Below are 121896 nucleotides of genomic sequence, written 5' to 3'. Positions count from 1 at the left end.
AAGCAAAGTTTATATAAAATTTGCTCTTTAGTCTGCATGGAGGGTTGGGATTATTATTTTTTTTCCCCCCTTAGCAAGAAAAAAAAAAGTATGGGGAAATACAGCAAAGGTTTTGCTGCAGCACAGAATATCACTGCCATCTGCAGGGGAGGTGCGCTCAGCGCTGCCGCACCGATCCTGCGACGCTCCCCACGGCCCCCGTGGGAGCCCTCCCCGCGCCGGCGGGGCAGACCTGCAGCTCCAGAGGGAGGTTAAATGTCCTGGCCCTGGAAAACACATCCCGGAGGGGGTTCGGGAGTCAGGGGAGGGGGAGGCAGGGGCCCTGCTGGCAGCAGACCCCGGTGCACCATCGCATGCTGCACCCTCGCCCATCGCACCCTCGCCGGCCGCATCCTTGCCCGTTGCACCGTTGGCTGCGTTTGCTGGCAGAGCGGTTTGCTGCCCTGCCTAATCCTCCCCACTCTGACAGCAGAAGAGAGCAAGAAGCGCTGCCCGGCGAAATGTTTACCTCCCCGCCTCAACAAAAAGACAGATGGACAGACACGTCCACGCGCTTTTCCAAGCATGGGGCGATTTGGCTGGCCCGAGACCAAGACCCAGGCAGACGCCCCCGCCCTCCCCTCTGGGGCCACCCAGCCATCTCTCCCCAGTTCTGGCAAGGCTATGCCAGGACTAGGAAGTGCTTCATGATTGTGAAAACTGTTGTCTGGAAAACGTTGGTTTTCCAGTCTTCCACGCAGCTTGGTTCCCCTTGCGCTGCTTAGTTCCCTCGTAAGAAAGCAGGGAGTGTTGCTGGGCCGATCTCTGCCACCACGTTTCATGCACCAGCCAGCAGATGATGATCACAGATGACACCTTTTCTATTATTTGCAGCAGCTCTGTATTAAACCAGTGTTTGCACAGCTGCTGCGATGGCTATGTGACTTGCCAGCCTTTTTCTTCATTCCTCGACACAGCACACTCCCATTTTGGTCTCCAAGAGCTAATCACCCCATTTCACAGCTGGGAAAACCACACCAAGCCTACCTGGCAAACAGCAGATGGTGGTAGGTGGTACCAGAGGTGGTAAGAAACCAGAGCAAGGATGGAGCTGTTGTACCCTACGCGAATTGATACTCTCTGACCACAGCCCCTGCTGTTTCTCTGGTTCACCCAACAGGGAGTGGGTTTGGCAACAATTAGCCATTGCTTTAATTATCCCTCCGTTATTTAGGGACAGGTTAAACGAAACATGTATGTTTTATAACTAAGGAAGTACATCTAAACAAGATCCATTTTCTGCTGGTTACAGTCCAGGACTAATCCATTTTCCTAAAGTTATATCTGACAAACCCAGATCTTGCTGGCCAACGTGAAGCTCCCTAAAATAAGACTAACGATGAAGGCTTAGCTGTTTTATTTTTCTTTATCTTTCTTTTCATAGTGAGATCTCCATGAGGAGAACTTAGAGTAATAAAAGCAATTTGGTGGATGAAAAGAAAGTCTGAGGACGAGGGTGTTTTGGGCTGTGGCTGGGTTTTTTTTTTCCAGAAACAGTGCCTGATAAGCATCGTGACTCAGTAGGAAAAAAATGCAGTGACAGAAATAGCCATGAGGCTTCTCCCTCCTCTAAACCTGGGTGACAAATTCTGGTTCAAATATGTAACACATACAGTTGAGCTTGAATGTGACTTTTTAAAGGCTGACACTCCAAGGCATGGAGTTACATCCAGAAGCTTTGACTGGTCAAAACCTTTGAACCTACCCCTAACACAGATGCAGACCCATTTGTGGGTCTGGAGCCCATCATGCGTTTGATGAGGTCTCTTCTATGTTTGTGGGGTTTCTTCAGCTTCTGAAATAAGCAGATTTGAAACAAGCCAGGACTTCTTAGAAAAGGTGTTAGGGTCCTTCGAGACCCACACACCTCTAGTCTGCAAAGAGCAGCACCTGATGGCGACTCGCTGGCTCTGTCTCTCAGGACGAGGTAGGGCTTGAGGAGCAGAATGGCCTGAAGGTGATGAAAAGGCCAATTCGCTTCTGCGTAAGATTCATCTGTCAGGTGTTTTATAAGAAATCAGAGCCGGAGGCTGACCTGGCAGGAGCTGAAAATTAGACTTACCCATTCAGCCTGGCCATCGCTTTACCCAGAGCATTTTTCAGTGGCGAAAGATCCAAGAGCAACAGAAATAGAAGAGTACTGAAACAGTATTTGTCGACACACCAAGGAGAGAATGGCTGCAGGTTAAGAGTTATCCTTTGAAGAATTACGCACAGTCGCGTGTTTGTGATTATTTAACAGGACAGTCCATCTGGTTACACTTTTGAAGACACGGTGCTTTTCTAGCCAATAAACTCCTACACACACCAGTGTATCCAGTTTTCCACGTGGGAACCTACGCCAGAAGACCCCCTGAGTCTGCTGTCAATCACAGAGAAATCAAAACACTCCAAAATTTAAACATTTAAAAATTACAGAATTCCTTGGGTTTATCCAGTGTTTTCTCACCCACACAGCACAAATTTCTCAAGGAAATACTATAACCTTGTTTGGACAGATGGTGAAACTGAGGCACGGAGAAGGGACTCATCCAAAGTCCCAGCTCCAGCAACTGCAATGATAACTGGGGACAAAATCCAGTTATCAGAAGTCTGAGCCCAGATCAATACCCATGCTCCTGCTCCCCCAAATTCTTGAAGTTTGAGGTGGCTGCCAGCATTTCTTACTGAGGAATGACCCCTGAGGAAGACTGGGTGCTGGCAAATAAGGGCTGGCTCACTGGAAGGTAAGCAACCGCCACACTCAAGTCCCATAGAATCATCTGGCATGGAAACCGCAGATCACATTGACATTGTTGCTGTTGGCACAGGGTATTTGGTGCTCTAGAAGCAGAAACACCACCCTGTTATTCTGCTGTCCTTTGTTTCTGATTTATGGATCCCTCCAAAGCACAAGTGAAAGGTATTCACTTCATTTATGGTATGTGGTGGAAAGTGGGATTTCAAGAATGGCCAAAATACCTTCTACATTTGCTGCAAAGACAGCAAATTCCACATTTATTTCCTCTTCAATGGGTACAAAATTTGCATACTAATAAAGAAGTCACTGAGTAGTTGTTATGAGTAGAAATTCAATGTATATTTTTCACCCTGTAATAACATGGGTTTATTTATTAATGTTCAAACCCAGATCTTGCTATTTTAGAGGCTGGGATTACATTCTGTGTATATTGACATTATACCTGGTTGGTTGAACTGCTTCCCTCACTGCTACCCATTGGCTTGGGGATTACTTATTTCTTCTGAATTCTCTTCTGCATGATGACAGCTAGCCAAATGGAAGCATGCACTCGGTATTGGAGACGTTTTGCAATTCTCTGATTTGGGTTCCATAACATAAACCAAATTTCAAAGGGTACCCATCACACTGACATGCTGGAAAACATACGGTAATAGGCAATGTACATTAGGGAGTAAATCTGTATTGGTAAGCTGATATTAGCTGATGTGTCACTACACAGACTTGCTGATCCTGATCCAGTCCATTTTCTTTAGCTCGCATTAGAGTTTATCTGTCTTAAAAACGCTCCATAACTTGGCATTTTGCACTTCTCCCTCTGCAGTACTGCAGCTGACCAAGGTGAAGAATCTCTAGATATGGATGCTTCAGTTAAAACTTGTATGAATTACAGGGGCTTAGTTATTAGTTTAGATTCTGTCTCTTCACATCCTTAATGCCATCTCCCGGTTGCTACTTGCCTTTACACTTGTCCTAAGTGAGAGCACAGGGGTTGTTTCAGTTGCAAAATTTTATCCATCCGGTTGCCATGAACTCACTCATATGCTTTCCATCTGATTTCATTTTATTTCAGGCTTAACCATAGGAAGATTTTCTTTTCTCTCAAACTATATTGCAGGAGTTAGTCCAGTCCTTAATGAAGAAACATCAATGTCACCACCAATGCATCAGTAATCCCAGATGGCAGCAATTACAGGAGCCTTCACAGCAGGGAGGAGCGACACCCAAAAATAGGGACTCTTGGCATGGTGGGGCTGCCCAAGCCTCACACCTTGTTGCAGATCCAGCTTAAAACCTATCAGCACTGTAGGCAAACTGAATTTTGTCCCACTTAGGATAAGGGGCTGGGTCCAGCTGTGTTCCCACTCTGGGAAGGAGAGGAGAAGACTGGGGGCGAGACGGACACAACAGGGAGAACAGCAGCAGAGCTGGCTGTGTCACCAGGGCTCTGGCACAGGCACTGGGCAACTTGCCATGCTTGGCTTTGCCCAGGACCAGGACCAGTCCTGCCCACAACCATCCACAAGGTGCCAGAGCCATCCAGGTGCCAGACAAGCTTCTCTCCCTGGCTGTCAAGCTGGGACCCCTCGTCTGCACTGTGCTTACCTGGAGCGTCGTTCATTAACCTGTCCCATGTTTTCCTGTCCATCTTTGTGCAATTTTAAATATCCCTCTCTAGAGCACTGAGTCTCTGAGATGTACAAACCCCAGCTGAACAGTCAATATTGTCTCCTCCGTCGTGGTGTTGCACATCAGCAGGCACAGAATCAGCCTTCTGATAGCATCGGGCCAGCGTTTTCTCAAACCATTTTTTTCCCTTAGCTGTTAAAAGAGAAAAAGGGGAAGAGGGAGAGAAGTTCATCCCACGAAGCATATTTCTTGGTTGCTGAGAGACTTCAAATCTCCCTAATGAATAAACACAGTGCACTTAATTTTGTTTATGAAAACAGACTTATTGTGATGGCAAAAAGCATGAGTCAGTGCCCTGAGTGAAGGGGAGTGCAGCAGCTGGACACACTCATCAAAAAGCAACGCCTCGGAAACCAGAACAACTCTCATCTCGACCAGCGCCAAGAGATGCAATTTCTCCTTTAACAAAAAACACCAGGATACAGGGAGTGGGAGAAGGCTTCCTCGTGGCCTGGCTATTGGCTGTTGAGCAAGTATTGCCATTGCTATGAAAAAGCTGAGAATTTGTGAACGACCAGCTGGTGCCAGCTGACTCTGCACACCCTGCACCTAGGCCAGCAGCATCCTGAGGATGCTCCTGATGAAGCTGGCCTGAGCCTGGCTTCTTATGGGTTTGGGCTCCTGGGTAACAACTTCAGAGCTGCTGCTGGTCCCTCACTGACATACAGCAGAGACACACAAGGGAAGGCATATATTTGAGCCCCACGAGGAGGATGAATTGCTGACTCCAAGCAGCACGTTCTCCGTTCATCTCTGCGTCCCCTCTGATATTTGTTGGGATTTCTTTTGCTTGGACAAAACTAGACAAGTGGGAGCTGAAACTCTCGCTGTGGCTTCCTGGCTTCAAATAAGCAAGCGCAACAGGAACACTATTTCCTTCAACTAATTTTACTGTCTGTACTCGCCATTAGACTTACTTCCCATACGCATGCCCCATCGCCCAAAGGGGAGAGTCTCATGTACAAATGCACGCTATGACATACCTTTAAGGAGCCCTGAGTTGCCAAACACATTGTCCTCCTCGCTGCAGCGTTTGGTGGTGTGTCACCCTGCCACCAGCACCCTTGCAGAGTGAGGCTGATTAGGTCTTCATCTAGTCCTCAGCGCACTACTGGCACTTCATAAATAACACCAGCCCTTCCTTCAGATCATGGGCCTTTTGCTTTTCTTCCTCGGTTTCACTGATGTAAATCTGCCATGTATGCACGAGGCCGTGCCATGGTGATGAATGATCCTGAATAAGGACCCACTTAGCCAATTTTCACTGTACAGAGTTTCATTGTGTGGACGAGGGTTAACACACAGGGCTCTGTTCAAACAAAATGAGGTAAACAGAAGTTCAACGCTTTTCCTTCCTTCCTTCCAAAAAAAAAAAAAAAAAAAAAAAAAGAAAACCATTTTCTGAAGGCCAAGCACAGAGGAAGGAAAGAAATTTCAATTAAAAACCTAAAATTGCTCATCCTGCATTGGTGCCTAGGTCAGATATGCAGGCAAATATACTGGACATAAGCACAAACCATATAAAGAGGAAGGTTTTTAGGCGCCACGGGGAAGACAGCAATAGATGGCACTATGTACACTGCAGAAGGCAGATCAAGCTATCCAAGCTCCCTAAAAATGTCCCCCAAAGACTGAAATAGGTAGAGATTTAAAATTCTGTGTGTTCTACTTCCCACATAAAGCAGAGAAGAGCCTGTCACTCTGCAGGACGGTGTCAGCCCCAAGCATGCATACAGAGCCACTGCTGTTAGCAGCACCGACTGGCACATCCCGCTCCCCTCCGTGTATAACACCCCATACAAACAAGGCTGCCAACTTCCATCAGTCGGCTGGCTTAACAAAAACACTGCAGCCGCATAGTCAGCCTCCAGCTCTTACATATTTTTAAACATCCACTCCACTGGGACTGACCGAGAAAACTGAAGGTGGGTGAGAAATTAGCAGATTTTCCATACAGATGCCGCAGCTGGTATCTTTGCCAGCTAAAAGACAACTAACCAGAAAAGAATGATAGATTTTAGCTCTATAAGGGGCCTTTCAAGCTTTTCTCATATAGCAGAAGAAAGCATAGACTACTGAAGATAGTACTTTGCCTTATAACCACACAGTCATTTAGTATTTTCAACTATTTAAACAGGTTCTCTAAGAAGCCAAAACTATTGCAGAAAGCACATCACACCTGCTAGCAGAGGAAGGCAGAGGGGACTCGTGGATTATCATCACTAAAGCCTATATCTTTAGCCAGAAAATCATCAGCTACAGAAAATATGCATAAAACAATTAAAAAAAAAAAAAAGGAGTATAACTCCTACAGGCTAGGAGGTTAAATTCCTCCTAAGGAAAAGACGCTGCGATAGGTACCAGCCCAGAAGGATGTCAGGGCACATGGGAACAGCCCCCAGCTCCCTAACACTGCCTCATTCCTAATACATCGTGTCACATTACAATGTTTGCACGGGCTCAGAGGTCTTGGCAATGTATTTTCTGGGACTCCGTGAAGTGCCTTCAGTTTTCAGTGCCATGCTGGTGTGGTCACAGAGGGTATAATATACAAACAGGCTGACCGAGGTAGATTTTTACGCTGATTTTACACTAGCACACATTAAAATACAGGTACAAAGCACTGTGATGTGAGTGTTAATGGTTCACAGTACTACTGTTGTGTTGTATTAGTTGCTTTTACCTTTTATATTTTTTCTCTGTCAGTATGATTAATTTGCTCTCTTCCTCATCCAGCCAGTGCCCCCAACCAATGTCCCCCACATTAAGAGGCAAATTTAGTTTCAGAAGGTTATTAGTTCAGCACCTTTCAACAGTAACTGTATGTTCAGCTTAAAAAATGCTGTTAAAAGTGTGTTATGTGTCAAACAGAGCCTTGAATAAAGGACAGCGAGCAGTACTAGAAGTCCTGCTGTAGACTGTGTTAGTTACAGGTCAGTGCTTTCAGTTATCGTAATTCACAGAAAAATTGCCATAAAAATGTGAAAACTCTGTGACCCAAGACCTTTTCCTCTTTCTGGTACCAGATTTGTCCCTCAAAGCTTAAGATGGTTGATTCACAAATGGATCCTTTTCCAGCTCTTTTGAAGTTTCTGATTAAACAGTGACTTTTCATGTTTCTTCAATACAAAACCAATTCTTCCTCTGCCACAACAGCAGCAAATGGAAGAGGATGTGACACCAGCCTAAAGAAAATGCCAGAAGTTTCATGCAAAACCTGTGGAAATTCCTCCTCTAGTTCTCACAAAAGTCAAACTTTTCTCATTCCCTGGCTTCAGAGCACAAAGCTGGAGGCACCCATCTCCCCAGTAGCATCCCTGACACCGCAAGGGCCTGGGTATGTGATTTGCCATTTTGTTGTGTGCCATAACACACCTGGCACAGAAAGGTCTTGGCCATTCATAACAGCCATACATGAGATACTAATACAAAGAAATAATAACAAAGAATAATAATTTTCCCATAAGATCCATTTGAAATAGTCTGTATCCAAAAGTACTCATAATTCAGGGGGGAAAAAAAATCTATTAAAAACTAGTTCTGTGGTACTAAACTTGGCTCAAACTAGCCCCTTAAAAACAAACAAAAAAACCCCTAAGCACTGTAGATTAGTTGGCTTTTCACCAACCAACTCTTGATTGAAAATCAAATGCAGATGTGAACAGAAAAAAGCAGCAATTTCAGCTCTCACAGCAGCCGCTTGCTGTTGGCATGCTCCAGAAAAATATCATTGCAAACTGGTACCGTCTGGACCACGCTGTAGCCTTCATGACAATTATGTGGCCAGAGTGTTCTTGCTGTCCCCATTAAGATAAACAGTGCTTGCCGCAACAAAGAGAAAGGAGGGATTAAGGCAAGCAAAAAGAAAAAAGGACTCAGATGGGAAAGCTTAGTTTTCTTACAGCTAAGGGTATGTGTGCAACTTAATGCTGGGAGTGAAAACATAAGCCAAGAAATTCATCCTCTGGCTTGTCCTTGGGAATGCCTGGATGGGAAGAGTCCTGCACAGGGCAAATGGGGGGTCCATCACCCCAGATTGTAACCACCAGCCAGAGAACAGCAACCGGCTGGAAAAGGGGAAGGCAAGAACACTGAACAGTTTTAAACTCTTTTAAAAAAGAAATGAAGAAGAAAGAGAGAGTGTGATGATAAAAGATGTTTTGTGCTGTACTGGCAGAGGAGCAGAATTGATGATGTGATGAGTCAGTTCCCTCTCCAGTATTAACAATCCTCAACAAGCATCTTCCGAAAGCAGCCTCTGTTTGGGGTCCCTGACTTGAACATCAGCAATGCTTTCCTTGGGACAAGGATCTGTCTTCTCTCAAACTTAACTCTACTTCTGGGGGGGAAGAGAAAACTACCACCGCACTACTACAAATTATTTTAGCGGTGGAGGGGCTGCTTGAGTAGCCGGTTGTCTTCAGGGCAAGAGAGAACATTTTGTATCAAAATACATTTCATGTGAATGATCCTATTTATTGTACAAATTTCAGCCTATTCTAGCTTGCCATATCCAGAAATACTAAGAGAATTAAACCTGAAAAATGGAAAATCATATCCATTTCCACATGCAGAATTGAACTTTGCAGGATTCTTCTGGTTTTTAAGTTCACGCCACTGGATATGCTCCCCTGCACTCCTAAACACTCACTCCCTTGTGCAGGATGCTTGCAGTGCCTATCATACAAATGACACATTGTCTCTTGGCAAAAAGATGTGCAAAATGAGACTTGACTCAGAGACCTGCTCACCAACAGCAGCAAAAAATCCCCCTCAAAGTTTCCTACAGAAGCAAAGCCAGAAGGTAATTCTCTCTTTCTCGATTAATTCTCTCTGGAGAGAGAGAACTTGGAATACCTCTGCAATCCTGTGTAGCAGTGTGTTTTTTAAAAGAAAATAATTAAGTCTGTAATAATAGATAGCCCCAGAAGCATTAGTTTTATTCATTTGGTCCCATTTATCTACTACAAAATAATCTGAGAACAGAAATACTGTTAAAGTAGAGAGAACAGAAATAAGATCCTTGCAGTAGAAAACCATTCACCAACATAGCCACGGATAAAGTATCAGCTCTGCTTCATGACTCATCTCTGAATCTATAACTATTTAAATAGCAAAGTACTCTGAATTTTATGTGGTCATGATAAATAGCAACAGGCAGTTGAATTCACATCCTCAATGTGTAATACTTTATTAAGGAAAGCTCTCCACCTAGCCATCTGCTTTCTCTTCCCCCTTTTTCTTATTTCTGCATCGTCTTGGACTCCTACCTCCTTTTTCTCCCAAGAGAGCATCCAACCTTGAAAAGCACTCACAACACTGCAGAACCATCTTGAAAGAAATGTGGAAATACTCTATGAATTTTTACAGGAGCAGCTTTCATACTCTTTACACAGTAAGGTGCCACGTATTTCTTGTTATAAAGAAATTCTTTGAAGCTATCTCTGTATTTTTCAGCCATCACTGTTATCAGCCCCAGCAAAAGAAGAACAAAGATAGTGCTAATTAATTGCTGTATCACTCTGAAAGTGAATATTTTCTCTGCTTTTGATTGGTATCTCCCAGAGCATCTTCACACAGCAAAACCACAGCTCCCTGTGGGCTCGTGCTAGTGCCTACTGCAGCTACCAAAGCAAATCCCACCCCTCTGCGCGCTCGAATCCCTCCTTGAAACTTCCTTCCCACCCACAAGAGTTGAATAATAAAGGAATTGTGCCATCCCAAATACTGATTACGGTGGCTGTACCCTTAATTCTGCACTTAGAGCCACCAGGCACCTTGCAAGTAATTTGTTTAGAAACTCCAGCTTGAGATTGGCTCGTCCCCAGATCTCCTGCAAAGCAGCAATTTGCTCCCCGTGCCCCAAGCGTGGGGCTGCCAGAGGTTGCTTTGGTCCCAGCATCGGGGTGCCAGGGTGTCCGTGCCTTCCACTGCCTGCTGTCAACGGCACAAGGACACACGGTACCTGGGAATGAGAAGGTGGGAGCGGTGGTGGAGATAGCCGAGATGCAACTGCCTGGTGTGGAAGAGGTACGGAGGTGGGGACAGGCCAGGGACAGCGTGTGGAGGGTGATAGGACCAGCTCTGCTAGGCTGACCAGACATCCCTTTTGGCACCCTTTGACTCAATTTTGCCTGCAGACTTTGGGCACTGCAGGCAGAAACTCAGTACAGTGTAGTCTGCATTGGTCCTTCCACCAGCAAGGAAACACGCTGGCTGCTTGCTCTCTTTTGAGAAAAATAACTGGTTTAACATTGCACAATAAGCACAATCCTGCTGCAGAGAACAGTTGCTAAACCAGCTTCAGATCTTTACAAGCCTGCAATCTTCAAAAGAAGAAGAGAGGGAATTCAATTTGCAGTTAGGGATCTGTGAATACCCAGTTTTTATTTCTGGTGCGGAGATGTGCAGGACACTGTCCTGGAGAGAAAAGCTCCATGAGTGCAGTGAGGAGGTACCGCTGGATCAGGGCAGAGGTGGTTCACGTTGGCCACAGTTCAAAGCAAAATGTGTCAGAATGAAAACAGAAATAACTAGACTTTCCCCCCCCCCGCCTCCACCTGTTAACTCTTCAGTGCTGAGCTCCTTCTCCAGTTTCCACTTCCAAACTTACGCATATCCAGTGTTAATGTAAGAATTAATCATCACTGACACCCCAAAACGCAGGCACTATGGCAGCATTGATCTGCTGGCCAGAAAGTCCTACATAAATATTATTTCACCTGAACTAACACACGTTAGTTATTTGATCTCAACAAGATAGGGTGTACCATCTATTTTGAAGAGCAAACTGGTATATCAGTAGGCAAGCCACTAAGAAGGCTCGTTAGCACAAACTAGTTAAAGCCAGGAATCCTGGCTCAGTCCTTCCACTCCCAGCTGGAATCTCTGCCTAATCAGGCTCTTTATCCCACCCTTACACGGAGTATCAGAGATCTTTCCCAGCCCTGTAAGTAACCATTACCGCATGAAAACTGGATTTCCTAGTTCGTTCTTTCTGTCATATTTGCGTTGTTTGTGGGTGGGGTGTATTCAGACCATCGCAGCTGAAATACTCCAAAAGCTCCCTTCCCTGCCCCGCTGCATGCAGGGGGGCTTCTCTCTGACCCATCCCTGAAGCCTGAGCTTAGACGAAGTGCCAGTGTCTCACAAGTAGTCCCTCAGATACCCAAGGGTCTGAACTGTCAGAGAAAGGACAGTCTGGATTTCTAGTCCTGTGGATCATGAGAAAAACCTCCTCCCTCAAAAGGTGACCCAAGAGGACTTGATCTCAGAGCCTGCCTGCAGACGGGGGCCGTGCGTGTGATGAGCACAGGCACGTGGGGACAAGCTCCGTGACATGCAAGTTTCTGTCCCTTTGGCTAGCTATTGGCCTGGTGGTGATTTGGGTCTGGTATACAGACAAAGTGTTTCAATCCAAGTTTGGGATTCATGCTGGAAAACTGAACCCCTGTATGCACAGCCCTGCTTTTGTCTAATCCACCCAGGCTGCACTGATGAGAGCCTGGGTCTGTACAAAGACACCCATTTTGCTCAAACTCTTCCCTCAAGACAGAGCTAGAGCTGGGCTTGAACTTGCGCCAGAGCTTGCATGAAAGCAAGCTGCTCATGGGCAAGTCTGGACTTGGAAATGGACTTGAACATATGGTCCGTTAACAGCATAAGCATATCCCAAAAGCTGGGTGATCTGGCTCTTCTGAGCTTGATGGCTGCTGACCCTGAAACCTGAAGATTGACCATGATTTCAACAGCAATAACTTTAGCAGAGCCTTCCAACTGTTCTGGACCTGGATTTTCAGCCTTTCTCCTGTTGCCAGAAAGGACTTTAGTGCATGTGCTAAACCCAAAGCCTTTCAGTTTCTCTGCTGTGGAGCTCTGTCCTGCGCTGGGACAGCCTGAGCCAGAGACCACTTGCCAGCTCCTCTACCATGGCTGGGGCCTCCACCCAGAGAGATTGAGGTCCTTTTCTGCAACATCTGCCAGTTCTTACCCGTTTTCTTTTAGACTCTGTAGTCATTTAACCTCAGCTGGCAACTAAGCACAACACAGCCGCCTGCTTGCTTGCCATCCCCCCACCCCCCCAGTGGGATGGGTGCAGGATCGGGGGTGGCAGGGGTGGGTGGGGGGAGTAAAACTCACAGGTTGAGATAAAGACAGTTTGATAGGACAGGAAAGGAACGGAAAATAATAATAATAGAATATACAAAACAAGTGATGCACCATACAATTGCTCACCACCTGCTGAATGATGCCCAACCAATCCCTAAGCCGCGGTGTTCCCTGGCCAGCTTTGCCAGTTTATATACTGGGCATGATATCATATGGTATGGAACAACCCCTTTGGCTCGTTTGGGTCAGCTGTCCTTGCTGTGTCCCCTTCCAACTTCTTGTGCACTCCCAGCCTCCGCTGGCAGGGCAGCATGAGAAGCTGAGAAGTCCTTGACTTAGTGTAAACACTGCTTAGCAACAACTAAAACAGCAGTGTGTTATCAACATTATTCTCATCCTAAATCCAAAACACAGCACTATACCAGCTACTAGGAAGAAAATTAACTTCGTTCCGGCCGAAACCAGGACAGATGCTGAGTACCTGTCAAGCTCTACGGCTCCACCATTTACCTCCCATATGTCAAAGTGTGCATCCAGATGGAAGCACCTGCAGTATACCTGATACCAAAGTCACTGTGAGAGAATGCGCGTGGGAATTTGGATCAGACAAGTGCTGTTTCAACATTAGGCCTTATCAGTCATAACCACCCGGGTTACATCCCTACTGCCTAGAGAGGGATGCAATGTGTACGTTGCTCCCTTCATCATTCTCTAAGGGAATTCACGACATCTGCAATACATTACAGCCTTTGCAAAGAAATGTTGTCTACATTAAGTAGAAGTATTTAATTAGCACTTCATTCAGAGCATGTGGTACAGCTCACAGTTCCATTTTGGGCCAGATATGAGTTTCAAGGGTGGGTGGAAAACAGCGGAAAATGCCAGGAGGCCAGTGTAGTTTGCAACAGCCACTCACCGCTTATTTCTGTTTTCACAGAATTTATTGCAGACTTTGCAGCAAAGCTGCCATAGCTTGCAGCCCCGGTGAACTGAAAACAGACCCTGAAAGCAAATACACACCAAAAAAGGCTTAGGAATGACTTTTACACATGCCACGCGTCACCTCGATCCCGTTTCTCACCTGTGGCTACACTACAGGTATAAAGTCCTGCAGGAGGGAGAGTGCTCCTGGGGCTGCAGGTCTGTAGAGCTAGAAGTTCCTTCCCCATCCATCGCCCCTGCCCAGACGTGCGGCAGGGCGACGTGCCCAAGTCCAGCCTCGCCCAGGGGAAGCCCCGATGATTCAGACACCCCTCTGAGTCATCTTCCCTCCCCAGCCTCCCCAGGGAGAGGCTAACGTGTTGCTGGCCAAAGCTAGCGGCAGTCAGTTCGTAAACCCTGGGCCGCGGACAGTGGTGTAGGGGTGGTGTCAGCCTATCTCCAGTCCGGCAGGGAGCTCGCTCACCCAGGCACACAGGTTCCTCACTCCCCTCCGGGATACCCAGCCTGAGTCCCACGTGCATGACCTAGTTCTAAGTGATTTTAAAAACAAACCTCTCCAGTATCACTTAATGGAACTTGCCCATAATTTTATCAGGAGGACTGGGAGATTCAAGTGTCCGTATTGGCCTAAATGTTCCTCCTTAGAAGGAAAGCCAAAGCCTCAAATGTGAGCATCTTGCCAAGACCAAAAGCAAGTCAAAAGAAATCTTACAGACATAGAAGAGCACAATCATTGCGCTAGAACTGCCGGAGTGATCCAGCTATATATTTTGCACTTCTCAAGCTGAAGTCTTGATCTGGCCAGCCTCAGATTTTTGCATCTGCTTGAACCCCCAAACCCAGCTACCTATACCTTCCTCGTACCTACAAAAAACCCAAACAAAAAAGCCTTGATACATGTAGCCAATATACTGTAATATTATCAGAATAAATCTCTACCAGACTTGTTAAACATTATAGCAAAAGGACAAGACCAAACAGCTGTGGTTTTGTATGGTTCTATACACAAATGCACACACATCTATCTATTCATAGATAGAGATCTATAAATATATCTATTTATATATATAATGATAAAAACTCTTCTTTGGCTGTGTACAAACAACTGCTATTAAAGTCAATGTGACTCTGTGGTGAATACATAAATACAATCATTGATCATCACTTACCTGTTTTATGTGCAGTGTTTCAACAATCTTCTATACTGTAGCAATATACTACATCACCTCGTTGCGAAAGTTTTCACTGCTGTGACATTAGTAATCTGTTTCTCACATTTAATTCTGTTAGCATATTTCCTTCAAGTATCAAACTCCACAAGAATATGACTATTGTCACCCAGTTATCACTGGGGATAGTAAATGACACGATTCATGGACAAACAGGACTGCTGTCATTTTGACGACGAGAGATTCACACACAAAATGTATATGTTAATACTACATGGAAGGCAACACACGTCTCTGGAACAGATTTCTGATTTCCAAAATATAGCTAACAGAATACTAAGGCTGCTGCAAAACCTACAGTTCAGGCTATAAAACAACCTTCTGAGACTCATATTTTATACCCTAACCCTCACTGCCAAACTTCTTCTAACTGTCTCCATCCTGCATGTGTATAGCTTGCACTTCTGGAACCCTAGAGTTGCATTTGTAAAGTAGACACTCCACAGCTTTCCTTTTCGCGTGCACTGATGCTTGTCTCCGAGTAGCTAGACAGACTTTTTCTCTGGCAGGAAATTCTGAACACGCTATTGTTACGGGCACAAACTTGGATTTCCTTTGAAAATGGAGTCTATAATGTTTCATGAGGTAGAACTTCTAATATCATATCTAACACTGGGAAGCTTTGTTCTCTGCAGTGGTATTGGAGCTCATGCCTCTTTGAAGGCTATTGTATTAAGGAACTGTTCTGTGTCTCGTGGGGTGATATATCTCATAGCAGCATGTAATTTAGTGACTCTGCTCCAGCAAATTATAAAGCCCATGTCAGACTCTGGTCAGACATGGTGCAGTGAACAATGTATGCCACCAGGACAGCTCTCCTGGGGTCTCTTAGCAAATTAAAAGGTTGGTCCCAGTTTGACGAAATGTAAATGCCAAAGGTGCTTGTCCTGGTACTCGCAATTACTGTGACTACGTGTCTGCCACAGTAAAAGCAGTTGGAAAAGGCTAAATTCCCTTTTTAGAATGACATAATTGAAATTATGTACACACATTCCTGGGAAAAGCATGGGTATTCGGCTCCAGCCGGCTCTTGCAGAAGTCAGTAACGGAGTATGAATGTTAGCAGATGCAGGATCAGCACTGAGCATCTCTGTAGCTGCTTCCTTGCAACTGCAGGACAGGGAGGAGTTGAGTGTTGGGGAGAAGCAGCACGTGGAGCCATCTTCTTGGGGAAGCAATGATGAGGAAAGCGAACAGAAGGGCGAGGGGTCTCATGGAGAAGAAACTTTGATTTACATTCTCTGAAGAAATAGAGATAGGACATAATGAGGAGGGAGGAAAGATACCTTAAGCTGTGGTTCTGCTGGCTTTCCTTCTCTTCTCCGCATATTCCCTGGAATGTTTCCTGGTGGCACAAACTGCTTCATGTGTATCTTGTTTATTTCTGGCCTGGATAACTTCCTTTGGAGCCAGCCCAGCCCCTGTTGGGAACATAAGATAAATCTGGATTCATTTGAAACTCCCTTTTGGAATAGGCAGGGGTGTCCTTGTCAACATGTCAGATTAGGAATGCTCCATTTGGTTTAATGGAGCTAGCCTTTGGTTTAATCCAAAAGGCTCCATAAACTTCCATTGCCATTTATGCTCCAAAACTTGCAGTCTTCAGAACTACAGATTTCTTCACAGCCCCCCCCCCCCTTTTTTTTTTTTTAAGGTAGTGGCTTCCTTGTTAAATTGTATTCCTTTGCTGTAAATCAGTTCAACTGTATCCACCAGAGATGCTCCATTTATTCTGGCACAAGGAAGTGTTTTTATCAATCTGAAAACACTACAATTTTAATGATCTGCAAAGTTAAAAAATGCATCAAAGAACAGAGGAAAACCGAGGAACGAAATATTAATGAAGGAGACCTGAAAATCACTGCAGTACAGAGTGGAATCAGAATTATTTCTTCTAACACAGACTTCTCGGATGTTATTGACAAGTCACTTCAGACATGTGCTGTAACATCCACTTCTGAAAAGTTGCTCTAATTGTTACTTTCTTACCTCGTAGAAGGCTAAACTCATTCATTCCTAAAGGAGATGAAAGGGGTAGTAAAAATAGTCTTTTACATTAGTAAATTGTAGGGTTCTCTGAAGTATCACTTTATGGCAGCCAAAATTTTCTAAATACTGAATCAATTGGAAAGCCTTCTTGGATTTTTGAGAGGATGGATAAATATGAATTTAGTGCACTGAGCTGGCACTCAGGATGTCTGGATTTAAATCCCATCTCTGGCATCTACAGCATCTGGCACGCACGCATCTATTGTGTGGCTTTCAATTAGGAACTGTCTTCCATTTCCCAGTCCATGGAACAGGGATAATGACCCTTCCTCAAGCTCCCATTTTGTCTGTCTGATCCAGTTAGGTGAAAAATTAATCAAACTGGAGCCTGTCCTTTCATAGACACTAACCAGCCAGTGTCGACCAGCCAAGTGGGACCTGGTCAGCTCGGGACTTGGTGTCAACATGATTTGTCCAACATGACACGTTTTTCAGATTGCTCAACCCTTTTGGAGGAGGCATCTTGCTCCAGTTTGAGACCCTATAAACCAAGGTTTGTCATGCAAAGGGCTTGCTACCAGTTGTGTCACACTGGAAAGGCAGTTTCTAACGAGAACACTTCTGCATCTCTACCAGAGTGTTGAAGTCAAGTTGCCATAGTGTGAGGAAATTGCTGTTGTGAGAGAAAGTGGTTCATAAGATGGACAAAGCCAGTAAAATAGAAAATTTTCATAAATTTACCCAGAACCTCAGGCCTGTGTACAATAAACATAGAAAACAACAAGGTAAAATGATATTGGGTTTTTTTTTTCTGTTTTCAAGTTGCAGGTAGGTAGTTTCCATGACTGTCAACTTTTTAGGCCAAGGTACCTGAAATTTATAAATGCTGAATTCTAGGTTGTCTGACCTAATTTTCATTCATAAATAGTGGGCTCAGGGTTCCTGGGGTGCTGATTCTGTACTGCCCAGCCTATGAGCTGCAAGGCAGAAATGTTTGTTTTCCTTTTGTATGTACATAAGTAATTTCTGGAAACCAAATCCAATTCAAAGAAACCTGCATCATGACATAGAGACTTTTATATCCTGGCTGACTACAGACACACTACTTGGTAATTCAGCGTGATAGATAACATAACTTCTGTGTGAGCTGTGCCCCAAACTCAACACCAATATAAAAAAAAAAAAAGAAAAAAAAAAAGACATCCCTACAGAACAATAGACTGCAGAAGATGTTTCTATCTCTCTTTCTCAGTTCCTTGAGCCTGATACTTATATTGATATCAACAAAAAAAGCACACAAAATAAAACCACCACACACACACCAAAAAAACCCCAATACAATCATGCATTTCAAATTAAATTCCCATCTGATGGCCTCTCCAACAGACCGGTGTTCAGCTGATAGTATTAATTTAGTCTTGACGGGTCATTTAGATGGTAAAATTATGTTTTGGTCTTCTGCAAAGATTGCTGCAACACCAGCAAATCAAATACAGTACCCTTGTGCTAGCAAAGTAACATATAGAAAGTAATTAGAAGGAGACCAAAAAAATAACTTACATACTTTCCCTACAATATGAAGCTCTATAGGCAACTTAGAATCTGTAAATTAAACACCTTATTTAAAGGCAGCAAGACTGCTGATCATCTGCTTTCATTATTGCAGAGGAATCCAGAGCAAAAAGTATAAAATTAAAGGTGAAATGCAAAAGGAGTTATCAAATCCTTCCAGCTCAAATACACAAATTCCAAAGTTACTGGTAAAATAAGAAATAGGGGGAGGTTATTAGGAAAACATTATCCTTAACCTCTGGAAAATGACTTGGATATTAACTATGGCAAGGAAACAAGTTGTCACAGAGATTCTAAAAGCCACAGTGCTGCAATTGTGTCACTGCTGTTTTTGTGACAGGCACGATAGACTGCATTTGCAGGGCACTGCACGCAGGTCTGCCTGGCAGGTGCAGCCCTGCAGCAAGCTGAATATCCTTTTTTTTCTAGTGCAGCACTTGAATGATGCTGAGAAGGCTCAGCACATTCAGGAAAATGTTCACCCATAATCCTCAGAGCTGGAACAAATAAAGCTGTCATACATTTTTAATATTTCTCAGCTATTTAGAATGTGAATATTCATCATTCTTGCAAACCATAGCCTAATTAGATTCATAAATTATTATTGCTTAAACGTAGAACAGAAAAGAAGCATGTATTTCTGAAGCTCATTTCACCCGGAGGAGCCCTAGTTATTTTACGCACAATAATGAGATAGCAAGCACGCATAGTTTTTACTCTTTAGAAAGCATTAAGAGGCTTAATAAAAAAAAAAAATAAAAACCAGGAGTCCACAAACCAGGCCAGCCTCAGGCCTCCCTGCGGTCCCAGGCAGCCGTTTCATTGCAGTCACCGGCACCTCGGTGTCCGTTCGCCCAACTCCTGCCCAGCTTTTGGCCAACACACGGCTCGTGCCAAGGCCTGATGCGTGCTGGGAGCAGCACCACTGGGCCAAAGCGAGAGCATCGCGTAGGCAGGACACGATGGAGAGGGATGAAGGTTATTTATGCAGCCGCCGTCACCTCTCGCATCCTTGCATATTGATTGTCCGGAAGTTTCTTCAGAATCCACTAACTTATGGAAAGGGTATAGACCAAAATTCCAAGCTGGGAGGTTGAAATACATCAGTTTACCCCCCAAAAAGCTTTTGAAGTGGATGCTGAGCAGCAGGAATGGGTGGTGAGGGATCTGCTCTGCAAGGGTGGTCTCTGAATCAGCTCTTCCCTCCACAGAGCAAGGAAAGCGCATGGCCCTCATTTTAACTTCTCACATCACCAAAGGCTGCTTTCTATTTTCAGTGGTGATTAGAGAACCCTACAAGTTGCTGCTCAAAAAAAAAAAAAAAAAAGAAAATCTGCAAAGGATCTGAAAAACTCTTAATCTGGACGGCAGGGGTTTAACACGGGAACTTCGCAGCTCTCCGTGGTGAGCTGCAAACCGCACAGAGCCCTCAAGTGTCCTTCACTCCGCGTGGAGTGTTTGCTCAGATCAGGCTGAGAGTCCAAAGGCAGCAGGCTGAAATTGCCTTCTCTGGAATATATTTGTTTATCAGAGGGAAGAATAAATAGTTGGCTACGCTGTGGTTATAGCTGCATCTCCTGAGAAGCCCTCAGTGTAGCTAAGGACATGCATAATGCATGCGGACTAAACACATCGTATAAATTTGGGGGTATTTCCAGCTCCAAAAGCTGCAGATTTTTTTCTGGTTTGTAAATGAACAGGAAGGCTCAGCTCCCCGGTGGCACTGCCCTGCGAGAAAGTACCTCAGCTCCAGAAAGACACCAGTGAAAGTCAAAATGATACCCATGGTACAAAATGGTACTGTGCAGAATGTTGCCAAAGACAGGACACAAAAATAGAGCAACCTGTATTCTCCTCAGATATGAGAACTGATACTCGTACAAGTGCTGTGACTTCTGTTCTTGCCCTAACTCATAGATCAATTCCATTTCCAACCCATTTTCAGGTCTGTTTGAATAGATCTACTCAACAGGGAAAATGACAGGGGTTAGTGCCACAGACTAATAATTAAAAATGAACAGTTCTGCTATATGTGCCAAAGTATTGGGCCAAATGCATCTCATTTTAAAGATAATTCATTATTATTAAAATAATAATAATAATAATAATAGAGATGCAGCAAATTTGAACATCATAACATGTCTTCCACAATAGAAAATTCTACTTTAGAAATCAAAAAAGGAACTGTTTATATTTGGATTTTTATTACATGAAAGACTTCCCATTTTAGCTTCTTTATAGTCTAAAAATAGCACAGGGTTAAAGCTAAAATCTAAATCTGTTCTAATATACTTGTATTAACAACAGTTCTAATTTCAGGCTGCCTTTTTCCTGAGCTACATTTCTCTATATTTCCTTTTGAGAGTTGTCCAAGATCATAGCCTTGAATCTAAAACTTTTACTGTTTTCTTGTAGGTCCAGTTCAAATCCCAGGATCAAATTATTTCCTGGAATTTAAGGATCTCTACAATAGATGAAATACAGTATTAAGAAAGAAAATAAAAAGGCGGATATTTTAACATGTGTCTTTCTTTCAAAAATAAACAAATTTTGAAAGTATAACTGAAATAACTTATATTGAGGCATAAATTTAAAATCAGCTATTTAAAATTTTATATAAATTATTTATATACTTATATATTTATATTTAGCAGCACATCATTGCTGCTGATATTGTAAAGAAAGTCAAGCAAGTGGCCTGAAAGAAGTTTTTCTCCAAGAAGTTGGACAGTTAAATAAGTAAATGAGCCCTACTTTGGGTAGTAATTGTTTCTTCTGTAGAAATACAAAGAAAAGAAAATTCAGTATATTTGAATTTCAGTATATCTGTGTTCAATGGGTAGGTCATTCAACATTGAGAAACCAGCTAAGAGTTGAAAAAGCAAGAAAGTTTGTTTTCTTCTTCCAATTTATACAGACAAATGAGGTGTAAGAGGCTGAGTCCTGTTAGCTCCAAAACTTTGGCAGACACATTGATGAGAAACGAGTGCTTCAGTTTACTGACTTTGAGAAAAACTTCCCTTTGTTGATAAATGCATTCATTTTAATTGTCCAACATGCCTGTGTAAACTTACTGCTTTTCTTTCTGATGCATCCAAAGTATTTAAAGACAGCTTTTAACTAACAATTTTAAGCTGCTGTTTTTGTGACTTTTAAAATAAATTTCAGGTTTTGTTCAAAAGCAGTTTCGAACCAACTGGAAACGAAATCAGTCATCCTGTAAACAATATATGCTCTTCAGCATTTCTAACATAATAAAAATAGAAAACCTGATAATCTGAATGAATGCCTGCTGAGTTGCTGTACAGTTTAAGCATTTATCTATAAGGTCTTCTCTCCAAGAGCAGACTTTATAGAGCAAAATCGATCCAACACATAAAAATATCAGCATTTACTAAGAAAGTATCTCTAAAAAGTATAAACACAAAACAGCTTTAAATCCATTCTTTAAATCTAATGTTCCTGACTGTTGATATAGATTATGACCTTTAGTTAGAATCTAAATAACTTAAATCAGTTTCCCCCAAATATTTCCCTTTGCCCTGAAGCAAACACAGCAGCTATTGAAGAGACTGCTAAAACACTGCTACAGCAAACCACAAGTGGCAAAGCTCATGCTGTGGTGTAAGTGGAAGAGGACTGGTATTTTATATCTTAGTTACCTTTTTCTATAACTAAGTGGAGAATACAGTCCAGAAAATGTCATTTTCCTTCGCAGCCACAAGAGGGGAGCCTTTTCCTTCTCTAATTTAGGGAATAAACTCAGCACATGGAAACGGTTGCAAGAGGGAAAGTTAGCTACTTTGATCTAGCAGAAAAGTTTGGCATCCTTTTCAAAGTCAATAAATACATACATACAGTCAATTAAAAAGAAACCAGCCAACTTAAAACCGCACTAATTATTTATATATGCATGCTGAAGACTCATTGTTCTAGGGCTTTTACATGAAAAATCAATTTATGTGGAAGTCTGCAGTGCTTTTCCTCCCTCGTATGAGAGCGTGTGTAAAACCCGTGTTTTTTTCCAGCACATTATGGTCACTGGGGGAATCCACGGGCTTCTGCTGAAAGGCCAAATAATTTGAAGTCAAATCTGCAGTGACAGAGGACGGGCTTGCTGTATACTGGGAGCTCATTAATTGTAGGCTCAAATGTCATGCCTGCTATTAAACCTCAGCCGTTTATTGTGCACGTTCTTCTCTTACGTGGCCAGGGTAGTTATTTGGTGAGTCAGACTTGCACTTACCTGCAGGAATGAGCAGGTGTTTTTCTCTTGCTGAGTGCTAAGGAGTCGAGGCTGGATCCGTACCCACCAGCATGAGCTGAATGTTCCCTTTGACCAGAGAGGGCTTGGACCAGCCCTCAGCTGACCGCCGCTGTGGAGGGGCTCCCACATGCCAAGCCCCAGCATCACCAGAGGATGCACCGTGGCCTTTGCTGGCAGCATTAACTGACAAATTCTGTGCCCGTCCTGGACCCCATGAAGGTGCTGGGGTGGCCCTTTGGAGAGAAGGTGGGTGGTGAAGGAAGACTGATGTCCGGCTAAAAGCAGCACAGACTGAAACCCAAACCACGCGGTTCAGGTCAGAGGGAGCCTTGCAAGGCTGGATACCAGAAACACAAGTTTCTGCAGTATCACCTGCAAACTCACCTTTTTTTAAAAAAAAACCATCTGCTTGTTGATGAAAGCCTCAGGTAATTCCTGCCTAACTTCACCTAGCAGTCAGTGCAGGCTGTCTGCGATCCTTCCCAGCTGCAGGGCCAATACCCTCAGCTGGAGGGAGGTGAACAAGGATTAAATGGTGACTACCAGCTGCCCAGGAGAATGTGAAACTAAGGCCTGAGAGAAGAGAGAAAAGATGCACCGAGATGCCAATATAAAACATTAAACATTAAAGAAGGAAGGGAAATGTGAGCTATATTGTTTTTCAGATTCAATAAATAGACTGGAACTCAAGTACACCTTTGTTTTCTGGCTAGAAGAAAGCCCAGCTTGACGTTGATATTCCCAGAATTGTGCCTGTATGTCCGAACAAGCCTAAGCTCATTCTCTCAGGATGAAAAGCAGCAAGAGTCTGATCTTACTTACGCTGGGTACTAGTCATGCTGCAACACATTTCTTTCCAGCTACAAAAGAGCAGTCTATTTTCCTTGAAAATTGAAACCCTCAGATCAAACCAAGCGCTACTTGAACAGGCTCTTGCGAGGCAAAGGCAGCAGTCGGGGCCGAGAGCTGCCGCCAGTCCTTGGGAAGCGCTTGGAGCTCCGTGACATCCCCAAGAGTTGGGTCAAGGATGGGACGATCTGCCTCCCGCTGTTTGTGCGCCCGTCAGTCCTTCCTGGAGCCGGGCGGAGGTTAACACCGCAGAGTGAGGGACCGTCATCCTCTTGAAAGGTCCAGGGAGGCTCCGGGCTTCAGGCAGGAATTTGCTGCCTCTGGTTGTATCGGGGCTCAATTTGGCCTGTAGTGTTCTCACTCCAGATATGCCCCTGCGTGTCCCTGTAATGGGATTATCTGCTGGCTGTTCAAGAGCTCTGGAGTGAGTATCTGGATATTATATCCCGTTATTCTACTTACAATTCAATCTCTTGATTTTAAGGACAGCTTTTCTCTCTCCTCCCACTTCCCCCCTCCCTCCCGAAGCTGCAGAGTCAGAGAGCAGTTATGTTACCATAACATTTGATAAGTTCAGTAAAAAAAATCAGAGAACATGTACTACCAGAAGGGATACAATGGGATTTTCATCTATCTCTCTGCCTTTGTACAAGGCTATTATCCATATGATCTAGCCCTACTAGACATCTCCACAATAGTCCAAATCAAGCTGTGACACGTTTCAGATACTGCCTCCACCATGACTATCTAACCCAAAGCCCATTACCTTTTAATTTACACTGCTGGTTGCTGGAAAGACCGAGGTAGGGCACGGCTGGCTGTCAGTGGTGAAATATCTGACACCTCTAGTTTTCACTGACTGAAAGAAATTTCAACAACATAAATTATCTGAAGTAGTTTAAGCAGTCTTTGGAAAGCCAGCTCCTAGCAAAAGCTGACTCAGCAGCCGTTTTGACAGCTTTCCAACCTCTCATTAGGAACCCCGTTGTCTTCTTACCGCAACATCATTTTTATACAGCAAACGGGCGTGGGACATCGTTCTGGCTGTGCACTGCACATGTACAACCCTTCGTGCGGTACAAACCGTTAAGCCTGTGGATGAAGAAAGAAGCCTTGATTGCTGGGTTGTCGGAATTCATGGATTAAAACTTACCCAAAGGAAGGACTATTTTTTATTACCGATGTACTTTTTCTTCAGAGGAGAAACTGCATACAGCAAAAAACCTTCACTTGAAACAGGGCCATAGATGAGAAAAATAATTGAGATCATGTTCTTTATTTATCACCAGAAAGGGATGAGGTTTTAAAGCTGTTTTGTTCTTCTTTACAGCTGCTATCAATTCTGACCTTCCTATATAACTCATCAGCACTCTGATTCAGACTCTTATTTCTCCTTCTTTAAATAAAGGGAAAGAAGTAATGAATTTTAACAAAGATCTCTTACGCCTCAGAGTTCCTCAGAAGTCTGAATTAAAGTAGCACTAAGAAAAACCAAAGAGCTTCAAATAGTTTGAAAAAAGTTGCCATCCTCACCATGGATCAGCCTTTATTTGTACAGTATTTCTTGCTTCATCACCCTACCAGTTCTCCAGTCATCTAGGTAGAAAGGACCTGATTAAAAAAAACCCAAACAAACCAAACAAAAACAAAGCCACAAAGTGAAGGAATTTAACAAGTTAAAGCGTCTTTAAACAAGTATCATAAATTAGTAATGAAATAAAAAAAAAATAAATCAAAAAAGCTCACATACTTTTCACCCTTGTAGAGTCCACCTCATAAAGAGAAATATCTTTGCTGGGAATGACTAAACCTCTTCTGTTCTTGGTTTTATAAATGGCATTTTTTCTTTACCATGGTACCTACTATTTCCTACAAGCGAGTGAAGGGACTTGACTTAACATATGAGATAACTGAGGAGTGATCCAGCTGCAGACAAACTCAAATGGAAAGAACTGTTTTCAATACAAATGTGCTGGTCAGACTGACTTACTCCTGAGAACCAGGTCCCCTTTCAGAGTTATGATAGAGCTTTATTTAGAAGCGTAACTTTATTTAATTTCAGTTATGGAAACCTTGGCCCTAAGACTTTGCCCACTTCGCAATGCTGCAATTGATGATGACCAGACTTCTGTTGCTCCCCTGCAGTAGCTCTCTCCCCCCACGGCAATGCTTCTGAGCATCTCCTTTAATGAGTTACTTGGGTGAAAACAAGTTCAAGCCGTTGCTTAGTGAGAGGAGGTTAATCTGCTGTTAGATATCAATCCTTCTGCATAATTACTGACTGTCTCTTGATGATATAAATAGTATTATTAATTACACTGATATTAATACTGCCACTAACATTATAAGGTTTCATTATGGATACAAATTGAGTTTGCTGCAGGATCACAAGTCGTTAACAGAAGGAATCTGCAAATCAACCTTCCCTGCTTCCCTAAGCAGGACGCAGGCACGGACACAGAAACGTACACTACAGTGGTTTTTTAATATTCCGTCCATCATCACTTTCTTTCCCTGAACAAAGGCTCTGGGCAGACCAACATCGAGATGTTATGCCCCACCATCACTGTAAAAGGCTGTGACTTTTCTCTGTTTTGCCTGTTGAAATGACGTGAGGGAAAGGTATACTCAACACAAACTATGAGATATTAGGAAAAAACAAAGTGCCAAATACCCAGTAGCTGTTTACATGCATTGCTAACTTGAGATTCTATTTAATTTGCCCTCAAGACACTCGTTGGTCCTATTTATTCGAGCAGACAAGCCAGCATCTGGTGTGGCAGAATCTCCCTAATTCACCTCCTTCCTTTTGTCCATTTCCATATATTTAAATTCCCCTTATAAGTTGGATAGATGCTGGAAAACTGTATGCCTCTCTTTCCTACCCAAACAAAGCAATCTCAGAGCTTCAGTTTGCATGAATACCCAAAAGCAAAGCTGCCTCTCCCTCCTCTTTGGTCACCTCAAGAAAAAAAAAAAAAAAATCCCATTAAGATTACTGGTTTGTCACATTTACTGTCAGGTCAGAAATTCGTGTTTCTAACAGTATTTCACTGTATTTATCAGTTCTGTCCGTGGCCGTAACTGGAACCAGGCACAAAGTAAACAAACTCTTTGGCACTTGCAGAGATTAGTGGGGTGGGAGAAACTGCCCACCCTCAGAGAGAAACAAAGGAAATCTCATTAATATCCATGTCTGCAGGGAGGCTAGGGTTCTGTTTCTTTGGATTTAGTCATTAATCTGTTTTTATTACTTTCATTAATATTGTCATCCATGTTTCTGCTCCTTTATGCTTTACCAAATTAATTAATGCTAAAGATTAAAATGCAGCTGCCTAAAACATCTTACCAGGATTCAAGGTGAAAAAAGATTCTAGAAATAGTTTTATGAAAGAACCAGTTTTGAAGGAACTGGTCGAGCAACATTCTTAGGTGTCAGAAGTGAGCTGATCTTCAAACAGGACTGTGATCTCCAGAATTTCTCATTTGCGAGGCAGATTAGGGGAAAAAAACCCAAAACGCCAAACCAGAAAAAAACAGCACACCTCTTTCTCTGCTTAAAAACTGTTTAAATAATATCCGTTCTTGGACAGTATTTTATCTGGGAATGTAAAACCACAAAGAACCCCAGACCAGTATGCAATCAATGGATTGCTTTGCCTTCTGCCTAGGAATAACAGACCCCCAAAGCTGAGCCGCCTGGAAATTGCAGATGGAGCTTCCAGCCTCAGGTTGCTGCTGGCTCGCAGCCCAGCTGGGATTAATCAGAGGCTATCACCAACCCTTCACTGTTCCATGACTCAGGGGTTGGTGTAAGCACAGACATTTGAATTCATGTGGCTCGTAAAATAAAATTGTGCCTCTAATTACCATTTCCAAGCATGCATTTTGTCATAGGCTGTTAGGAAGTTGTAGATCTCAATGCAATGAACGTTAAGGCAACAAATACTTGGGGGTTTTTGAACCCTCATAAAACCAAGGGTTTATAATCATACTTAATATTAAAATCTCAACCTTCAGAGATCAAAAATTGTGAGATAGGTTCTTAAGTAAGGATAATCCCATATACTGCGCTTAAAAACCAGTTGTGCCTAGGAAGAACCAAATGACAATTTGTGAGACCGTTCTAGTGGAAGGATTCACCACACATTTGAACTATTAATGAAACATTACAACCGTGAGTTGCCAGAAGGGGTGTGGGACAGAAGACGACTAAAACCAAAAATGCTGGGGGGAGCGCTAAATGCATAAATTGGCATATTTGTACCTATTTTCATTGTTTTTATATATCTGAATTAATTCGTTCTTCATAAAAAAAAATAAAAAAAAATAGTACCAGCCTCAGGGAGAGCTGCAGACATACGGAGGATTTCAGGCCATGGCACAGAGTGGGTGGGTATTGCCTGGCTGGTGTCGGTCCGTGTGAGCATCGAGGAAGGGAGTGGGGGGACTGGTCCCACCGAGGGCTCTGCAGGAACACCCGCACCCTGCCCTGCCCTCCCATCCCCACGCTCCCCTCGGACAGTGAAACTGCTGCAGGGAAAAACCATTATTATCTCCTTTTTCACCCACGGGACTGCGATGCATAGCCTGCCGTCATACGCTCTCTGACTAATTGGAAACCCACTGTCCACAGAAGTTAGCTGTTGCCTTTTCTTGCTGCCTTTTCAAGAGTTCATGTGATGGCAAGTGTTCCTCTGATGAAAGGAAGGCGGCTTTATTTTAGCTTCCTAAGAAAGCAGGGATGCGGCAAAGATGTGCACAGCAGGCTGCAGGTGCCCTCATCCTGAACACATGATGAGGGCACTGACGACATTAAAGATATTTTCCGTACTAACAACGTGGTGCAGACTGATAGGAGAAGTGGGAAAAAACTGAAAACAGAGTAGGCAAACAAAATAGGTGCTTGAAAAAACTGTCAGAAACACCTGAATTTGATCAGTTTTCTACTCAGGTAAAATTAATACTGTAAAAATGATCCTTTGCTTAGAGTACACTAATTCCATGCTGTAGACCTCATCCAGAGGCTCACAAGCAACTCTCTTGAAGTTAACAGGAGATGTGATATTTATCATTGAAGACAGAATTTAGTCCTATCATATTAATATCTATCCCTAATTGTGTATCAAAAAGAGCAACAGTTTTTACTAATAATACACGAGTGAGTAGAAACATTTGCGTAGAGGCATTTTGAACTGCAAAACAGCTGAGCTGGATGAAATTGTTGTGGAGTCACAACCTCAGGTGTTTAAAAAAAAAAAGAAAACAAAGATCAGAATTATGACCTTTGCAGCTTTAATTTAACACCTTATACCCTGAAACTACGCTATTCCCACCTGGAGTCAAATGAGAGGTCTGTGACATAGCCAGGCATGAAGTCCAACTAGACTTGTTTTCTCTTTCCAACTTTTTTCTTCTAAACACAAGAGAAGGCTCTTTGAGCTCCCTCGATTTACGTACCCCCCTTCAGGCACACAAGTCACCAGCAAGGTGGGAACCCAGCGCCCACAGATCTGCTGTCCCTTCTAGTGCAGCAGCTTCCCTGGACACGATCCAGAGCACGTGGTGCCCTGGCCAGGCTGAACACCGGAGTTCCTCCTTAGCCATCCCAAAACCCACACCAAAACCCCCAAGACACTTTGTATTCCAAACAGAAGACAGCTGGCAGTCTTTGACTTCGAGACATCAAACAGCCTTATGTTTGCTAGGATTTTACCTCAAGCTAATCAGTTAATTGGATTTAAGTACTCTGAGACGTTACACACCCCTCTTCTCCTAATGAAGAGGCCATTGCCGCCAGCCGGGCTCCACACACAGTCCACTCATGGTTCCCTGCCCCTCCAACGTGCTCAGAATTATAAGCTAAGAAAATCAAATCCAGAGGTTTTTCAAACTCAAGCGCTGTGAAGCCTTTGGATGCGTGGGGCTGGGGAATTGCAAAACTTTCTTACTGAACCAAATCTTGAAGGTTTTATCCTGTTTGGTGCCTCTTGCCTATGAGCTGGAGTTTGGCAAGAGAGCGCAGCTAGTTGCCAAGATTTGCTTCGTTACAGCAGAACCTTGCAGAGCAGGCATTCACATGGAAAAGGACTTCGGGTCCAAAGGGCTGTTAGTAATAACTGATGGCAAGTGATCACTCTGGCATGTAATTGTTAATAATAAAAAATAACACCATCTCACTGCTCATATATGAGGCTTTTTATCCACAGTTTAAACAACTCCACACACTGGTCACGATTACTAGTTACATTTTCAAGGAACAGGAGAATTTCACTGCTGGGTGAAATAATTTGCCCATCTAGTTGTCAGCAGCAGAGCTAAAGGCAAAGGCCCAGATGGGCATCACTAAACCACGTGTCCTCCTTTTAAGTCGTACCTCTAATCACGACCATCCCTCTGTGTAGACACACCTGAGCTGCCTGTTGCTGTCTCCTAGGAGCGTTTTTCCTCCTGTCCCTCCCTTTTTCACTTTTCCCTCTTGCTGATGCCCAGGTGAAGCAATCCGTGTGCTTCAGATGGGGCCAGCCAGGTAAGCCCATCGCATCGGCTGCACGAGCTTGACCGGCTGATGCTGCCCAGGAGCCTTTTGCCCAGGGCTCGGCGGGGAGCGATGGGGACAGGACTGGCAGCACGAGGCAGTGACAAGGACCGGGGACTGTCACCTCTTCCACTGGCGAGACAGGATTCAAAAGAAGACGTGTCTATCTGCCGCAGGAGACTCTGTTCTCAGACCTTCAGTATCACATTTTATAAATATTTTAAGCAGCGAGACTGTTAGCATACAGTGCACTTAGAGGCATTCAGAAGCTGTCAAGAGATTTCCTTCCCCTCACTGCCTCCTCTCAGACTTGACTGTGATCTATGTCTTGCAGGAGATTTTCAGCTGCTTTGATTAAATACTTACACTATTCATCTCTGCACCAGAACTGAGTCCTTGGCTAATATTTTGACTGTCAATTCTGCCTCCTATTTTTTTCTATAAAATTTGCTGTCTTTTTTCATTGATTTACCTCATATCATGTTTTCAGTTTTCTTTCCCACTCTTCTTTTAACAGCATTATTGATTCAAATAGATGCAATAATTCCTTTTCAAAGGAATATGATTCCTGTTTAAGATCAAATCAGAATGCTGAGCCAAGTTAATTGTCTTAAAGGCTGTGGCTAGGATCACTGGACCAAAGTCTTTTTATTGGGTCAGATTCTGATCACAGATTTAATGAGACTTGCATGGTATGAGACAGGACAAATTTGGCCTTTAACATTTACATTTCTGCAATAAATCTTGGCGATTACTATTTAAATAGCAGTAGCAATATGCACGCTATCATTTACTGTGAAACCTTCAGGTACCTTCAAACCTTAAACATAGGATAGTCTTCCTATAAAAATTATTTTTTAACCTTGATGGTGTGGATAAAAACATAAATAAAATACTAAAAATACCTTTCTGTGGAGAACATCAATGTTGTTTATTCTAAGCCATCCCATGTCCAAAACCCTGAAAACTGATGTCCTGTGTTTCAGAGTTCTATAATGTCCCTATATATTTGAATTTTATATACAGGCTACATTAGATTACCAATATTGAGCCCTGTGATGACAGGGATACAAGATGAAGCTGTTATAGCAAAAAGGCCAGAAGAGAGTCTTATCCTGCCTCCAGAACTAACTCATTTAGAACAAGCAATGTCTACTGCAGTGATGCAGCAAGCATTGCTTGGTAGGGAAAGAGAGAATAATCTGAGGAAGGTAAACAATTTCCAAAACATCTTGCTTTGCTGGGAAGCAAACCCATTCAGAGCTCAGAAACTGATGTTCTGGGCAATTCTGGGCAACAAATGCAACCTGTAAAACAGGGGATTTGCAAATGACCCCACTCACAAAAGTGCCGTAGTGTTTCATTAACAAATGCCAGGACAGCTCCTCGTTTTCCCTCTGACAGTCCCCAGAGGGAAAGTCTTCTAGAGGGAAAGTCAGGGTTCAGAAAATGTTGAGAACATTCTCGCTGGAGAAACTCATTAAACCTGCAAAAACCCACTAGCACAGTCTCTGTCAAATGGTTAAAGTAGCACTTCCTTCACTGAATACCTCCTCAAGCACAAAATAGTTTAAATCTACACCTCTCATCCCACATCAGGCATGCACTGCATTAATTCATTTATATTAATCCCAGACGTAGAATTAAGACCCTTGAACTCCTGTGCAGTTTAAACACTGATGTACATACCAAGTTTTACCTGGACTCACCCCAAACTAGAAAAACAATACTTTTTTTTTTTTTTGGTAGCACACCTAACAACGTGCTTTTTTCCTGTCTGATTTTCTCCATTTATCTATGTAAGTATAAGGTCTTATTATGCTGTTTATAAAGATTAATGACAGTAAAGATACTCCAAAGATATTTTCACTTCTTGTCTCGTTGTGCCCAGATACATCCAAGTTAGGCATGCGCTTAAAATATTAAACACAAGGATATACTGAAGCCAGCAAACCTACCTGTGTGTATAATGAGAGGCATATGATAAATGCTTTGATGAAATAGGACTGGTTGTTGGTTTTGGGGTTTGGTTGTTTTGGGGTTTTTTTTTACAATGAAAAAGTTACAGCTTGCCATTCACCCTCTTCTAGATTGCCATAACTCATCCTGTGGCTCAATTTTGATTCTGGTTCCCCATGTCCTTGCCAGGAGCTCCTGTTCTGCAGCCTCAGAAAACGGGGCGAGCAAAGCAACAGGCAACAGCACAGAGCAATACAGGCCATAAGGAGGAAGGTGGTATTGATTGTTAATGCATCAGCAAGACACAAAGGGCCAACAATTTGTGGTTCAGTGAAAGTGTTCATTCCTTTCACTTTTATTCCCTGTGAGCATCTTCCTTTCCCTTCCTCCACTTCCTCCCGCTACCCACTGTTAAGGCTTTCAGAGCCATAAATTCAGTGGTATGTGTTTGAACCCATCATTTATACAGGGTGATAAATCGGAGCATCATCATTTGCAGATGCAAAAGTTCACCCACAGAAATGTAGGCTGGGATTTGATACTGCTGTGCAGAACGTTGCCTAATTTCTACTTTATACTGTACATTACTTGAAGTTACTTAGATGGTGAATCAGCTCCACTCAGCCCTTAGATGTAGGTTTTTATGGGTCAATGAGTGACTGTCTTCAGAGAACCTAAGACAATTCATTTATTTACTGCAATGTGCCTTAGCATGGATAGGGATGTTCAACCCTGAAAAGTAGATGGAAGCTGGAAATCAGAACCACACAGCTGTATTTCTATGAGAAGCTGAAATACTTTCTTTCAAATGGGGGGTTTTAGTTATTTTGTGCTTTGCTACAAAGCAATAACACATCTTTTTCGCAACCTGTGGTCTGGTAACTACCAAAGAGCAAAGATTAGGATTTGATACAAAGCTAGATTGATGCTGAAGAGTTCTAGGGGTCAGAAAAAACAGTGCAAGCGGAATCCTATAAAACCTGTTAGTGTCTCTTTCTACTTTCCCTTTTAAGATAGAACATATACTTTACTAAGAAAGCTAAGGTTTTACTCTATTTGTAAAGACAAGTGATATCCTAGTAGGAAAGCAAGCATTTCTCTTCACTTTCAGGCAGCAGCACCCCCAAGGCAGGCACAGCCCCAGCCCAGGTTCACTGCTGGCAGGAGTGTTACACGAAACAGAGCAAACGCAGCTTGAGTTACAAGAAACAGGCTGAGCAGGAAGTCATAGAGATGGAAAAAATCTGGTTTTGACTTGTAAACTGAATAAATTTGATACAGAAGTGGTAGCTGGAGAATAAGAGACAGAAGCCTAGTATTTGTGCTTTTACACTGTGTTTTGACCGTAAGAAGCCTTTTTAAAAATAAGGTTTAGATGTTTTAGGATTATCTGAAACTTTGAGAAAGATATCTGGAAGAAAATAACTCAGAATTGCAATCAAAACTCTCAGGCCTGGACTTGCACTATGTGGTTCGAATGCCAAGATGGATCCGAGATGTTGTTATAAAAAACAAGGTTTTCAAAATTTCCTTGTGGTTTTGTGGGGTCATCTGAAGATATCTGTTTTTTAAGACCACATTTTACTCCATGCTAATGTTCCTGTACCCAGAGAGACACCCCTCAGCTCTGCCATGGAAAGGAATACAGAGCTGTTTGTCTGCCACTCACTTCTAAAACAACCAGTATTTTTAGAAATCTCGCTCACAAAAAATGCTGCTCCCCAACTTGTGAGAAACCAAAAGATATCAGTGGCTGGAAGCCGCCCAGAAGGAAAGGAGGAATTGGCTTTCCCAATTCACAGAAAAAGCTTCTTAACAATTGCATTCCAATACAGACCAAAAGCCATACAGATAAACCAGATCACATTAAATCACTGACTTTAGGGCTATGCCTGCAGACAGTACAACGCACTGACTTTGGGCTGAAAATATCACTAATTCTTTTTTTTTATCTGAAGAAGACAGAGGGTAAAGGCTGTTTTGAGAAAATATTTTCCTGTGCACTGGCAATTTAATTCCCTGACATGCAGATGTAGGGAGGGAGTGGAAGGGTTAGGTGCAGAAAGATCTTTATCATTTCCCAGTCTTGGTTCCACGCCCACCCCAGGGTGGCTGAATTACAAAATCTCCCATTTGTTATAAATTTCAACCTCCTGTTTTTTCTGTCGCTCTCTGTAGCGCATAGGAGCATTTTAATGTGTGCAATCCTTAAATGTCAGTATAATGGAAAGCAGATGAGTCTTTTATGACAGCAATTTTTCACTCGCTTTTCTTGCTAAAACTATGCAGGGGGAATAAAAAAAGATTTAGACAGTGAAAATTGTGGTTTAAATCGGACACTGCACTAATTCTCCCTGCTTTAGCCACGTGAGGCACACAAGCTTATTAAGGCATCAGCCTCCTTGCAGCCTGCTCTGATGCAAACAAAACTTATGAAGTTGAATGAGAATTCCTCGTTAGCGCTGCCCAATCTTTCTGCTAGTGAAGCTTTGTTATGAACTTAATCATGGGGTGCTGTTACATGCTACAGTACTCCCCGGGCACTGCACAAGACACTTCACATGAGTGACAGCGCATGACCAGACAGTAATGCATTGCAGGATGTAACAGTGTGAACAAAAAGCAATTTTTATCCTCTTCCTCCTACCTCGCTTCCAGAATTTTGTACGTGGCACTTGCACAGCCTGCAGAAGGAGCCAAAGATTTAATGAGCATTTGAAAGTTAAATAATTTGTAGATGTGACTGTTCTGAAGCCTCTGTTTGCAGAGAGCCAAAAAAAGATACGTCTCTGTATGCAGATGAAGCTGAACCACTCTACACTCACCCAAAAATCTTTTCATAAAGCATGGGAAATGCCAATTGAACCAGATATGCACAACATTTAGGAAGGTCACTGTCTAAGGATATATTCTTGTTACATGTGCAAATGGATGAAGATACCTGAAATTATGAGGAGAATATAAAATGGCACTTAAAAGGTGGACTAAAGTTATTGCAGGTATAACACAAAAGTAAATGATATTATCCCTTGTCCAAATATAATATTTAAGAAGATAAGCTAATGATCTTTCTTTCATACTGAATCAAAGTAAATTCATTTTAGAGTACTGTAATTCTTCACTTTGTGTTAAGTTTTTTTATTTAATGTTTTTCATTGAGAAAAAAAGCTGTAATCCACCACAGAGAAATTTAAATAGGTCTCTTCTTTGAGAACATGCAAAACTTGTTTAGTGTGAAAAAGTAATAAAAAAAAAAGCCTCACACAAACCCCCCACTTTCTTATGTGCATGCAGCAAAAAATCTCAGTATGCATATATGTCTGCTTCAAACTTTGTAGTATGTAAAATCTTATTTCAAACTGACAAATGGCATCTGGACATCCCAAGTGAAGGCTACCAATATCCGAATCTCTGTATATCATTGTGCTGGTTTTGGCTGGGATAGTTAATTTTCTTCACAGTAGCTAGTATGGGGCTAAGTTTTGGATTTGTGCTGAAAACAGTGTTGATAACACAGGGATGTTTTGGTTACTGCTGAGCAGTGCTTGCACAGAGTCAAGGGCTGTTCTGCTTCTCTCACCCCCCCACCAGCGAGGAGGCTGGGGGGGCACAAGAAGTTGGGAGGGGACCCAGCCGGGACAGCTGACCCCAACTGACCCGAGGGATATTCCAGACCATAGGACGTCGTGCTCAGCATGTAAAGCTGGGGGAAGAAGAAGGAAGGGGGGGATGTTCGGAGTGACGGTGTTTGTCTTCCCAAGTCACCATTACGCGTGCTGGAGCCCTGCTTTCCCGGAGATGGCTGAACACCTGCCTGCCCATGGGAAGTGGGGAATGGATCCCTTGTTTTGCTGTGCTTGCGTGCGTGGCTTTTGCTTTACCTATTAAACTGTCTTTATCTCAACCCACGAGTTTTCTCACTTTTACCCTTCTGATTCTCTCCCCCATCCCACCGGGAGGAGTGAGCGAGCGGCCGTGTGGGGCTTGGTTGCTGGCTGGGGTTAAACCGCAACAATCATCTACCTACTGCATAAGTAGATGAAATGCCTATTTTCTTTCCACCCTTTTGAAAACTTCTTTTTCAAACATTTAGGTACTTTATCACACTGGTATTCAATTGCACCATAGTAAAACCTTAAGGTATTTCTTATGTCGGGCTGGAGGCAGCACAGAACTCTTTAAAGCAAACATCTAAGTAGAACAATTAAAAGCAAAAAAAAACCCCACAAGTCAAAAACCAAAAAAACCCCTCCATAACTCTCCAGACACATACAAAGCCTGATATTGTCAGCTTTGCTCCAATCACAGCAAAACACAAGGTAACCTTCTCAGTAGGCCAGATGCTGACTTATGAGCATCACCGGAGATGCTTTTCTTCTGGCTGGACTAAGGACCCACTCTTCTGGTGGCTGTGAGAACGACTGCCTGCAGTGAGTGTCCACAGGGAGAGAGTTGCAGCTGTACCTTTCTCATATCCAAAGACATCTTTAGCCCACTGTAAAAGGTGAGATGCAGGAGGTAGGTGGAGCTGTCGCTATTTTAGGATCTAAACTTCCACCCCTTTTTTGAAAGTTCATGGAATGTGCCTCACGTAGTTACGTTCACTACCAGTAAAAATGGGAACTGGCTCCTAAATCATCATGAGTAACCTTTTAAAATTCAACTCTGAGACTAAGACTGTTTTGCTGAATCAAAACAAGTGACCCACAAGTATCTGCGCTAATGAGCCGTAAGTGTTTGCCTAGGTGATAAAAACCAGCTCCAGTTTTTCTGACTGTTCCAGAGCAAGGCTGCTTTAGCCAAGGAACATGACCTTGGACTAAACCTGAACTTGTAGTGGTTTAACATCTGTTAGAACTATACCCGACCTGGTAACAAGCTGTTTAGGCTTTGTTCTTCTGGCGCTCATCTGGCTTTGATCAAAGGATACAAGACTATTGTCTAGGAGAAGTCTAATCTGTATAAGACAGAGGCAACCAAATGTGATTAAAATGTGCCTTCTACATCTACCAGTGGGGAGAATCACCTCTCTCTGATTCAGAGGGATCCTCGAGCACCAATTACACACCAAGTCTCAGTTTCGTTCTCTTCTTCTGACCAGGCCTCTCATACTTACCACTGCTGTTTGGGCAGTAAACTATCCATAAAGGGCTTCAGCTACAGATTTCATCACTGCCACACAAATACTGCATCCAAACAGATGCATAAATACGGTAGGCCTAGAACAATGATCTTCAGACTTCAAATATGTTCTGAAATAAAAGCAACAGGATCAGGATTTGATCCTGGGTTTCCAAGCTGTCTTTTCACCCACACTCACCTGAGATTTCACTACACAGAAGAGCAGTCATGTTTCCAAGACTTGCTACCTTTTCAGCAGCGTAAGGTGAAATGACACAAAAATCGTCCTTAGTTTTTCTACATGGCCAGAAAGATACTTTTTTTTTTTTTTAAGAACTTAAAATATTTGAGAAGAACCAGACAGGAGCTGCTTTGTCTGTGCACCGCACGAGGGAAAACCTGCTCAAGTGTCTCTGCCTCACAATATTCACATCCTGCCACACAAGGGCAAGAAGTGTTTAGAAGCCAAGTGTTTGCAGGGCTTTCCCTGCCTCTGGACTCACGTACAAAGAAATTACATTCTAATTACAGCAGTCCACCCTTCAAGTGAACTGGACTAAGCCTGGACGGGATACGCTAAAGTAGCACAGCCGTGTTACGCAGCCTGGGATTCACGAGCTGCACGCGGCTCTCGCGGGGGACTACAGCCCGAAATCTGCAGCGAGGTGATGCTGACGTGGGGACCGCTCCGTAATCCCAGTCCTCAGCCACGCAAGGAAACACCTCCACAGTGGACATAGCTGCCAAGGCGAAACTGCCTGTTTGCCCACGACCTTGTTAACCACCCAGTGTGGGACCCTGGAGAGATGCTGTGGTCACACAGCTCTTGGACGTACCTGAGCACACCTCTTGTGGCTCTTCAACACATCGAAGCTTTGCTCTTAGATTCGTAGGCTCAGCCAGGTGATAGGGACGTGCAATTCCCAGTCAGACAGACGCTTGTAACAAGGTCACTGTATGTGGAAGGACTCTTTTCTTCACACTGGACTAACTAAATATAGGCCTGGCTATCTGCTATCGTGACAAAAAAGGTCTTCAAAAACTCTTGCTGAGGTGGCCGAAGCAATCAGGCAGCCTCAAAAGGGTTGCTATGAACGCCACGCTAGTTTCCTCTAAGGCCTGCCACTTTACTTGCTGTTAATCAGTTACTAAATAAAACTCACACTATCCTACGTTCTGTTTACTCAAAAGAGCTAATGAAACCACTTTAGGAGGTGGTTTAACCCTTCAGGTAACCATCTAAAGTAGTTGTAATTAAATATCTGCCTGTAACTGAACAAATCAGCATCAATACTTCAGACTTCAAGGGAGAACAGGACTCCTCTGCTGCTCGGTAATTTGAAGATGGCTAACAAATGAATGTCAGAAAGTTGAACAGACAATCTGCCCAACGTAGCAAACTTTTAATTTACCCTGCCTTGTTTATGAATAAGATCTTTACAGCGCTGAGCCACCTAAAGCCGCAGCATTATTCAGCTGCACAATTGGAACAAAACAACAAACAGTTCAAATTAATTCTGTATAAAGGCAGAACAAATTGTATCATTTGCAATGCAAATGCGATTTCAAGCTTCATTAGCATCTTCTTTAAGGTCTAGTGCCTCAGTAGTGTAGGATAGAGTGATGCTTCCCAACCTCCTAGACGTGTGCCAAACACCCTGCCACTCCTTAGTTCCTTCTGTCAGGGAATAAAACAGAAGAACACAATGAGCATCAAAAGCCAACAGTGGTAACATAACTTGCTTTGCTCTAATTTGGAACTAAACCCAAAGGGCTAGCTTTTGCTTTAGTGGAGTAAATTCTTGATGAACCCAAACATTGCCATTTATTCTACCTTTGCTTAAATAGCTTCCACAGCAGTGAATGGGGATGAAATCAGGTATTAATTTCAAAAACAACCCAGACCCCTGTGAGCTTTATTTTACTCTCAGGATTGCAAATTAAATCATATACTGAGAAAAAACTTTGTAAAAATGGAAATATGAGATAAGAGCTCCAGGATTTGACTGCTCCCACCCTGTTCTGCTTTTCTTCTGAACATCCCTTGTGCTTACAGCACGAAGGCCAAATTCTGCTCAGTCGCACAGGAGTGCAGCAATGAACAGTGGGGTTGTGGCCCTGGGACCCGAGCAGAGATGGGAACACCAAAAGCACATGTCAAGAAAAAGCAATGTGCGTGCAGCAGGGTTCATCAATACAGGTACAGCATTATGTTGGTCTGGACCTCCCAAATACATGGATGACTCTATGGGAGAATGCTTGATGGCTATATAATATACAATCTGTTTAATATTAAGTACATTTAATGGAAGATATGGGAACAAACTACTGATAGATATTTTGGAAACACAATATTAGAGATATTTAAAGGCTGCTTACAGGGGAAACTATAGAGGTTAAGTTGGTTTGTGGATTCAAACTGATATGATTACACCAGAGTAGCCTTCCACGAGGGTACCTGATTTATAAACCTCCATGTAATAGGGATATTTTCATGGACTTCTTTAACTTTATTTGCATAAGTGGAGAAGCCTTTACTTGCAAGCAAGCCCCAAGGGTGGCTGAAGAGTATGGAAATACCAGTGTTTTGACATTGTGGTCCACTAGAGGTCCTGCTCAACTCAAAATGATCTCAATCTCCCTCAGCTAAATGTGCTAAAATGCAAATGAAAATATGCCCAAATTGTGCACACAGCCTGAATACATAGATGCATATGCTAAATTTAGGAAACGCAAATATGCATCTGATTCATATGCCCAATGACTGCCGGTGCAGGAATAGATCAGTTAATTGGCTCAGGCCAAAGCAGCTACAAGGTAGACAAAACACCGACTGTTGACCAGTCCACGTGCATAATCACACCAGCTGCATGCACAATTGAATAAACACCTTTTATCAAATCACGCTCTGTACTATTGAAAAAGAAATCTGAATGCTTGGTGTCGCCTTCTGTCTTAAATCAAAAATCTTACCTTGGGTTCGTGAAACAGTTTGCCAAGGTTCAGCATGGGGCTGGTGAGAACCCATCTGGCATTCGGGAGTCTTGCGTGAAACTGGGTGCAAATAGTGCATCTATCAGGAGTCAGACACTGGCAGGAAGCGAGATGTGAAAATCAAGCTCTGCTGGCAATTCCAGAATAGCTGGGTGTGAGTAGAAAGATAGCTGATGCCACCAGCTACCCAGCTAAGGCAGAAGGTACCTTCAGTGACACTGAAGTACACAAATAAAACATCGGTTGCACAGCACACTAGGAGCATTTCTGAGAGAACAAAAAACTCTGAATGGGGAAATAAAACATGAATTATATGCACAGATAAATACGCGCCCTTAGATGGTGTGTCGGACTTAGATCAGCAGGGCTGGAATTCAGCCACTTTGGGAGCTGATGCGTCCCTTTTCAACCATCCACTTTTTCGAAAAGTGACCGGTGGTTGTTTTTATCATGGGGAGCTGTGCAAAACCAAGCAGGCAAGTGGGGTGAGTGGCAGAGGACTGGGGTGCAAGAGTGCTACAAATGCACAGCAGTTGCTCACTGCTTTTTCACAGCTCACTTTAAAATCTTACTCTGACAGTGGCAGAGCTGAACAGCCTTACTCAGCTCCTGTTTTGCTTTTTGAGTCATATCTTTTCATTTTATTGACAAAAGCAAGTTTTCCACCTTCTCAGCACTGCAGAACCAACACAGGGAGCAGATTCCCCTGCATGCATCATGAAGACACAGCACAGCTCTTGCTGCCAGTAGCTTTTTCCGAGGAATGGCAGATGCAGACAAATAAATACCAGCTGGTAGAAAAATCAAGTCCTGATGTCTCATCTGAGGCTTAACTTTTACCTTCTCATTTGAGAGGTCTCCTTTAAATCAACACAAGGGGCCTTCCAAAGCTGCACACATGCCATTGCTCCAAAAACTTCTATAATCATATCTTGTGAACAGACATGAGTCATGAGCAAAATTCTGAAAGCCAAAAAGGCTTTAAAATTAATCTAAGTAATCATCACATTACCATCAGTGCTGCCTAAATCCTTCCTATAACTCACTTTAGCATTTTACAGATAAAGATAAGGGACAGAAAAAGTCCAAGTGGCCAAGCTACTTTAGCCTATAGGTGGGCATATGGGAGAAGAAAAGCAAAACAATACTGAGGGTTAGCTGGAAATGATCCAGTGACCTGGAAGAAGGGACAGGTGGAGAAAAGCAGGGGAAGCAACTGAATACTTCCCCCCCCCCCCCCGAAAAATGTTTGTCTGCCTTGAAACCTAAGCATCCAGACAAGGGGCCTGTGGAGTGTGTGTGGGGAAATCACGTGTTGTCCCGCACTGCCATTTTCATGTCATTTATTTGGCCTGTTGAAGTAAGCTACGCCCAGAGCCCCTGAGAGTCTGCAAAGCTGCAGTTACAAATCCAGCCGCAGCCCAGAACATGGTTTTACACAGGGCTTTGGCATGGCCTCGCTCTTCTGCGGGAGCCTCTGTATCAGAAATACCCACTGCCTTGCCATCTCTTGGTGATAGCGTATCATATCCTCCTTATAGCCGAGACAATTTTGCATCCTGAGCCAAGGAACATCATACGGCAGAGTCGAAACTAAAAAAAATAGCAGGAACCAAGAAGGACAGAGACCAGAAATTTATTGGGGTTTGAGCTTTGTCTGCACTAACGCAGGAAGAAGGTCGCAGAGGGAAGAACCCCGTTCAGCGGAGCTGACCTGACCTGAGCAAAGCGCAGTGTCTACAGGCAGAAGACAAAGGACGGACGGGGGAATTGTTAATATTATAACCACAGCCCTCAGAACTGGAGGTGAGGGGGTACAAGGCCTGCAGCAAATACGGGAAAAATCTGAGATACAGTAGGTGCTGTTCTACCAAAGTCCTTGCAGTGTTTTTCTGATAGAAAACAAGGTCTCTCATGTATCACTTCTAACTTTCATAAAGTATCAATGTGAATACACACTCTATAAAGTCCCATGGAAACAGGTCACAATCTTCTTGTCAGATCATACCTGAAAGGCACTATACATATATTTATTTCCATCTATTTATATAGCTTCCATCACCATAGTAACTTATCCTTCTGTTAATACTACACGATATCTTCCTTTAGTCAAGAAAGGTAAAATACCGTTTACCATTATTAGAACTCAAGGCTACTGCACCATTTTCAAAAGTGATTTCAAGACCACATCATGGCTTGCCAAATTCTGTGCTACCGGTGATGCCTGCTGATTACCTCGGCCTGGGGTAGGAGCAGGGAAAGTAAGCTCTCCTCCAACAGGGCATCAGAAATAAGACTGCACTGGAGCACAGAAAAGAGCAATATTAATTCTTGCATTCTGTTCCATCTCATGCCAAATCAACTGCTCTAAATATTGGATTTTTTTCTTATGCTTAAACTAAAAAAAAAAAAAAAGGCAAGAGAGAGAATACGAGCCCAAAGAGAGGCTGCAGGCACCGGTTGCTGCATATAATCACTGAAAGCTGTAGCGCTGTGAATATATTTCTGATTATGTTTCAGTTCTTCATTATTAAAAATGGGCTGCAGTTGATTCATAGTTTTGCTGCAATCAGCTGAAAGCCAATTACCATCGCAGCACAAACCACTTCTGATGTGGACTCTCAGACTGCCAGGAAGAATTACCGCTGTACTAATTTTCCCCAGTGGCAAATACAGCTCATTTGTTTACACAGTTTGGGAATTTTCTACAAAACTTTGTACAAACTAAAAACTGTTACACAGGGTCTGGACTACTCAATAGAGCTGGATTTTTCCATTTCAGAGAACTTTGATTTGACATTGACCATGGCACCGTGTTACAGCATCACCAAAACACAAATCTTTCCACCATGGGAGAGAACTTGTCCCTGGCCCCCTGCAGAAGAACCCCCCACATGGCCCTACCCATACCCTACCTGCACCCTGCAGATCCAAAGCTTGCTCTTTCCTGGCTTTCTTTCATCTTTCAAGTCAAACCTGTTCTCACAAGCCCACCAATTTTCTTTAGAAACACCATGGGGTAGCAGCAGGGTGGGGAACAACGTTTATATTTTTGCCAGACATTCAGCATAAGCAGCGTGAGCAATAATGGCTTGTCACTCTGCCCATCTCTTTTTTCTTCCCTCCCTCCAACCTGTCACATTTCTTTGGGATTGCCCACGCAAAGAACTAGGAAATGGCTTTCATTTTGCCGGAATATTAGACAATTTCTCCATGCATGTGCTTTTGGTGAATTATCCCTACAGAATTACAGCCCAAAAGGTGTTGGTAGGCAGACTGCAACACAGCTAAGACTGGGACTGTCGCGAGAATCAGCAAATTATTACACCAGTACTGTGTTCTACCTCTAATTATAGGCAATTTGCATCCACTATATGTATGCATTTATGCCAAAATATAGCCCAGATTAAGAAAGAAGAGTTATTTGTGCATCAACTAAAGTTCAGGATGCAGCATACAGAAGCACAGGGAAGAAGGAATATCGGAACAGGGTTATTAGGAAATGGGCAGCAGAAAAGAAATAAAGCCACACTGCGTCTTCGTGTTTCTGTCCTTCTTCAGAGGTTGTCAGTGAAGACATATCTCTATTGGCAACATCACAATCGTCTCCACAGCAACAAATGTGATGCTGCAGAACGTTGAAATATCTATTTTTAAAAAGGTAGGAGGAAAACACAAATGTGGAGCATGTAGGGGTTGCACAGCCACACAAGTCTAATGACTATAATGGGAGGTGCATAAAAATACTCACTGAAAAAGAAGCCGAGCAAAATCAACTCCTGAAAATTTCTCCAAACATAACATCTCCTGGACCCCTCATTACATCTCATAGGCAAAGATAGCAAAGAAGTCACAGAGGGAACAAAATTCTCCTGCAGCTGGTATCACTGCCTCTCCTCCGAGATGCTCCCCAGTCCCACAAAGCTGAGCGAGGCAGGTGCCAGGAGAGGTGCTGCACAACCATGAAATACCCATGCGTGCGACTCACGTAGTAAGAGGGACCGACTTAGGAAAGGACAAGGGTAAGCCGGTGTTTCACACTGTGTTAAAGTGCAATTATTTCTAGAGGAAGACCACTTACCCTTAAAAGGGCCTACAAAGGATTTGCAACCATAAAACATAAGGGGATTAAAGTGAAAGGAAGTTTATTTTCTGAGTCTGATCTAGGTGTAGCCAAAATACCGTAAGAAGCATTGCCTTTAGGTTCATTTAGCTGTTGCTAAAAATCCTAGGAAATATCTATTATAATTCGTATCATCCGAGGTTATGAAAACCTCTTCAGGTTAGCTCTTCTTGGAAACATTTCTGACATTTTGGACTGAAATCTTAAAAGAACAACTCTTAAAATGCAAGTGTGCGTGAATCTGAAATCTCGTTGGCCACCTTTCTGCTCAGGTCAGGACTTCTGAGTGGCTGAGAATACCTGCTTCTTAGCAGAGTGGGACACTCGAGAGAAAAGACCCCTACTATTCATCCTTGAGAAAATAACCTCGGTTTAAAACACGGGCTGCAAAGTACCATGAACCTTTGTCAGTAGTGCACTTAATTCTTCCTTTTCTGAGACAATTCTCTCTAAAAGCCATTTTGTCATGAGACCCAGTAGGGATTCCTACAAAAGGGAGAGATAGATGCACCCTGTTCCCCTTTACTCTCCCCTCTGCCGTTCCTGAACTCTAAATAACGCTCTCATGCATGAAGAAAGCAAGCAGGACCCTGGTAACCAGCAAGCGCATTCCTGGGTAGGACAGGTCCTTCCCACCGCATCTGGCAGCGATTACCTAGAAAAAGAGCTCAAATGCTTGAAAAATAAGAGCATGGAGTAAGAATAGATTTGGGCAAATGAGTAGTGGTGACCTGTGATGCCTCCACATCTCTTTTATCACATTCTAGACAACATTGCTATTCCTCACATTTGTGAATTGCAAATTGTGAACAAATTTATGCAAACCAGAATTCTAAGAAGATGAAAAAGCTATGTTTAAAATTTGTGGAGGAAACAGAGTACTGTAAATATTTTTAATTGGTGCTATGAATTATGTTTTATGTTGCTTTTACTGTGCACTGTGTATGCTTTGAAATCAGTAGTTTATCACTGAAACTGGCTGATAGTTTCCACTGAATGCACACTAACAAGAGCTGGGATATGAGAGTACAATAACTACTGTAGAATAAATGGGAATACTTTTCACTGCAGAAGTAATATATCTTTCTTCAAAATGAGTCTCTCTCCTCTGTGGCTAGACAACAGAATTTGATTGTCTTCAGCCTATCTGGAAGAAAAAATGCTCTCAGAAAATGCTCTCAGAAAATGCCGATTTCTCAAAAAAACAGAGTAATGTATGAATTTTTTAAAACATTTCATCTGGAAACATTTTAGACCCTGGGAGGACTTTCAGAGAAACCTGGGAGTGGGAAATGTTTGCTCTGCTGGCCAGGGGCGTCTGGAACCCGGACCTAGATTCCTTTCCTCTCTGGATCAAGCTAAATGAGTGCCCACACTCTAGGAAGCTGCCTTTTGCCAAGCAGGCAGGTCTCCATCAAAGTTGTGAAAGGCTTTCAGCCTCAACCCTACAGCACTGCTCAAATGTTTTTTATGCCACAATGAAAATATTTTTTTTCAGGATGGGAAATCAATTTCCTTCCCAACTCCATTTTTAAACAGCAAGTCAGAACAAACCCACCTATTAAAGGCTTCCTTCATGCTTTTAGAGGTTTCTGTTCCTCTGCATCTTGTAATAACTGCAATTCAGATATGCATAAAAAATGAGAAATAACAAGGTAATGGCACAAGACTGTTCTACTTTCTACAACAGTACTGCCAGCTGCCTACAAGAAGAGAGCAAGGCAGTAGAGAAAGACAAACCACCCCTCACTCCCTTTTGCAGGGATGAACCCAGGTGTCCATCAACCCCACCCTTACCAGGCCCACTGACACCAGTGGGTGCATGCTACAGGGATGATTTCTGCATTCAGAATCATACGTGAAATTTTGAAAAAAAAAATCTGACCCCAAATTGTCAGATCTCCATAAGCTGGGGGGGAAAAAAATTAAGAAAGCAAGGTTTGTGGAACAAGGTAATGCATGCCCTTCACGCCAACATCAGTGGAAGCTCAGCGAATTGTTAAATACATTTAAATTCCCTTGTATTAGGGAAGATGAATCCTCTCTGCAAAAGAGTTCACTTAGAAGAGTGAAATTACTCTGCTAAAAACCAAGGCACTCGGAGCATTTCTCACGTTTCTGTGTTTATGGCATTAACGATCAGGTAGGACTGGCCTGGCAGCCGACAGAGAACAGCACAAAGTCATGCTCTGCATTTGGTATCGCACGTGTCCACCAAGAAATTGTGAGTTGGTGTATGTCAAAACAGGTCCAGGGACTTTCAACAGCAAGAGTGTTTAGAAAGAAACCCCTTAGCACTGGTCTTGCACAGCGAACTCCGCTGGGCTGCCCAGTCCACCCCAGGAAAACAATAGCTGTGCTCATGGTGGGTGATTAACAGTTTATGTTATTGAAACTACACGCATCTGCAGGGGTTCAAAGATATCTCTTCCGCACTTCTTAAAACACAACTGCACGATCATTCTTGTCATCTGAACTGGTATCTGGTAACAGACTCTTTTCCTCTTCTCTTACTGGAAGCAATGAGACTACCTCAGAACACAAAAACCTGCAATGCAGTAGAGCAAGGGTTTAGTTTGAGGTATATTTTTGACCGTCCAGTGTCCCAGCCTTCTGCTCTTCAGTTTTACCCTCTCTGCCCACATTTGTGCCTCAGTCCTGAGAAGCCCGTGTGCGTGATTGCCATCTACAAGCAGGAAGCTGTGGTTAGTCCCACTCCTTCAGCTCTGGGTGCAAAATGGTTCTCCTTTCCTAACAATAGCTATTCAGAGATCTACATTCCTCCCAGTGTCATTATTTTATTTCTTATTTTTATATTGATAACAGAACATTAGCAGGCACAAGTGTAATTCATATTTCATTATTTTCCTATCTCATAAAATACAGAAATTTAAATCACCAAGGAATTAGAGGAATGAAAGGAGCATTATGTTTGAACAGCTACCAAATGTGGTTTACATCATGTAATGGGACATGTTTAATGCAGTTTTACACAGCAGCCTTTCATCATTTACATTTGCCTCTGGCTTAATAAACTGTGTCATTCTGTTTATGTTTGTTACGGTTGGATATAAATGCTTCCCAGGCAGCATCCCCATGAATCACACCTGGAACATGGAAATTGGCAATCAACATTTTCATACATCACTTATGTGCTTCTGCCTCTCAGCCTTAAGCTTTAATATTTTATTTAGGAGTGAGCCAACTGCTTTCAATTAAACTTGATGGCCAGCCATGAGCACTGATATCAGACAGTGTAAAATGATGTAAGGTTTCAGGCTGCCACCCTCACTCTGTGTAACAACTTGTTCCAGTTTACATATGCCATCTTAGATACTGAAGGAGATGAAACAGGGCCTCTGACATGTATTTCGTCATTACTACAACAGCCAAGTGTCCTTCTCCACAAAAGATGATGAAGTCAAAGACAGAACTCCCACTGACCCCACCAGAGATGGGAACTCACCTCCAGCCTTCTGGAGGCTTTGGGTGCGGACAGCAGCAATGAGCAGAGACACAATACTGGAGATGGTTCATCTGGAAAGTCACGTTTCCCAATGAAACCTTGCCTTCATGAGCTGAGAAAGTCCTCCACAAATAGCCAAGTTTGAATGCCCGTGCAGAGCAGACCCTCATGGAGACATGGCAGGACCTCAGCCTACGCTAAGGTCAGTTGACTCAATATATATATTTTTAAGCCTACAACCACATTAAGATTTCACAAAAGACAGAAATTTGCTGTACATATTGGGAAACCGTCAAGACACAGCCACATTCACATTACAGCTGCCCTTTGGGATTTGGAGCTGTCAGAAGTAACAGAAGTGGAAATAGGGAGGCTGGAAACGCTGCGTATGGCCCATTTCTAAGCCCGGGCTTCTGCAGGAGCGGTGACTCCAGTGCTTTTCAGCACACGCGTCCAGATTTGCTGTACACCAGCTAAGGCAAAGCCTTGCTGCAGGTAGATGCAATGTGCATAACAGCACAGGGATAGCGGGGGCTGCCGTGCAGGCTGCAGCAAAGGGAGGTGGCCCTGGAGTTTCAGAGCTTCAAGGGCAGGAAGGGAGAGAGGTATCTGGGGAGTCTGCGGAGCCCAGAGTGCAGCAGGGAAGTTTCGGTAGGAACAGGCAGGACTGCATGGGGCCAGGGTCCTTCGCAGGGGCATCACTAAGCAGCCCTGATGGGGCAGCGAGGAATAAACAAACACTACTTTTCCCAGTCCACAAGTGGGGAAAATAGATTTATACACATCTACCACTGACTAAACCACAGTCTGACTTCCCTGTTCTCTTCAAACCAACAGGCGTTTAGCAAAAGAGATGCTAGTAGCTTGGCACCACGGACCCATTTGAAATCCGTGGAGCTCAAAGTGCTTCACAGACCCGAGCATCCCTGGCTGCAGCGTGCTGTATGATAGCTGAGTAGCATCTCAGTACTAGAGATGCAAACTACACGGCACGGAGAGGTAATGCTGTTCTCGTAGCAGGGGAACATGACAGTGACTCACCCACAGCAAGTCAATGGTAGTCAGAAAATGAAGATAGATGCCCTGACAATCTCTTTTTTCCAGTGCAAATATGAATCCAAGAACATCCAGAGAGTATTAGAATTAGCATTCAATAAAACAAGAATAAACATTATGGGGATTTCTTTAAAAATTGCCTCGCATAGGCATTTTTATGCAGGAGCGATTTCTGATGTGTAGAAAACTATTCACTTTATGAAAGAGATTACAAGCGCATAGATCTCTAATCTCTTCCATCAGTTTTCATTAAAAATCAGGAGTTGTGCAGGGTTGAAAGTTCTCCAAGACTTTATTCAGTTGGGCAAAGCTGGAGGAGGAATAACAAATATGTTCACAGGGATAAAGTTTTGCTCTCATTATAAAATTCACACTTTCCTCTCAATGCTGGGTTTCCATTCTTTCCCTCTGGCACTTTCTGGCTCTTGTTCATTTTGATGTTCATAGTTTTAATTTAAATCTAGATGCAGTGTATATGATACAGCGTAACAAAGATCAGAAATCTTGTTTGGAAGCTGCATTTTTTTATAGGCATGTCAAGGAATGACTTTCATAAAATTCTACTTAAAAATGCTCTTCATGCTTAAATGATAGAGTTACGAAGTCAGCATAATAATAGAAAAGAGGGTGAGAGGGAGAAAGAAAGAAAAGGAAGTGAAACAGTTAATAAAAGAGATTTTCAAATGAGATTTGGAATCAAAAGCAGTGCCAGGAAGGCATTTCAATGGAAAGGAAAACACCCTGCCTGTTAGAAATCGTAGAGGAGAAGGTTCTTGTATAAAACTTACAGCAGAGTGGAGGAGTGCAGGCAAAAGAAAAATAAATCACAAGCTATACAGAAAAGCACTATGGCCAAGGTAATTCGGGATAAAAGGAGAGTCTAGAGAAGGATGTGGCTGCATCCCTACAGCATGCCCGTAATGGAAGGGGCAACATGAAGTGTGTTGAGAAAGGCAAGAGTTTTCAATTAGGCACTAATACTCATTGGCAATGTCCTTAGACACAACTAAATCTCTATCCAGGACATAGTGGAGGTAGGAATTTAGGGCAGCAAGATGTTCAGACTTAGAACGTTATGGCAAAGGAAAGGAAAGAAGTCAAGAACAGCAGCAAGAAACAGGCAGACAGTAAAACTGTGCTTTTAGTCTAATCATCCCCTGAAGATTACACTGTACTCAGTAATTGCATGGATGGCTTCCATTCACAGCAAACGTATTTAATTCCAAATAATTATATGACAGATCACAGCTGCAGTATTAACAGATGCATACCCTATCAAGGTATAAGAGGGAAGAGGCCAGAAAAGCAGCTAGTACTTCTGTAATACTTCCACACTGCAATCACTGAAGTTAATTCCCAAGTTCCTTAATCAAAACTCATCAAGAAAACACAGTCAATGAAATCAAAAGAAATATTGCTTGAATAACTCTTGAGATGGGATTGGAGATTTTTGCAGCTCTACATTATTAAAAATGATGGGCAAATCCTAATCAGCTTCTAATAATATCAAGTATAATAATCCATGTGATTTTAGTAGCTACATTTATCCATTTTAACTACAAAAATCACTCAGAACCATAAACTGTCAATCTCAAGCAGGTTTGGAAATTCCACTGAAACAGAAATTAATTAATTGAGCCTGCAAAATGTCAACAGGAAATGGTAAGGAAATATTTTTGACTGGCCCTCATCAACATTTCACAAAACAAAAAGAACCCCAAAGTGGAACACACAATTTGAAAAGTATAATTTGACCAGCAAAGCGACAAGCATAATCAATAAGACCTTCCTTAGGCTTCCAAGTAAACAGAATAGCACCTAGGTTAAACTAGCTGCAGTTAAAGTTTAAAAATTTTGTTTCTTTAGTGAAGATTTGATACAAAATCCACTGCAGCCTCCTGCTGTCCAAATCTTTCTATGGTATGTCAGGAACTAAATCATATACTTTCCAACACAACACTGCAAGAAATATTATGATAAACCCATTCTATGTTGGCATTGATGCATTATATTCATGACTTGAAATGATAAAATATCCCTAATGCAACATTTTATTGCTTTCATAAATCAAATTCAAAATGACATTGTATTTCTGGTAACGTACTCTGAAAGATCTCGCTCTTTTATTACATAGACCTATTCCGTGCAAAATACAGTGTACTCCTACCACAGATCACAAGAAACACTTCCAAAAATTTCCTCAATGCCTGGAGTTTTCATCCTGCCTTTAAAGACTGGCTCATTTTGGCTGTTCCCTTTCCAAAGCAACAATAATTTGCAGTGGTCTGGAATAGCTTTTTTTTTTTTTTTGCATCGAACTCAACCCAGTGACAAACTCATTGTACCATGAAGATGGAGAGTTCAAACACATTGAAATCCAGGCACGTCTGAAAAGCTTAGATTTCAAGTACTCATCTTTTCCAGGCAGGCCTCAGAATTAGCTTAGGCTCATTACGAGATGAAGTTATTCAGCACGGCTATGATGGGAGTTCTTTGTTCTGAAATATGCACAATTAACCATGGTGTCCCATGCATGCTTGAGGCCGCTCCATCTGCATTTCAACTGTCTCGCCATGCCTATGGTATTTAAATAAATACATTTGCCTTATTTGTTAAAAGCAGGGACACTAAATGACCCAGTCCTTTTTAAAAAATAAAAAAATCAACTTTTCAGCACTTTGGGATAAAACACTTATGACAATGGAGTTACATATGGAAGAGGAAAATGGACACTGGCACCTACATAAATGGAGCAGAATTCCCCTGAGAACAGACTTTCTTATCAAGTTTTATGAATTTTCTGCTTCCAGCTGGATTGGGAGCACAGTTTTTGCTATGTTAAGAGAATCTCCACTTCCAGCCCGGGTAGGAATCGGGGTTTACAGAGAAATATGGAAATAATTAAACTAGGGGAAAAAGCTACTCATGTTTTAATTTCATGCTTAGGTTCATTCAGAGTTTGAGATGTAGGGATGAGTCATCAGTTCTTATTTTATTCAAACCCAACCCCTGGAGAGGGTTAGATTACATGAAGTTACAGCCTGTACTCTGGCAATTAACCAGTTTTGTATATTGGCTGCCATTTTTCTGATCCTTCACATCCGAGAATTAGCCTAAAATCCACCAGCCAAAAAGCAGAGCCTTGTGTCACTCGCACTCGGCAGCCCCCGAGCGCAATCGCCTCGCTGCCACCGAGCTGCCGCGGCTCCATCGCCTCAGCTCCATCGCCTCAGCATTAACACCGTGCCGAAAGACATGGCCCTGAGAGGCTCCGAACGCTTTCTGGGACATGACGGGCTGTGCGCGGCTGCTCACAAGAGCTGAGGCTTTAGGGTTATTGGTTGTGACAACTTATAGGAAGCGCATGCAGGAAGGCTTGATGTAAAAAGAGCGAGCTGCTTGTCTGTCTCACCAGTCCCCCTTCCCCTCCCTTAGTCATGCTGGTACCTCAGGGTATAGGGAAAACTGCTGGATGTCACTTACAACTAAGGAATAACCACAACTTCTGAAGTCCAGACAGTGACCTTTCCTAAAATACATGATTTTCTGACAAAAGCACCTGGAAATTAGAAAGGGCTTGTCTGCGTCTAACTGTTTTGTTAAGGGGAGACATTGGCTTTTTTCTTTGCTGTACATCATTAGCTGTATCGGAGATGTTTCCTCATTGTAATTCTGAATGGGAATGAGCACTGTTCCTCGTAGAATTCTCTGCACAGTCTCATCTCTTTTCCTTTCATATGCTCCTTCAAAAGATTATTTTTAAAATGTAGTGCAATCTGGTCTCAGAAAAAAGGAAAACAAGAAAGTGAAAGGCCATTTCAGCGTAGAGCCAAAAGCCCCCTCCCACCCAAAAAAGACAGACAGTATGGCTTTAGCTAGAGAAAATGGAATGATATTTTCATAAATTCCTGAAACGCATCACGACACTTCACAGTACAATCCTACAGTAAGAGCAGAGAAGTCAGAGAGACCTCGTGGTCACACAATCATACCCCCAACTCCAGACAAATGAGATGTTAAGACTGTGACTCTGTTCTGGGTGTCCAGTGGCACCCATAAAACAAACTCCAAAGCAAACATGAATTTAAAGACTTAGCTCAGCCCAATAGCTGTCTGAGATGATCTAAGGAGCCAGGGTGCACTTTTCTGTATACGAGCTACATTCCTTCGCTGTTTGATGAATACCGATCAGCTGCACAGCCACAGGAGCATATTTCATTTGAAAGATCGAGCTGTTTGCTGTACCCGCAGAGATGAGGTTTCAATAAATGCAATATATGAGACACAGGTCTGATATATTTTTCTTCTTTGCCTACATCTCTTTTTTTTTTTTTTTTTTTTTTTTTTTACAAGTATATGAGTAATAACAAAGAGGATTCATTTGTTAATGATCAGACTTCTATTTCCATGAGCAACTACAGTGTCCTTCAATTACTTGTTTTAACAGGAACGGGAACCCAACAAAGTTAAAGCTTCATTAATAATTCAGACTTATTTTTCATAGTTCATAACAAACCACTTCACTTATACCTTCCATGTGCTATTCCCTCAAAGGTTTCATTACTTTTTTCCAGCTGGGCTCATAACTCTATTCTTTAAGAATGCGACTGTGGATTTAAACCATCGCCCTCAACAAAAACACGTTCCTGATGGTGGGTTGTGCATACCTTGCACCTCTCTGAGGCCATCAGAAGCTTCCATAGCCTTTGTTCCTTATGTTTTCTAGTAATTTTTTAAAAATAATACATTGCATAGACTCAATGCTTGATTTGTATTTAACTTTGGTTAAAAAAAAAAACAAAAAGGGGGCTGAGCCCTGCCATCTATTACACATTTTTTTGTAAGCATCCACAAAATGCAAGAGAGCCCTAGACAAGCAAATAGTAAACTCAAGTCTGCCAATGCCTTGATACATTGTGAGCTTGATTATTTATTGTTGTGTCTTGGTTCATTACTATAGCACCAGCACACATTAGGTTTGTTCTTTCCAGCCTTCCCTCAGGCTGTTTTGACAGGAGAAAGACTAATCGGTAGTGACTGCTGATGGGCTTCTGCCTCTGCCTGGCCTTAGGACATTCAGCAGGTACCTGGAAGCATGGGGACACACTGCTGAGGACTAGGATGGTCCAGTTGCTATTTCATTTGCAACCCCTTCTAGCCAAATATACTCGGTTCCAGTTGCAACCACTGCTCCGCAGAAAAAAGAAGAAATTATGCCAAGACAAATTTTCAGCTATTGGAAGTCTCTCAAAAGCAGAAAGTCTAAGGTGCCTCTTGCATTCAGATCTACAGGCTTCAAAAATCCCCTCTAAACTGTACCTTCTATGTACCAGCACACAACAAATCATCAGATTTGGTAGCGAAAAACAGGATTTCCAAAGTGGGAAACATTTGAATTCATCATTAGAAACTTTTTCATCAGTTTGCCCAGACCACTTCATAGAATTTATGAGCACTTCATATCCATCAACACTCATTTAACTGCCAGCCTCAGACAGGCTTTTCATCTTACAGACCATTAGACCTCTGCAGTAAAGCACAAGCCTGATTTGACCCATGCACATATTGTTCTTTCTTTTTCTTTTTCTGCCCCCCCCCCCCCCCCCCCCTTCTCTCTTTTCACTGTGTTCCTGCAGCTGAGTTGAGAGAAAAGTATTTTGGGCACTTTTTTACAAGGGCCTCAGCTTCAGAGTCAAGGCCTGGCTACATCTTACTGATCTTCAGGCATCGACAAGTTAGACATCTCATCTAGGCTTGGCAGTGAGCCTAAGCTCCCTCTAGATTCAAAAAAGAAAAACGGGTACATTGGAAGGGTAATTCATCTTTTCCTAAGAAAGGTACATGGATCACCCTGTGGAGACCTAAGTTCTCTGTGAAGCCTACAGAGGGAACCCAAACCCAGCTTAGCTAGGACAACTTGTGTCTAGGTGGTGGCTGGGTGAGTTGGAGTGGACTCAACTGTTTCTCTGAAGAGATGTGCGCTGGTTTGCAGACACAGCTCCAGCCACTGTGCACAAATCAAGCTGTACATTCACCAAATCTTGTGTTCCCCAAAGATTCAATCACCTGAACATACATGCAGATTTCAGGAGATAATTGGAAATCTTTCTTCATAATACGGCACCTGAGGCATAGTGTAAAAAATGCTTTTGAAAATCAAACTCCTCTTGCGACAGATGAGAAAGGATTACGTAGTGTGTACATGCTAGTCAAGGAACTAACTAGCCATTCATGTTGGCAATTGAATGGGACAAAATAGATCAGCATATACATAAATATTGGAGAAATAATTCTGCACCTAAAATCCCAAAGGAAAGTTTCTAAAAAATGAGACAGGAGCAAATGAAGTCGCTCAGAGCACCCAGGAAATGTATGAGAAGCCCATCTCACAAGAGTTTTAGTTGTTTTATCTAAAAGATAATTTTTTAAAACCTGCTGTCCATAAGTACATTTCTTAGTATTAAAATACCATGTAATCTAAAGCCAAGCAGCACCAATAGCTAGCATTGCAAGAGTAAAATGGATTACATCCAGATGACAGTCAATTTAATGAAGTTTACAAGTGACAGGAGTCTGAACCACCACTCACTTGGTAGCCCAGATTCATGAACAGCAATTTTCCCTTGAACAAGAAGTAGACAAGAAAGCAACCGTATATTTCAGAGTTAGAAGTTGGATTTACAATTAGAAGATTTAAAACAACAACAACAAAAAAACCCCAACAGAGAAGATTGAATGTTGAGGGCTGCTGAATGAGTCATATATCAAAAAGACTCCAATCTAGGGAGGGTGTAGGATGAAATTCAACAAGCTGATTTCAGCATCTTTAGCATTATAAACAATTTCCACTGCTGCTAGATATTCAAAGATGGTCTATACACCTAAAAAACCCCGAAGGTTGCCAATACATTTCTTGTTAATTCAGAGTAGTCTGTTTAAGTTCACCTGTCCTAGAACTATACCATTCCATCTACCCAACAGAATTGGATAAATCAGTATATATCTGATGATGCTTCATTTGCATAATCATACCTGTATAGATTGTTAACTCCTAGGGCAGGAAGTGAATTCATTATAAATCTCTTAAAAAGCTCAGCAAGTAAAATATTAAACACTAGATTCATCACAGTCATCATCTGACAGCACTAGACCCATTACATGGTATACCACGGTGCCAGTGGGCAGGATATTTCAAATTAGTCAATGTTATGGCTTTTTGTTACTATGATTAATGACATTTGCATGCTGCAGAAGGATCCAGTTCAGCTCCCACAGTGTCACACCCACTTCTCCAGTAAAAATCATACCTGTTGCCAAACCCTGTCCTGTGGTCCTCTCTTAGTCTTTTCTTCAGGCAAAATTCCACTAAATGCCAATGGAGACTTTTCCTGACTAAGCACTTCATTCTCTGACCCTTTAATATTATACATGAGAAGTATGCGAGTAATGCAACTTGCTATTGGCACTTTTCAACATACGATTCCACGTAAAGTTCTGCTACATATCTTCGTGTGAATTCAGCAACAAGCAGAGTAAACTAACGGGTTTGATTCCTAGTGGGGAGCTCTGATCACTAACATTTAGTCGCACAGGCTCTTTCTCTGGCTTTTGACCAAACACTTGAACAACTTTTGCCTCTGTTTCTCTACCTGTGCCACATGGCATAGGTGGTGATGAAAGTTTGTCTGTACAGCAGTTTAAAAAGCAAAAAATAAATAGATGGCATAGCACCTAGTCAGGAAATAGTAGTAAATATACATTCAGCATTTCAGATTCCCAGTTGGGTCCCATCCCCAACTAGTGCAAGTCTAGTTACAGCTTGGTTCCAACGTATCAAGAAGCGGACCCTCAAGAAACAGCGAAACAACTTAAAACCATGTGTCTGCAGCGCAGGCTGCATTCACTCATATTCATCCCACCCAGCATTCAGACGCTGCACTTACAGAGATGCGATGGGTTTTATCTTGCTCAGAGCGAGGACTGATCTCATGATCTTTCAAGCGAGAAGTAAGAGGATCGTTATCTAGATCTGGGAAGTGCCATTACAGCTTACTCATACCCACGGAGGGAGGTTCGGCTGGGCTGCCCAGGGAGGAACAGGCTGTACAGACACAGTCGCTGAAAGGGACAAGCACTAGCAGAAGGGACTTCATCGAGAAGCGAAGAAAAGCGTAAGAGGTGAAAGGACGCCTTCTAAGAGAAACAGTGAAATGCTCTCTGAATGGAGCGCACATAGGAAAGGAAGGCAATTTTCCAGTGCTATAAATACATATATAAATAAATAAACAAATATATAACCCAGCTGCATACAAATACACACGCTGTTACAAGCTGAGGAGGCAAAAGCAGCTTCTTTTTTAGCAGAAAAGATGGCAAATCATACAGGAGGATGAGAGAGAGTTAACACTGGAGTAATATTGCCTCTGTTTCCTAACAGACTTACGAATTTATAAAATATAAACCCCCAGCTTGTAGCTGCTTCACAAGTTCTCACAATGATTGCCCTTAAAAACAAATCTTGGGTTTCATCTTCAAAGTGAATGAGGGAAGAAAACCAAATATGTCAATGACATAAAGAGACAGGATCCATCAGAACGTCGATCTAAAGCCCAGGTATGTCTCAAACAGGACTCACAAACAACAGGGAAAAAAAAAAAAAGGAAGAAACAGAGTTTTAGAACACAATCCTGCAACAACAGCCACCTCACTAATGTATTAACAGAATCATCACAGGCTACTGCGAGATGTGGAGTATGGCAGCATCTCATTTTGGGTGATGTTTGCTTTTTTCCAGTCAGGAGTTAACACAGTCCCTTCTCCTCTCATCTCTGCTGCTCTTCCTTGCTCACCTTTGTACAACTATCCTCTAAACCAGGGAGGTTTTAGTGAGTAAACCACTCAAGACAAATACCACTTCAGACAAAATATTTTCCAAAGCCTTAGGTGCAAAGAATTAACTTGTTTTACCCAAAGCACTAGGTGTCAGTGCTTTCTAGTATACTTAGCTCTGATTACTGCAGGTGACTGACCCAGCTCCATACAAATACACACAGTCACAAGCTGAGGAGGCAAAAGCAGCTTCTTTTTTGGCTGAAAAGATGGCAAATCATACAGGAGGATGAGACAGACTTAACATCAGAGTAATATTGCCCCTGTTTCCCAACAGCGTTATGAATTCAGAAGTATTCAAGCATGAAAAAGACAGCTAGAAATTCCGTAGTCTGAGTCTTAATCTGGCCCTTTACTGAGAAGAAAAAGATAATAATTAAAATATATCTACAGAAAGCCACAAAAAGCTGCACTTTAGAAGCAGAGACCTTTAATTATGCTGTTGAGAAGAGCCAGGCAGGCAGAGCACACGAAAAGAGAGGTTAAAACTACAGGCTGAGGAAAAAAAGATTGCAATGGTCGTTTGCTCAGCTGACTCGGTGACTTGGCTAAGTTGCTTCATCTCAGTAAAATGAGGATCACGTTTAGCTGTCTCAGAGGAACGCTGTCAATATTTTCAAAGCCCATCACAGAAGGTAACATAGAAGGAGCTCCACAAGAATAAAAGTAGCAGTGTTCAATTCTCTACCATCATTAATACGGTAATTCCTGTTCCTAACAAGCCAGTACTTTTTTTTTATTTCTGTACCAAAAGTTCCAAATTCCATAATGTGAGAGAATCCTCAAAATAAAATGAAGGCTTTAAAAACGATGGCCTGTTTAATCCAATCATTTAATCAACTTAGAGGAAGCAGGAGAGCAGGAAAAAGGGGGAATAAGAGCCTGAGAAAGAATGAAGACATGGAGGGGGGGGGAAAAAAAAAAAAAAAAAAAAAAGTCTCACACCTCAATTGTGACTCTTCTCAGTTTAGAAAGCATCTGGCTTCCTTGTGTCCTAATCCCTGCCTGGCCTTTTTAAAAGCAAATGTCACCACTGACACCTGACTGCAGATGATGGCTGTGCTCCATGAAGAGGAGTGAATTCCAGCAATACCTCATCATTCATCCCTTCTAACTCAGCCACACAGACAGCCCAGAGCATCAATCCACAGTGACATTTGGGCTCCAATTATATGTCATTGCATTAAAAGCCCAAGAGCTGATCTTGCAGCATTGTTCTTTAGTATGGAACCCATTTATGAGATTCCTAAATGCTTTTTAAAACAAAAATACAAGGACAGCTCTAATAATTACAAGAAACTAACTGCTCTGAAGGGTAATTTGCAGTGGCTTTTGGTGGGGACTAGCTGCTCTCACAGTTGCATTTCTGGGTCTTTTGAAGCTTCCCGTCGAATAGGAATTTTAAATGCTACATAGTGGAGGTACAGCCCTCTCCAGCCTACATGAAAGCTGGCAATTACACAGCTGCAGACAACATAAAAAGCCTTTAAAAAAAATTACGCACATACTTTAATAACACCTCTGCCTTCTTTCTGCCTTGCACACCAGGTGCTGTTTGAAAGGCTGAGTTCCTGCCGGGCCGGAGCTCGGGAATGACGAGGGGCTGGCGCGAGCTGCTGGAAGGGACGGCTGGCTCTGCCTAGTGATTATGCTCAGGATATTACAGGGTGAGACAAGCGTGTCAGGGCTGTTCCCCTTCCCCAGCACACGCTGCCTCCTGAAATTCCTTCTTTTCTCTAAGAAATCTAATTATCAAAAGACAGAGCTGCAGGGGACCTATGAATGGTGAACATGTTCTTGCAGCACTTAACAACTGCTGTGCAGTTCCTGTTAATTAAGGCTCATGATTTGCATTTACATCGGGCCTAACTTGATTACACACTTTGTTCCATCCTCAGGGGACTGTGTAATTCCCAGTTCAATTGCAGAGAGGGGTGTATTAGAGTCCATTCATCAGGGTGAGATAATTCAGGTACAGCGTGGCACGTCATGTCGGGCCAGCAACAGATGACTTTGGGTACCCTCTGCCACACCTCTTTCCAGCAGTACCTAATACACCCAAGAACTTAGGCTTTCTAATATTTTTCTTTCTTTCTTTCTCCCTTACCCTCTTTTGCCCACTTCTCCCCTCCAAAGACACACATTCCCTCTTCCTTCCAGGTGTGTTTACAGCAACATAGTACACATGAAACAGGGATAGAAACCACTGAGAGTGCTAGGGAACAGTCCTCTTAACAGACTTCCAAGACCTCTGTGCCAAAACCTGGCAAAGTAAGCAGCACTTCTTTATGCTTTCTTGCAGCTCTGGCCCAAAGACTTAATAACAAGAGAAGCATCCACGTGCTTGTTCTGCAGCTTGAGAAAACAAAAGCCAAGGAGACCAGGCCAACACGTACCAACATCATTGCCTTTGGTCAGTATAAACTGCGGTTGCACGTAGTGACATTTGCAGAGACTCTCTGGCAGGTTTAGGAGAAAACAGTCTGATTCTTCCCATTCCCTGCCCTGGAGTCCCTCAGGAGAAAGACCCATATTGATACACTGCCCCAGCATGAACTTCTTTAGCTTTGCAGTCAGTTGAAGGCAGCGCATTTTCCTAGGCCAAGCCTAATCTCACATCCACTTTCTTCTATACATCATCACTCGAGCAGCATGACATCACCGGTCACACTTTGGACGATAAATACAATTTCATTTTTAATTCTATTTGCTGTTGCTCTTTTTTTTGCTGAATTTCCAAAAATTCTTAGCAGTAACACTGTCGCTGCCAGCCTGTTTTTCATGTGACATAAGGTTTTGTTAAAATGAAAATTCAGACAGTAGGAGAGGTGGACCACAGTCAAATGACAGTACTGAATTTTCTTTCAACCAAAAATTACATTAATTACATTTTGAGGAATACAGATATATTTTGATAGGGTTTTTTATAGAGGGTGGGAATAGTTCATACCTATGCATATATAAGGACCCTTAAAGGTATCCCCATGCTATTGTGTGTATTCACGTAACTCTGCAGAGAAATGTTCATTCTCCTTCCCAAGGTAAATTAACTTTATGCTGCCACAGTTCCATAAATTCTGGCATCAGTGCTAGAATATTTACAACTTTACAGCTCAGTTATCTCTGCATTGAGATGCATCACATGGTGCAGGTTTATCCTCAGAGAACTAAATCTCCACTGATTGTCAAATGAGGGGTACCAAGCAGCTATTCTCCTTGGGGCCCTTTGACCTTCCTGTCTTTATACGCTGCCTACAAGCTGACCTTGCCCAAAAGGTAGGTAAGCGTGTCTCCAAATGTCTTTCCCTGCTTACTCGTCAGACTTCTCAGCAAGGCAGCCAGTTATCAAACGTTGAAGTTTAATCTGTATTTCAGGCAGACTTCATTAAAAAATAACAAATACCCACTAAATAAGCGAGTTATTTCCCACAGTTAAGTTCTGCTTCAGAGTAATTTCCATGATGTCTTCCATAACCCCAGCTTACCATTCATTGCACCATTTGGCAGAAACTGTCATGCCTCTGTCTGTTCAGTTTGAAATCAGAAGCACAACAAAACAGGAATTAATTTTGATGTTTTATAGAGGTCCACACCATTAGACAGCCAATATTTTTGAGGTCAAATATCTTTTTTCCCTTTATCCTTCCACTTGACTGAGAATCTTTAAGTTGCTTAATTCTTCAGTACTGAACCTAGCTTTACCCTTTAACATCAGTGTATTTTCTTCTGCTCAGCTTGAAAGGACAGTTTTAACTGATTGACTCAGACATGCTCCAGAAAGACTTTCTTTTAATTCAATTTTTAAATGAAGAACATCATCTTCACATTAGGAGCAGCAATAAGGAAAAAAAAAAAGAATAATTTCTCAATAATTATTAAAAAGACCAGAATTTCAATTAAATTCATGACCAGCAACAGGAAGGGTAAGAGGATCCGATTACAGCAGCTCTTACTTCCATCAGATACTCCATGGGAATAAAGATGACCACATACGTGAGTAAAAATTGCAATATGAGATCCTACATTAAGATGTTGGCTCTGAACTGCAGCAAGAAGCTTTGATTTTCTGCCACTTCCACTGACAAGCAATGCGTTTCTCTCCTCTAACTTACACAAAATCGGTATTTATCAACAAGGTTTCCTTTGGGTTAATAGATATAAAGAACCCATTACAAGTACCTTGTTCTATATCCTCCCAGTGTGCATTAAAGATTTGTGATTTGCCATCAGCTCAGCTAGACCATAATAAGTGGAAGCAGAATTGTGCCCGCCACTCTATAAATGGAATTTTCAGGACAGAAAAAAAAAAAAAAAATATATGCTGTTCAATAGGATGAGAGATGGAGAAAATTCTTGGCTGTCAGAACAGCTGCTGTTGTAAGGAGAAAAATAATGTGTGTGTCCAGTGTCCCTTGCTTCCAAAAAAGAACAAAATAAATCTTTCCCTTTCATATTTGTCTCATTGCAGGGGTATCATCTCACTGCCACAGAACTGCTGCCACAATTTGTGAATGACATCTGAATTGAAAGCCTCTGCCCATTGCAAAAGGGGAATGCATGCAGCACCACGTAATCATGGCTGTGCAGTGATATTTACACTTTAATATCCTACCCAGACAAGCAGAAAAGGCCAAACTAAAAGGGCTCCTACAAAATGAAAGGGGTGAAGTTTAAGAGGTTATAGCTTAAGGACCAGCTGCAATATAAATTTATAAGGCCAGTTTTCTGCAACTTGCACCTTTGTATTGTCACATACACTCTTATGAATTGGCAAAGATATAGTCCACACTTGCAAATCACCGCATCACTTGGAAAACACTGAAAAAACTCTTTCTAGAGTTCAAATATATCATTTCAAGAAATGGGAAAACAGAAGGTTTTAAGCTACCTTTGCAGAAGTTCACTGTTGCACTGCTGGGCACCTCAGCATATATTGAAGTTTACCCAGCTTACATCTCATAAATGAACTAAGACATAACTTAGAAGGCTGTAGGATCAATCTCCAACTCTATTTTCTCGTCATTTAATGTACTTCATCTAGGTTTACCAGCTTTCTAGTGGAAACACCGGATCCACAGAAGAAGCCAGATTTAACTGTAAAAATAACACCTGGGTAACATAAGACCAGTTCTGGAATCTTTGCCCTAAGTGGGGACACGTTGGGACTGCATTATCACCCAACTGGTCTAGTCTACTTTCTTTGCTGATGTTTCACCACCACCACCACAAAAGAGAACCTGGAAGAGAATGGTCAACTCACCTGAACGCGTTGTCACAAGCACACCTGAGAGCACGGTTTGTAACAGCAGCCCACAGTGCTCCCACGCAGGCTGCCTATTTGTTCATGGAGTTTAACTGATAAGAAAATGTCAGGTTTGTTTGGGTTTTTAATTATTTCTCTGTTCAAGCCATCAAAAAGTTCTGGAACAGAGGAGACAGAAGCTCTTTGGAAAGGAAAAGGGCAGCTTCGTATCTGCATGATAAATTCACTGCAGCTAATGCATGTGTTTGAAATAAGTGATCTCTCTAGAGAGTCTAAGAGTGTCTTTCCTGAAAACAAGTAGGAAAACATTTTATGAGTTAAGTTCCTTTCTGTTCAGAGCAATGGAAGAGTTGAGGACATCAGTGCAATTATTTCTGCTGCTATGTCCATGTCTGAATTGAAATAATTCGAGTGACAAATCATTTCAGCCAAGAGGAAGGATAGTACTCTTCAAAACTTAAAGAATTAAAAGTATCTAAATCTGTGCTGCATGGGGAAACAAAGTGTACAGAGTTTACTGAAAGTGCAGCAAAATGCTAGGAGACAGACGGCTCTATCAGCTGCTCTCCTCTGTTCCGTGATTACAGATTGCTAATCTTGAGTCCCAGAGCGGCGCTTTTTTGTACAAAGTGCTTTCCATCCAGAAGATCTCAGAATATCTGGGAAACTGAGTTACTGTGAGCATATATATAGCTCAAGGGTCACTACTGCCGAGCCAGGCTATTCCCTGCTCACAGATGTTTTATCTCCGTCTCATATATAAAACATATATTACAAAAAGGAGGAAACTCAATGAACGTATCATGGTTCCAGATAACGAGGCTTTCTGTTACAGACTTCACGAACACTGGCAGGTGTAAATACCCATCACTTTAAGTGGAAGAGAGCTATAAAGACAATTAAGACTCCTGTCTCAAACCCCTGGCAAAGACAAGGCTTCCCTGAGTTTCAGACAATCTGTGCGGGGGAGCCTTATGGAACAGCATCCTGGGATGTGCAGAGAAATGCGAGACAGCTCATGTAAATACACAAAAGGAGAAGAAAGCTGCAAGGCTTCTTGGGTAGAATTACAGGGCACAGTTTGAGCCTGGTACTTCATACTGCAGGAAAACCAGATAAAGGTTAGGTGCTGTCTAAAGTCTGCCCCTATTTTCTCTTAATTTCTTGCAGAAAGCCAATTCCTTCAGGGGGGCAAAACCAGCAAAAATCCCTGGTACAAAATTAGAAGTATAAAATCCCTTATTTCGGCTAACTGGTCCTGCCCAAAAAGGCAGTATTTTTAATGAAGGAAACATCTCTGAACATGGTTGCTTACTTATTCTGCTGCTCTACTGGATCTGGGAGTTCCTACACAAGAAGACAGGCAAGTCTGATAAAATTTCCTGAAGTATTTAAAGGAACACTATTCAATTCCCAGGTACTAAAATAGCATCACTATTAAAGTCTAAATGCTAGAACACTGAGAATAACCCTTTTCTGCAGGAAAACATAGAAGAATATTAACTAGACAGAATTGGTTCACACTGGAATTCTACCCCATTAAGATTGATGCTCTGTGCAAAAACAACCAGCCAACCATCCCCATGCAGATATTTCATTTACAAGAGCCAGACTGGATTTTCTACACAGATATAATGGATGTATTCATTTTTTAAATGGTACATTTGGAATGTTACACTTCCAATATGATGGAAGCTTTTATTCAACTTCTAATCATAAATAAGCCCAGCAACTTTCTGAGAATCTGGCTACACTGAAATAATGGTGCAATTATACTCATATTTAATGTATGATGCTAGACAAAAACCCCCACTTTCGCTCCTTGAATTTCCAGTACTTTTGTTATTTGCTGTAAACAAGTCCACAGAGTGACAGGGCTTATTTTCTCTTTGTTTGTTTTCAGAAAGTAACATAACCAACAGCCTAAACTCTGGTATTAAATCTCATCCAGTCTGTGACAGCAATGACATGTCAGCCCTCACTGAAAGAGAAAAGTCATTGACCACAAAAACAAAGGATATTTTTTTCCAAAAGGAAATACTTTTTTCTTCATAAATGCAAGTCACTTACATGAAAAAGTAGGAGAAAATTAACATCATTTGACCCCAAATGAACACATGCAGCTGCAACAAGACTTCAACAAAATTTAAACCATCAGTCAGAGCCTCTTACCTCTAGCCTGCTGGTAGCTGAGCGTAAGCAACATGAATAAAGGTGCTCAGCATTGTTCCTGTCCTCACTTTAACTCAGGCACAGACGATTAGAAGTATACATGCCTTCAGAAACGTGTTTTTTTCAGTGTACAAACACACTTCACAGGAAAATATCTAGTTCCTTTATAAAATGTTTTTAAATGGATTTTAGACAAGTAATGGCAATGCATAATTATTGTCCTTGTTTTCTCCCAGACGTTCTCCCATTGATGCTAGGACTCAGAAAATAAAGTAAATATCTGGATAAATGAGAGTCAGAAATCAACAGTGGAAAGAAAGGGAGATAGCAAAAAACCATTACCTGGCAGAAGACAGCTACAAATCTCGGCATTTTTATCAGTGTTTGACTAATGGAACTTCAAAATTGGGCAAAGTAGGAGGGGAAACAGGTCAAGACCAAAACACCAACACTGAAAAGGATGCTTGTGAAAAACACTGAGCTGGCAGACACCACTCTTAGCTCCCAGCCACTTCAAAATGGTTGAACCGGTGCATGCTTTGCCGCTCAGAGTCGCACTTCACCCAGTACCTATTCAGAATTAATACAAACCTTTGTATTGTGCTTTGATATACAAAACGTACACCCAGGTTTTAGTCTCACCTCCAAGAGCAGACAACACTTACGGTTATTGAAAGACTGGTTGTTTTTTATGTAGCATATCAACACCAACAATCAGGGGAGCAATAGCATGGGATAGCACCGATGAGGCGTCTCCTCGGGAGCCTGGGTACCACTGACAGAGTGAGGCAGTGCAGAGGAACGTTTTGGCTAGGAGGGTAAGTTTTGCAAATGAGAAACAAGATTTTCTATTCTTAAAGCTCTTTCTTAATTCAGCAACTCTAAAATCAGTCACTTCAATACTTCATACTTCCATGGGACTAACTTGGCCTGACCCACACTGTTCCTCTTCTCGTCTAACCTCTCTCCCACGGTTTCAGCAGTTGTGGTGGCAGCAACCTGCCCTCTGCGGCTGCCACTGCAGAGGGAAATCACTTCCCACTCCCCACCTCGTTCCTAATACTTAATTACCTTTCCCCTTTGAATACCTTCTCCCAATTATTCCTTTCATTAATATTAAAATAAACATTTAAGAAACTGTTTATCTTAAATACAGTCTTATTTTAACTGTAGCAGTAGTAGAATTGAAAAATAGCCAGCTCACTCGTTAGTATTTCTAGTTTTTAAAAGCCAGACAGAACTTGCCCCCCACCCCCGATAAACCACACACTTACCTGGCCTATGCCCACAGCAATTGCACCCTTTAGGAACACAAACCTTTTGCTGGACGGGAGAAGGACCAATGTCAGTAGAGGCAGTCTGCAGAGGGCTGTCACCTGCGCCCAGGGCCAGCCCCGAGACCTTCTGCACGCACGGATGCAGGGGACCACCCTGGGGGTCTGTGCCTGTTCTACGGTCTTCGGGGTCTGGTCCTTAACCAGAAGGGCAGTGATAACCTAAAGGCCTAATGAGAAGCACAGCAGCAAACATAGCACTGAATTTTAAACCAGGTAAATCTGTGTGCTGTGATAACGTTGCTAAATCACCTCTTAAGCACTCCTGTTCCTCTTCTGGGCTCTCCATCCCTAAATTGGTATGTCTGGGGACTCTAGATGCTTCCGAAATGCTTTGATTGTCTTTAGTTTTCCCTTTCCTTCCCTCACATAGCTCTTCCCTCTTACTGAGTCAATAGAATAATGAGGAGACTGTTCTTAGGTTTTGAAGCCGAGTGAGTAAATGACATTCCTATTCATTATTTATCTGCTTGGAAAGTCTTATGAATACCACCAGTGATAATCACCTAATTTCTATCAATTTATTTCTAGATCACCATGGCGTACAAAGCGTACTGTAGGTAGAAGCTCAATCCAATAATTATGAAGTGAAATTTTTTTAATGAATATATAGAGACTCATTGTAATTACAACTAGAGCTATTATTTGAAATTCCAAACTGGGGACACATTGAATAGAAATACATCTCGGTTTGTTGGCACTTACACAATTGCTTGAAAATGTCATAATCTTTCAAAAAAGCATATAGCAGATATAGTCACGTTATGCTGTACAGGATCAGATCTACATAAAAGGTTACTCCATCTAGTAAGTTCTGCTATTTCTGTTCAGCAACGTAGTAGCGTACCAACCATTACTGCCAGCACCCATCCGGGATGAGGTAATGGCAACCTCTCCAGCAGCCGCAGGCAGAGGTTTTAAAGGTGACTGCAAAGAGTTTCAGTCCATGCACAACTGAGCAGTTAGGTCGGGGAGGGGGGAGGCTCATATCAGCTTAGCACAGCAGAAAGTTGGGCAACTGTGACCTTGACTGTCTAAGAGATCTTCAAGGCAAGCCTGAGGCAGAGCTCACTGGAGCAGCCCGTGCTGGTGGTGGTAAATGCATGAATAGTGTCAGACCTCTAATTGGATTAAACTTTGCTGGGAAGCTTTTCTGTGTTGAACCATGTGGCACTTTATCTGCTGCTCTCAAAACATTGCAATTAGAGGGTATCCATTCACAGCAGTGTCAAAAATAGCCTGGGGAATTAATACACTTCAGGATTTTTTAAAACTTCCTGTAGAACTTATGGAAGACAGTGATCTCCATGCTGGATTTTGTTAGACATCCTGGATAACTCCATCAGCAAGTTTTAGACTATAGAACTTCACTGCTCTCGTGTCCTATTTTACAGGACCTTGTTATAGGTTGTTGAACAAATATGTACAATTTGGGGTGTCTTGATAAAATAAAGGGCAGTAACTAAAACTGACACAGTTTAGACTGCAGTTACTGATAAAGGACGATAACGAGCTGTTGTACAGTTAACGTGCAAAAATGAAAAATGGTGCAAAGCCAAATGAATAGTGGCATTTAATGATTGTCATGACAACAAGCTATACATTTTGCTCAAGTCAAAGACTAGAAATTGCATATGACTGCAGATGAAAAAACAAATTATACTTCTTACTACAGCCCCTGCCAATGTCATTGGTCTGTATAATCCATACTTTTTTCAGATTTTAAGAATCACCACAGATCTTCTGTAGAAGGTTGGAGGTCACAGTGCACTTTAATTGAAAAGTTGAACAAAAAGGACTCAAGTGCTCCTCCAGTGGACGGACACATTAGAACTGTCTGTCTGCACTGAATGTACTTTTAGTGACTCCCATGCAGGATATTTGCAGCTCTGTTCCATGTCCATTTGCCAGTTGCAGGGTTAGTCCAGAACAGCCTCTAGGATCTCCTCTGGGAGCCCAGGACACCTCCATACAGTGGCTCATGTTCAAGAAACCTAAAAGCCTGCTCCCAGTTCTGGGTAAGGGCCAAAGCCAGGACCTTCGAAACCTGTTGAATATCTCAGTAAGTTTTGACTTGCAGCCTTTGATACAAACAACCATTCAGTGATCCGATGTCACCATCAGTCCAAACCCCACATGTTATTTATCTTCTGAATCTGTACAGCCAAAGGAACCTTATTAAGACAGGTGACTAAAAGATTTCAGACCAGCTTATACTGAAATTGTGCAAGATGATTTATGAGACTTTTAATGCTATTGAATTTGAACTCTGATTCAACCTCAGACATGAAGCAAAAGCTGATGTATATCTGAATGCCGACAGCTCTCTCCTACAATATATCTACTCTATACACTGTCCCAGCTATTCCCTAACCCAATTTAGCCAGCAGTGATCAACAGCAGACCCAGGCAGTTGTGAGTTATTTTCCTCGGAATCTGACAAACTTTACTCTGACTCAGTCTGATCTTTATTCCAAAATAGGGAAGAGGAAAGCAGCCAAACTGAGGAGAGGAGGAGTAGGAAAGGGAGGAGCAGGCAATTGCTCTGCTTTTGGAAAGAAGAGCAAAAGGAAGGAAGCTTAGATGTCACCAAGTCCCAGGCAGAACTAGTATCCCATTTTTGATCTTTTTTTCCCCATTGAATTCAACAGTCACACAGGCCTAGGGATAACAGTGGAGCAGAAAGAATGGGGACAGCATTCATTTGGCATGAATGCATAAGTAGTGAATAATTACACTAAAGATTTTTTTTTTTTTTTGGCATGCACAGCTGCCACCCATGAAGAGGATGATCAGAAATCCTGGCAATGGGCATAGAAAAAGATCTAAAGGGGAAATTTCAACCCTAAGAATGCCCCAGTCTGTGTCAGGATCAAATGGAAGGGACATTTGCTGTCCTTATTTGACAATTTGTTCTTTTCTCTCCCCCTCTGAGCACATTACAAGAGTAAATCCTCCCTCTCTAGGAGTCATTTGTATAAGAAAATAGCCGTGCCCAGCTCCGCAGTCACTCAGCGTTAAAACCTAGGACTGCTGTGAGCTGGCTCTCTGACTGGATGTAATCTGGTAGCTATTAGCAAGAGAAATGAACTAGAAAATATCCATAATAAGCACATGACCAAAAAGAAAGTATAAAAAGCAGAATTCATCCCAATGGGAAGGCAGCCATGAAACACTCTGTGTGCTCCTTAAAAACCATGCAGCAGGCACAGTGCTTGCTTTCTGGAGTTTTCCTGCATTAAGAATAATGCTACGAAAACAGTGCAAAGGTTTGTAGTTTGGCGCTCTCTTCTTTCATACCTGCCACTCACTCCCCTCTTCATGCCTACGTGAATGCCAGCCAGGGCCCTTACAAACCCTTTAAGGATATGCAACTCACTTTTCTTGTCTAAATGCCAAAGCTACTGCCTGTGTTCAGCATTTGCTTCCTTTGGAGACCAGTTCTTCCAGGGACCGAGTGCCCTCGGTCTTTACAGGACTGTTTTATGGCATTATGAGGAGCACAGAAGAGCGTCTCTTCTTCCCTTTCTACCTGGGGGACCACACAAAGGGTTTGTGAGGCAGCTGAGGTCTTCCTTTCAAGGGCCATGTCGTTCTCACCAAAGCTACAGAAATTTGTGCTTGTATGTCTGGTGGTCCCAGGGTCAGCACCCAAGTAAGCGTGACTGCGTTTTGGGCCAGTGTCTTCCAGAAGGATGGGTTGCAGAAAGCAACTATACAAAGGATGAGAAAATTCAGAAAGGGCTATCAGAAAGAAAATATCTGAGTGGAGCTTAGTGTCAAGAAGTCCGGTATCAAATCAAAGGAGCACAAAGGTAAGCCGTTACGGATCTTCAAATTGGTGGTGGAAGGAGAGGCCGTGATAAGAAGCTGGAGATGGATCTCAGGAGAGCACATAAAGTGAAATTTCCTATTCCTCAAGTGTGAATATACAAAAATCCCACTCAAACACAGCTCATGTCAGATATTCAGCAGCAGCCCTGCCCAAAGGGCCAAAACTGCATCAAACGCCAGGTTCACGTGTTTGACCCCAACGTTTCCGATGGCCACAAGGGATGCGGGGAAGCAGGAGGTGCAGCACAGGGAAGACGGCGCCTTCCCTATGCTGGCCCACAAAACGGACCACTCGCTGCAGTCCTGTTGCCATAACAACCATAAGAAAGGTCCATAAATAGATTATCTTCCGCCAGCAGGATATCATATTGGCAGAGAAGATTTAGCTCCAGCTTCTTACGACGCACCTGCTCCTTAAATATATATACACACTCAGAATATGTATAAATGAATGTATATATATTCATAAAAGAACTATAGTCAGAGGCACTTACAGCTGTGTGACTAACCAAGCTATGAGGATGACCACTCTGAGTTTTGTGGCAACCATGGAAAGAGAGTTCACGTCCTCTGCTTCTCCTCTGTGCTAAGGAAGAATTTTTCTTAAGGTATGTGGCCTAGGAGCCCTGCATAAGTCCTGCCAACTAATTCTTCTCTTGTCTAAGTATCAAAAAAATAGAGAGGAAGGTCTGTCCCACTTATGTGTAAACACGCACACAAAAATAATCCGTCCACTCAGATCAGAAAACAATGTTTCTAGCAGGAAAGCAGCAGGGAATTCTTCATGGTACATGCAGGTCCCAGGCACAAACAAAATTGCTCTTTCTAAGATTGCTGTATGATACAAGGGACCTTTACCTTATCCTTTCAGTGAATATCAGCATCTTAAACCTTCTGTGATGACTCAGGGTTTTAGAAAAAAAAGACATTTATTACGAAATCACATTACTATTATTGTTCAATTTTTAATTTTTTTTTTTACACTTCTACACTTCAGTTGTCACAGCAGCGAGGGACTTCTAAACAACACTCTCCCAATAATCATAATAGTTACATCCAGTCATTGCCATCAGGGTTCCCTGAAAGGAAGTGAATATTGTAATTCAAACCTCTTCCAACATAAATGTCAGTCATTATTTTCAAATATTATACATTGCCAGCAATAATAATACCTCTGCCTTCCACTGCCCAGAATGTCACACCACCAGAGCTCTCTGCAGCCCCTTCACTTGCATATCTGACATGCATACTCCAGAGGCAGCAAAATAACCTACATCAACATAAAATCACTTTATGTGTAATAAACCCCATCCATCTGTCCTCTTACACTCATAATCCAAGAACAAAACATCACTTCAGAAACCTCCGTGTAACATCCAGGTACCCCACAATCTAGTCAGCCTAACACCCCCCCTTAATAAGGGGCGATAATAACGTGCCCAATTTTAGAGACAGGGATGGCAGACATAGAGCACAACTGGTTTGCGGCACGTAGGAAGCCTGTGGCAGGATGGGGCTCTGCAAGGGTCAAGTCCCAGGACTAGAGCCCTGATAAGGAAGCCCTACATGCAATAGTTTGCAAATCTGGGGCCGTGATGGCTTGTTAAAGGATGATGTCAGCTTTCATAATCAAGAACCTAGCAATGCAAACAGATTTATACAAAAAAATTCAGGGGAAACGGATAAGCAAATCAAAACTTTGTGCTGTAGTCCAAGCTAGCCAGGCTCAGCTCAAAGTTCAGGGCTCTCCTACCAGGTTACTCCTATCCTAAATCTGGGGGTTGTTTGATGGCTCTATCAAAAACCAGTGAAAACTCTCAAGGATCACTTTATCTTCTTGTCTGTTTAAAATTACTTCATTAGGTAAAGGTGCCATCGGTCCCCTCCCTCCCCAGCTTTCTCTTACAAATGTAAAACCACCTCTTGGACAACAAGGTCCTCTACTACTGTGTTTTGTTGTAGAGAAGAGTGTCACAACCCACGTGATACAGAGGAGGAAACTGAGGCATGGAGACGTGGCATGTCTGAAGTAAGGTCACCCAACCGACAAAGTCATGAACAATACCCAGGCCTGTTGACCACAATGCTATGCTTTACCACTAGATCATATTGCTTACCAGCAAAACCCATACCCTAACTGGGATTATAATGATTTCTATCTACTATGATTAATAACTCTCTCTCCAGAGTCCTCAAGTCTCACCTGCACCAGATAATACACTGAGATAAATGAAGATAAAGAAAAGGCTTCCCAAGAATCTGATTACATCCCTATTATTTACTCCAAGACTCCTGCAGCTGCTTTAATCGTACTGACATTGGGCTAAACTTCAAAATAAATAACATGGTGCATTTGCCACCACCATTAAATGTAATTAATGGATACGATTAGTCAGCTAAAGATAAAATTCCCCAGCAGAAAGTCCATAGCAATGTGAATTTTTCCTCTATTTTTTCAAAGTATTTTATTCACTTGGCATCTCTGGCTTTGTTTTTCATTCATCATAATCTTTTTATCCTCTGAAATCTGTACTGATTTCATTTCAAACTCTGCTCTTAATCTCATCTAATAAATGTAGATGTTAGACCATTTCATATTCCAGTTGCCAGGGAAGTTGACAAAAACAGCTTTTTAAAATCTCATTTTTCATTTAAATATTTTTCAAATTATGTTTTCAGCACATTCAGTCATCCTGTTTACTTTATTCTGAGTCTAAATAAAAGTGCATCATGGCAAGCACCTGTGACTATAGGGCAGTACATATTCAAGTTCAACCTGCAAAGAGCTGATTCCCGGACTTTGTGCATCTGATTTGGAACCTGTAAGGCATCCAAATGAGAGTACAATATTGGCACATGATAAGGTACCTCATTTAGTGTCCAGTTCCTCTGATGCATACAAATGGCTTTTTATTTTTTACCCACAGCAACACCATTTGTGCATGTGGTCCCATTAACTCTGCTTGCCAATTAAGCAAGCAATTATGCATACGTTTTACTGACAAACTGCATGACAAAATCAGAGTACAGATATGTAAGGAATGAAGACTAGTGCATATGAAAAATCTGAACCCTCATTTTTCAAGAAGTTGCAAGTTGCATAGATGTTTAAAGCCAACTGAAGTCAAGGGAGTTGAAAGCGTGTGTAAAGCAGCAGCAAAATCTTTTTACTATATACTCAGAGATTTTCATCCCAAAGGTCGCAGAAGACTTTTCCAAGATATATGATGAGAGATAAATCAACACATCTCTAAAATAAGAATACCTCTGGGCTAAAATTTGATAATTTTTTGTAAAAGAAACATAGAAAGCATGGACAGAATATGTTGTGCATTAAAATTTCAATGAAATCTATTCCTAGGATATTGGGTTAATATCATAGGTCTTTCAAAAGGCGCTTGCATTGCCATGAGATCCTCATAAGGTCCAGATACGTTTAAAACCTCAGCTTTAAGTCAGAGCTAAAACAGCTCATTAGCAGTGCCACATGGTTCACCGTTTACTGGCAGGCAACCTACTGCAGGATCCTGCCTCGGTTCTCCTGCACTTCTAATCAACATGACTTCTCAATTAGGGGATAGGTGAAAGGAAAAACCTAGCTGGCAACTGACTCTTGGGTGAAAAATTGGTGAAATAATGGAAAGAAGCATTATCCCCCTTCATACAACAACATTTTTGTTAACAGGTAATTCTTAGATTCTTCAAAATAGAAGTTTGCATTTGAGGGCTAAAGCAACTCCACAGCATTCCAGGGACACAAGCAGCAAAATTATGAGCTACTTGCTAAGGACCATTTTAGCTAAACAAATTTTCTGCTTGTCCTCTAGTAAGAAATAAGAAGATTCATCAAGAGGCCTCCTCAAAATAATATGGAACAAACTTGCCCTCTGCAGTTAACGTGCTGCAACAAACTCCTTTCTAACTGACCACAGTAGTGCCTTTCCCATGTGAGAAATGAATTCTTGCTACTGCTGCAATGATCAAACTCTTTACTAGTGATTCTTCCTTCATACACCTTCAGGCTCACTTGAAAAAGCTTACATCTCATTTCATATCAATCACTAGAGATGAAAGGCAAAGTTCAAAACAGCTTCTTAAGGAATATGTACTATATACACCTAGTAAGTGGGTTAAAAATATATTTAAAAACAATAATTCCTGTAGAAAAAGGAAAAAAATCACGGTCAAATTTTGTTATAATGGTGGGATAACTTTTCCCTGAGTAATAATAGATGTGGGAACACAAAATGGTCATAGAAAACACAGTGTAGGTAACTGCTATCAGAACACATACAGCTCAAACTACAGGTCACAACTTGGAAAAACCCAAAAGCTTCCACAGATCAATACTAACAAGAAGTAAAACCAATGTCAGGATCTGATTTTGCAAAACAACTAGTAATCAGACTAACAGTTCTCCTCATCTCAGACCCCAAAGTTCAAATAAATATTCTAATATTGATTTGCCTCTAAACATCTCACTTGGAACAGAAGCCCTAACAGAAGAAAGCTGAGTACATGAAACCATAAAAAGAAAAGGTTTTAACTCTTACCAAAATGAACACAACATAAAACCCCAAACAAATAAAAAAAAAAACCCAACCAAACAAAAAGCCATCCACAAAATAACCCAGAGGAAGACAACCATGGGACAACCGTTCTTTGAGACCTAAATTAACACGTGAAAAATTGAAAGTCTTGTTGCACCAACTCTTTATAAAACATGTAGCTTTAGCTGCCCCTTTCCTTGATCCTAGTCTTTAAAGCAGCCCCTCTGATATCTACCTGTGGTCTTTACATTACCATTCCATGCTTTGATAAGAAATTGCCCTGGAATCTCAGCAGGGCTGAGAAAGCACCAACATGGTCAAAAGCTACATCATCCCATACACATTTTGTACATGTGAAAAATGCACAGTGGAACTACCACTTGCCCAGCCTACTATTTGAGGGACATTTTGAATATATAGATATATACAATCACCCTTGGCCAACAGCCAGGGACAGTTGGGGTTTGCAGAGACAGGCTGCAGCTCTGCTCTGCAGTCTTGAAGTCTGTATAGATGGAGAAGCATACAGTGCTGTTACCCCCAGTGCATGCAAGAATAACCAGGGTCCAATCTTCATAGCCATCCCCAAAATACATTTCACAAACTTGAACGCGACACTAGCTAGGCAGTAAGTGGCTGTTCTCTTTGTACATGACCTGCCGTAGGTGACTCAGTTGTTATATCCCTTTCCAAATCATCTCTACAGCTTTACTTTGAGGACTTTTTCCCCTAAAAAAAATAATTTTTAATGCAAAATAATTCCAATAACATTTTGCAGTTGAAATGTGCTTCTGCAAGAACTAATCCATGCTTTGTTTTGAAAAGAGAATAAAATCGGGGGGAAACACTTATTTCTGTAACACAAATCTATAACAGCAAAAGTCAGCTGTAATTTAATTAGCAACTATGGCAGATTAGAAGATTTGTGATTCCTTCAATAAAGAGAGATTTTTTTAGGAGCAATTAACACAAGACCAGATGTGAAGCCTTGAAATTCAGAGAGAACAAAGGTGGGAGGTGGAGATGAAAATAAAGATTCAGGAATTGGAAACAAGTAAGTTGTTTTCTAATTTTTATCATAGTTCTCCTTGCTTGGGGCAAGAGAGGTTACTGCTATAAGTGGATCAAATGCCTAAAACTGGTCCAAAGCTTCCTCGTGTGCAGAATGTAATTCCTGTTATCAGTCTCCCTCCATTTAGAGCAAAGTGGTTTATTCATTAAAAAAAAAAAAAAATTACTTGTAGAAGAATTATCTTTGTGAGTTCATGAACTTTTATTATTTGTTGCATTTAATAAGCACAGAGAAAAAAAAAGGTCATGTCTTGACTGGAAGAGCTTGTAAACTAATCTATCAGCAAAATACAAAAGCTGAAGATAAAGACAATCTACTTTTAGTTGTCGTATTTGATTGTTTTCCTTATGGCTTAGTAGTGTAAAAGCGCTTAAATGTTAGCATATCTGACAAGATGGTAAATTCAAAACAATAAGGAAGCAAATAAAATGATTCATGTGGAATTTTGAAATACCGCAAAATATGTCAGCCACCAGATGTCACAAAACCTGTAAGTGATGATGCACTGCAATGAGAGAAGGGCAAGGCTCTGGCAATAGCACCCAACCGCACAGCATGTCAGGAAATTTTCTTATTAATCTCCATAAACCTTAGAGTCTTGGAATGAAAGGAATAAAACACACTTAAGACAAAACAAACTGAGATTTTCTCTGCCATAATCTACCTCAAAGTAATGTGTTCAAAACCAGCATCTTGAGCATGACAGAAAATACAGGCCACCTGTGCACTAAAAAAAGAGCATTCAAAAATATATAGGGCCAATCTGATCTTACATAAGCACTGACAAGGTCAATATGTTTACCATCACTCACAAATTCTACATATCCAAGCAGCTACTCAAACCACCAAGAATGCAAATTCCCAAATATTTATTTTTATTCACACATATATATACACAAAATGCTCACTGTATCCTCCATCCAACAAATCCTGTGTGAAAGACACCATTCAGAATAACTAGAAAGTACTATCTCAGCTGGCTTTGCTGAACCCACTATCACATCCTTATGGAAACACAGAAAATATGTATGAATTAATTTATATCACGTCCTGATCCTGATAGCAAAATCCTTAGTTGAAGAAGTGATACTCAGTAAACAACTTGACAAAACACTACTCTTAACATTAGTTCCACAAAAAAACATTTGAAATTTTAACTGAAATAAAGATTAAATCTCACTCTATACAATAATAGATCTGTTTCACACACTGTAAAAAAAAAAATGTGCATTTCCCCAACCAAAATAGCAATGTAAATCAAGAACATCTATTGAGGGAGAGATCGCAATAGCTATGACTTAGAGAGAAAAAATGATTCCTAACATTCTGCGTTCAAAGAAAAATTCATTCAAAGCAATAAATAACTTTGCTTTGTTAACATAAACCCCTGTTGCTTTTGTGTGATGCAGTAACCTCCAAGAGCTGCAACGATATGAAAGAAAACACATACTGAATTTGCCCAAGGAGGTAGAAATTTATAACCTCTGATAGTGCTGTCCTACACTTGATTGCTTTTATTCACTTCTTTTCTCTTTTAAAAATTAAATGCTGGACAGTAGAGTTACCTACTGCCAGTACCAAAACCTTGTATACTGTATGTCAGATGTGAAAGGTCAGTATTTATACTATTAAATTTCACAACCCATTAATCATCATTTTTCACCTTCACCTAATCCTACTGCAGAATGTTATTGTTGTACAAAGTGCTTCGAAATTAATAAAAGTGAGATGGTCTGAGTAACCCTGTTTTATCTGCCTGAAAACTATATTGAGATTTAGTATTATCATTTGTGTTCTCCATTGTGATGAGACAGACACACCTATGTTTGCTACTAATCTAAACCCTATCATTAGAAAAAAAACTATTCTAAGCAAAATAGAATGCATAGTTTACTAGTGCTTCACCTAATTTAGAAGCAAATAGGCCATTGCTGGAGGGAAACAGTACCTGCAACTCCATAACTAACATCTTCAGTACCTTGTTTTTAAGTGTGTTGACAGGTACAACCTGAATCAGAGCCAGGAGCTATGGTACACTCAGATCAGGGATATAATAATGCAAATTCCCAGGATTCATTTATAGCTCAGGTTGTTCACAGGAGCATTAGAGTCAATTCAGGAGACACAGTTGGAGAGCAGAGCCAGGAGGGAGAAACAGGAATTGCTTATTCCAGCAGCACCAAATTCTTAGATTAATTTAAGCCAATGTTTTCCCAGCTATATAAAGGTCCAAATCCAAGGTTGCTAAAACACAATGCTGTTGTAGGATTAGCACATTTTGAAACCTAGAGGCAAAAGGGCCACAGCCAGGGTGGGGAATTCAAATGCACAACAATTAGGGCTAAAGCCTTAAATGCAGACCTGCACACAACATATAAATGGCCCTTTGGTTGGCAGTACTTGGGTAGCACAAGTGACATGGTCAACATCAGGCCATGCTTTCCCTAGTTTCATTTGCCTGGAGGTCAGAAAACTGCGGGAGATACAAGGCCCAGAAGGTATAAGCGACTGAACCCTATTTAGCCAAAAGTAAGGCAGCAAAGGGCGTGAGCAAGCATTTAACCTATGCAGGAAAGAACCCCAGTAAATAAACTCTGTATTGAAGCCTTTTGAACACTATTCCATCTGACTCTGGATTTCTATGGTTGGTTTGCAGTGACCGAGGAGCTCCGAGGAAGCATTACAGCCAACACGGGGTATCCAGGCAGCGATGCAGCAGGATGCTCGCTGACAGCAGACCCTTTGGCATGGGGGTGCAGCAGAGTGACTTCAAAACGTTAGGGTAGGAGTTGTTCTGTTGAAATTAATTAAGCTAATTAAAGACCAACAGTGAGAAAGATTAATAATAATTAAAAAAAAAGTAAGGCTGATTTTCAGCTGCTTCGACCTTGAGTTGTTAATGAAGTGTAAATCCTCTCGCTAGGAAATGTGGTTGCTTGATGGAAGCATGATAGTCTGCAACTGAACCTGCAAAACAGCCATATACATCCTATTTATTTTCTTCTGGTTGAGGATGCAATAAGGAAAGTAAGGGGCTTCTAATTTGAAGCAGCTTGTGACATATAGAAAGGAAACAGAAGTGGTTTTTCAGTCAGATCACCCACTATGTCCAAAATAACAATCCACCCTATCCACTCTGACAAAATAACACATAATAGAACTAAAACTGTGCTGAGAAAAATAGTCTGTTAAGCTTCCCATTCCTCTGATGCCTGAAGTCTATTTTTAATGTTGAGAACTGAAGTTACATACGCCCCACTGAAGCCTGTCTTGCCTCAGCCAATTGAGAGAAGCAGCTTGCAGAGCATTAATAATTCATCTGATTTAGTTTCGCTGGCGTATTTCAGCAACCAAACTGCACCAAACTCTCCTGCAAGGAAGGAGAAAGGGATTACTTCTGAAGGAGCTTTACTCCTTCGCAGCATGGGTTTTTTCTTTTTACTTCCTTTCTTTTCCATGTATTTATTGGCAATGAAAAGCCTCCACAGTCGGTGTAGGAGAAAAATGGTCTCCATATAGCATCAGAGTAGGAAAAGCAGAGACATCAGTAGGACAAAATTTCCACGTCAACCTTGATCCACCAAGCCAATTTATTTCCGGTGAAAAGCAGATAATTCATTCCAATTTATCTCCAGTGAAAAGCAGATAATTCTGTGTTCCTCAATAGTCATTTTAAGAAGCTATCCCTGGCATAGGAAGAGTAGCAAAGACCTTTGGCTGCCATCTCTCCTCTTTCCATGCAGTCTTAAAGATGAACAAAACTTAGATGCAACTCACGTGCAAAACATCCCACTATTTTTTTGTATTGATAAGCCACGTACAGCTTCAGAAGGAAAGTCTCTCTTACCTTGCCACACCAGCACTTCATCAGTTAAGTCCTACATTTATGTCCATTCATTTTACTTTCAAAATATTTTGTAGAAAATCGGAATGAATTAAACCACTGGCTGCCTCTAGGTTTATTCCCTGTATTGATTGCTCTGGAGATGAGTGGGAGTAATTATTCTGAAAAGGTTCATTCTCAAGAGCGAACATGGAGGGTGCTAAGTGTATTCAAACTGGTGAATAACATACAGCTGAAAGTGAGAAAAGATACAACTATGAATGAATGAAAAGGAAAGTACACAAAGGACTGAGGTCTGCAACAACAATTTTTGATGACCACAACAGCATAAAGGGGAAGCTGAGAATGTCCCAAATCAGATTTCTCTCTTCTGACTAAGCAGATGAGATCAAAAAGGCCCAGCTCTATTTCTTGACAGACCTCTTCCTTTCCAGGGGATGACTTTGGCAGGGGAAGAGTTGCAGTTAATTATTCTTACAAACTGTGCCCCGGACACCAAAGACTTGTCTCTCCCACAGACTGTGGCTCCCTGGTGTCCCCTTCTCATCTTTCCTGACCACGTGGCTTCAAAGGGCATTTCTTACCAAGGATAAGCTGTAGCTCTACTACCAGTGCCCTCGGAGGGCTCCTAGTGAGGAGGACATTGATGCAAGTTTCTGTCCAGGCTGTTGAAGATGGTGCAGCTTGTAGCACTCCATGCACAGCCATCTCCGCTCTTTGTTCAAATGCTGAGCAAAATGGGGACTAACACAACCAACGTGCCTAGAGAAGTCCCATCCCCACCGCAGCTTCCTAGAGGAGAAGGGGCCAACATCTTCAAGACTCACGTGGCTGGAAGCATGATTTACTACCTAAAAGGATTTGTCCCAGTTTAGTAGCAGTATTAGGTTTCACAACATTTTGCAACAAACAAAAGTCCTGTGAGACCCACCATTACCATTTATATTATTGTTAAAAGTGTATATGTCAAAACCTGAGAAAGATAGATTATAATCCATGGACATTAATCATCCAAGCACCTGGGGACTCAAAGCTCTGCAAAAGAAAGGACACAATGTCTGACAATACACCTCCACGAGAAAAATGCATGGTCTGAGACAGGCTGGGTTTTCATCAAGAAGAGCTGCACCTCACAAATAAAAGGGTTAGGACTTCGTGCTTTCTGTTCCGTGCTTATATTGTGGCATGGGGAATTAAAAAAATGAGAGGTTTGGATTGCTTAAAGAATCACCTCCAATTGCATAAGCTATAGCTTGCTTAACAGATGGAAAAAATCCATAAATTAGGCCTCACTGAGAGAGAAAGACACCATTAGAGACCACTTTTAGAAAAGCCATTTACTATTAAAAAAAATGGAATATCATTTGTCCTTCCCAATTTGTTATTCTGGCCCACAATAACATGCAGTCCTTAGGTACTACTGGATCAAACATGGAATAGCTTGGAAATATTTGCTCACCCACAGAGAGGAGGCACATTCTCTTTTTTCAGCAAATTCAACACTTAACCAGAGTGCTCATTTTCCCAGTTTTTGCAGCTATTTGCGCCACGCTAATAGAAAGTGAATAGACAGATTTGTCGAACCCACATAGGTCATGGCTTGAATATCTTGTGAACAAATAAACCACGGAAGGGATTTTTTTTCCCCAAAATAATTAACAAATTGCCTAGGTTAGCTCATTGTGAGGTAGTTAAGTGCCTTGGAGCAAAACCAAGAAGGAAATTATACAGAAGAAAAGCGGAACCAATCTAACATACTAGAGAGATCCTGTAAGCTTTCTTGGAAGAGATTTCCCCTTAGAAGTGTGGCACAGATCAGTGCCCCCCCATGGCATCCACCAACCTGAGCACTGCGCTGGGGACGGAGTCAGTCTTGCGATAAAAGTGGGATATGCTAGACTGTGAAGAAAAGCACCGCAGTTTTCATTTTAAACCTAACCAGATGTTCCTTCTCACCAAGTTTCCTTCTGCACACAATGCAGCGGTGTACGAGCCTTGCAGAGGCAGCGCAGTGAAAAGCGGAGGAAGCCACAGCAGCACCTTATTCCCTGGAGGCCTTCGTCTTCAGGAGAAACATCACAAAGTGGAGGTCACCCTGTGATTGCAGCTACCAGCCACGCTGGTCTCGGGGGAAGCAGTGAAAAGTGCTGTGGATGGGCTCAGGGCTAAGAGCACAAACCTGTAATTACACGTTCTGGATGCAGCCTCCCCGTGGGACACGCATTCAGGTGCCAGTGTTGATACTGGTTCCCCATCACCGACAGCCTGCAACTCAGCATATTTCCCCTCTCATGAGGAGCAGCGTCTTTCCAATGTTATCGTTCTGCTTGGCTGCTGTGATTACTAAATTAATGCAAAGTAATTATAAAGATAGAACTTCCAGCTCTTGCTCTCTGTTGTCTAGTGAATAATCCTTCATCTTCTAGTAAATAAGGAAAGAGAAGCAGCAAAATAGAGTAATGAAATGGTATGATGATGTAAAAATAAATAATCGAGATAGCTTTCCTATGGATAGCTGAAAACGGTATTATTTCCTACCTGGAACACTGATGATGCATTTGGTTCAATAGAAAACACACTTTTCCTTTATCAAAAGTTTGCATGCACAGAGACCCCCGAGCTCCTTTAGGAAGAATCTCAGTAAGGCAAAGTAAAGGAAGATAAGATCATGTTTTCATTTTCTGCCACTTATAGAGTAATGATTTATCCCCATCTTTACGGGCTCCTTTACCTGTCTCTGCAGGAAGAATTCCCATCTAGTCAGTCAGTTTTCAAAAAATTCTTGAGTAAGAATCCCCAAGTATAGGGGTTTTGTCAAAGTACACTTAATCGTCAATTCCTGCATCCTTATTCCAGATATGCTTTTCCCTTTAAGACAGCTGCTTAATTCAGTGCGTACAACAGCAGCTCCAAAACAGGGTGGCGGTGGTTGTTTTGAGAAACCTGACAGCAAATCTCTGTCTAAAATACCAAAAGGACCACGTACTTTCTGTGACCTTTTGGTGCTCGATGATGATGAGAAACAAGAATACACTTCAGAGCCTTATCAAAAATGGTACAACTGGGAGATGGTTGGCCTTCTTCAGCATTGCTCTCCAGAGAGAAAGCATAACTCAGGTGAACAGCCGTTAAGGTCTGTGTGCTTAGCAGCTCTCCAGACATGCCTTTGAGAAGGAGTTTGTCTTTATTTCTCACAATAAATTTCCAATTGGATGGGAAGTCCTTGAAATGGTAGCAAGTGCCACATCAGGAGAAGGTCATTTTTATCTGATGTCTTTGACATACTGGCTCTGATGCTTCCCATTTTTGCATCTTGCATTAGCCTTTACAAATGCAAAATGCCACCACTGCTGCATGGGAGCTTTCTACCGATAGAAGGAATTTACTTCATCAGGTGGGAGGCAGCACAAAATTACATGCACATCCACATTCAAAAATTGATTGCTTTCTGAAGAAAGCTTACATGTGAAAAAATTTAACTGGGAGTTCTAATAATTTTTTAAAAACAGTTCGTATTGCTTTTTAACAGATACATGAAAATAAATCCTCTTGTAGCTTTTTAAAATTGCTTGCTGAACTGAAGGTCCCCTTGCTCACCCTAGCATGCCATAGCTGCACCTTCACTTCTAAAACCAGGGTCCATGAACAGCTACTGGGCAAGCTGAGAAACAGTCATGGTAGAAATAATTGGAGGAAAAAAAAAATAATCCTGCCAACTATCCAGCTGAACATGAAACCGTGACAGAGCATTTTCATGTCCTCTGTCAGCAAGCTTGGCAGCATGAGAATAAGCTTGGGTCATTCAGAAATGTGTGACCGAAACCATTTTTCTAAAAAAGGCATCCAATACATTTTGACTGGTGTAGCCTGTTTTTCAACAGAAAAATTTGTCCATGCAGAGAGGAATCTGATCGTTTGTCTGGCGACTTCCAGGCCTTCAACAGTGGAAATCCCAGGGCTGCAAACATCGAGAAGCCCTAGCCAAATTGCAACCGAATGGGCTCAGTTTATCCCATAGCACAGGACGCATGCCGTAAGACACAGGTGCCCTTGCAGTAAACTCAAGAGCAGAGCCACGTCATCACTCATATAAACCCGTGCTAGTCCAGTGGCCACCTCCAGCCTCTGCTCACGGGAACACCAGCCTCCATAATCGTCGGTGTTGGGGCACGCAGCCTGCGCCCTGTGTTGACTTCCACAGGTTTTAGTGCTGTAAGGAAGTGATGCACTCACAGGGCGTGAATAGCTTATTTTAAAAAAGCAGATGTTTAAACAGCTTTTATGTATACGTAGCCAAGGATTCCAGCTCTTCAGACAAAATTATGTAGCCAAAGCAGAAATTTCATGCACGGAAAGAAGAATATTAGAAGAGTCCAGGAGCAGTTGCAGCTTTTTGCAGGAAAGCTCCCTGCAGGTCAGACTGTCCTCTGGTACACTTGAACAAGAGATTCACAGCAAGACAGGCGTGGTTTTCCTGAAGAGATACAGCCAGTTCTCATGAGATTTCATCTGATCAGGACATGGTAGCCAAATAAAGAAGTATAAATTGCCAGCTGACCCAAGCTGAATCTTTGAGATACGTCACGTACCTCATTTGCTCCCTGTGCTTATCTGTTTGTTCCCTGCCCTCATTGCTCTTACAGCAGACAGACACAGATGTATTTCATGCTGGTGCCAAAAACCAGTCTTATTCCTGTGCAGAAGTCATTTATTAGGAAAACAAATTCACAGTTAACACCAAGGGACTTATTTTGCTTTTATGCTCATAATTCAGGCTTCCTGATTTTGCTTGTTTCTGCAGTTTCAGATATATATATGAGGCCTGTATTAAAAAGTTGCCTGGCACGAAGCCGGCATCATTTGCCTACTCTTTGATGCCAAATGCTCTTGCTTTTTACATCTTCTTCCAGGATCTCAGACACACAGCCCAGCAGCCATCTGCAGAGCTTTCCCCTCCTCCCCCAATTTTCAATTATTTTGCCATCTAAGCAGCAGTTACTCTAACACAAAGCTGCAATTCCCATAAGACTCTGCAGCTCTCCTTCAATTTAACTGTATTTCTAGCTGAGCTTCTCTTCTGATTTGTGATATTATTCTAATCAGCCAAACAGCACCAGTGTCATGTAACTTCACAATTCCTGGACAAAGCCGTTTGGAGTCCTGCAGCTTATTTCCTTCGAGTCTTATGAATAAATTATATCTCCCAGCACCAAAAGATTTCATTAAACTGACAAACAAGCTCGGCGCCCAAAAGCCTGGTTTTTTTAACAGCCTTTCCCATCACAGCAGGATTTCCCAAGAGAGGTGGACTACCACGGGTCTGAAATCTATACTAAGAGTGAAGAGACCTCCAGACCAGGCAGGCTGAACACTTACTTTAACACTCAGTCATTCCAGTTTTGAAGCACTGGAGAAGTCTACTTTATTATTCTCCATGCATTTCCCAGATGAAATAAGGGAAACGTGTAATCCCTACACTTTTAGGGGATATTCCTTGCTGGCAGGTGGAGTTTTCAACTCATTCAGGATCAGAGGGCAGCTCCCATGCACTACTCGGATAATATGGGCTGCTCAGAAGTCATATGGGTTACGCTCACTTTGTCTTGTCACTATTGACCTTGAACGCCAAGGTGCCTTCCTCCCTGTGGCTCCCCGCTCTTTGATCTCCCCTCGATCTTGTCCCCTAGTTTTGATGTCTCCAGCCTCCTTGCTCACATCAACCCAGCAGAAGCATGTATGGAAAGGTAAAATCAATTCCATTTTTATGATAAGCAAAAAATAATATTTTTGAGGATAAGGAATTTTGCATTTTTGTTTTTATTTCGGTTACCTTCATTTTCTGGTTTGGCACATTCTAGCTAAAGTTAAAACCTGAAGTTGTAATCTATCACATTGCAGAAAGCCATTGCTAGAGAAATCACCAATTAGATATCGTGCCTGCCCACACAGAGCTGTGCATACGCAGATTTTTTTGTAACATTTTTTAATCACCTTAGGAAAAAAAACCCCAAAACTACTGCTAACCTTTGCTGCACTTTGACTGTTGCCACCACAGACGCTCAGCTATGATCCTGCCAGCAATGTGTGCAGACATGCCAAAATGTCATCCATAAAAAGGCTTGTGAAAATTAAGCCAACCAAACCACTGCCACTAAAAAAGACAGTCCCACTTGTCCCCAGCCACCCCTTCCCACAACAGCTCAGGGCCAGCACAGGCATTTCTCCAGCTGCACCATGACCTCCTCAGGCAATAAGCGCATCTGAAAAGTAACCTGGCGGATCAAACCCGATAATAAACCAAATGCGTTTTCAGCCGGATCCGTTTCATGATCCAGCATGGCAGAAGAGGAGAGGAAGGGCAGAAAGCAGCATCACCCCCGTCAGCGGAGCTGAGCCCCCCCGTGCCGCACTCCCGTCAGTGTGCTGCGATGGGCTCCCAAACAGGCACCGACTGGTAGGACAGATGTCAGGATCTGTTTAGCAGTGTATATTAGCTTAGGAGGAGAAAAAGCAGGTTGTTTCCACTTGAAACCTGAGAGGAATTTTAAAATACGAAGAACTCTGATTACAGCAGCTGTAGCTTGGTTAGGATGCATATGTACTGAGAAGTCAGAGTATTGCTTTAATACCTTCTAGTATGTGGAAATAGGATCCCACAGTTTGGCACAAGCCTTCTGACTGAAAGGCAGTGTCACGACCGTCACTTCCCACAGCCCTGAATTAGTGAGTAAACGTACTTCACTCACGAGCCAACTCATCGCCAATTTCAATGTCTTTAGTTTTTCAGGAACTAATGTGTTTGCACTGCAGTGTTGGCACGGAACGTCTCTTTCTGCAATCCCTGCAAGAGTTACACCGATCAATAATCTTGCTGCCATCGCCGCCCTTTCTGCACTCGTTTTCCTGTGATAGGACAAAACACAAAGCAGGTCCACACAACAGCAAAATGGTTATCATCAGGAAAAAAGCCTCCTGCCCCACATGCCATTTTGCCTCTGAAATCCCCCTCTGATAACTAAGCATGTTCATCCAGAGCACACCAAGCCATCAACGAACACAATGCCTCTCATTTATTCCTTTTTATTGAGAAATCATTCTACTGATAATTCAGGCCATTTTTACAGCCTTCCCTTCAATTTATTTGAGCAGCTGTTGTACTTCTTTGGTTATCCCTGTTCCATTTTTCATTTATTCAGGTTTGTAGCTGGTGTTTGCTGCCTTTTTCTTTTTTTTTTTTTAATTCAGTGGGTTTACTTTTGTTCCTATGTTCACGTGACATCATTGTAAGAATTGCAGAGAGGACTGCAGCTGTGCTCATGAACATGATCAATGAGCAAATCCACTACTGAACCTTAATAACTGTCATAATCCTGAAGCCTGGAAAATGCCCCTGCCTGTTAGAGTCAGACCTAAGCCTGACCTTCCTCACGCTGCACACCTCATTACAGAGATCAGAACAAGCAGCCTCGAACTCCCTTGAAGATCAAAGGGATGTGACCATTTGGATAACCCCTGTCTACTGTACCAGTAAAGATGAGCTCATGTTCAGTGAAAGAACCAGAGAGAAAAATCAGTCCTCTTTCTGGCAACTGTGTTGCACTAAACTGCTGAAGTGAGCTTGAAAGTGTGAGCTTAAAAAAAATTAACCAATTTAGACAAACAATAAACACAAACCAGTCTTTTGTCCATCCTATATACCACCTTAAACTAAAAGAAGTGTGGCTGAGAGCATACATCCTGCTCCAATTACTTCTCCGTCGATTTAACTCAGTTGTAGCTATTAAAGTTTGTGCTGCCCATTATTTGGGTTACATATTTTTCCATTCATTTCAGCCTCCTTTTTCAATACAGGCTCCTCTGGCTACAGTATGCAAGCTGCTTGCCAAAGATGCCAATAAACATAAAACAGCAGCAACTAGCACATGTAGCTAGTCTGACTGCATAGGAAATGTGCCACAAACATGTCATGGCAGCTAAGTAGTCTCAGACACATTTGCCTAGCCTATATCTATTTTAATTGCACAATTGTAAAACCAGTGTGAATCCCATTTATATAAAGCGAATTTCTGTTCAGCTAGTAAGCACGCTTTCTTCATTTCCATGGACACACAGGAAGCCACAAGTATTGCAGAAACCTGTAATTCACCATGGTGACATTTGCAAGTTCCTGACCAGGCACCCTGACAGTGCTCAAGTGTCACTCAGCAAGGGCAGAAGGTGTTTTTTAAACTTCATATTATGCAAAAATATATTTGCCTTCTTTCAGCTGCCTGTTAAGTCTTCATTCATTCCCCTTTTATGATGCATAATAGGTTTTTTGCTTTAAAAGTTTTCAAATCGGACTTTCCCATTTCGCTTCCTACACAAAGACAAATATTTAACCAGCATGTAATAGAAGAATCCCTTCAAGGTCCAAAGAAATGCAAGTGTTTCTATGCCGAAAAGGAAAATATCATCAGAAATAGAAACCAACAGTAAACACTGCTTTGAACATGAAATGGAATATATCAAAATATACATGAGAGCAGCTAAAGATACATTCTCTGCACAGATACCACTTGACAGCTTGTTAACCTACAGAGAAGTGGCTTCTGCCCCTCTCAGCAATTTAGCAGATTGCCCATGCACCCAAAGGTGCTGTAAGTTCAGTAATGGAGGAGACTGTTCTCTTATTCTTTGAATTGCACAAACCCCATCTTTGCTCAGATTAAAAGGGCTTTACAATGATTTGAAGATACAAGGAGTTTTCTTGTATGTTTGTTTTTAAAGTTGGGTATTGTACCTTTCACGAAGAACCTGTAATGTTGATCAAAACTCAAAAGGGCAGTTCCACATGTATTGACTGCATTTTAATTAAGTTGCCATGTGTGTCTCAGCAGTAGATCTATTACTTTGTGCAGTAACACTTGGAAAGCAAATTTATTGCAACATTAGCCACACTTAATCACTTGATGTGTGGATTCTCTGATCATCCTTTGCACTAGAAATACTATTACAGACAGATAAAAACACATGATGATTGTAACATTTGTTTCCTGATGGAAAGTTTATGGTGAGTTTTTGGTTTGGGGTTTTTAGATTGATTGTTTTGGTGGTTGGTTTTTTTTTGTTGTTGGGGTTTTTTTTGTTTGTTTGTTTGGGGTTTTTTTTGTTGTTGTTGGCCAATGGCCAATTTATAGAGAATGAGAAATAAAGGGAAAATTCAGAACTGGCAAAAAAGTGTCACACTTAAAATCAATTTCAAATTAGGTTCAGCCTCTCTGTGGAAAACCAGACATATTCTTACAAACTAGGCCACCAATCACAGAAGTACATAACTTATTTAGAAGCAAGGTTTTTCTGATGCCAGAATAGTATGCCAAGTGCTGGAATTTAATTCCCATTCCCAATATGTTTAAAAACAAAGCATAGTTCCATTTCCATAGGTGAATATTAGTTAGGTGCAGTTCCATATTACTTTCATGAGCATATAGCCTTCTACTGAGAAGAACAATGGAAAAAAAAAAAAGAAAAAAAAGAAAATCACTGCCTGCTAACTATGCAGCACTCTTGTAATCTCATAAGCTTGCATTATTATATCCAACATAATATGCAGCATAAGGTGTGTATGTTTAATTTAACCCAAAATGTTATATAGTATAACCAGCAGCAGCACCTTTTCAAAGCTTAATTTCACATCTTCATAGCTTTCAGCAGTGTCCAATCCATGAAAGTATTTATTAATCACACATCACCAGCTATAGAATACTAAAGCTTTCCCTATTCCCCAACCCTTTCTCATTGCCTCTCCTTTAATAGAGTTTCTCTGTAATAGCTTATGGAAGCGAATAGATGCACGCTGATGATTTGGGGAAGTTGTTGTTGGGGAGGTCGCAGGGTGACCCACAATATCCTAAAGGCAGAGTCTGACTGCAGAGTTTGCTGATACCGTTGTCTGAGGTATCTTCTGTCCATTTGTGAATCTTTCCACAAATTGTCCCATTTTCTGTAAACCGACTAGCTATGAGGTAGTATTTACCCAGATGTCTCTTATGGTTAATTTACAAATTTTATTTGTTCCAGTGCTTTTTGTCCAGCTACTTCGAATACCCCAGATTGCTACTATCATTTCAGAAGAGAAGCTCTTCAGACAGAGGGAGGAAAGCAGACAGGCCACTGACAAATATGGATTCAGCTGTCTCCAGCTATTGTGAGTTACATTGCCAGAGAATACAGTGTTCTTACCAAAAATACCCGCTACCTAATAGTATAACAAAACAAAGGTAAAAAATAGCCACATTCACATTAGCATTTCTCTGTCTGAACAGCCCTTCAGAAAGCCAAACAAGTTCACATGCCTGTTAGTTTGAAGGTGCTTTACTATATACTTCCATATTTTAACAACTTTAATAAAGATTACCTGATGTAATATTTTGACAAGACTATCTTCAGAACAAAATGCAAAGCTATGTCTTGCATGATGAAAAAGCATTTTTCTTCGGTCCAAATTCCCCTCCAACTTGCAGAGACTTTTTTTGGACAACGTCTTAGACTCATCTATTGTGAGTTTGGGTTCATTCATTAGACCATGATCATTGCTATGGAGCTGCTTCTTTAGACAGAAATGTGGGAGTGCAGGTGCAAATCCCTGATTTGAATTTAATTCCCCGATTGTGAACCTATTCCCAACACTTTCTTCTGGGTCATCCTTTATCTGACATGAGTGCATTTGTCACGCCTATATTGTACAAAAACCCTGAACACATGAAATCCTTTCCTTCACAGAGTCAGCCTCCATGAGATTGCACCCAATGGGTGAGAAAACTTCACAAAATATTATGAAAATTCTATGCCTGATTCATCTCAAGCCTGAAACAGCACCCACATATGAGGTCCCTGGTCTATTCCCTCTGTGCTAAGGCAAGATGAGTTACGTCTAGGCTATCACCACCAAACGTCTGGCCAGGAGCTCCTTGCAAATCTCCAAAGGCACAAGATCCCACAGCTTATTGCGATGCTTCAATACACTGTCAACAGGTATTCTTTCAAATCTGATCTAAATCTTCCCTTGCCTCAGATTAAACCAAATAATTATTGCCTCATTCTCTCCTGAAATAAAACTACTACCATGCTTATGGTGGTGGTTGATGGTGTACTGTGCTTGAATCCAAAGCCAGCTGGTAAATGAAACCAACTGATGTTCAAACCCTAATCCTTCCCTCCTTTTATTAATGTTTAGAGAAAGCAATTATTGCTGGAAGGTACAAGTACTTATTCATGAGGAACTCACCAGTTTGGCTAAGGGCTGCAGTCTTCAGCTAGAACTAATCTGAGCTTTGCCTAAGGTTCAGTAAAATCCTTTTACTATCTTGAAATTATTCCTGCCAGTCTGTAGTTTGTGGCTCCAACCCAGAAAACATGCTTATACCTCTCAAGTCTTGCTTCTATGATATCAAGCCCAAATTACAAATGTTAGCATTTAATAGTATAACACTGTTGCTTTTAAGTACAAAACACTGTCAGACCTTTTGCGTGAAGCAGAAAGGAAAGAGGCAACAGGAATTACTATAAGACAGATTTAACAGCACCTGTAGAGAAGAATAGCAGATAGTAAAAGACTGTGTTTGAATGAAATAAGCAACTCACGCATAGAATATGAAATACCATAATGAATAAATAGATAATTCAAGAAAATTCAAGCTGAAGTTCCTAAGCACTATAATTTGAAACTTGCAGTGAATAAAGGCAAGAAGTTTTCTGGAGACAATGTAAAAGTTCTACTGAAGTTTCTGTTCAAATAGTCGGTGACAATATTTGGCAAATAAACCCACAAAGCTCAGAATATTAGAAAGACAGAAGCTATTTGACTGACAAAAAGCACAAAATACCAGACCATGTTACTTTGCAACAGAGAGGCAGGCTATGCCAGATGTTCCACGGCAGTGTATATTTTCAGTCCGCAATTAGAAGAAGAAACAAGAACAAGAAGTCCCAAGTCACAATCATTGCAAAACTTTGGAGGAAAAAAACTAAATCAAGTCTCTTATGATTCTCTAGGGACTTAAGTGCCCAATAAAATGGGCAGTTAACCATATAAACATAGATCTCTTCACTGCTTTAATTAATGTGACTCATCTAAGTCACAATTTTCTCAGAAACCTCAGGTACGCTCTTCTCAAGGGGGAAAAAGCCCGACTATAGGATAGGATGAAAGTTTAGTTGACTGAAAATTCACATTTTGGAGGTAAACTGTGTAAATTGATTCAACATCTTACAAGGAACAAATAAACAGAATTTGCAAAAAGGTGTACCATGCTTTGTGATGTTCAGTAGATGTTTTCTTTCTCCTGCCAAAGGAAAGATAATAGGAAGAAGCTACCACATTGCACAGCATTTCAAGAGAATTGCAAATTTATAATGTATGCAAATGAACACTGAACAACCACCGCCTTCAGGAAATAATGCATGCCTACTTCTCCATCTTCAGTGGAGCAAGACTTTTTTCATTTTTAAAAGGTGTACAGTCTTATGGTAACAGAGGGCAGAAATAAGGAGTGCATCTTTCAACATCAGGAGATGTTCTGTACTGAGCACACTCCAGCTTATAAGTGAGCAGAGAAACTGTTCTGAATCCTGCCATCTGCAAGTCATACCAGAAAGTTTGGAGAGATGATCAGAACGTGACACTACTTTCATAGGAAACTGGGACATTTTGGAAAACTAAGTTTTCTGTTCAGAACCAGAATTAAAGTTTTAGAAATTTTCTACCAAAAGAGAATCCCAAAGGATGCATTTCAGGAAGAACAAAACTACTTTCTGAAATGAAGCACAGGCTGTGATACCCACTGCAGACCAGTTGCATTGACACAACTCTGGAAGACTTCCCAGGCTGCTCCCAAACTCTGAGCCCAGGGGCCCCGGCTCCCACAGGGGCTCCCCTGGCTGGATGCACCCAGGAGCACCCCTGGCACGGGACAGCAGGTCCCAGGGACTGGGCTGCACCACAGGAAGCTCTAAAATCTTTTGTCTTAACAGTCCAAAAGAGGGAATGGCCAAGCTTGCAACTTTGCCTCCCAAACTATTTTGTGTGCGTGTGCATACAACTGCTCAGATGGGAATTAAGGGAGACATTAAGGTTGGAGACTGGTGAGCCAACGTGGGTGAAGCAAGAACAGATTTAACTTGTCTGTCCCTTTAACTGAGTCCAACCCCAAATCCTGCCAAGGATTCAAAACACTTTCAGTTAAGTGTTTTTCCATATGACACACGACTTGCAGTCCCAGGGTTGGCACAGAAACAATTGCAAGAATAAAGAAATGCTTTCACTGGCCTGTTGGAGAAGCACAGCTAAGGGGGTTGGAAAGTCTCCTGTTTGAAGATGCTTTGCTTCCTTTGCTGCTCAGGGAACCTGGAGAAGTTTCAGATTTCTTGTGACTTTTTTCAAAAGGAAATTTTGAGATCCTCATCAAGAAACTCCCTTCTAGCTCCCCCTTTACCTCTCTGGCAAATTTATTTTTCTTGTTCTGTTGTAAAACAGGTATGTCTTTTTCATCCAAAACTGTGAAGTGAACAAAACTACCCACCAAAACAGCCACAGAGGTGAAGATTCTTCACCTTGGGCAAACCAAGAAATATCATCAGTGAGAGAGCCTTTTATGAAGACATTTTGCATGGCACTCTGTCTGCAGGATTTCTGATCACAGCTTTTTTGCATTGTTTAATCCTCTGGCATAAGAGAAGACAATATGAAAGTTTATTACAGAGCAGCTGAAAAACATGAGGTGACCCATCCTTAATCCTACCTCTGCTCTTTTCATACCATTGTATCCACTGACCACTTACTCTGCACAGAAAGAGATCTCCACAGCTTTTGGGATAAACACACCATTAAAGATCGTTCTCAAGGAGCACTGTGCATGACACCTAGGACTACAACTAAAATGAAAGGAACTTTTAAGCCTGGGTCGTAGACCCAACTCTTCTCCTTTAGCACTCCCTGTACAGATATTACACGCTCTCAGTTATGTGAGACAGTAATAAGTGCCCAAAATAACTGCAGTTGGGCTAGATTTTGTCACATGCTTATTCTGCTACTTTCTTATCTTGTACTGTTGGCATATCACCTCCCCCCATGAATGAATTCCTGCTTCATTAAATGTTAACTAGAGTTTTTCCTAGTGCTCTATAGGAGTGTTGTGGACTACGCATTAATGTCTGCAAAGTGTTTGGGAATTTTGGACAGGAGATGCAAAGTAATTTATTGCCTGCTATATTATAATCTCTCTAGGCGTAGCTATAGCATAAGGAAAGGGGGGTGAACACTGGATTTGCTAACCTTAAAACTTTTGTCACAGCAATGATGAGAATCAAGTAACTGTAGTTTTAAGTGGGAATTTAGATGTAATTCAAGTTTTTAGTTACAGGTAAACTGTACTTTGTGTGAATTACTAACTGTCACCAACCTGAGTGGAGGACCCTCCTAAAACGCTCTGTCCTAGAACAGGAACACATGTAAACAAGTCAAAGAAGTGACTGCAATAAATAATATGCAATCTAAACATCTCAAAAGCACCAGCTTGCCTTAGATCATTTGTTTTCAACCATCTACCTACATTCATTATAACTTCCTTCCTCTGCCAGAATCTTTATTGTTTTTAACGTAGGTAGACAGCAATACTAAATAGCATTTGTGCAACTAATACTTACCTCAGTGGTCATTTTACCTCTGACTGAACTGCAGAGGTTGTACTTGCCGCAGGGTAAATCTGCACAAAATGGTCACTGAACAGTTTGGGCTTCAGGAGAAGATCCATTTCACTCTAGTGACATTAAACTACATTTGAACTTTAGAAAACCTAATTTTCTTTTAGATCAATATAGTCAATACAGGTGTTAGGGGAAAAATAATTACATTTGCTGTACTTCTGCATTTCATGATAACCCACGCGCAAACTGTTTGCTGGCCTACAAAAACTCTGTTCTTGTCATGAATCAAAAGGAAACGTTGATGATACACTACTCAGACGGAAAAAACCCCACTGACAATGGACACAACCTTCACAGGAGTTGCAACCTGTAATTATTTCCTTCAGTGACTTAAATCACTTTGCTCTCACCTAGACATTCAGGAGTCAAATGCATTTTTTTCCTGTCTTCTATATCTGACAATTAATTTTCTGAGATATTAAAACAATGAGTATCATTGGCACCACAGCTATCTATGTCGGTGTTCTGTAGATCAGCTGGAAGTTCTCTTTAACATACAGTATTTTTCTATAAGCCTCGCAACACTGGATTTATTGAGACAACTGTTAGCTTCTCAGTGAAGAAACTATATCTTCTTAAACATTTGTGCAGTATGTAGTACAACACAACCTTGATCCAAATATAAAAAGTGTTTAGGTAGGAGATGGAAGGGGTGGTTTCTTGAATCAGAAATAATATTCTAGCCAGGAGATACTCATGAAAGTGGAATTTTAATATTTACTTAAGCTTTCAGCAGCACTGGATTTGTGCTACAATTTATTAACTTTTCAAATACTGCACAATGTAGCTGGATACAAAAACATTAGCCACAAGAAGTCTACCAGAAAAATACTGTATCTGAACAGTGCCTATTCTAAACATACATCTGGGCTTGATTCTGTTTCACCTGAAGTTAAGGACAAAATATTCATTCCCATATTAAAAAGTAGGATTTTTTATTTTTCCTTGTACACAAGAGGTCCAGGAAAAGGAAAGAGTTATCACAGACCCCAGCTATTACCCTAAACAAGCCCAGGAACAGAAAGGTCTGTTGGCAGCACGTGAAATCACTGTGTGCACATTGTGGGCTACTGTTGCAACGACAACTGCGTACCCCTCTGTCACTAACCCAGCAGCTGGAGCACTGTTAGCTACAGAGGTCTCCAGGTGCTCTGCTGAAATGTTAGGATCCACCGGCACTCTTCCCAAAAGCGGAAGGGTCCAAGAAGGCAGCCAATTCTATCAAATTCAGATAAGCATCTGAGAAATCCTCCGTGAGCCAAGGAAGATCAAGGGGAGACAGCTCTACACACGTGCAGAAAAAAACCGTGCTACGAGTAGTCCCTCGGCACCTTTTATCTGAACGCACAACAAGCAAGTTGAATGGCTTCTATTTTCAGTTCTTCATAGTATCCGAAATGGTATTCAGTGTTTTTCACTATGTACAATAGTTCCTATGTATTTTACATGTTGTTCTACACTTTCCAGGAAGTTCTGACAAGACATAACTCGGCAAACAATTCATGGTATAGCACAAACAAGTTTACTAGCCAGCCTTCTCCCTGCTCACTTTGCATGTAGAATCATTTCTATTTTAATAATTTTTAGTTTGAAAAATTGACTCTAGCTGAGCATTCCTTAAAAAAAATAATCAGACATTATTTACACAACAAAAATTGCCCATTTTTAGGTAAAAAATATATAAGGCCCATAAATTTTATATAAAAAAATATATAAGGCCATGTCAGGCTCAGCAACATGCTGGGAGAAAATGCAGCTGAGTGAAAGGGAATGCGAAAGGGCAAAGTGCGTCAAGTACCACAGACCTGAAAGTCTTTCAAATGGTAACACGGGTCTAGCATGCTGTCTTAGAAAAGCTAGAACACGTGCTGCAGCAAGAAACACACAATTCTGTCTTCCGAGGTACAGTTCTCATCAGTAATGGATACCTCTTAGCATTCAATTGGATTTCACCACCATTTAAAGTTTGATAGAGCTTGTTCATTTTCAGCAGATATTTTTTCCCTTGAGGAGCCCCAACACTTTGTTGTCACAGTTTCTAGAACTGTTTTGCTGGCTCTTGGCCCAGACAAGTTGTTACTGAATGCACGCCTTTATTATTCCTGAACAAGACAGAAGATTTGACAATTCTGATAATGAGCAAGAGTTGGATGCTCCAAGGAACATCAACTGCTCCACACATTCTAAATACTTAAAATGATACCCTGAATATTTACAGGCCTCCAAATTGAATTTGTTGCAATAAGAACTTCAAGGAAAAAATTCTCACTGCTCTTTTGCAAAGAGGCTGTGACACCTACACTCTTTAAGTGCTTCAGAAAAACCCAGGTATTCATCTGGAAATGGTCAGTGATGATGCATTTGAGTTAGTCTGGGTTGCTAGAAACCTGTTCCTAGGCTAAACTTGATGTCTGCCACCTGATGTGACTCTGGTCTTGTTTCAAAACTGTTGTTTAGGTTAAGCAGCTTATTTCTCTACACAAAGTAGAGTCCCTCTCTGCCATAATTTTGCTCAGCTGCACAAGTCACACTGAGGTGTAATGCACAAGATTGACAGATCTCATTGCTAGTTTCCAGATTCCCTAATTTCTCCTCATCAGACTTGTCTATACCAGAAAAGCCTGCCAACGTAAAACCCATATGGTGCTCCTTAGCACACTTGGGGACCCTATTGTTTCCATGCACAAGGGCACTCCAGACAACATATAGGTATGGAATAGATATGTTTTCTAGCTGGCCATAATACCAGCTTAGTAGGCACAGATAAGTAGACTCCATACAGCTTCACCAGACATCCCTCAGAATATTCTCCCATTATTGCCCTGCTGTGAATTTTGAGTTCTCCGAACCCTTTGCAAAGCCAGGATTTAAGTGACATTGTGACTAAAGTGAACACAGCTAGAATAAGCAGGGGAGAAACAGCAGTCTGAGTCAGGCAAAGGTGCTAAGTAATAATAAGACTGATAACAAACACTTCCTTCTGCTAAATATGCATCACCACACAGTTTGTTTTCTGTCTCAGCCCTATTCCCTCTCCTCCTCATTATGCCTTACCTGGAAAATAAAAATACTCGTATGTTCCAGAGAGCAGTATCTGCACAAAGCCACGTTTGAGCATTTCAGAAACCACACAACAGTTGCTGTTGGAAGGGACCAGAGATTATAATTTGAATTAATCAGTTTCCCCTTTAAGAAGCTATTATGCAGGTGAAATACACTAATATCTTTGTGACTTGGGTGAGAGTAGGACCTAGTCTGCAACTTGCTCTTTAAGGAAAGGACTGACGTGGAATTTGACGTTCTTTACAAGTTCTATTTGGGCACACAAAAGTTAGGGTGAACAAATGGTGAGCTGTACTGCCAACCACAAACTCACTCAAGAAGAATGGAAACAGATTCAGCTGGTATTTCAATAAATGGTTGAGAGACCTGCACAATATAATGGCAGAGGCTATATTAAAAGTGCTCAGTCTATCCCTATGTGAAGCATTCATTCTCAACACTAACAGTCTGCAGAATAGGGATTAAGCTGGCCAAAGAAGATTAGGAACTGTCATTCATATGGCAACGTTCACTCTTTTGAAAAATAGCTTTAAAAGAAACTAGGAACCTGGAGCCAAGTCCTCTACCTTGTATGACTTCCCTCTGCCAAGCTACCTGGGATACGACCTGGCCATAGCTGATAAATACCTGAGGGTATAAGTCTGATGTTGTTTGTCACACATTAGGTTTACAAAATTACCTTCTAGGGAATATAGGTTGGGAATATAGCTGTTACCCAACTGTCAAAGACTAGATCCAGAAAGAGACAGTTCTCCAAAAGAGGTCTAAGAAATCTGTAATCTACATTTTTGTCTTTTAACCTAAAATGAGAAAAGATTCAGGCAGTGAAATCCTTTAACCAGTCATTTCCAATGCCACTGATGAAACTCAGAGCAAGTTTTAGACCACTGCACCACACATTCAAACAGAAAAACATTAAACCCTTTCCAATTTAGTTGGAAGCTTCTTATGTAAAATGAAAACAAGAAGCTAATTTGTTGCGCCTTTACATTCATCTTGAAAACTAATGGCCAGAGTACTACGCTTCTAGACATATTCAACCTGAAGTTTATTATTTTTCTTGGGAATTATATTTACATCTGGAGCCACAGACTGCAACATTCAAAGAGTCAGTGCACAGCAGCAGCATTGCAGAGCATTTTAAGACAGAATTGCATCCCTGAGATTCTTAGCTGCTCTGTGCTGAAGATGCTAGCCATCCTCTGCAACAGAGGAAGAACTTGCAATATACCGTATGCTGCCATGTTTATGATATACCTTAAAGATTTCATGTCATAACACTGTCAAGGTTAAGCTTGTACAAATGGCAGGAAGGACTTGAGGACCCTAAAGTAATGGGAGACTTTGAAACCAATGACAGAACCTTAAGAGAATGGATTAGAATGAAAAAACAAATGCTGCTGCGAAGAGCTTGTGCCCTGAAACAGAGCATTATTCTCTGCTCGCAAATATTCTTGGCACTGAAGACAAACCTTTACTCGTGTTATTGGTTTTGAGGTTTGCAAGTGTTTTAGCTCAAGTTCCCTGTGGTAACAGTTTGATCTCTTCAGTGCTACTACATTCCCAGAATCAAGTCAAATCCAATAACGTGGTGCAACTTGCAAATAGGATATTTTTTTCTAACACATTTCTGAATGATTTTCATTATTACTATTGAAGAAGTGAGGATCAGACAGCCATTGTACTGAATACTTCAGGTTTTTTGTATAAAGCTGTGGGGAATTTTGTAAGAGAAGAACAGTAACTTTACACTGCCAGTCTGACCACACATCTTAAGTCTGTATCAGCACCTAATAAACATGCAATCACATCAGCTTTTTGCAGGAGGATAAAAGTGAGAAATGTGAGTGCTGCCCAGGCTCACAAATTCAGCCTTCACATTGTCTAACCTGCAGGCAGCAGCAGAGTTACGGGAGGAGTTTATATGCAGTTCCAGTAACTGCCGAGCAAGCCTATATAATCGAGGGAGCCATTTAACTCGTTAAAAGTGGGGAACATTCCACACCAAAGTGCTGCCTTTCATTTATGCCCAAAGAAATCCTTCTAATAGCAATGTTTAAAAGACTTTTCTTTGGAGCCCATTGTAACACACCTCTGTTCTTTTCATCCTCTTGCGAAGCCCACCACTGAGAGACCAAAGCTATAATTTCCTTTGCTTCTAAGTGCTCCATAGGTCTAGCTGACCTTTAGAAAAGACATTCCTTTCCCTCACCATCTCCTTGAAAGCAGCTGTTTTTTCTGAGCACACCCTGTGGTCCAGGACCTCCTGGTACCATGGGAGAGTGACAGGCAGATGCAGCCCACAGCACCAAAGACCACACGGGATCTCCAAAACACTGCCTTGCCTAGCAGGGTGGTGGCAAGCACGCAAGAAAAACATTGCTAGACGTGCAGAGCAAAGAGCACACTGAGCCTCTGACATGTAATTCTGTCACTGATTGCCCCACTCTTTCCTTGGCTGGAGCTGCCCTGTTCAGCAGTACCGGGAGCCCAGACTCGTTCTGCCTAATGCCTGTTATTAGCCCTGTGTGGAGCCTCAGGCAAATCACAGGGACCGGCTATTACACATCAGCCTGGCTTGTGCGTTCGGTTGAGGCAGCCTGTAATTTCTTAGAATTTAAAAGGAGGTTATTTACGAGCCAGTCAAGCTCTTCGTGAGACCTCAGCATTTGCTGTGTACCATGCATATACAGATCTACACAAAATAAGGCAACTAAAAAGGGCTTTTACGGTATCATGGGCTCTACCCCCACATGCCTGCAAAAGGAGAGCACACTCGCCATGAAGGAACACAGTCTGCTCAGGACAACAACCACGAGTCAGCTCAGAAGTCCAAGGGACTTGCCATGACAGAGACTTGACTGGAAGAGCAGTGCTTCGCTCATCCCAGCAGCCGACCTGCTAACCAGGGCACGGGCTGCACGGGAAGCTGGAAACCCTGCGTCATCCCCACGGATGCGATCCTGCGTTTGACACCTTTATGACCCTGAACGTGTAAGCCAGCCACACACATCCCCTTGGCTTTTTATACACAGGAACTCTGATTTGCATGGAGGGTTTTTATTTGTTTGCAAGTTTGTTTCTTTGCAAGACAGGCAGATAAATAGCTTTCTTGTTTGTATTTACCTCCTAAAACCTACAGGTCAATGTCTCTCAGTTTACTAGACTGAGAAATTGCAATTTCCTTTTCACTAATGTATTTAAGACCTTTGTGTAATTAGCTCACACAGAAGTCTACAGGATCCCTCAAAGAGTTGTCCTACCATGGCAGAGAAGAATTATGACAAATTCTGTCAAATAATGAAAAGCACTAATTGCTGAGCCCGCAGTCCACAGAGGAGTCAGCAGAGCCTGGGATACTAAAGTGAGGTGACAAGAAATTGAGAAATCCAATTTCACGGAGCAAGGAAAGAAGAAGGTGCCAGGAGCTAATCAGAGACCAGCTCCACAGCCTACGAAGCACCAGAGCTCTTCCTACACTTAACATAAACCACATAATTTGCAGTTCAAAGATTTTACAAGGATCAGAGCACTGGATCTCCCCATTCAAGTCAGCTGCCTTTTAGCAGAGACTGCTTGTGGAGTAACTTGCTGACAGAAAACAAGCAAACGGCTCCTCTTCTACTGCAGGTAATTCATAAATGATGGGCATACCAGCGGTGTCCTCCCCTGGATTCTGCCCACTTTATCACACTCTTGACTCACAAGTAGAAAGGGTGGCAACCAACTGTAAATGCTCAAGAGTTTCATTCCTCTTTACTTCTTAATGTTGATTTGCAATTAAATGTTTTAAAAGCCGCATTGTGGACAACCTGAACTTTTCTGCACACTCCACTGTGAGCATGGTTTTTAATCACTTCTTCCAATAGATGAAAACACACTATTTTTATTACCTGACGTTCAAAGCCAACAAGCAACAAGATGAATCAGTGCATCTTCAGGGTGACATGTGGGAGAGAGGTGTGCTAAAGTAATAGATGGGTTGGGGTTTTGGAGACCTGCTGAGCCACTGACCAAGAGCACAAAGAAATGGGGACCAAGGGAGCGAGGTGCTGTTCACTCAGCAGCTACCCCGCTGGACTTGTAGCCCATATGCTTTGGGGATCCAGAGGCATAACACACAGGCCGTACTGTAGCAGCAGGGATGTAATGAGCTTTCAAAAGTAAACAGTTTTATAAGATGATCTCCTCTGCATTATTATGACAACTTAATGCACACATGACACTACTGAGTTGCAGGCTGATACTGTCCAGATCATTTGAGATTCAGAAGAAAAACTGCGTGAGCTTAATGGAAAAATTAAGACAGCAATCACCGCCCCCCCCCCCCCCCCCCTTCTGATAGGGAGACAGGGAAAATGCCAGATTTCATCAGCAGTAGACTGACTTTTCAGTTATTCCAAACACCATTAATACACCATCTTCCTTTCACAAAGTTCACTACAGCCAATCGTTTCATTAGTGAACCTTCCCACACTCTTTAGAGTCTGGCATTGTCTGGGTGTACAGAAAGGGAGGAAAGGATAAAAGAACAACTAAAACTAAACAGTCTTCTCTGAAGTCTGTCACTGTGAAAGTTTTCGGCTGCAATTCTCCTTCTCAGAAAACCCTGGCTTAGCCAAGGTCCCCCTCTCACAGTTAAAGATCTTTGAATAAGATGGGTACTTTATATACTTACTATATAGGACATACTTAGCAATTTGTTTTTATACAAACTTAGGCTTCAGCTCCAGAGCCCTAACTACAGTCAAACAGTATATTCAATGTCACAGTTAATATTGATACTTTACCATATTCTTTTGATATTAGCAGCACCAAACGTCACCTTAATGGCACAGCTTGTATTTAGCACGTGCTATCCTGGGTGTATAATTTCAGTGGATTCAATCCAATATGTAATCTCCCTTTAAGAACATGGTTCCAGAAAGGTAATTACAATACTTCTATTTCTGTTTTAATCAGATACTGACACCACAGATATGTACAGTATTTGAGGCCTTTGGATGAAAAAGATGTTAACAATAGGCAATGATGTAAAACATACTAACATTATGTTTTGCTCGATATAGAACCGTAAAGGTCTTACATTTGGATCCCAAACTTGATGCAGTCATCTGCAGAACATGTGAATCTAGACTTTGCTTTGAACCCGGCTTTAACCATAGCTGATCCTGCTAGTTTCTTTAAAGAGAAAGCATATGGACAGTTAGATTAACCTAAGAGTGAAGTATAGTAAAACCAGACCAAACAAGCTCTAACATCAGTCTTGAATGGACATTCTCATGTCACTATAACAAAACAAAAATGCTACTACAACAACAAATCCTAGATTAATGAGAATCTGGACCACCTTCATTTATCCTGTAACTCAACATCTGGTTCATTAGAGGTTATTAAACTAACAAATTTGGTACCAATCAAAAGGTGCTCTTCAGAATGCTTAAGTGGCTTCTCAATTTTATTTAAGAGTTTCAGGATGAAAGTTCTTAATTGTCATGAAACCCACCTTCTAATACAATCAAGCTCTTGTCTAAACAGATCAAAAAGGATATTCTTTCAGCTAGTGTTGGACATAAACTTCTGCTTTTCTTCTGACAAACTTCTGCTCAACTTCTGACACAACACAGATGTTTGTTAGGCAGATGCTTTCCAAACAACTGAGACATTTATGTAAACATTTTAAAACAAAAAAATCGTGTAGTACAGAGTCACCTCATCCTACCATAGGAACAGAAAGCTCAGTACCTATTAATCACCAATGAAATAATTTCAACAGCCTCATATGCATGAGATCTTATTCTAGCACTAGAGTTTAGTGCAGCTGTAAGTCTTTACACAATTAACTTCCCTATAAAGAAATTGCAAAAAGCATTAATGATTGTAACATTTCATTAATTAGTAGTAAATACAGGTGAATCAGTCAGACCAGCCAACTCGGTAGAACTTCTGGTGCTCACAGCATGCTAATATGCTGCTAATTAAGACCATCAGCATTTCTTTTAATTAATATATTGGCTTTCTTAAGATTTAATTCATATTTTACCAGCTCTCATTTTTCCAATTCAGAACATATACCAGGCAAAAACTATACAAAAAGAAAAATAAAGCCATTCTATTCACGTTTGTGGAGATAAATTCAGCATTTTAGCTTCCAGCTCATTCTGCTTTCCAAATTAGGATGTGAATGTGGGAGAAAGACAAAGAAAATGTACGTGAATGGGTGCACACATTCACATACACAGTTACATCTCTTTTTTTGGGTAGGAAAGGAGTTGTTTCTGGGAATTCTTATTTGCTTGCAGAGATCTTGGCCCAAGCTCACCTCCGAGATGTGAGGTCTTGGTTCAGACCTCATTTGTGCTTGGTGGTAATCATCCTTTGGGATGCATATTTATGAGGAAATTAAACTCTCCTCTGCAAGCATCATAATTTGAAAGTGTTCTTCCAGCCACAAGACCCAGCCATCAACACCACAACATTGCAGGCATTTTACGGCTCTTTCTCCTGCTCACAGTCCAAATCTCCATGCACAGTGATGCCTTCATCCCTAGCTGGAAGATAAGCAGAAAACCGATGACAATAACACTGCAAAAATCACATCAGGACCTACTCTAAAGTGTCTCGTAACTTGGAATACTATCTAGTTTGCACCAATGCAGAGATTAAACACCAAAAAAGCCAGAAAAACAGTGCTAATGAAAATACATATTCTTACCTCCTTGTATGTTGAGTTCACAATACTCAGCTAAAAAAAAAAAAAAAAGCACACGCTTCTAACTTAACCAGCCTTTCCTGGCTAGTTAGGTTGCAGCTACATTATATTATATTATATTACAGCTTTCCTATAAAGCTGAATGCCAGTTCCTGCTCATCAGGAATGCTAGCACACTCTGGCAGCGTGTGACCCTAGGAGACAGCCTGACTTTCTTAACAGGAGTTAAGTACCACATGACAGATCCTTTTCAGGCTTGGTTCTTGGGTTTTTTTAGTTGTCATTTATATTTACAGTGGTTCAAATGTAGAATGCTGTTTGGCCAAACTGGCTTCTCAGTCTGAATTTTAAATAATCTTAGCATTGTAAATATAATAATGGTACTGGAATAGTCCAGAGGACCCTTTAATAGCAGAAACTCATTTGTGCTTGGCAGTAGACAAGGTCAATAATCATTCTAGAGTGTTGCTGCCTGAGAGAGTCAGATAAAGGCCATATAGGAGACTGCATGGACACCAGAGCCAGAAGAATTCAAGATTCTTGAGTAACCTGGTGCCTCTGAAGCCAGAAACTGCGATTCACCAACACTCCACAGAGCTTTGTATTCAGGAGTTTGGGAACTGCATATTTTCAGAACAAATCCTCCGAGGACTGGACTGCTTCAGTATTCGTAAGACTTCTGTCTCATGAAGTATAAAGTTACAGAATAAATTAGTGAATCGCTAGTTTAGATACATATCTCCAAAAGCAGAATGAGAACTACTATATCACCACACTTTTTAAAAAACAAAAAAACCACTCAGTGGATCCTCCCATCTGCTTTCTTCTCTGCTTGAATTGCTTCAAACCTAATGGAGCTTCTGAACAAGTTGTGTGTTTAACAGCAGATAGCCCAAAGAACTGTTTAACTAAGATTCAGAAATTGTCAAATATAACCTCATGAGAATTTACCTAGAGGCAGAAGAGGGAGATGAGAAACAAAACTATTTCCATTTTTTCTTGCTAGAAATATTACAAAATATTAGAAAGCTATCAAAGGGTTCTGCATATATTAAAACTGAACAAAGAAATGCCTTTAAACAGTATGGAAGTTTCAGTTTCACACAGATACATAGCAGTTTGTCAATCCTTAATTCATCTTCTCATTCCCATTTTAATTCCCTTTCTACAGTATTGGTTTCCTTTAAGACTGAACATCGTCAGGAACAAGAGGTTTCAAGTGAGTATAATAGAGTTGCATCGGAGAACTTAGGCTGATACCAAGTATGTAATCAGTCCTTCTTATGGACCAAATTGAAACACACAATCATCAATTTACTGTAATCAACCAATGACCTCATACTGTTCCGGAAAGTGCAAGCAGCTCACAGTAACCAAGTCACTCTTCAGTGGGGAAAAAAATAATATAGTCATCTGACTTTCCTAAGATGGAGCTCATAAGAATCCACATCCAGGTGAGCTAACCAGGTCTTTGTCGTTTACAGCAGTTTTCTTAGAAACATAGGATTCCTGCTGTTAACCTGTCTCGATGATGACAACACATAAAGAGTTAATTTTCCCTAACAATATAGCAAAAGGAGAAAGTTAATTGCTTTACGTATAGCTGCCCAAGTTCTCTGCACAGTCACTAGATTTTGGTACCAAGCAAGAAGCACAACTCCATCCCCACAGACTGTATGTACAGTGTCAGAGCCCCTTCTCAAACAGATTCTCCCCATGGCACATTCCCAGCGAAAGACAAATTCTCTCCAAAGTCAAAAGTTCTCTAGAATCTGACCCCCTTTATCTCCTAAAAATAAAACAGCAGCAAAAATTCTTCAGTAATTACATTTTTTTTCCAGGGGAATTATCCAGTGATGGAGACATCTGAGGAGTGTAATCCCTCCCAGTGTAGTATTCCTTGAAGGGCTGAAAACCAACTAAGAGTGTGCCTGGAAAGGAAAATTAAGGGGGGAGGATAGAAATATAGGCATTAAGAAGGACAAATGTTCTGTTGGTAGACAGGCTCATGATGAAAGGGGGATTACGATGATAAAAACAACTTTAAAACAAGGAGAAAAACTCCCCACGTTACAAGGAACTAAAATAAACAAAACTGTCCTGGCAGAAAATGCTGCATCTCCACTGGGCCCCTTACATGGCTAATACCTCAGAAATCCCAGTCCCAGTCCCTTGTTTGGATTTCATGTTACTTGTCAAGTGAGGACAAGTGCTCTGTACATCTTTGTAGTTTGCCCATATTTCCCTTTTATCTTAGGGAGTTTCACATTTATTTTAAGGTTTTGGGGGGGGGGGGGGGGGGGGAGCACAGTCTGGCTTATGTCTCAATAGCTTTGCCAAGCAGGCAGTAAGTCTTGCACACTGACACCAACAACTAATCCTCCCTGTATTAGGCAAAAAAATGTCTGACAGAGGTCAAGTTTTTCACTACATAGAGCAGCAGGGAGATATGCATGTGCCCTGCAAAAGAATAGGGCCAGAAATCACTGTTCAGGTGATTAAAACGTGTTCTGTTATGAACTGTTACATTTTATGGTAAATTAAACTAAAAAAACCCAAAACAATCTACTCAATTTACCCAGAGAGCTAAGATTTCTTCCCTAAGGGACAGACTCTCTCTGCCTCCTCCAAGCTGTGTGAAATACCAGCTCCACTCTTCAGACAGGCTTGACAACAACCCCATGGGGGATGCTCTTGGACTCTTCCCCCTGCCCTGAGCAGCCATGACAAGGACCAAGCCTGGACCAAACCTACACAGCAAACCCTTCATCATCCTGAAAAAGCAGCTGCCAGGAGAAATACGCACAGCACAGTGGCGTGCACACAACTCTGTCGGTATTTGTGAATCGCCAGCTGTCAACCAGCTATTGGGCTGCCCAGGCTCGCTGTTATACCTTCATCAGAGGACTGTGGGTTTGGTTCAGGCACGAAACTTCTGCGAGTGTTTCGCACTACAAAACCATCTGAACCTTGACGCCTCATGTTGTACTGGTAAATTAAATTACTAGAGGGTTTCTGCTGCTTTAGATAGAAATACATTACTTCACCTACTTTATGATGGGCACCTTCTCTTGAAGAAGCCACCCGCTCCCCCTCCATTATAATTCTAATGCTAGGACAATATTTGGCATGGAATTATTAGGCAACAGTAAAAATGCATTACTCCCAGGTCTCCACATGCTGATAAGCTATTTAACCAGTCAGCTATTTTTAGCTCTGCCAAGCAATCAGGATGCTGTTCACAAAACACTTCACCTTAAAGTATAATTGCTTTCCTCAGGTGACATTGTCAGGCTCTGTTCTTTTCACCTTTAATGTGAAACTTCAAATAAAAAAAAAGATAAGGTGGTTTATTGAGAAAGTAAAGACCGTTCTTAATGGTAGAGAAAAATGAATGTATAATAGCCTAAATTTTACTTTAATGATACCAAGTGATAATTATCACTCTGGAAAAGGATGTTGAGACCTAATGGATATAAGATAACAGGAAGGAGGCAAATTGGTCAAGAGTCACGAAAGGAGCAGCACGCACTGCCCGTCACTGGCCATTTCTGAGGAGGCCTTGGAAGAAGTTCTTTTCGTGGCTACAACCTCAAAGCACATGGGAGCTTCGGCTGATTTAAGGGCCACATCTTCCATGTCTACACTGCTTGCAAGAAGCCTCCTGCCCTCAGAGTCAATTGACTGCCCACAGCCTCGCTGGAACTCTCACACTCAGCAAAGCCCAGCCTTACCAGCACAATCTCTAATACCAAGCTATGTACATTTTTTCCCTGCCAGACTCTTACCCTTCTCTCCTCCCCTCTTGATTCCTCAGATCCCACACTTACCATCTCCCACACACGAATACACTTTCACTGTCTCCCAGTCTTAAAGAGCCCTTCTCTAAAAAACAAATTTTTGCTCAAGCTGTCCACTCTCCCTAATCTCCACAAGTCCTAGCACTTTGATCTTCTCAGGCTTAGGATGAATGAGACTATCTGAGGTTTCAAGAGATTTGCAGACAAGTCTGATTCCTGCTCTGATCTCCGGGATGTTTATGTAAGCCCAGAGAAATGCCATTTAAAGCAGAGTTACTTTGGGTGTTACAGACCATCACTGAGATAAGCCCTGGGTCTGTTATTCAGAGTGACAGGCTCTCACTTATTTTATCTCTCATTTATGGAGCAATATAATAATAAAATAAATAATAATAAAAAAACCAAACAAAAAAAACCCAAAAAACCCAGCGGAATACCAAGTGATCAATATCTATGAAGACATTAGCTGAAGAATTGAGCAATAACCTATGTGACATTTGCGTTACCAAAAACCAGAATGGGCACAATTAACTTTGCAAAGTGACAAGAAAAATCTTTGCTTTATCACAAATCACCTTCATCCTCAGCACATTTTTTGGCTGTCACACAGTCACATTTGCAGAAAAGATTCATCTTTATCTGAAACTGTAATTGAATGCCAGTAGTTACCTTGGTGACATTTAAAAATCTATCGCTGTGCTTTGCTGTCAACACTTTATAATACAATAAAGTGCCTCATGGAACAAGTCAAGAGCACAGCTTAGGAAATAGTTCCTATGACAACTACATGAATTGAGGAGATGGCAAAGATCCCAAAATGTCAAATGGACAGCAGCATGCAGGTAAAGAAAACCCAGGCTGAAGTCAGAACAGTTCCTAAAGCTCAGAGCCTGACTCTAGCCATTTCTGTAATTAAACAAAGTCTCTAATTCTCTAGGTACTCTAATTTTCACTGACACTGCCAAGAACCCTGAAATTTATTATGCAATCAATCCAACTGATTTCAGCAGACCTCTGTTGGGACTAATCATTAAGAATGAGGGAGGAAGATCCATGCTTCCTGTGAATACTGTTTGTTGTACTTCAGCTATTAAATAAGAGTGGGGAATTTAATTATCACTCAAAATACAGGATTCCCATTCTGCTTATGGCAGCATGTCCATTTGCTTTCAGATACTGGAACAGAGCAGCACTGGGATCACATTCACCCTTTGTATTTACAGATTTATTGTTCATCAGTCACCCAGAGGCAGATTTGTTTCATTGTCACTGGCCCACAACTACATGCTCTAGGTCTAAACGAGAAATATGGAAGCCAACAGAGCCTGCCAAAGATGTGACTCCAAACCGCCGCTTGTTCACTGACCGAGTGGCCCCTGGCTCCTTTTCCAGGAAGGAGACAAGGACATCTCCTAAGGAGGCGTGGGGTCAGCACCATCCTGACCCATGGCTGCTGCACTCCACGCATGGCACGGTGGTCTGCACAGGTCAACGTGACACCATGGCTCTGCACAGCTGGGAGAGGACCTTGGCTGAAGCAGAGGATTGCTGAGGAAAGCCGCCCCCCCCCCCCCCCCCCCCCCAATTATTTTCTCGGGACCGCCTACCTCCCTCTCTTCTTCCTCCGTTCTTGCCTTTTCCTTTCTCCTCCTTTAAGTTTGCTTGGCCTTTCCAACCTCTTCCAAGCTTTTCTGCTTCCTCCTGATTGCCTCAAACAGCAAGTCTCCTCCTCAGCACACAGGCCTCAAATATTTTCATCATAGACCATCTGGGTCTGGAACACAGAAGCATCTGGACCATTGGCCCCTAAAGCAGGGGATTAATTCTCTTTTGTTGTAAAAATAAAGCCGAGTACCAGTTTCTTTGGAAAACCCTCCAAAAACTAGCTGCCTGTGGCCTCCCTCCAGTCTTTCTATCGTGAAAACTGTACATGCCTTCTGTAGCTGTCCTGTGTCTATACTTCAAAATCGTTAATTCATTTCCAGGAAACAAACCAGTTTGGCACACTCTGAAGATAAGACTGATCTTTTCAGCTGCTCTTTCATTATCAGCAGAAGCCATCCCGTGGAAGCATGCATTAGAAACTTAGATTATTTTATTAAACAGCATTTTCTACTTGCACAAGGGTGATGGAGCATATGACCCCGCTAAGCACACTCAAGCAGAGATATGAATTCTCAAAGTCTATGAGCCTCAAACATGAAAATGCTCAGCAGGAATGCTAACAAACATGAGAAACACGCTCCCTACATACTTATAAAGGAAAGTCCAACAGATGTTAATATTGCAACAGTGACTTGGTTCAGGTGCTAATAAGCCTCTTTGGCAGAATCCGGAGAAGGCACCCTCCTCTGAAAGCAGTTCTGTTGACAGTATGGGAAAAAGGCACGTGCCTCAATCAGCAAATGCAACAAGGACTGTGGCTTTTTGGCACTCCCTAGAGAGGTGAGAAAAATTTTTGCCACATTTTCATTGGAACTTCAACCTGAGAGAGGACAAAAACTTAAGCAAAACTGGTAATAAAAACATGCCTGAGAAAGACAAACAAGGTAAATGAAGAGATTACATTCCTGCCTTCCAGTAAAGTTCTTTTTACCTTAAATCCACCCCAAATAAAGATAATCTTGCCACTGGAGACCACAAAAAAGAAGTTATTTGCATACAGAATAGGCTCATAGAAAATTAAACTGCTGTGGAAAACTAGAGCTTATTATGCGAGAAATGTGATAAGCTAAAACATACAAAAACAAATCCTTCTCGAGATCTGAGCAACACAAGCTAAAAATACCTCTATTGCATGTCATTTACAAATTCAAAGGGTTGTTTAGGCTGTGTTTAGATTGTGATCAAACAACACTTGATACATTTTTTTCCACTTAAGATTAAAGATAGTGCCGGATTTTAGGTGTTCTGATTGCTTTCCTCACTTCGTTTTTATTTCTATTTTTAATTTGCACTCAATGTTCCCTGCACCCTTGCTGAAAGCAAACAGCAGCGTTGGGAGGGGACCAAGGGAATGTATGGTTATTGCGCACATCGGCCACTCTTCCTAATGAAAGGCAAAGGACTCGGAGCAGGAGCTATTGCACAAGAGCAGCCTGGAGAGTGCATCCCTGATTTACACAATAAAGGGTTGAAGACATTGTGTTCCCAGCCTTTATTTTTGTTCATGTACGTGCTCACATCTGGGCTTTGGAGGTGCAAACACTAAGGAAGACTATTAGCCACCTGCACACACCTTTCCAGTAGTCCAAAGCATGTTTAAATGCCACACATCTCTTGTGCCAAAAAGGATTCTAGGCTCCGATGCATCAAGCTACCAAATACACAAACTTCTGCGAGTTACAGACTTTCAACACCCTGCTGGCGTTATGCCACACGAGGCAGCGCCATCCTCTGAAAGTGGCCCAGCGCTGGGATAGGTGAAAGCTAGTACAAGGGCAGGTGTCCTGGAGCTACATATCAGAAATGCTGTGCAGGTGCAAGGGTAAGGAAATTAAGAGTCTCAGCAGAACTCTTCAAACTTTTCCTTCTTTCAAATTGCAAAGAGGAGTTCAGTGCTGTGATGAAAGGTTCTTGAACATAAATTACCATCATTTTTCTGTTACGTAACATGACTTATCCAAAGCATGCACTGGGCTTATTCCAGTTTCCACTGAAGTCAATAGAATTATAAGTGTTCAGCACCTCTGAAAAATCAGAACATGCTTATTCACGGGTATAATTTATGGTACCAAAATTAGAACATTCTGTCCTTAAGTTACCAGTGCAGAAAAGCATGGCTTCTTACTCATTTCCCTTCTTTAAGGATATTAATGGAGTGATACCGAAATTTACTCCCAGACCTTCAGTGAAATGCCTAGAACTAGTCAAATTTTAAACAAACAACACAAAAGATCTGAAATACTGACTCCAGAAATCTCTTCTGCCCAACCACTGGATCAAATCAGCTCCAACCAAGATATTTGCCTATGTGAGCCCTTACTTCCATGAGGTTTCACAAATGACTAACTGCCACAGAGATGTTCCAATATAAGCACGTTTCAAGTTATGCATGAAGAAGGGCCATCATCTAGCAAAGACATCTGGAAAGCCAAACCAGAAAGCTATGAGTTGAAAGCAACAGACTAGGAAATCTTCCTTACTGACAGCTCTGCTCATGCTAGTGGCCATTGTCTCAATGAAGTACTATTTACCAACCATCTTTATATGTCTTTTGGACTGGAGCCTTCATTCCTTCTGGATGCATTCACAGCTTTGGTTGATCAAGGGTGGCAGTAAAAATCCAAAGACCAGTCATGGATTTTTTTGTTTCTTCAGAGCATAACAAACATGGAAATCTGCAAAACACAGTTTGGTCTTGCTCAAAGCTCCTGGGATCTCTTCTGTAGTACTGAACTGAGGTGAATGTTCCTCTCAAGCTTCCCTATGGGGTGATGAACAAACAGGGTTGTAAAGAATCAAACCCCTGGGTTATTTTGGGACGCTGAGAAGTTTGAGACTGCTAAACAACCCAAATACCCTCAACCTGCACCCTACCCCTGACATCTTAGTCTCTTAACTCATATCACAAGACTGGTATGGCCTTTTCTACACATCTTTAAGATACATAGACATAGGGGCAGCAGATTGTGGGTCTGACCAGCCAGCCATGTCCATGGCATTCAGCTGCAAGGGAAACAGCAGAGCCCAGGTAGCCAGTCCAACCCCTGCAGCCCCATCATGAAACCACGGAAAAATAGAATGAAGGACGAGTAGAAACTACCCAACCCAACTGGCAGGTTGCCATTCGGTCCAGTTTGGTTCAGCTGAAGTTCACAGCATAGCACCATGCTGCCAAACCAGGAACAAGACCATACACTGCAATACTGCCCCTCGTTTCTTTACAGCCGCCTCTTGGTCACAGCCACATCTCCCTGGGCATCTTCCTCCCAAGGAAGCACTGAAGTGGCCGGAGCAGTCCGATAACCTCTGCTCTGTGGCCTCTGTAAAGCAAGGAAAGGAAGTCCTTTTTCTCCTCTGTATTGTTAAGCAAGAGCCTTTCCCCCCTAGCCACTAAGGAGCTTCCCAAGTTCTTCATTTTGCTTTGCAGAGCAGGTAGGCACTAGGTCAGTCCTGCCAGCCTGAGAAGCGTGCACTCCCTTACAGTGCAGGGAGAGAGGAGTTAAGTGAAACTCTTGGGCTGGGAATACACCAGAGCCAGTAGGAAGATGATATTTTCCTTACACCAAATTAACAGATCTTGTTTTTATCCGGTCCCCTGGGCCCCACACAGAGGACGGGCAGATGGATCCCGCCAATCACTTGATGCCACAGTTGCACCACACAAATGTGCTTGAAGGAAAACTCCTGCAGCACCAAGAACAAGGCTATTATAGGAGTCCAGAAACAACAGCTTGTGTGTTCACATTTCTATTCCAAGTTTCAGATTTCTTCAGAAAACAGGAGGCCAATCTAATCCTTTTGACTTTGAATGCCTCAGAGGAAGGCTGCCTAATCTGCTTGTCAGTCTTACAAGGAGACACAAACCTTGCTCCCCTCAGCACTGCTCCAGACCAGATGTATGCCAGGTCCACCCTACCTCCCCAGGCTCTGAAAGTCAAAAGGACTTTGCAAGAGATCTATTTGCAGGTGGATCAGACAGCATAAAATACAGTGATTAAACAGAGCTGGCACATACTGTAGAAGAGCTAAAAACCCAAAAGCAGCACCGAGTTTTGCAATTGCACTATTTAAGTTAAAAATATCAGGCTGGTGGAATTATATAAACTCTAATTTTTTTACAAGTTCCTAAACGTAAGAGTCCAAAACAGCTTAAACGACACAGCATGTAGAAGTCACCTGATGAAAAAAGGCCTGAAAACAATCAACCTGAAACCCCACATGAGAAGTAATTTCTTTCCTTCATTCAAACATGTGAGATAATCTGAGACTTTGTGTACAAAGACCCCTAGCAGCATGTGATGAGAAGGTACTAATCTTCAGAAAGAGCGCTTGTTCAAGAAACAGCATTTCTGGAACTATATTTCTCAATTTCTTTATTCGTTCCTCCATGCCTTACAGCACTGGTCTCCTCTGCCCACTGAAGCCACCTTTGCACCCTGCCTTTCCCAGCTCCGTGCTCCACAAGGTAACACACACATCCCTACACCAAGGGTCCATTTAATGGCTCCATTTTTCTTTTTAAATTCTGTTCAGTCAAGGATCAGGTTTTGCAAGTTCCCTCCAACCTCAAAACAAATATACAGTTAACTGCAGAATTTAGCGTAACACTAGAAGAGCACAGTGACCCCGTGTTGCTGGGAGTCACACACGTTTGCCGCTCCATCACGCAGAAGAGCAGAGAGCAGACTATTTTCAGAGCAGTCAGCATGTCCAGGCTATTAACAAGGGGACACTTTGCCTCTCAGGGAGGCAATATAGACATGCAGAAGGCTTCCTTTTGCACCTCATCTTGCTTTTGTGCACACAAGCCACATCTCACCATTCTTGCCACGTCTGAATCTTTACACATTCTGTGCAATTGTTCTAAAACAATACACGTTAACTGGTTTATCCATCACTATTCCAGGAACAGCTCTCCCCTCCAGCCAAGCAAGGTATGGCCTTTAAGTATCTTTCCCCCAGAGGGAAAGCCTCTAGGCTAGAAATTAGGTGACAAACCTGGAAAAAAAAGTTGAGGAATTTCTGAACCAAAGTTACTTTCTAGAACACTTTACCAGGAACTGAAAAGTACAATTAACAGAATTTAAGAGGTTTTCCATATTTCAACTAGTTTTTAGAGAAAAGGTGGTGGACTTCCTCATACCCTACTTGACATCTATGAAACCTGTAGTATCCAAGTCCTTCTCAAAGGCCTCAGACTCTCCCAACAAGGTGTACATAGTGCTTACGACAGCTTCCTATACCTGCAGCATGATGTACTCAACCATAAAATGACAATATTTAACGGTACTTATTTCATAGGAGGAGGTGTGGAAATGCATTGTAAAGTACAGTGCTTCGCTAAGGCAGCGCTGTAAATGCAGAAACGATAGGAAATTGTTCTTTTACAATTGCTAGCCCATTCCTGTAGTTTTATCATCTGATCATGTAATGCAGCACTCAAAAGCAGATAGCAATTAAAACCACAAGAGACAGGAAACCCTTTACGTTAAATCCCCCACAAGCACTAGTGAATTTGCAGTAGTTTCATACCAGTGTAACTCAGAGCAGTATTGGCCCAATATACACAGCAAATAACCACAGAAGAATCTTCTCCAGCTCAGAAACGGCCTTAAACCCTGCATTATTTTTGAACGAGGAAGTCTCATATTTGCAAGAGAAGAGATCTATATATGAAATTATAATGAGGTGACTGATGATCGTTACCTTGGTGACATTTAAATCTCCGCCACTGTGCTTTGCTGTCGGCACTTTATAACACAATAAACTGCCTCACGAAGTCAACACATTACTCAGAAAATGAGCTTCCATGACAATGACGGCCTTCACACCGCAACAGGGTCTGACGCTGTCACTTGAGCAGCAAACCCTCCTTCGAGAGGCTCAGCTTACCTGGCAAGAGTGCTGCTTTGTGGGTGTAGCTGACTTTGGTCCTTTCACGTGTTACCAAAAGGCTTTGGCTGCCAGGGTTGCTACATACCTCCACTAATATTTTTGCTGCTAGAGTGACACTGTTAAGGCTGGTAGGCTAAATCCTGTACTAGCAAACCAGAAAGCGTAGACCAGGCTTTAACAGCAAAAGCATTTTGGAGAGATCCCAGAACAGAGGCAAAGAGCCCAACAATATTGCTGAGGTGCTTTCCACTCTCCTGAAGTCACACAGTGGTCAATATCCATTACCTGTATCGCAAGTGCTTTAGGGTTGGAAGAAGCATTATTGCACAATGCAGCAGAGCAGAATATTAATAACCAGGTTCAAGCCTTGCTTTCAGAAAGGTCATTTTCGAAAGTGACCTTAAAGGCAAATCAAAGCTTTCCCCCAATTTTAAAGTCCCAATGGCCATTAGGGTAAGTCTAAATAATACAGCCTAGTAACTCAAGTTAGTATTTGTGGGTTTTTAAATTTAAAAAATTCTATCCACAAAAAACCAAAATTGACTGATTTCCCACAGAATTAAGGGTCTCAAACAAAATTTCAGAGACGACTGTTTCAAGAGTCCCTTGCATCATGCATAATTTAACTTTTCAATTGTCTTAATTGCTACTCAGAAGTCAGTCTGATGTTGGCCAAAGCCAAGCAGATGGTTTTAAAGGAAGACATGCAAGTTCTGTACATTTCCAGCTATGCAGTCTTGAGTACAATGATCTGTTTATTGATTTCAACACACATGTGGGTGGTTTGACTTAAAAAAACTAATATTAGGTATCATGTGTTAAAAGTAAACTTTTCACTTACAGGAAAGTTGTTTCTATAGTAACCAATGTTTTTCTAGCAACACATTTCACATTAGGGTTGCTATAGAAACAGAACTATAGAGATGTCTTCAGCAAATAAGTTGTCCATAGCTTTTCCCGCAGCCCACTGCACCCTATCCACCATGTCTACCTAAGGATGAACATAGCACCCTACCCACTGTGTCTACCTAAGGACACTCCAGTTATTCTCCTAACAAGAGTGTGAAACGTTCCCTGCCCACGTGAGAGCATAATTTCCCCCATAGAGTATCATGACCACGTTTTTCAGGAGTAACTGAAATGCTCAATTCTGGATGAGGTTATAAACCCAGACAAATTGGAGCTGTTGTGCAGGAAGGTATCAGTAGAACACCCTCATCTACAGGAAAAGAGTAAAATTACCATGCTGGAACCACTGAACAGTTAACCCCAGCTACATTCATCCTCATAGAAACCTCAGGGTGTTGCTGGTACATGTCAAAGGGACATCAACTCATGCCAGGAAGAAGACTGAATCTATTTAGGCTTAAGCATTCCCAAGGGCAGCATACAGACTCCCACTCACATCAAAGGAAAGTCTGCAAAAAGATCACAGCTATAATCTGGCATTTACATAGTAGCTAGGATTTTAATTACTATTTGTTCAGTGCCTTACCATTCATTCAGTAACAGCCATATGTACACCTTCAAGACTATCACTGTTCCTGACCTTTGCTTTTCCTTCTTTGCCACTCTCTCATTTTTCACTTCTCTTCCCTGAAGTGATTTTTCTTCACAACGCCCTCCACCCTTTAACCCCCCACCCCACCAAGAAAGAGATGCTCATTTTCATTTACATAAGCAGCCCTTGCAGTCTTTACCCGTTCCTTCTACCTAAATAAGCGCTAGGACAGACACACTCCTCTGGATTTGGCCATGCTGGTCCTTGTTAAAGCAGCTCATTCGCCAAACCAACACAGGGAACTGTAGCATAGCCTGGTCCTACAAGAGTGTCCTGGTTTCAGCTGGACTAGTTAACTGTCTTCCTAGCAGCTGGTACAGTGCTATGTTTTGAGTTCAGTATGAGAAGAATGTTGATAACACTGATGTTTTTAGTTGTTGCTCAGGAGTGTTTAGACCAAGTCAAGGATTTTTCAGCTTCTCATGCCCAGCCAGTGAGAAGGCTGGAGGGGGCACAAGAAGTTGGCACAGGACACAGCCAGGGCAGCTGACCCGAACTGGCCAACGGGGTATTCCACACCATGGGACATCACATCTAGTGTATAAACTGGGGGGAGTGGGGGCAGGAGGATCGTTGCTCGGGGACTAATTGGGTGTCAGTTGGCGGGTGGTATCGGTGATATGGCACATCATTTGTACATTCCAATCCTTTTATTATTGCTGTTGTCATTTTATTAGTGTTATCATTATTAGTTTCTTTTTTCCTGTTCTATTAAGCCATTCTTATGTCAACCCACAAGTTTTACTTCTTTTCCTGATTTTCTCCCCCATCCCACTGGGTGGGGGGGAGTGAGTGAGCAGCTGCATAGTGCTTAATTACTGCCTGGGGTTAAACCACAACAAAGACAGTAACAGACAACTGGTTGCAAGCTATGAAAGGTAACCTTCTCCAGCAAGACAGCTGTTTAGAGCATGCACTTGCTATCCCTCAATGCCTGTGGATGTCTTTCCAGCATGGAGAGCAGTGATCCCAGAACAAGTGAGATGGGCTGAAGATGGCTTCTCTCCGAGTCTTTGCCTTCCAAGGCTTTGTAGATTCAGGAAGACACCACTGCTTCATTTCACACTCAGTTCTCTGCTGCACCGATGATCACACAAACAGCAAAACAGTGTGGACTCGGAGCACCCAACTGTGTCCCTCAGGTCCTGAAAAATAGCCCTAGTGAGGTGATGCACAGCTCTCCTTGGCAGAGTCTGCCCTGATGCATATTCAAATGCTTTACTTCTTGTACGAATCTCCGCTGCTCCACTCTGCCTTGCCTTCTCTTGGAAAGAAGCTTTGCCCCTTCAAGCAACTTTTGGCATCTAATTGTTGGCTTGAACATTAGAAAACCAAAAACCCCATTCAGAGGTGCTACAAGAAGGGCAAGAAGCTATAACTAACACGCTCTATTTGTAGCTGAGATCAATCAGCTCCAAATTTATCACCACATTTACAGTATTGTTTACAATCTGTTCTCTCCCAGGACCATCTTTCAGGTGGAATCGGGTGAAGCAGCTTAAAAGGATTTATGTGGAAGGAAAAGGAGCAATTTATTCAAGTGTCATTATGTATAGGTTCCAAGTCAAAACCTGGTTAAAAAAAAAAAAGACAAAACACACACAATGCTGAGATCTAAAAAGAGTAAAACCAAAATTTCCTTGCTAACTCCATTCCAGTGGCGGCTCTAATGCTTTTTAGCTGGGCGTATGACTGGGCTCAAAGGGCAACTGCTCAAGCACTGTACAATTCCTGTTTCCACAAGTACTTCCAGTGCTGATTTATGTTCTCCCCTATACTCAGCTTGTTGTGATGCAGGGCTCAGTGGTGGCATGTGCCATCTGCATTTAGTACAGGGAAAAATAAGTGCCAGAGTGTTATGAACATCTGGTGCAGATGGACCCACTGTTCCCAGTGGAAGAGTCATTTTGCTCCATTCTTTATAGTGATCTACAAGAAAGCATTGGACTGGTGTTATGTGATAAAATTTGGTTTTTCAAGCTCATTCTCCAAACTGCTGCAGCACTGGTTAGGGTATTTTCAGTTATTTAATATTTCTGTAACTATGCAATAGCATAACACTGAATACAGCATCCTCCATACTTCACCCTCTGCCCCCACCTACCTGTTGTGAACAGAAGTAGCAGGAATACAGCTCTTGGTACATCACTCTGTGGTTACAAGAAGACACTCTAAATCCAACCGCCTTTAAGTAATAATTTCCAGGAGCAGAGTGATAGCATCTTTTTTTCCACTAAAGACTCACTAATACAGCAATATAGCCTAAAACAAATATGATAAAATTTAACTAAGGTAGCTCATCACTAGGTTTTTGAAGGGACCACCCTGTACCAGGCATGATGGGAAGGAAATAAATACCTGAGTTCTGAAGAATACCACCAGAATTCCAAAATAGCATTATACAGGTTGTTATATGGGCCTGGGCAGCAATTTGAGAATGACCTTAAGATTCCCTTGCTGACAGGTTCTGTGAGTTACAGTGAATTTTGCTAATTCATATATACAGGTCTCACTCACCCTGGCCTCTGTTTGCTTGCAAAGCCTTAGGCTGGAAGCAGCTTAAGCCAAGAGTTGTTTGCACATGCCCAGGAAATGCTAAATATAATCTGGACAATATGCAGACAAATCACTTTTATGAACTTTTTAGGTCAAGGTCTAAGTCTTCGTTTGCTCCTAAACAGCACCGAGTAGACAGAGAAAATCTGTCCTAGATACTGTTTCAGTTGCAGTAGTGCTCCGAGACTTGTAAGTTTAAACTGCAGCCTTGCAAATTTTTTCTACCTCTTCGTCTAGATCTTTAAAGTTGTTTACCTCATCAGGTCCTGCAGCCTAGCTGAATTGTCTCACCAGCTTGCTTACCCCAAGGCAAGCACAGCTCTCTGCAAGTGCACAAAGACTTACATTCAAAGAGAATGACTAATCACCAATGCTGGAAAGCCAGGAAGAGGTGACCCTAATCCAAAACCACCTAAATCCATAGCACCTATGAACTGATTAATATCCTCACTAAGACAGAAAATAAGTCTCACTAGGATTAATTAGTTCTTATGTCATCATATTGCCCCATAGTTTTAAATATCTCCTTCTGAAACAGTGATAAAAGTAGGTCTTAAAATGCATATCTGTTCGGTTTTGTTTGTTTTGGTGCACATCCTCTTGATAAAGACTATTTCCTACAGACATTTTGGATTATTTAATGAGTTAAGGAACAATCCATAAAACAAGAATTATAATGGGATCGTTTCACTAATAAACTTTCCATGCAGTGAGCATTTGGTCAAAAGAGCCAAGAAGTAATGAAGTATAAGACAAAAAAAGTTATCCTCACTAACAGTCTTCTCAGATGCCACAGTGCCATCTAACATTTCCTAGCAGGTTCAGAATTACTTCATTCTGTTATCAACTGAATCTAACCCATAAAAATAAAAACATACTGGAATTTCAGCTAAAGAACTATTTACCTTCTTTTTAACTCCATCTTAGAAGATGTAATATCTTAACATGCTGACATCGGACATGAATCCACTCCCAAAACACAGCCGAGATGAGAAAAGTATGACGACTATGAAATGCACATTTATATTTTAATCACATTATGCAGAATCATTAGCTTTTCCAAGGATTGTTATTTTGGCATCCAAGGTCACATTAATGAATAACATCAATAGAAGCGAGCCACAAGATTTGGGTGCAAGTTTGAATGGGCTAAGTATTCAAATGTGCTTGAACACATGTCCCAGCAGAAATATATTGGCTGTTTTAGCTTAATCACTAATGACCAGAGCTTAACTGTTAAATTAAAATGAAACTGAAGGCTGTGTAGTTACGTGTATCCCTTTAGATTTACCCCTCTAAATCCTGTTCCCAGTTACAGTATTTAAAATCTGCATTCAGTCCCTTGAGATCCAGCAACAAAACAGATACCAACATTTCATTCATGGATTTCAGCTATTCTAACTTTTGATTACCACAGATCAAAGTGTTAGACAGGCAAGTCCTCTGTCCATATTTGTTTTGAGGACAGCCTGATCCTATTTTTGGATCATTTTATTAAGGAAGTCACAAGTAAAATTCCAAACATTTCAAAATTCTTCATAACCCTCACCCCAAACAGATTCCATCCACGCCTCATCCCTCCTAGTGGGGGTGCCACCAGCAATACAAATTGTTCTGCCATCCACGTGGTCTGGTTTTGGTTAGAAGGAAAATACATGCCCTGGAGACAAATCCTTTTGTCTCCCACTGGAAAAAAAAAAAAAAGAAGTATCAAGTTCTCATACCTTGCACAGTAGACATATCTAATCCCCTCGGTCTCCTACTCATATAAGATCCCCAGGTTCAGCCTCAGCCCAGTCTAATTATCTGCTCAGTCATCTCCTCCCATACATCAGGTCACACTAATAATTTCAGTGTTTGAGAATTATTCCGAGCTGATGGAGGGTTTAGTTGTATTTCAGAAGTTGGCAACGCCTGAACTACTCATTAAATCAGGGAAATGAGTTTGAGTGATTATAGCTCTTGGTCCTTAACTAGGCAACAATCAGGGGCTTTTAGAAATCCATTTAAAAACACAGAAGATGCCCTCAGGAAGAGAGAGCAGAGTTTGGTACTGGGTAGGACAATTTCCCCAAGCAAAGAGAAGCAGTAATGAAAAGGGGAAAAAATCCACCTTCTCGAAATGTACAGAAGTCCTTCGGAAGGGGCCCCCTTCACTGTACCTCACTGCAGCTGCTGCTTACAAGTTGCTAGAAGCAAACCCTGTAACAAAATTAGCTTTTCCAAATGGCAAAAACAGAAGGTGGCAAACTGTGACAT

General features: G+C 41.8%; 1 long non-coding RNA gene across 1 annotated transcript; it reads right to left on the bottom strand.

Moving 5' to 3' along the window:
• Window positions 1-5742: 5742 nt before the first annotated feature.
• On the bottom strand, window positions 5743-37908 carry LOC126045516 (uncharacterized). Its single transcript, XR_007508103.1, has 3 exons — window positions 37880-37908; window positions 16035-16169; window positions 5743-5777 (listed from the first exon to the last, which is right to left on the bottom strand). It is a non-coding gene; the product is annotated as an uncharacterized LOC126045516 (long non-coding RNA).
• Between the last annotated feature and the right edge of the window lie 83988 nt (window positions 37909-121896).

Source organism: Accipiter gentilis, chromosome 14, assembly GCF_929443795.1.
Source record: "Accipiter gentilis chromosome 14, bAccGen1.1, whole genome shotgun sequence".
Lineage (NCBI taxonomy): Eukaryota > Metazoa > Chordata > Aves > Accipitriformes > Accipitridae > Astur > Astur gentilis.
The sequence above is the reverse complement of the archived record's forward strand: the minus strand, read 5'-3'. Positions and strand labels throughout refer to the sequence as shown.